Source organism: Notechis scutatus, chromosome Z (assembly GCF_049901735.1).
Source record: "Notechis scutatus isolate UNSWTSFEM ecotype Mainland chromosome Z, rNotScu1.2, whole genome shotgun sequence".
NCBI classification, from domain to species: domain Eukaryota; kingdom Metazoa; phylum Chordata; class Lepidosauria; order Squamata; family Elapidae; genus Notechis; species Notechis scutatus.
Window position 1 is genome coordinate 102,720,935 of NC_142025.1, and position 119,452 is coordinate 102,840,386.

General features: G+C 42.0%; 3 protein-coding genes across 8 annotated transcripts; 1 reads left to right on the forward strand and 2 right to left on the reverse strand.

Moving 5' to 3' along the window:
* Positions 1-3,014: 3,014 nt before the first annotated feature.
* On the forward strand, positions 3,015-19,469 carry RRAS (RAS related). 2 transcript variants are annotated; one of them, XR_015745772.1, is made up of 7 exons: positions 3,015-3,306; positions 4,592-4,679; positions 6,023-6,125; positions 6,925-7,033; positions 14,775-14,893; positions 16,722-17,327; positions 17,380-19,469. XR_015745772.1 is itself a non-coding variant. In XM_026669634.2 (6 exons), exons 1-6 carry the CDS (start codon positions 3,205-3,207, stop codon positions 16,807-16,809), a joined length of 609 nt encoding a protein of 202 aa, XP_026525419.1. In that variant the 5' UTR covers positions 3,015-3,204; the 3' UTR covers positions 16,810-19,469. The 2 variants fall into 2 exon arrangements, 1 of the variants encoding a protein (XP_026525419.1); XM_026669634.2 differs by having other exon boundaries at positions 16,722-19,469.
* Positions 19,470-21,363: 1,894 nt separating this feature from the next.
* PRR12 (proline rich 12) lies at positions 21,364-55,202 on the reverse strand. Of its 2 annotated transcripts, XM_026669633.2 has the most exons (14): positions 54,793-55,202; positions 46,135-46,247; positions 44,973-45,134; positions 39,986-43,473; positions 35,663-36,263; positions 34,215-34,579; positions 33,222-33,338; positions 32,642-32,775; positions 31,658-32,118; positions 30,811-30,936; positions 29,665-29,762; positions 27,974-28,102; positions 26,003-26,098; positions 21,364-25,080 (listed from the first exon to the last, which is right to left on the reverse strand). In XM_026669633.2, exons 1-14 carry the CDS (start codon positions 54,876-54,878, stop codon positions 24,940-24,942), a joined length of 6,117 nt encoding a protein of 2,038 aa, XP_026525418.1. In that variant the 5' UTR covers positions 54,879-55,202; the 3' UTR covers positions 21,364-24,939. The 2 variants fall into 2 exon arrangements, with proteins under 2 accessions (XP_026525418.1, XP_087802373.1); XM_087946247.1 differs by lacking the exon at positions 26,003-26,098 and having other exon boundaries at positions 24,793-25,080.
* A 6,188-nt stretch (positions 55,203-61,390) lies between these two features.
* On the reverse strand, positions 61,391-96,340 carry PRRG2 (proline rich and Gla domain 2). Of its 4 annotated transcripts, XM_087945249.1 has the most exons (9): positions 96,128-96,340; positions 95,808-95,837; positions 91,904-92,006; positions 80,982-81,089; positions 77,037-77,200; positions 69,423-69,468; positions 66,976-67,102; positions 66,244-66,390; positions 61,391-63,043 (listed from the first exon to the last, which is right to left on the reverse strand). In XM_087945249.1, exons 3-9 carry the CDS (start codon positions 91,911-91,913, stop codon positions 63,016-63,018), a joined length of 630 nt encoding a protein of 209 aa, XP_087801375.1. In that variant the 5' UTR covers positions 91,914-92,006; positions 95,808-95,837; positions 96,128-96,340; the 3' UTR covers positions 61,391-63,015. The 4 variants fall into 4 exon arrangements, with proteins under 4 accessions (XP_087801375.1, XP_087801376.1, XP_087801374.1 ...); XM_087945250.1 differs by lacking the exon at positions 91,904-92,006 and having other exon boundaries at positions 95,808-95,838; positions 96,130-96,340; XM_087945248.1 differs by lacking the exon at positions 95,808-95,837.
* Positions 96,341-119,452: the final 23,112 nt, after the last annotated feature.

Consider the following 119,452-nt stretch of genomic DNA (forward strand, 5'->3'; position numbering starts at 1 on the left):
TCTGGTTACACCATGAGGCAAGTTGTACAACCTCCCGTCTCTATGCAGATTCATCGTTGTCTTGAATAAGACCAATCACTGTTGTATCATCTGCAAACTTCAGTATTTTAATGGATGGATCGTTGGAGATGCAATCATTGGTTTATAGCCATGATGGACAACCTATGGCACGCGTGCTGGCACACAAGCCTATGCCTCTTGTGCTGGCACACGAGCCGCAGGCAAACTTATCTTACTGCGCATGTACACGCATCACAGCTGTTTGTTTGTTTTCCGTTGGTTTGAGGCCTTTTTCAGACTCCCAGAGGCTTGGAAAAAGCCTCTGCAAGGCTTCTCAGACTGAATTATAGGCCCGTTTCATCACTTCCTCTAACACCAGAAGTGACAAAACGGGCCTATAATTCAGTCTGAGAAACCTTGCAGAGGCTTTTCCCAAGCTTCTGGGAACTGAAAAAGGCCTCAAACCAGCCAAAAAATCATCTGTGAGGCACAGTGCAGGTAAGGGAGTCGGGGTGGGGGATTGCGAGCACATGCGCAGGGGGCATGGGGAGGGGGTACCCATTGCATTCTGGGTGCTGGCATGTGAGTGTGGGCGCGCTGGCGCACTTGCAATTTTTGTCACAGGAGCCCAAAAAGGTTAGCCACCATGTATATAGGGAGAAGAGAAGGGGAGAAAGCACACAGCCTTGCGGGTGCCCTGGGCTAATTGTACAGGTATCAGATATGATTCTCCCTAGCTTCACCTGTGATAACCATCTGTATCATTCCATTAAGACATCTTGCTAAGATGACCTATAACCCACCAAACATAACCAAACACCATTACCAACATTCCTCTCCTGGGAATTGCATTTAAAAACAACAGGAGGCTACACGCTTTACAAATTAATCCCAAGATCTTCATGCAAAATTCTGCAGTGTACATTCCAAGTAGATGTGCAAGGCTGTTAAGCAAGATAAGATAGAGATGACTGGAAGATACATGACTGGAAGTTTCCATTATTTGCACATTTAATATTACTCTCTTCATTCTTTGTTTACTCATATCTGGATCATGTCTGATCCTGTGCCTATAAATAAGAAAATCTGGTAAATGTGGCCAAAGAATGTAGTCTTAGTTCCTCATTGAAGACTTGTCCCCATTGAAGACATTGAAGTCCCCATTGACATTTCTCTGTGGACCACCAAAATTTTCTTGCAGATCACTAGTTGGCAACCACTGGACTAGATGACCTAAAAGGTGCCTTCCAACTCTGTTAATAGTTTTGTTGGAAAAATTATCCTTCTGGGTTCAGTTCCAAGTGGGGAAAAAGACACTGGAAACATGGAGGCTGTCTGGAAAGATGGTTCAATGGTGGATAGGACCACATGGGTTGGAGCTCCAAAGTGAAAAGTACAATCACATGCTTCAAGGTGAAGGGCTGAGATGCTGAGAGACCCTGATATGCTGAGAGACCCTCTGTTGGGCGCCACCTTAGTGTTTCCTGTTCCTGTGCAAGAAATGTATCCCATTGGCTGTCAAACTCCCAGGGGGCAGGGGTCTTAGCTTTGTCTGTTTGTAGGCTTTGTCTGGACCCCATGGCTTCACCTGAGTTCCAGGCTTGCTTGAGCCTTGCTGGATGATGATGATAAAGGGCTTTAGGCAATTCCTATAGCTCTACCTGAAGATCTTTGTTATGTAAAATATTCTGGCCCAGGCTTTAATAGCACACCTATTAACAAAGGTGGGGGTGAGTTTCTGCTTCAGAGTTTCTACTCTTTTTAGGAGAAATATTCTGCCTTTTTAATATTTCCTAGGATATTTCATTTTTCTAGGAGAGGGATGGGTGCTAGCTTCCTACAGTTTAAATAAGAGTTTTCCTCTCTTGGATTTTAGGTTCTGCATAGGGAGCAAACGGCCTGCTTTGGCAACTTGCTAATTAATTATTGTGCGGGCCTTTGTACCATTGCAGAAACAGGTGCAATAAATCACAGTTAATCTTAAATTCCCCAACTTTGTACAGGTCACGGCGCTCCTTCACAATCCAAGGCACGGGCTGGTGCCTCAACTTCCTCCATAATTCATGAAAGGAATGTAGTGGTGAACTCATACTCCGCTCCACCCTGGCCGAGTCAAGCGCTGGGTCCTATATTTCGCCGATTATTCACCCTTTCACTCTGAATACCTTTCAGAGCGAGTCCGAACCTCCGCTCTTCTTAAACTCCCGGTTGCAAACCGGTTTCGACTTAACATTTTTGGTCCCACGCCTCAGAACTTTCCATTCACTTAAAAAGGACCAAGTTTTATCCACCTCCTATCTTACCCCGAAAATTCTTCCTCGGTCCAAAAGGCTGTTTTTTGGGGGGGGGGGGTTTTGCATGTCAGAACTCTATTTCTGCGGCTATATGTGGCCGCAAATACTTCACCGCGAAGAACTTGGGAGGTTCCGCCGGCGAAAGTGAACGTGTTGTAGTCGAGAAAGTCAGAAGTTGCGTTCAACCCAACTTGGTTAGCTGCTTTCCCCCCCTTTTTCTTTTTGCCTTTGTGTGTTTGTGTGAACGCAGACACCGTGGTTAATTTGTAACACAATCTGTCATGGGAACGCAGCAATTTGTGGTAATCTGACTGAAACAAGGGTTCTATCCGGATGTGTCGTGTAATACCGCCGTAGAGACGCCACGTGGGCGCCTCTGGGTCTGGTTTAAGAAGGGCAGCTCCCTCGTTCAGAGGCTCTTACGCAGGCCTCGTGTTTTGCTGGGAATCGGGATGCCACTTCAAGAGGAAAGTGTTGCACTGTGTAAACTACGTCCATTCTGATTCCATCATCTCAGGCCTCTCCAACGTAGCCTCCTCCATACCTTCCACTGAGCTTCGCGCCCATCACAGAAACACAGCATCTTGGGCAGCGCGCGGGGTGCGCGCTGAGCTCAGCCCTCCCCCCAGCCCGCTCCCGACTGGTTCACCTCAGGGCGGGGAAGGAGCACTGGCCCGGACGATCTTGTTCCGGACATGGGACCTCCCCGTAGCGGCTCCCGCTGGCCAAATAGGGAAGCGGACTGCCAGCAATCGCCGAGCCTCGCTCCTTAGAGGGCCCACCCTGGATCTATCTCTGCCATATTTTGAGGGGTTCGGAGGATGACTGCTGCGACTGAACGGGGAGGCTTTTGAGTGCTTTGGTGCGATTCCCTCACCTATAAGGAAGCGAACAACTTTTGCCAAGCAGGATGAATCCCAGCGAAGGTGCGGCGCCACTGGAGAAATACAAGCTGGTAGTGGTCGGTGGAGGCGGCGTAGGCAAGAGCGCCCTAACTATTCAGTTCATCCAGGTAACTCGGAAAAAGCGCCGAAGGGTAGGGTTGGGTAGGATGGCCTCAGCTCATAGCTAAACAAACTTTGCCGTATGTTTTCCTGCTGAGTGGAAAAATGAAAGTTATCCCAGGACTTTGTCCATTGCTGTAAATGTGTGTATAAGTTCTGCTGAAATGACTGGAATTTTTCCAACTTAAATGTACATAAGTTTATTGTCTTATTTGAGCAACGTTGGCTACCAACTATGCCTATTTAGGAATAAATATCTCAGAAAAACATGACACCAGTATATACTTTTAAAAAATTGACTGCCTCTAGCTTGGTGCCTTTCAGATGCCTGCAGCTACAATTCCATCTTTTGAGGTGTATTGTGAGAGTGATGCAATTTCTCATCCAGGTTGGGAATGTTGCAGTAGATCATCTCCATTTTGCTAATTCTTTTCACCTTCAACAGGCAGCTGCATTTGGCAAAGGAAAGATCACAGTGATGAAATTACAGCGATGTAAAAGGGGGTCTGAATCACCTCTCTGTTGCTTGCATTCAGTGTTGCAGAGAAGCAAAATAGGTTTATTTGGAGGTACATAAGATGGTCCAAGGCAGTATTTTCCTTTCATTATAGTTTTCTGACATTTTAGTCACCCTACTTATGATTTAAGAGTTAATAAAAACTTAGATGAATTTGACTAGCTAGTTGGGATCAGATCTGGTGAAACTTGGGTGAGAGACTACAAGGAAACCCTGGGAGTATAAACTGAATTGAGAAATAGAACATCCTAGGACCGAGAAGGAGGTAAGGGCAAACTTCTTCCATAATGCCTCTAAGAAAAGAAAATCACCTTTTGAACTCAAAGAGGATATAGTATTTGTCTGTCACATGATAAGCAGTGATAGCCGTCTGATATTACCATCATTATGGTGATACTTTTATCCTGCCTCCTATTTTTCCCCACAACAACAACCCTGTGAGGTGGGTCGGGCTGGATGAAAGCAACTATCCCAAAGTCACCTAGCTGGCTTTCATGCTTAAGGGAGGCCTAGAACTCAGGGGCTCCTGAATTCCAGGCCAGCACACTAACCATTACACCAAATTGGCCCTCCATCTAAAACAGAGCTTTTCAAAAGTAGCAACTTTTAGATGGAATTCCTCAGCAGGATGCAGGGAGCTGACAGCAGAGGGTTGAGTAAAAGCTTATGCCAGGGATATTAATTTTTTTTCATGAGCAAAATTTTAAAACGGATTCCCGGTTATTTCTGTCATCCATAAAACCCTTGAAAGTCTGTCTTTCTTTGCTTTGTTGCAGTCTTACTTTGTTTCTGACTATGACCCCACAATTGAGGACTCGTACACAAAAATCTGCAATATTGATGGTATCTCAACCCGCCTGGACAGTAAGTATCAGTGGAATCTTATTCTAGAGAGATCTTTTGCATGCTCTGTGCAAACGAATGTATAAGTAGTTCTCAAGATACGACCATAATAACCCCAAAATTTACATTGCCAAGTGAGAATTTGTTAATTGAATTTTGCCCCATTTTATAACCTTTCTTTCCACAAATGTTAATCTAACCTCCCCATTGATTTTGCTTGCCAGAAGGTCACAAAAGGTGAGATTACATGATCCTGGGACACTGCAACAGTCATAAACATGAACCAGTTTTCAAGTGTCTGAATTTTGATCACATAACCATGTGGATTATGCAACATCGTAAGTGTGGAAAAACGGTCAGAAATCACCCTTTTCAGTGCTGTTGTAACTTACAGCGGTCCGTACATAAATCAGTGTAACCCAAAGCTGGACTGTAATTTCTGCTATTCCCAGCCAGCAATTGATTGGTTATGCGTCTAAGACATTTGAGGGATATCAGTTTGGAGAAGACCTAAGTAAACAAATGGGTATCAGGAACCAGATGTTGTGAAGCTGAGCCTTATTCAAATCAGGCCTGTTTGCAGAATTCTTACTGCTACAAATTTACAACAAATCATTCTTGAACTTGCCATCCAATTAAAAGTAAGATTAATCTATGCGGATATATTATTGGGGGGACTTATTGTTTGTAGAAGACCATAAAATAAATAGGAAAGCAGGGGCATGGAGGGTCTGCACCTGAATCGGTGATGAGGATAGTGTGTGGAAGATAGTGGGTGTAGCCTCCTTGTATTTTCTTTTTTAAAATAAAGCTTTCTCTGTTTAAAACCTACAACAAAAACTGAATGTTGACAATGGGGGGAATATAGCACTTTTTAGCTACTGGAACTTTAGTTGAATCTGTTGCTGAAACTTGACTTGAGTACCTCCCAGCCCAACAAAATATTTTCCCTACAGGTGTCAGCAGCTGTAAGGAAAGTCAGCGAGTTATTCTTTTAATGCACCGTGGTCCACTTTTATGTACCAACATTCCAAAAATATCAGAGGAATGTTGGTACATTTCTGTGAAGTGGAGGCTCATGAAATGCTATCAAAGCAAGTGGTTGTGTCAGAAAGCTTTTTACTGAAGCATGCCATAACATCTGGAATGGGAACAGGCAACCCCGGTGTTCTGTGTACATTTTAATGTATTTACTCTCTTGGCTGCCTTGTCTGAGTCTTGTGGAGTTGTAGTTCAGGGCAACTGGAGGGCACATAGTTCCATACCACCACACTAAACGCTCTCATCTCTTTTTCCACATGTTTCATACTCCGATTGACTGGGATCTAATCTGTTTTCTTTCCTTCTCAATTTTTACTTATCAGTTCTGGACACGGCTGGTCAGGAAGAGTTTGGGGCTATGCGTGAACAATACATGCGAACAGGAGAAGGTTTCCTCCTTGTTTATGCTGTCAATGACCGGGGCAGGTGAGATCACAGCCGAAGCATTTATACGGAGTAAAAACCTTTTCTTCATTAGGGCTGTGTGCCATTGGTTCGGTGAGACTTTGGAGATATTCGAGGTCATGTTTTTCTCTCTCTCTCACACACACACACCCCACCTTTGCTCAGTGTTTTTATCAAAAGTGCAAAAAGATCTTCTGTTGCTTACGGCATGCAGATTGTTCAGTCTAATGGGCCAAAGAAAGGCAGGCTGAGATGTAAACGTTTCAAAAGTGTTTCCTGGCTTTTCCCTCCTGTATTAGGTGCTTTAAAAATTGGCAACGCTGGGGTTATTTGGAGAAAAAATACCTTTGATAGTTTAAATTACAATTAGTCGTGTTTATACTTGCTGAAGCTGCTATTAAAGCAATTACAAAAAAATAATAATAGTGCTAGACCCAATAAGCTTTAAAATGCCTGGCCGGTGCATTATGCTAAGCATGTGGTCTCTTTGCTTTAGGATATTGTGTGAGTTCAATATATTCATGCCTTTTTACATAGTTAAAAAGAACCAAAAGGTTTAGAAAGCCATTGTTGCTAAATCGCTACACGAGAAATATATGAATTTCAAAATGGCCAGGAAGCTCAAACAGACCTTTTATGTTAGAATGTTCCCCAGAAAGTTTCCTGAAATGTAAGAAAAACTTGTAGTGGTCTTAATATTGGTGTAGTGATTTTTTCTTCTTCTTTTAGAAGCAACAGGAGGGAATTCTTCATTAGTATTTATAGGAAAAGCACATTAAGGGAAATCCTTCTTTGTTTTACTCCCATTTATTTGCCATAGTTTCAATGAAATCCACAAATTCCACACTCAGATACTTCGAGTGAAAGACCGTGATGAGTTCCCTATGGTCCTTGTTGGCAATAAGACTGATCTGGACCTTTATCGACAGGTGAGTAGAGGGATTCACTGAGTATTGTAATTTTGATCTCCAATTAGGACTTTATTTTTAAGCAGAGCCTAATGTGTTTCGTCTATCTAGTAAATCCATCAGTTTATAGACAATACAGTATAGGCAATCAAGTTGATCCCACCTGGCCATTAATTTCCAAATACATAAGGCATATTATAATTCTTAGTAATAAGGAAGGGCTCACCATCCTGCACTTTAGGGAAGAGAAACACACCTTAGATCAGGGGTGTCAAGGCCCGTGGGTCGGAGGTGGTTAGATCCCGCCCATGAGGCTGCCCCGGAAATAGCAAAGGACTGGCCCACAGCGGCCCAGCCCAAGCCAACCAGGCACCAATCTGCAACGTGGCCAGTGTTAAATCCAGTGCCACTCTTGCTCGTGCCCAGGAGGTGAATGCGCACCGGGCCTACCATCCCTGCGGATCGTCTTGCCTTGCAGGCTAAGTTCTGAGTGCTTCTCTTTCACCCAGGACGCTAGCGCGCATGCACTCACTGCCTCCTAGGCGCATGCCTAGGGGCCGGGGCCGATACAGCAGTGCAGTCTCTCACTGGCTCCAGGGCAGCTGTACGGGAAGCTGGATCTAAGGCCCAGCCACAGGAACCAATGCCATCCGTGGCTTAGGGGGGCTGCTCGCTCGCGTGTTTACTGTTTAAGGGCAGGAACAAAGCCTTCAACTGAGTGAAGCCCTCACACCCACGTTTAGCCCACCAGAGCTTGCCATGCCAGGGGAAGAATGAGACTTGTTGTCCCATGGAACCCACCACCGCTTGAGCAGAGAGTAGGAGGAGAAAACCAATGAAGATTTGTGCCAGCCAGCCGGCCAGGCAGAGAGGATGTCAGGCGGGGCTAGCTGGCTGGGGATTATAGCTGCTGAGGTGGCTTCCTGCCGCCACCGCCACCAGCAGCTTGGGTGCTCACTCTATCCAACCTGAAGAAAGCTGAAGTGCAGCAGTGGGATTGCCCTCAAAGATAGCTCCCCATTTGCATGCAAATATCCCACTTGCACACAGGCAGGGACCATGGGGTCTCATTCCTCCCGTGGCGCATCAAGCTCTGGCAGGCTGGACGTAGGTGCAAGGGCTTCGTTCAGCTGGAGGCTTTGTTCATGCCCTCAAGCAGTAAGGTCAGTACATGTGAAGCCCTCTTGCCCAGTGCAAAGGTATTCTAGCAGCTGTGCTTGCAACTGGCTTGCAACACCTGAGTTGCATGTCCTTCCTCCTGCTCCTCCTGCTATGTTTGCTTCTGCCTCCTCTTCCTGTTCCTGCTTCCTTTTCCTCCTGCTTTCTCTTCCTCCTGCTAACTCTTCTTCCTCCTCTTCTTCTCCACTTTCCTCCTGTCCCTCTCCTGGCACCCCAACTGGGCTGACGTTCTCTTCGCGCACCTTTCCAAGTTTGCAAGACAAGCATGCAGCAACCCAACTTGAAACTGGAGGGAGGGGGGAGCTTTCCCCAACTTTCATTGGAGGGGAACCCTCCGAAGGTATGTGTGTGTGTGTGTTTTGTGTGTGTGTGTGTGTGTGTGTTTATACATCTTTTTCTTGGATGCACCTTAATCGCTGTGTCTCCAAGGGAATCCCTCTCTCTGCACATTTTCCCAGACTGCTGGGCTCTTGCATTTCAACTAGAGTTGTTCGCTTTTGTTTTCATGGTTGAGAATGCCTCATGTGTTTTGGCAACACCCTGCCTGTTTTTTGGTGGTTTGGTTTGATGTGTGTATATGATGTGTGTGTGCTTAGACCTTTCACTGCTTGCTCCAAACCTTTGCAAGCTGAGGCAACTGCATGCTTCAGGTTTGTTTGCAAAGAAGCATTGTGCTATGCCGAGTTGGTTTGTTCTCTCTTGGTTTTTTAAATTGTTTCCTCAGCACTTCCTCCTGCTGTCTCTTCTTCCTCCTCTTTTCCCTCACTTTCTTCCTCTCCCTCTCCTGGCACCCCAACAAGGCTCAAGCTCCTTTCTTTGTGCAGCTCTCCAAGTTTGCAAGCCAAACCAAGCCTGCTCCAACCCAGCTTGGAATGGGGGAGGAGGGAGGGGAAAAGCTACTTTTCCATGGTGATATGAGCCAAAGTGGCGCAGTGGTTAGGGTGCAGTACTGCAGGCTACTTCTGCTGACTGCTGGCTGCCTAGAAATTTGGCAAGTCGAATCTCATCAGGCTCAAGGTTGACTCATCCTTCCAAGATCGATAAAATGAGGACCCAGTTTGTTGGGGGCAATATGCTGACTCTGTAAACCACTCAGAGAGGGCTGTAAAGCACTATAAAGTGGTATATAAGTCTAAGTGCTACTGCTGTTGCTATTTCCTCTCTTAAGCAAGCACTGAGTCTCCAAGGGAATTCCTCTCATCTGCACCTTTTCCAAGATTGCTGGGCTTCTATTTGTTTTGCTGGAAGGCTTAGAATCGAATCTTCTTCCCCATCTTCCTTCCCACTTTCTTAGAATCAGAAACTCACGGGTCTAATCTGGAAGGGAAACACTGTGCTGAACCATTGAAAAGTGCAGGTGGTGGTCATTCACCCTCTTTCTGCTTTGCCAGGTCTTTGATTTGGGGTTTCTTCTGAAGCAGAAACAAAGAGCCTCTCCCACTGCAGATTTCTCTATGTCTTCTAATTTTCTTCCGGAGCAGAACAAAAAAGCCTCTTCCTTTTATAGACTTTTCCATGTCTTTATTCTGATTTTCCCCTGGAGCAAAAGAAAGTCCTTTCTAGTGAAATCTCCCCTGTGTATTTATTCTGATTTTTCTCTGGACTGGAGCAAAATCATCTGGTGGCAGGCCTTAAGTAACAATCCCACACTTATTTTACTCTGTGCATGGCTCACCCACTATTTAATTTACCACTTCTGTCTGTCCCTCTTTCAAAACTGTACGCTTGTTTCAGTCACAGTCTCTCTCTCTCTCTCTCTCTCTCACACACACACACACACACACACACACACACATGTCCATAGAAAAATTGTCTTCCATGAAACCAGTCCCTGGTGCCAAAAAGGTTGGGGACCTCTGAATTAGACCATGAAGGAGGAGAGTCCTTTTAATAGAAGAGCCTGTATTAATGGAAAAGCAACTAACTTAGCTCTGTTCCTAAACGCTAAAGCTGCTGTACATAAAAAGCAGAGAAGCTCTGATCAGCTATCGTAGTCACCATTTTGACAGTTTTGCTGTGCTGTTGTCTGTGGGCGCCCCCACTAAACGCAAGCAGGGGATAAACTTCCTGGTTTGTTTCCAGTCTTATAAGTGGCCACAAATTACTAGCAAAAGTGGCATTTTGTCAGAAGGCAAGGAGGCATCAAGAAATGTTTCCCCTTTTGCATTTGAGCATCCAAGAAGGGACAGGAAAGGAGAAGGGGAAAGAGGAAAGACAAAGAAAAAGAAGGAAAGAGGGGAAGAGAGCAAGGAAGAAAAAGAAGGAAAGAGGGGAAGGAAGAAGAAAGAAAGGAGAGGGAAGAGGGAAGGAAAATGAAGAAAAGGGCGAAGGAAGGAAGGTTTCCCCCCCCTCTACAACCCCGCTCAGGCCACCACAGGTGTTCCCCGACATGAGTGACATTAAACTGGCCACTCCCACCACAGCCACAGGCACACCCCGCCCGGCCCTCCCGAGGTCCACCACAACCCTGATGCGGCCCTCAATAAAATTGAGTTTGACACTCCTGCCTTAGATAGTTGCAGGCTGTTAGAGTTTGCAGCATAAATTCACTTCCAAGAAACACAGACTGATTCAGAAGAATCATTAACTTCTTTATAAACATATTAACATGAGTAAAGTTTACAATGCCATTTGTAAATTCTTTCAACATAACATAAGTAAAAGCACAAGCAGCAGCTCAGAGCAGAACTCAAGTTTCAGCAAGCAAGTTAGTTTCCCTTTCAATTCTCAGCAAAGCACACAGAGCCAAACCACACCTAGGCTGTCAGCTCCCATTGGCTGGTCTTTTGCCATGCTTATTTTGTTAACCATGTCTCTGCCAGTTAATGAATGTACTCTAACACAGGCTTAATTATGTAGTTGATCATGGACATATAATAAATTTACCTACACATTTCAATTTATCCTCCCGATAAAGAAGTTCCTGAGATGCAAATACCATGGCACCTGGTATCAATTGAAGCCACTGAGCCTGTCATACATTTTCATAATTTTGACTGCCCTAGCCCATTGCATATTGCATCAAATGCACTCATATTCTTATCTGATTCTCCTTGACTAAGCAGTGACTGCTGGCAGGACCTTGATCAGAATCTGGGCTTCCTAATCAATGGAAAGAAGAACATCCTTCTTGCACTGCCAAAGTATATTGGCACCAGACTTATTCTCTTTCCAAAGGAGAGACAGGAGACCAGAGGTGATATTCAGCAGGTTCTAACCAGTTCTGGAGAACCAATAGTTGAAATTTTGAGTAGTTCGGAGAACCGACAAATACCACCTCTGACTGGCCCTGCCCCCATCTATTCTCTGCCTCCCGAGTCCCAGCTGATTGGCTGGGTCTCCTTTTGTTGCCCTGCACAGGAGAACAGAGCTGGAAAGCAGGTTATTGGGATGGGGAGGGAATGGGACTTTGCAGTATCCTTCCCCTAGAGTGGGGAGGGAATGGAGATTTTACAGTATCCTTCCCCTGCCACGCCCACAGAACCGGTAGGAAAAAAAATTGAATCCCACCACTGCAGGAGACCATCCAGGCATTAGTTCTATCAGTTGTTCACAGCAGGCACCCAAGTCTTACGATTCTCATTAATCTCCAAGCCAGAGGATTGTTTGGATTGAGTGGATAATATTAATACCCTGTGCATGATTTTGCCCCTGACTCTACCAATAGATGTGTCTCTTCCCTGCCAGGAATCCAATAGTCCAATCTCCAAAATCCTGACACTCCTAGAAAAAGTGAGGAATTCCAGATTAGTGTAAAGTTTGGGCTAACCTGTTCAATGTTTTTTTTCTTTTCTTTTACATATATATCATTATTAGATGTTGGGTTGATTTGATTATTAGACTGATAGATTTCCACATCTAAGATATTTATTTATTTAATATAGCATTTAAAATATAGACGGGAAAGTTTATAACTATTTGTAGAGCTGTTTTGTAAGGGGAGGAGAACGTGATAGGTTTCTTTTATTTTTCAGCATCTATTCAGGGTAGATTTGTTATGTTTAATGTTAGATCTATTTGACATTTGGGATTTTTTTTCTTTTTTTTGTACACAAGTTTTTTTTTCTTTTCGTTCTTAGTATTGGATGTTCGATTTTCTATTTTCTGTTTTATTTTTGTTGACAAAAGAAAATAAATATGTTAAAAAAAGAAAGAAAAAGTTGAGGAGTTCCCTCAAGTGACAGTTCCTCACAGCTTTATTTAAAGTTATGGAGAGAGACATTATGGATCTCTCATTTGGTCAAACTCATCAGATACACCAGGCTGAAGAAGTGATGGTCATACTCTTGAGTAGCCTAGTGGGAAGAAATTCAAGGCTGTCACATGTTTCTTGTTATGACAAACAATATGACTAGCTCAGATTCCAGTCTCTTCTAAAAGGCAACATATCTTCCTAATATTATTTGTTAAATTTATTTGCTGCCTGTCTTGCCGTGGGGAAGTTACTCAAGGTAGCTTGCAACATAAAGCAATAAAACAGAAATGAAAAGAAGTTTAAACATAACAGTTGTAAAGTAATGGAACAATAGAATAAAGAAGAAAACAACAAGATAGTGATGTGAGAATAGAAGCTGGGCATGTGGGGAAGCAGGCAGCAAGGGAGGAAGTGGGACTTGCTATCAATCTAGTAGCCACCTCCCCCATTGGGGACCCAGGCCAATTAGCAGGGCCAGGTCTTCAGGCTCTTATGGAATGATACGGAGGTGGAGGCAGCTCTCTCTCCTTGTGGGGTAGATGTTCCAAAGGGAGAGCACAACAGAAGAGAAGGTCCTTCTTCTCAATCCCAATAGTTGGAGTTCACAATAGGCCCTGTCTGTTTGTATGAGTGGGATGGACTTCCAGCAGGACTTAATATGGGACATTCTAGGGCCCACAAAGATGTATCTTGCTGCCACGCTTGAAAAAGCTTAAAACTTCCAAATGGATTCCAAGGGTAGCTCCATTGTAGAGCATTTTGCAGTAGTTCATTTGAGAGATGAATAGAGTTTGAGTAAGAAGGGAGTCGTGATCTAGGAAGGGTCACAGCTGATGCAGAAACTGGAGCCGGGCACAGGTACCCTGAGGATAACCCCTGAGTTGCAAATGGGGTAGTGTAATTTAGCAGGACCATCAAAGCCTATATCAGGAGAAAGGGAGGAACTAGATTAAGATAGCTGATGAAGAAGGAAACAAAGTCCTACATAGAACCAAGGAACGGAAAATGTATCATTGCTGTGATTCAGAAGTTGGCAAAATATTGGCTCAGCCTTGAAGATCTGGACTTTAGTGAATATTGTTTCAAACACACACTCTTTGGTCTTCAAGAGAGCAGTAGTGGACCTTCTCACAATTCATCTCATGATTCTGAACCCAAGGAGCAGAAGTATGAAATGTTGTCAGTGCCTCTTGTCCCAAAAACATATCACTCTATATAGTGTCCACTAACCTCCCAGATTCTGAAGCCTGCAAAAAATTGACGAATGGAGCTTATACTGACAGCTCCAAAATTGCCTAAGAGAACCTACGTAGTCAGCTTGTTGACATCCTAATCATGGAGCCTCCTGCCATTATCAAATCTTCCATCTCTCAAGTCATATATTTATCGACTTTGGATAGACAGAATTTCCTCAGTTAAGGCCCAAAATTTCAAGAGAATGAGAAAAATCATCTTGATCTAGGGAAAGAAGCATTTGCAAAAATAGGGCGTTAAAAAGGCATGATAGATCCCTCTATCCCTCCCAATACCCCTTTCTTCTTTTGTTTTTCATCTTTACATTTTGTGTTTGCTCAACAAATAAAGAACTAGAACAGGGGTGTCAAACTCAAGGCCTGCAGGCCAGATCTGGCCTGCAATGTGATCAGCCTCCGGCGCTGTCCTGGTCTACCCAATGCGAAGAGGAAAGATCAGGCCAGCATGGCTTCGGCCTGGTCTACTCAATGTGAAGAGGAAACATGTCAGCAGTTTGGGGAATGGCGTCAAGTTGGCCACGCCTACCACATTGACCGCACCCACCCAGTTGGCCACACCTGCCCGTTCCTCCCGAGGTCAACAACAGCTCTGATGGGGCCTTCAATGAAATTGAATTTGACACCCCTGGACTAGAACTATGCAATTGGTGATGGTTACACCTATTCTGACTGTGAATACTATATACCAGTAATCCCCAACCTTTTTGACGCTGCGGCCCGGTACCGGCATCAACTGGCGCCGCCATCTTTTTTGACGAAAAAGTGCTTCCGGTGACCTCACCGAAGCACTTTTTCATCAAAGATGCAGCGGCGCCAAAGCGCTCGTGAGCTTTTTCGGGTAGAAATGGCTTTCTACCCGGAAAGCTCACGAAGCGCTTGACTCGCCATCTTTTTTGATGAAAAGTGCTTCCGGTGAGCTTTCTACCCGGAAAAGCTCACCGGAAGCACTTTTTTTACCAAAAAAGATGGTGGCGCCAGCAACCAGCGGCCGGTAAGACCGGTCCCGGACCGGCGGTTGGGGACCCCTGCTATATACTATATTCATATTATAGTTAAATAATAATTATTTTTTCTTTCTTAAGCTGCTGTATTTAATGTATTTCTGTATTAAGCTCTTATATACCCTTATTGGCAGGTAACTGAAGAGGAGGCCCTTTACTTTGCTCGGGAGAACCAAATCCCCTACATGGAAGCCTCGGCAAAGGTCCGATTCAATGTGGATGAGTCTTTTTATGAGTTGGTCCGTGCCATCAGGTAAGAGGAAGGCAGTTGTGGTTGAAGCCAATGCTGTGAAAGAACTGAAAGTCCCCCAAACTGGGGAAAAAAATCTCTTTTATAGGACAGCATCCCTCAGAAAGGCTTTTTCTAATTAAATATTTGCTGCTTTCTTTCTTTCTTTCTTTTTCTTTCTTTCTTTCTTTCTTTCTTTCTTTCTTTCTTTCTTTCTTTCTTTCTTTCTTTCTTTCTTTCTCTTTCTTTCTTTCTTTCTTTCTTTCTTTCTTTCTTTCTTTCTTTCTTTCTTTCTTTCTTTCTTTCTTTCTTTCTTTCTTTTTTTTTTCTTTCTTTCTTTCTTTCTTTCTTTCTAAATAGTTTAAAATTTGTCTTTCTGCTCACACTATTTTCAAAGTAGTTGACAGTAATTTAAAAAAAAATGAGCACAACTAAAATCAAGTCAAAATTACAAATGATACTGCTAAGATAAAATCAGTTTATTAGTTAGAAACTGGTGAAATAGATGGGTTTTCAATCTTCTCCTCAAAGCTGGGGGAGCTGAGATGAAGCATACACTCTTTGGGAAATATTCTTTCCCTCTCTTTCTAATATTCTATTCTCTGACTCTTCCTGCAGAGGTTGATTGGAACAGAAACCTGTTTGTTTGCTTGATGTTTGCTTATAAGGGCCTTTAAAATGTCAGATTGAAGACCACATGAAATTACTCTTGCTGTTAATTGACCTGATGCATGTACATTTTCCAATATTAGCTATTCTATATATTTTTATAGATTCAGATAGTGATCCATCAACTTACTTTTGTGATGCAGCTTTCTGCCTGATACTTCAGACTGTGGCTACATTTCAGCTGCCAAAATCCCAATTTGGGCCTGGGAAGCGCATATGGCTACTCAGTAAACATTCCAAAGAAGGAGGAATATGGAGTTTAAAGATCAAAACACTAACAATTGAGTTTTCTGCTATGAAATCTGTTAGCATGTGCTTTCTACAGCTAGTTCTTGATTTATGACTGGTCACTTAGTAGTTGTTCAGTGTCACAGCAGACCAAAATGAAAAGGTACTTATACTCAGCTTTGAAGCCCCCTTCACCTGGAATCATGTGATTGCATTTTAAGAGCTTGGCAATTGGCATGTATTTGTGGCCATTTGCAGTGTCCCATGGTCATGTGACTGTAAGTTCCTTTTTTTTTTTTTTTTTTGCCAACAACCATCATTTACTTTCAGTTCCCAGCAAAAAACACTCACAGTGGACTATAATTCACTCAACAACCATGGCTATTCACTTAATTTATTTAACAACCATGGTAATTTGCTTAACGATTATTGTAAAAAAGGTCATAAAATTGAGTTGGTCATGTGATGACTGTTTGATGACCAGCATAACTAATGACCATAATTAAGGGCTGAATTACAGTCATAAATTAAGGACTACCTGTATTTAGAATTGTATCATTCAGCAAGAATCATTGAGGAGTATTGGCTACCATTTCTGGAATCACAAGCTAAAGATTTGAATTTTTTGTTTGGTCTGCAATAAAGGGCCATCCAGAGTAGTGAGTGGATGAGAGTGATTTTGGTTGTACTCCAGCCAGCACTTTCCTGGAACCTCACAGTATAGTCCAAAGGAACAGTCATCATCTGTTGGATGCCCAAAGCATTAGTATACTGTTTCCGACTATACAACCTCCTGGGTAGTATACAGCAATTGCCCCCCTCCAGGGATATAAATATTTTTTTTCAAGTGGTGCTTATCTTATGTAAGAACTTTCCCACAAAGTAATATGATACAGCGTGCACTATTTAACGCTTTTCTTCCTTTGCTCACTCCAATTTTCTTTTTTTATGGCAGGAGGTTTCATGAGTTAGAATCTCCCCCTGCCCCAGCCTTTCACCCCAAAAAGAAGGACCGCAAAAGCTGCCCTTGTTCCATTCTGTAAACTGCCATCCTACATCAAGCCACACAGCCTGGAAGAGGAGAGGCTCAGATTCCTTCCAACCAAGAAGATAGAGCAGGATTTTCCTCGTTCCATCTCTCCTACTACAATTAGGGCTGGCACTGTGCATTTTTTACTTACACAAATGTATTACCATTTTTCTCTTGTTGCATAGGAGTCTGTAAACTGAGAACGAAGCAGGGAATAGACACGTTCTTCTCTTCCAACATATCCTGAATCTATGGGTTATGCATTCAGTTTTGTATGCTATTTTGCCCTCCTTTGTTCTTTCATGGAAATCGCTTTAAAGGTGCCCCTTTTTGCCAAGGGGCAGAAAATCTATTCAGTTAGATAAAAGGGGTACAGGGTTGTAAATTTCAGTGGCAGTCCACTGATAAAATGAATTGAAGAATCGGAATCAACTGCAAAGGATCATTTATTTCACTGCAGCTAAGGACAAGCTTTTGCACATACATTGATATCTACATATTGAAAGACATGGTACAAATGCATTTTAAAAGGTACTATAATTTTTCTATTCCTTTTTTTAAAACCATAGCTTACAGACTTAAGCCACACTTTGGCCAAACTGCAAGGGAAGCAGCTGCAGACACAATTGTCTTGCAAGTTGCCAGTATTGACTTTTTTTTGTTCCTGAAGCTGGACTAAAAAAGCAGCACACTTTATAGCAGCGTTTTTCAAACTTAACAACTTTAAGATGTGTAGACTTCAATTTTCAGAATGTGTGGATCTCTATTCCCAGAAGAAGTCCCCAGCTAGCAGCTGAAGTCTTCGAGTTGCCAAGTTTGAAAAACAATGCTTTATAGGAAGGAGTTTTGCAAAGTCTGAGGGAAAGGGGGAAGCTAGCCAACTCTTTGATTTTTTTAACAGAAGATTGTGATAGCTCTCACAATATGGTTGCCATATTGTGAGAGTCACATAGTCACAAAGCAGTTACTGTGATAGGTATGGCCAATTACAAAATACAGCATTGTTTAGTAACCACAATTTGTTGCAGAAAAATGGTCGCCGAGCAAAATGATAACTAAGTGAACCACGGGACATAGAGAAATGCTGCAAAGATCACTCATTCTATCTCATTCAGAAAAAAAAGTTCTCTTGTACAGCACTGCCGGCATTACTCTCCAGCGTGCATCATTGTCAGTGCATAAATTTGATCATGTGTGTGCACGTGGGTCAGAAAATGATGTTTTTTTTACTACTGATTATTACTGTCAAATTTGTGAGCAGTCATTAACTGCAGCCTAAACAAGAACTGACTATTGCCATCAGGCCAATAAATGGTGATGCTTCCTGCAGAACCATTTACTATAGCAGGTTCTCAACATTCTACTACCCTAGCTTAAGTTTTAAGATGGTGAAGGTTCAAAACCTTAAATGCATGCTAGAATCAAGTTTCTGTTTTGTAAATTGCTCAGTTCAAAAATTACTCTGTTAAAGACAGGGCCAGCTTTTGTTAAATTCATCCTTTCTTCCCCACTTCTGTAATGTGTTTATAAGGGAAAGTGATGTCAAGAACTTTTTTTTTTAAATAGCAACTCCTTGTGTTAGTAATTTTTCTTCTTAGTAGGGGTTCCCAACATCTTTAGAGATAACTATCATATTGAAGTTATACCATCATTATTGAAGCATCAATACTGCAGCTGCATGTTTAATTGGATGATTTTTGCCAAAGGATCCCTTGCTCTCTTGCACGCCGTTCCAACACTTCCATCTATCACTTCAATTGTCTAATTCTTCCTTCATCCATCACCTTCCACAGACCTCAGATATGTTAAGATTACAATTCTCAGATGGTATTAGGGTGGGATAGTGGTTAACATGTTCAATCTGGATCTCTTTGGTCATGGTTATAGAAACTTGCTGGGTCACTTGCTACCTCCCAGTCATCCTTATTCTACCAGTAAGGAGATATGGGAAAAATGAAGGGGAAAATGTTAGGCCTTGGACAATATTCGAGATACAGAAAACATTCTCACCAAGCAAGGCCACGTGCATAACTTGATAAGGTATCATGAGAGACAGGCTTCACTTATGTATCTACTGATGCTCCCAGAATATAAATATTTTGCAGTTTATAAAATGAGTGGATGTATTGAATGTCAAGACTATAAGTATCTTGTTTTCTATTCTTCTACCATGCCGCAGAGCATGGCATTCCAGCTATAAACACCAAAGAGTCTCTTGAGCAAAGATTATATAGTAAAGCCTGGGGTTTCCCCCTTAATTACTTAATTAAACTGATATGCCCTCATAGACTAGAGCCTCTTTATTAATTTACAAGGCTACAGTTACAAAAATGTGCTATAGTGCCAAAACGAACTCACAAGGCACTATGGATATTTTAAATTTCTAAAGGAAGCAGTGACATTTAACTCAGTGTAATGTAAAATATCCCATAGTATCCTTGTAAATGTGCTGTTTCTATTAAGGCAATGATTCTGAAATGGCACTGGACCAAGAAAGTTTGGGAACTTCTGGTACAAAGTGTTATTCTAAGGCCAAAAGGAGCATGCATACATATGTGTGCACTTAGGCATGACACAACAGTGAAACTAAAAACTTATTAAATGATAAAATGGCCATAGCTTGTGAATGTATGATTTAACCATAATTTTAATAAACGGGAAACATTCTCATTATCAGTGTGTAATTTTACTGTGGTGGTACATAACAAGCACATACAAAAGCGCAACACACTAGGCTAAGGAAGCTGATATACTAAGCCACAATAGAGTTTTATTTGCTTGATCACAGCTTATTGTGTGAAAAAAGTACATCCTATATGAACTTGGTCAATCTTGTAGTGTTAACTCTACAAAGCACTAACTTGTCCAACAAGTAGGAATCTTTCTGAAGAAGAGGTGTGGGATTGGGGACCTTGAGAAATTTCTGGGCCTGTTCCCTTTGTGAGGGAGGCTTATGGCCTGTTCCCTTTGTGTTCCCAGGTGAGGCTTATGGCCAATAAAAGGTTGCCATTTCTCATCTCCATCAGCTTTTATATGATACTTTGACAAACTCTTCGGTAGAACAAATTTCCCCATCTTAAAAAAATGGGGCAGGGTACTTTTTAAAAAATGCATACTTCTGTTATCTTATACTACATGTATGTGTATGTTTAATTATATGGAGAATGCTATATATTTTATAATTGAATTGCCTGAGAGACATTTAACATGTCTGCATGAAATGAAACACAGTATGCACTTTTATATACAGAAAGCTTGGGTGGGGGAAAATTTTGGAAATGTAAAATTTATAGTATATTAAAAAGTATTTGTAATGACCCAGTATGAATTAACATGGAGAATTAAATGTGTTCTTTACTAATCAGTCCGGAAGTTCAGTATTAGTGTTTAGTGATTTATGATAGCCCCGGAGATATAATCATAAAACTGTAATTTCTCCCAGATTAAAAAAAAATGCTTTCTGCAATCTGGAACAAGTTTCTAATTTCCGCACAATCTTTACAAATCTTGATTTTCTTGAGCAATGATCAATTGGCATCTTAGTAGTGGAGTTGTGTAGAAGTTACATAAGGTCATTTTGTTTTAATTTGTGTATACAATGTGAGTTTTACATATTGAGAAAAAAACAGTAAATTGTAGCAGTCATTAAGGTATCATTTAACTGGACCTAATTTTTCAATGATTTTTTGCTGCAGTCATTAATACCCCAATTTTTAAGTGAATCCCTCCCCCCCCCCCGGTGATTTTTATGTGAAATTGGAAATGCCAGAAACCAACCAAAAATATCATAAATTGTGGTCATGTGACTGCAGGATACTACAAAAGGCTGTAAAGGCGAACTGGTTGCCAAATGGATAAAATATGTGCAAGTGACCATACCGAGGGGCAGAGTTGTGGCCATCACAATTTTGAGAAAAGGGCAGAAGTAGTTTTTTTTTTGGGAAGATCTGTTGTAACTTCAATGGTCATTATACAACCAGTTATAAATCGAGGACTAGATTTATACAAAGTATCCATGAAGCTACCACTGGCAATAGAATTTTCTAACATATTCTGACCAATGAGAGGTGCCTTTGAAATTGACCCTCAGAAAATACACAGAATAGCACCAATAGAAAATACATAGAAGATGACCAAAGAAAGTTTATGATGTTTTGTTAACACTATTGGAAAGATTGTCTCTGAGCTACATAGGGGTTTTCTAGTTTGTGTAACTAAAATGGCACTGCTATTCTGCATGGCAGGTGCAGCTCTTGAAATGATGGTATGGATAATCTTCCACCTGATAGGAAAGTCCAGTAAATAAAAAGTAGAATCAGGAATATGTTTCTAATACCCTTTAAGGATTGCACACGAGGAAAACATTAAGCAAGGGATTATGTAAACTTCAGATTATGGATGAAACCATCCAGATGTTGAGACTAAGAGCCAGTGTTTCATGCTTCAATGGGAAAAAAAACAGATTTAGGCAGGTTTCCCCCCATCATTATTTTAGGATGCTACTGCCCTCCTTTTTCCCATGGCCACCCAAGTCTCAACCAAATGAACAAAACTCTGCTTCAGGCAATTGATTTTTGCAAAGAAAAGTGTTTTTTTGTCATTTTGTTGTGTACACAGTATACAATGTGAGTTTTACATATTGAGAGAAAAAAACGTCTCAGACACTAATAATAAACAATAAAAATATATAGGAACATCCAATAATACAGAACACAAATCCCATATCTCAGAACAATACCCTTGAGGCGCGAACAAGATACACAGAAATACACGTCGTAAAAAAGGGGGCCTTTCAAGATCCAAATATAAGGGTAGGTGGCGGAGGAGGAAAGTCTCTTTTGTCACAGGAAATTGAGCTGTACATGTCTGTGTGTGTGTGTGTGTGTGTGTTGCACTTGTCCTTGATCAACTCACGAGCTGGACCGGTCCAATTCTGAGAGCTCTAGTTTGGCTACTCTGTCCCTCCAACTGGGTGTGATGGTTTAGCAAGGTTCTGCATGGAATTGATGGTGCAGGCGTATTGTCCCAAGAAGTGCCAAGGCTCTACGTCCGTCTAAAATTAACCCTGTAATATGAAAGATTCCCCCAACTTTATTCTCTCATTCCCCCAAACCCATGTTTAGCTAATCCCATTTCCACACTCGGCTACCTGTCACAATCCATCACTTCTAAGGCCAACAGCTACCAATAACTCAGTTTATCAGGGAAAGATGATTTTTTTAAAAAATCAAAATACTCAAACCAGGCCACTCTCCCCTTTAAAACCTTTGCTTAGGGCCCATTTACCAGATTCCATCTCTCCCCTCAGCCATGCATACTTACTGTACATACACACTTGCCAACTTTGCCTTTTCATCCACAATAAATAAGGAGGGGAGAAGGAGACAAAATGAGACCCAAGAGTAACTGAGTACATACATTGGGGACACTGACCTAAGCAACCAAACAAGTCTTAATACATTTCTGTGTTTGCTGATTCAGGGAGAGATTTGTTTGAAGTAGGTCTTTATGATGAGAAGACCAATTCTGAGGTGGAATTTATTTATCCACTATCCTTGAAGTACCTTTTCACATCTTCCCCCTTGATACCCAAAATTGGAAAAGAAAAAATAGTGGAGCAATTTCCGTAACGCCTGTTGATTTGGGTTGGCAGAAAAAAAAACCCACAAGTTTTGGAAAGATCAAAGTTCTTCTAAGAACAGAAGGACAATTCAAATGGAGGAATGTTTAATGATGAAGGAGGAACACAGCTTTAGAGATGGGCTAGGAATAAAGGATGATTTGATGGGGGAAGGGAAGTCAAATTCATTCATTCATTCAATTTATACAGCCGCCCACCTCAAACAAGTGACTAGGTATGAAAGAGGGAGAAACAGCAATGGAGGAAGAATGAGGTAGACTTTAGCAAGAAGACGGGAATCTGACATAGGAAGATCTACATTCAAGTAAGGGATTGCTTTGGGAGGTTAGAGGAAGAACTGGGGTGAGGAATGCTAATGGTTGGCCAAAGTGTGTGTTTGATGTACTGGTAGTCCTTGATTTATGATTCATTTACTGACCGTTCAAAGTTACAACGGCACTGAAAAAAATGACTTGTTACTGTTTTTCACACTTATGACTGTTGTAGGATCTCCATGGTCACGTGATCAAAATTCAGGTGCTTGGCAACTGGCATGCATTTTTGACAATTGCACTGTCCCAGGGAGGCATGTGATCACCATGTGTAACCTTTCCAGCTGGCTTCCAACAAGCAAATCAAAGGGGGAAGTCAGATTTACTTAACGACCACATGATTCACTTAACTCTGCAATGATTCACTTAACAATTGTGGCAAAAAAGGTCACAACATAGGGCACAACTCACTTAATGACTGCCTTGCTTAGCAACAGAAATTCTGGGTTCAGCTGTGGTCGTTAAGTCAAGAGGGATCTGTAATGGGAAAGATTACTTGTCATGGGAGGGGGGAACAGACACACATAAGATAATGGATAGCTGGTTGAGGGATGGAGAGCCCACTTGGGAATTGAAGAAAGGGCAATTAAGACAAGATCTTCATCCTCTGACTCATTAGAGTTTATTTTATCATTTCAGTTTAGGGTTGGAGAGGGAGTTTTGTTTTGGAGGCAGATTGGGGTGGGGGACATAAAATTTCCTTTCCCCCCCTCAGTAACAACAATGATAAAAAAATTAACAACCTCCTAATGAAAGTTTCAGTCGAAACCAAGAACATCACAGCTACAGGTGAAAAGAGAGAGAGAGGGAGGGAGGGGAGAGAGAGAGAGAGAGAGAGAGAGAGAGAGGAGAGAGAGAGAGACTCCTGCGCATCATTAAGTTCAAGTTAGTCAAATACAATATGATACATAGACTTTTTTTTATCCTATACAGTATATACAGGTGCAGGGAGGAGGGAGGAGAATCCTGCCTTCTCGGACACTGTAATATGGGGAGAATGGGGGAAAAAATTATCCCTCCCTCAAAGAAGTGCAGATCTACCACTGGGGAAGGGACTTATCTAAAGTCCTTTGTACAATTCCTCCCATGATTCAAGGGGGGCTTATTGTGAAATCTGGGGGGGGGGGAATTTCATAAGTTTTGCTACAGTCTAGGCAGGTTGCTGTGGATGTCACAAGGTTCTCCCCTGCCCATATACTGCTCTCTATTCAGAAAGTGGAGGGAAAGTTCCGCATACCCAAATGAGCTAGAATTCCCAATTCAATGGCAAAAAAGTGAATCTTCCAGCAGCAATTGCCCCATGAAAACACAAAGGGAGGCAGGGAGGGAAAGGGAGGTTTCTCCAGAAAGAGAGAAAATTGGTGCTACCAATTATAATTGGGAACAAGGAGCTTGGCAATAAATATTCCTATTAGAAGCAAAAATAGAAGTGATCGCTATTAGTGTACGGATGGATGGCTTCCCTTCACTCCAGACAACCGTTATTTGGCAGAGATGGAATTAGAGTTGTTGGAGAATAGGGGTCATACTTCCTGATTAGACTATGGATAAAAGAAGCTAGACACTGTATAAAGGGTGGCCAATGCACCACCTCCCCACGCTCAATTCTCAACTCTCCCTAAGGAGAAGTAAAGTTCTTGATGGAAGAGATGGAGGGTAGAACTCCAGGAGAACCTGGTCCTTCTCTTTTCACCAATCTTACTACTGTCAACTCACTCCGCGGTGAGAAACCAAGAAGCCTTTCGACTCTAAATCACACCACACTACCATTCCTATGACTTTCCTTAAGAGTTCCCCTATTCTCAATCCCCTCCTGAGCAGGGAGCAAGGCTGTTCAATTAGATATTTATACATTTATATATATAAATAATATTTCTCTGTACAGCCAGGGCAAAAGGGAAAAGGGTGTTCCAACCATCCAATTATTTGATGAGAACCCTCTTCAACGTGTCCTGTCTGCCATAGCAAACCTCCACCTTCCACCACCATAGCAGAGGCCTGTCCTGTGTCCTGATTAAGGAAAAGAGAAACCCCCAAGGAGAAGGGGGAGTGGTGGTGGTGGTGAGAGCTGAGTCTGAACTCGTTGCCTGTAATGATACCCCTCGACTTTCCTCTCCCCACTTCCTGCTCTGGCTCTGCAGAGGGACAGGCGTTAGGCGGCCCCTCCTGGGGCGTAGCTCTGATGACGGTGTCACGCACATTTGCTTTGCGCCTGAGTCAGCAACTCACTGAAGGAGTCAAAGAGTTTCTCCAACCATGGCTGGTTGCGCATGCACTGCTGCACCACCTCCTCCTGGCCCAAATCTTCGTCTTGACCCTCAATTGCCGTTGTCTAGAAAAGAGAAATGAAAAGGTTAAAAAAATGAGTCATGAAGTACGAAAATAGCTAAAAGAAATAAATAAATAACCACAATATGGATTTTCTTAAAAAAAGAAATAATTTTGATGGAGATGTAGAGGAAGACATCTTCATTTAAGAACATCCATACTGTGATTATTTTTAAATTTTTTTGGTATTTTTTTTAGTCTTTTTTTTTTTTTGTATTTTATTTTATTGTTGTGAGCCACTGAGAGTCAGTTAAAATTAGGTGACTCTGACCACCATTAGCCTTAACAAAATCAACATCAATCAATTGCAAAGGGCAGCTTTACTTGGAACAGTTTAGTTTGTGTCATGATACCTTTAACACATTAAACAACATGTGCCCCACACCTACCCTAAGCCCTTGAGAAGGTTGCAACAATTAGGTTAAAATGTCAAATTTCGTTAATAATAAAATGAAGATACTAAAGTGCTCTGGGACATCAGAAATCAACACAGATAAGCACCAGCCACTAATATTTAACACCCATTGATAAGAAAGACAAAATAGTCTAGATAGTGGATATTGTAGTACCTATTCTGGAGACAGCAGAATAGAAGAGAGAGAGAAACTGGAGAAAATAATAAAACACGAAAACCTTCAAACAAAAGTAGAACAACTGGGGCAAAAGAGAGCAAAAATACTCCCAATAGTAATAGGCATCCTGGATGCAATCACAAAACAACTAGAGTACCACCTGAACACCACTGGCATTGATAAAAATCACCGAATCATACTTTTGGCCATGCACTCTTCCTCAGCAAAACCTATGTCCCAGAGTTGTGGAAAAAAAATGAGAGGAACTATGCGTGCTTGCCTTGAGCTCCTGAATGAAAAGACAGGATATAAATCTAACAAACAACTTGCAAACCCAAATAGGGCTTTTCTTACCTCATCTTTGCAACGCAGAAAGGTATGGTATTTGTAGTGGTGAAGGGAATGGTACAGAGTATAGAAAAATGACTTCTCCACTTCCACACTGAATTCCTGTCAACAGTAAGGACAAAGTGTGAAGGGAAACTACCTCGTTGCATTTCTCAGCAACTTTACATTAGCCATAAACTTCTAAGGTTGTATATTCAATATTTTGTCTCAATGATTAATTTTTAAAAAATCTAGGAAGTTTTTACCAGCCCTCTTCTCTTCTCTTTTCAGCTTTTGTTAAACTAAGAAAGTTAAAATCCTTTGATGCCTGTTGAATGGATCCATTCTCATCTCAATACCTGGAACTTTGATAGGGCAAATAAATGGGCCTGGTCTTTCTATGAAGGAGAATGAGTTAGAGGAATGAAGCTGCAAAATCAGATCTTTAATGGACAATGCTATTTCAGAATGCCAGATCCAGAGGAAGAGATGAAAAATGCCATTGTAAAGTCAATTTTACAATGTTTCAACTTTTCCCTATCTCTCCCCCATCCCTGCCCTTTGGACTGCCCTGCATTCTGCCATCCTGGCACCCCACACTACCCTCAGCTGACCTCAGCCTTCTTCCTTCCACTGCTAACAAGGCATGCCCAAGGTGTCATAGTTTTGTGGCAGCCTGTCGAAGGACCATCGGCAGCATTATCTGGGTGCATCTCAGCAACAGTGGAGAAGAAGACAGTGAAGGTCAGCTGGTACCAGTGAGGAGCAGCAAAGGTAGCAGTGGCAATGGGTTGCAGGTCAGTCAAGAGGACAGTGATAGAAGGGAGATAGCCAGGTGCAGGAAGTTGGGAGTGGAAATTAATGAACACAGGGTAAGAGACATCTCGAAGGTATAGACAAAACATGGTGAAATAAACTGGCTCCACGTTTATCAAGGAATTTGACAAGGTTGCATACTCTCTCTTATTTGTTTAATCTTTATGCTGAGTATATATTAAGAGAATTCGCAGTAGATGAGCATGGTTTTAAAACTGGAGAAAGAAGTGTCAATAACTTGCATTATGCTAAGGACACTACCCTGTAAGCCCAAGTGCAAAGGACTTGCAAGTCCCAGTGTAAATAGTGAAAGAGCACAGTAGAAGAAATGGGATTAAAATTAAATATAAAGAAGATGAAACTAATGATAACGAGTACATCCATCAGCCTCAGAACTGACAATGACTTGATAAAAAGCGCCCACAAAACAGACCTAAAACAAGATGGATCAATGACATCAGCAAGTATTGCGGGCTCAACTGGCAAAGGGAAGCTCAAAACCATACTGGTTGGAAATATGCAGAAAAGGCCTTCATCTTGCAGTGGACAGAATGATGATGATGATGATTTGCCCCAGGAGCTAGGTGTTGGGTGAAGTTAATTTTTAACTGTTCTCTTAGGGGCTTTTGATAAGATTGACTGACTGATGGAGTTGGGCCTCAGACAAGATTGTTTTCAATGGTTCCAGCCTTCCTTCTTAGGATAAGCTCAGGAAACATTGCTTGGAATAATAATAAAGCACTTATACCACAGTCATGTGACAATGTTTCATTTTTCCCCACAGACTGCTAGAAAGAGATAATCTCCTTTTGGAATGAAGCACTTTCAGAATATTTTTCTTGTTTCTTGGTACTCAAGCACCAGAAAAATAGTTGATTGCCTAAATTCAAAAGAAGGCAGGTGAAGCTAAACAAGTTGGTGTCAAATATAGATATGCCTGGATATCTTTCCTGTTTGGACCACCACAAAAACCTGACAGTAATCACATTCAAATCACTCCTCAGTCATGAAATTCTCTTTAATGCCCAATGGATCTATTGTTCACCTTGTAATTTGTGGGTGTATAGAAGATGAACACATTTTTCTTACCTTGAGCTCTCTGATGGAAAAGAGACAAAAGTAATCAATGAAAATGAGTAAGTTTACCAGAGCCTGCCCACCATCTTAATCTGCAACACTTACCTGTGGTTTGGATACATTCTTCTTGAGTTTGTTGAGAGTCTTGCGGTTGTAAGGTTCACCACCTGGGCGCAACTTAACTGTGGTATCACATGTCTCAGCATGGAGTTGGGGGAACATGTGGAGTGCCTCCTGAATGGAGAAGAAATGTATGAGAAGAAGAAGCGTCTTCATAATCTCCATCTGTCGGGTCATTTATTTCCATTTTCAACTGTTACAAAACCCCAGGATTTTAGGAATTAGACAAATCATATATTTAAAAATGTATAGAAATGGGGACATCCTCAAATAATAGAGTTGGGTAGTTCATTGGAAAGACTTCAGAGACAACAAATTAGAGGTAAAGGGAGAATTATTGCTCTCTGTATAACATAGGACTTTCCTTGAAACGGATAGGAGCATCATTATTAAACAGAATGCTCATTTATTAGAAAAATTGAACTTAAGCCTACTCAAGCAGCCAACCATAGTACAAGATCCTGAAAATCATGTAATGCTTTCAATCCAATATGCACTGAATGTCCATAGCCTGGGCAATGTGACACCGAAGAAACCTCTTTCCCCCCAGTATTTGAAGATCTTGTTTCACAAACCGTTTTAAGCAGAATGGGGAGAAATGGCTTTTTTTAGCCAGCTCAGGTGTGATCATTCCAATAAGGCATACAGGTAGCCCTCGTTTAGCAACCACAATTGGGACTTGCAACCTGACTGTTAAGTAACATGGTTGCTAAGTGATACCTATGATCATGAGATTATTTCAGCTTTCCTTTGCTTCAGACTTGCAAAGGTCATAAATGTGATGATTGGCTGTAAAGTTTCCTAACCGACGTTAATTGCAGCAGTTGCTAATTGATAATTTAGCAGTTGCATGTATAAATTGCCTTCCCAATAGGATACATGCAAAGTTAAATATGACTTTCACTACATATTACTAATACACAAAAAAGATGGAATAATCAATCTCTCCTGTTTATGGTAAAATTTTGTAAAAAATCTCTATGGCTAAGAGTACACTATAAATAAAAAATATTAAAGAACTGGCCAGCAAAGTAATTCTAAATACCATCAATAGATCTTCATAATAAAATCCCCCCTTCCCCCCAATATGCCTGAAATTCATGACGTACGGTAAATTTCATTGAGATTTTTGTAGGATAGGATAACTGAAATCTTGTCCAATGAATTAAGCGGAATTTCACTCCAATTTCTTTAAAAATGCCAATGTAAATTTCTGGCATGCCTACCAACTCTAAAAAGACCATAGAAATATTTTATGAGTTGACTGCTGGAATCCTGACACATATATAATTGAATAATATCAACCCCACCTGAAAAAAGCTGTTGATTTATGAATTGATGATCGCACTGCAAAGCCATTTAGATGGCTAGTGCAGCTGAAATGTCCAAGGCTCATTTCAAACGTAGTTTTTATAATTATATATAGAGCAGGATTCAGCAGTCCCTCAGGCCTGCTAGTCGAGGGCTTGGATTCTTAACCTTCCTGAATATGTTATAAACGTTTTGGTCTTCAAGGCCTCTCCTTGCTCCCCATTGTTGTTGTGATGGCGAATGAGAAGGAAATATGTGAGCCAAATCTTGGCAACAAAGCAAAATATATACTTAAAATAAATACTCTTTTTTCAAAAATCAGTCTTTGGAGAACAGCAGAGTCTACTACTGCCCTCTTTCTGTACCTGTAGCGATGGATTCAGGGACACTCTCTTCAGCACCTTTTTCTTATGATCGTTCAAAATCCCATCAATTTTCCTCATGGGCGGGAGATAAAGTTCATCTGGGATAAGATTGTCAAAACAGATGGCAAAGGTCACCAAAAAAAGAAAGAAAGAAAAAAAACCCATCCAGGATGGGCAGGGACAGGAAACTTGCAATACAGGACATAGGCAGCCAGTGTACTGCACTAAGGAAACCCAGTTGCAATGGACTGAGTTCTAGATAAGCAAGTGAAAGGAAGACAACAAGGTTTCAAATGCCACGAAGAGGTTGGAATTTTTCAGGCAGGACCAGATTTTCCAAAATGCTACATGTTATGAATAAGCATTTGTTTAAAGACTACTCTAGCCCTAAGAAAACAATTCAGGCACTTTTTGGCAGGAGGGGAGTTTATTAGGCTTCAGCAGGCAAAACTGAAGCACTGTTAAGACTCACTCCTGCTTCGCCTGGAGAAGCATAAAATTTGCATATGCAAAGCAAGGAACGAACACTAGAGAGCTTTTTGAACAATGGTTAAACCCAAAGCTCTTGACATCTGTCAAAGACATCTGCCAATTACAAGGAGAGTTTTCTTTATTATTTACTTTTTATTTAGTTTTACACATTATTTCATTTCTCATTTTAAATGCTGTGGGATTACAAAATTTGAGAATCCCCTCCTCCAACCAGCTCTTCATATCTTTGTGTAATACAAATGACTGCCAGAAAGGAGTATAATGAAACGTTCAGTGGTGTTCCATAGTCACAACCGATTAACGCTGGGAAGTTATATGGCATTTTGCAAATCACGCCTCTTAAAAAGAATGTGGAGATGTTTATAGTTTCTTTTAAAAAAACAACAACAGTATATTTCTAGTTCTTATAATGGCAAGATAGAACAAGGCTGTATACACTCGGCCAATTCTGGCCCCAGGAATTTCATAAGCCAAGAATAGCTAGGGAACAAAAAGCTTTTATATTTCCAGAAGGCTAGCCACAATCAAGAAAAAAATTCCAGCAAAGTGAAGGGGCTACATAGTTCCTAAAGAATGGCCTGTGGAAACAAAAGCCGGTGGCATTTAAAGGTGGCCCATGAGCCCGTCTAAGCACCTCTACACAAGAATGCTCACCGTTTGTGTCTTCAAGAGCTTGGATCATGTCTGGGTCAAGGGCAGTGCTGACCAGCATTTCCACGTAACTGCGGTACATCTCCTTCATGGCTCTTGTATTGAGAATGCGGCCTGTGGGCAGACGCTCTAAATGGGAAACAGAGCATTATTTTCTTATGGTAGACATCTGTAGCCCTGCTTTTCAAATAGATTCAGAATAGGTTAATAAGCAAAGAAATGGAGAATAATGTAAGATTATATTAGTTTTTTTTCAAGCTTGACAACTTTAAAATATGTTGACTTCAATTCCCCGAATTCCCTAGCCAGCATGCTGGTTGGAGAATTATGGGAGTGGATGTCTGCATATATTTAATATGCCAAAGCTGAGAAGAACTGGATTATACATACAGTACAACCGAAACTAGGATGGGGAGAGAGGGAAAAGTCGTTATTTCCTCAACCCCTCTAGAAGTGCCTATAATCCCTCACTTTGGTAGACAGGGCTAACTCTAATCCTAACCCTTCTTTCTACTCCCTATATCAGCCTTCCATAATTTATCTCAGTCTAACTTTTATGTTTAATGACAAGATCCCTTTCACAGGCTCCCAGAGAACCAGTGGCCTTTCAAAAATGGCTGTATCACAATTCCCAGGACTGGAACTGCTGGATCTAATTTGGATCATATAGAGGGCTTCAGATTCTCCATCCTTGTCAATTTACACTTTCTCTTTTGATCTTTGCTTTGCCACATTTCTTGCCTTCCCAGGTTCTTGGCAGTTCATTTCTTAACTGCCTGGTCATGACGCTTGTCAAACTGGGGGTGTTTCTCCCTCCACCACTACCACCACCCCCCGCCCTGCTACTCACCCTCCTCACTCTGCTGGTCAGGGCTGGAATCTGAGTCTGAAGAAGATGCTGCTTCCTTGAGCCATTTTTTCCTCTTCTTGGGGGGTGGTTCAGCTTTCACCTTGGCCGGCTTCATAGACTTGGGTTTAGAAGCTCCCCCAGCTGGGGCAGCTTTTGTCAGCATGGGCACAGGAGGTTCTACTTTTTCTGCTCTGGGAGGCTTCTCTGCCTTGGCCAATTTCTCTGCTTTGGTGGGCTTCTCAGACTTCTCCACCTTGGGGGCCTTTTCTGGCTTAGGCCCTTTTTCCATTTTGGGAGGCTTCTCCGTTTTGTCCACCTTTTCGGCAGCCTTGGGGAGCTTCTCAGCCTTAATAAGCTTTTCGGGTTTCTCAACTCTCTCCGGGACTTCCAGCTTCTCGGGTTTTTCAACTTTGGGTGTCACTGGAACCTTGGGGGTAGAAGCCTTGGGCTGGCTTTGTCTCCTGCACCAGAAAAACAGAGCACTAAGAGCTGTCTTGAGAGGTCAGGTTCATGGCAGCAGGAGAGTTTGAGTGAAATATGAAGAAATAGTGTAAGTCAGTGAAACAGTGGGGCTCTGGAAATCTTTATATCAACAAAACAAAAGTTCAGGCTGTCTAATCTAATTCACTGTTCAAGATGGATCAGAGGCGATGATGGGTGTTACAAGGGAAAGGATCCCCGGAAAAGTATGAACTGGTGAGGGAAGGAAAGGCACGCAGTCCCACCCCCTTTAACTTTTTACTCTAAGATTAAGCAGGACAGAAAAAGAAAAAGAGAAAAGAGGCCGAGCCCTTTTACCCCCTAAGCTGGAAGAGGGAAAAGGGAGCCAATCATCCCCATGTGCGAGGTGACATAACTGAGAATTAAAAAATGAGAAAAGTTTCTTGTATGGAAGTCACCTAGATAATTACACACACACACACACACACACCTTCAACTGGAACTGGACTTCCCTTACATATTTCCCCCTTCCTAATTCTTTACCTGACAGCTTGCAGAGGCCGGTGCCAGGGTTTCTTGGAACAGACACGGACATAATCTTTCTTGTTGATATTCTCCAAGAATTTAACATAGAGTCGTTGGTAACGGTTCTTGGCATCGCCAAAATAGCCCAGATACTGAGGGATGAAGCAGGAAAATAAAGAATTGAATAGAGAAAAGAAAAGGGGAGGGGAGACCATCCCACTTGTAACTTTTCTTCTGGAAGTAATGAGGGAACAAGTGGAACTGGAATTGAAGTCCTTTGCCCAACACAATAATAGATCAAGCTAATTGCTCAACTTGACTATCCCAAGAAGAAAACTGGGTGGGTGGGGGGAACAGTTATTCTTTTATTAACAGGCCAACAGAAGTACTTCTGCATTGGCTTGACCCTGCGCTACCATCATGGCAGAAGCATACCGAGAAAGGGAGGGGGAGCAAAAGAAAGAATGAGAACAGGGCTTAAAGCTTGACTTTAATTTATTGATTTTGTATATGATCATGTTGGTGAGATCCCTTCATTTCTGAAGCTCTGGCTTCCCTGAGATATGACGCTACTTAAGTAGATGGAGTGGAAACTCACATTGCTGGTTGCACAGAACTGACGCTGCCCATCCTTGATTTCAGGTGTAAACTTCTGAAGCAAAGCTTTCTGTACTCGCCAGATTGGAGGTGGTTCCCGTCCAGTCTGAAGTGCAAGCTACAAAAGGACAAAGGAGTAGTTACAATGATGTCAAGTATTAAACAACTAATAAGCTCAACTACTGTCTTCTGGCCAATATTCTCTAACAGAAGAGAATTTCATGAAAGGACAACAAAGAGCTCCCAGAGTTAGTGCATTTCTTCACAATTTATTCTTCTGTATGAGGCTATTAGTGATGGGCTAACTTGATTCATTACGTCTGCCTGCCTGCCTGCCTACCTACCTACCTACCTACCTACCTACCTATCTATCATACAATAGTTGTCATCAACCATCCAATACCATTTTAAAAGCAAAGTAACTTTGGGGAGTTACAAGTAATTTTGGAGAAATAAATGAACTTTTAAAGTTGCATGTAGAACTAAGACAGTCATATATAGGATCCAGTGAACTTAATTATACTTCGCCTGTGGTTAGTTTTTGATCCTGATCTCAATGGGAACTAAGTGCAATTACATTCAGTTTAATCTCCAATGACTATCATTTATAACTGCCTCATATTAATTACACAATTTTCTCTCCTTCAAATATTTTCTGAAGTTTTCTTTTATGTTCAGAATTTCAAACTTCAACTGTTGAGAAATTCTTTTCTTAATCATTTTTGAGCTGCAACACTAAAGTTAGTGTCTGAGTTGAAAAATCCAGTTTGCAAAACAAAAAACCCAAAACTCTCAACTAGCATGTTCCAAGTATTCTGAATTACAATTCCCACAATCCTTTGCACAACTGCAGCTAGCAACAGAGAAGTCAAAAACACGCAGAAGGCATCAAGTCATCTAGTTCTGCTTAAGAGTACAATACTTTTCCATTTTAATATTTGAAGTGTTTCTTTGATGTACATGCCCATGTCAATGCTCAAGAACCATCTCATACCCTGAGAGCCTGAACATCCTCAACACGTATGACAAACTCGTCCCGCTCTCGGAAGATCCCCTCCCCACCACTCTCCACCTCCTCTTCATCTGTCTCTCCACAAATGGCTGCAGTCTCCTGCTTCTTAGCCAGATGAAGAGGCCGTGTGTCCTCAGGGTCTTCAGGTTCAGGAGATGCTTGTGGTGGTTGTGCTACTGCTGCTGCTGCTGCTGCTGGTAGTGGTGGTGGTGGTAGCTCTTCAAGCATTGGGGGAGGCTCCTTGAGTGAGGGGGCTGGGGAGATGGGTGGGGGTAGTTGCTCCTGCTCGACATCTGCCTCCACTGAAGGAGTAGGGCTAGGGGCTTTCACCTCCACTGGTGGCACATCTGCAAGAGGAAACAAAGTAGAGAACAGAAGTAGGTCATCCTGCAAGGAAATTTATTCTTTGGCTCTGGAACCCCTTTGCATTTGAGGATACATTCTTTTGACGATTGTTTACCAACACATGTTGTAGAGGGCTTAGAATGAAGGAACCAACCTCTTAATAATATCACATATTTATATTACTATGCCTTCGACTTTTCAGGCATCCATGCCTGCATTTAATTCATTTAATTTTTAATTTGCTCAGGTATTTAGTTAGATTTTAACTCTGCTGCCAGGTGCAATTAAATGTAGGGATTTCTCACATGTAACAATAAGCTAGGAATCCTCACCTAATGTAAATAAACTGCAAATTAGTGCACTCAGTTTATTTGCTCCAGTTCTGTTCCTCACTTTAAGCTAGTGGATAAGCAAATTATACAGATACCAGTTTTATATGCCTTGGGTGAATTTAAATAAGCCATAATTTATAAACCAACTAAAAACTCGAATGCAAAATAGGTTTATGAACTCCAGCTTATTTGGGAGCATTTCACCATCACCCCAGGTGGACCTTCAAGCAAATTAATGCTGGTTGTATTTACTTGTTTATATACATTTACTTGTAATGAGAAGACTAAGCTGGAGTAAACAAGCTGAATGCACTGCAACAGCATGCCATCCAATTCAGATTTGTTAGAAATCCCAATTTGTCATTATATCCATCTACTGTACATATGTGTATACATATTTGGAATGAGTAATTTTTTCTTTCTTTTTTAATGCTGTATTTATCTTTGTAATTTTTTTTTTCTTTTTTGGAGTTTGTATTTTAATGTTCTGAATAAAATAACAAATTATTAAAAAATAATGTTCTGAGTTGCCTAGGCTGCATGAGAATAGGCACCCATATTAATCCTAGGAGTACATAAAATAAATTTCTGCACAAGATGCCGTGGCGATTGTACAATGTCCACCAAACACTAGAAATGTTGACAACATTATTAAAAGGAAACATCACATCATAAACACTGTCATGTAATGATAAGAGTCAGAAGTCACAAAAAGGGATACCATGAATCAGAATGGGTGGCCCAGGGACTCACCACTGGGTTCTCCATCTTTACGGTCAGTGGGATCATAGAGCGCTGAGATGGCCGAGGAGATGCTTTTCTGCAGGTCTTGGTTCTTGCTAACAGAATCTTCCTCATCTGATGAGAAGGAGGGCAATGTCTCCAGGTTACGTTTCAGTTCCTCGTCAAGCCGTTTGCAGGGGCTGGTACAACTCATGACGAGCCCGGCTGCATCTCCTTCAGGTCCATCCAAACCACCAGACAGCATTGGTGGCGCCATGCTAAAGGGAGGCGGGGGCTGGGAGGACGTCGCTGATGGTGGGTGGGATGTCTTGGATGGACTGCCTGCAGAAGAGACCACAGGTACCGCTGCACCGGAGACCCCAACTGTCGCTGCCGAGGAGATGGCAGCGGAAGGCAACGTCTGACGCTTGCCTGACTTCAGGAAGTCCAGGAAGGAGGCCATGAACCCTGACTTCATCTCAGGTTGCTTCTCTTCCACCTCCTTAATCTTCTGTTTGATCTTCTCCCTCGTTTGGTTGCTATCCAAGTTGCTCTCTTGGATGGGCTGGTGAGATGGGGTGGGAGCTTCCAACTGACAACCCTCCAAACCTTTGGGGACTGGCAGTTTGATCTGGGGGAAGAAAAGGGTCAGGAATTGAGGGAAGGGAGGAGATGGAGAGCAACGTCCTGCCTAAGTGGTCCCATATGATGCCCTAGAGATCTTGTCGTAAGGGCCCTTTTTTCTTTAATCCTTTTTTTTTTTTTGCTATCACCAGATTTCCTGTGGACCTTCAATCAAATCCATGTATATGCAAATGAAGTGCACTATATACATACCTATTTCTTCTTTGGCTTCCAAAATTGTAAGTTTTTTAAAAAGAATTTGGGAATGTATTTTTCCCAAGCAACTGGGTGGTAGATGGAAAGAGCTTAAGAGTTGGATAGCATTGATTGTGTATTAAAAGAGTAAAGCAAAACAATAGAGCCCTTTGGGCATTATCAATAACTTATATTTAATCATGCTTGGTTCAATTTCGCTTTTGTCCTTTCTCTAGACGTGCCGGCTAAGGAATTCTGGGAAATGAAGGTTGCCAAGTTTGAAAAATTTCTGAGACTAGGCTACATTTAGCATGGCTTCATTCTGTGGAAGTAGTCCTTGACTTACAACAGTTCATTTAGGGACTGTTCAAAGTTACAGAATGACACTGAAAAAAATTGACTTATTACCATTCTTCACACGACCATTGCAGCAAACCCATGGTCATGTGACCAAAATTTGGTTGCTTGGCAACTGACTCGTGTTTATGGTGGTCGCAGTGTCCCCGGGTCATGTGATCCTCTTTTTAAACCTGATAAACGAAGTTAGTGGGGAAGCCAGAGTCACTTAATAACTGTGTTACTAATTTAACAACTGCAGCGATTCACTTAGCAACGGTGGCAAAAAAGATTGTAAAATGGGGCAAAATGCATTAACTGCCTCACTTAGCAACATATATTTGGGGGTTAAACTGTGGTTGTAAGTACATATCTATTTATATATGTAGTTCAAGAGCAAGCCACTGTCTCCTTACTATTGCCGAACTGTTACAGACGGAGACCTGAGGCGGGGCATTTTCTTCTATAGCATTCAGAGACTCTCCTTTCTTTATCAATAGCCTCTTTTCAGTCAGTGGCCCCAAACCATGTTTATTCACGTCTCCTACTAGTTGTTTATTAGGTACTAAAGTTGGTTTTCCTTTTGATTATTTCCAATCTTGCACACTGCTTTAGGGGTGGTTCATAGAAAAGCAGAGGATAAATGTTTTCATAAATAAAACATGAACCCATTACCATTATAATTTTACAGAGAAGCAGAGGCCTCTGAGATATAATCTTTGTTTGCATTAAAGCACAACTAGGGAACCCAGACATTCAGGAATCAAAATAAATTACTGATTTGTTTGCTGGCTGGCTGACTTTGGGCCAATGACTCTCTCTCTCTCAGCCCAAACCACCTCACAGGGTTGTTGTTGTGGGGAAAATAGGAGGAGGAAGGAGTATTAAAAATGTTTGCTTCATTAAAACTTCCTTTTTATCGACCATGTAATCCCTTAATTCGGGGTAGAGGCAGGGCAACTGGATGGAGCAGAGCATTTACTGGCCGGATGCCCTTCCCGATGCTATGCAGGGTTTACAGCACATGTTTTTTCTTTGCGCCCCAGGAGAGAAACATCTGCTGCTACCTAGGATTGAATTCTGAACCTTCCGAGTGGGAGGTGAGCATCTTCAACACTAGGCCACCACGCCACTCTATGTTTGTCACATTAAGCTACTTATAAACTAATAAAGGAGAAATAAAAAATTCTAATAAATAAATGTTTTCAACTTTGCATACTGTTGACAAATCTCTCAAGAAATGACAGCAATACAATACCAGGAAGAAAAGGCACAAACCAGGAAATTGTGGCATGATTCAAACAACCCAGCTGCGTATGAGCCCATAAAATCGTAGACTATCTACTGGAATCCTGGTGCCCTCACACAATCTGGCATCAACTTGCCTCTCCAACTCAATGAATCATAGCAAGTCCCTAGCAGGTGTTCTAAGATTGCCATTACAGCTGTGCCGGATGCCTTCACTATCATGTTATTCCATAGCACTGATCTGTTTCAGCACTGATCTATCATTGTGGTGTCTTAGTGCTCACTGAAACACTGTTGCTGCCAACATAAACAAAGCCGTTGGATGGGGTGGACATGTGTGTATGTGTGTGTGGTGGTGGTGGGGGAGAAACCTCTTTCACCACAGAATAAGAAGTTGGCAAAAGTTAGGCTTAAGTCTCCATTAAATTTTTTTATGGCAACCTTGTTCAGGGTGCCAAAATCCTTAACTCATACTTACCTATCTTTGCAACAATAAAGAGCAGGATAGAAATAAATGAACTCAAGTACTAAACAAAATAAACTACTAATTTACAAACAAACAGATATTTAGCAGTGCAAATTTGTGCAGGTAGCTCAACTTATACCAGTTTGTTTAGTGACTGTGAAGTTAGAACAGCCCTGAAAAAAGTGACTTATGAGCACAGTTGTAGCATCTCCATAGTCATATGATCAAAATTCAGATGCTTGGCAACTGACTCATATTTATGACGGTTGCAGTGTCCCTGTGTCATGTGAACACTCTTTGTGACCATTTGCCAAACAAAGTCAATGAGGAGATTCACAATAACTGTGTTACTAAAACAACTATATTGTTTCGCTTAACTAATTCGCTTAAATTGCCATTTAACTTGTGGCAAGAAAAGTCATAAAATGGGACAAAGTTCACTTAACAATTGCCTTGCTTAGCAACAGAAAATTTGGGTTCAGTTGTGGTCATACGTTGAGGACTACCTGCATCAGTAAAATGATTATATCCCAGGTACACCCTCCACTGAACCTAACCTCTTGTCGTGATTCTTGCCTCCCTTACCCAAAACCCAGCTTTCATGCCAATAGTATCAGAAATACAAGTGCTCCTTGATTTACGACATTAACGGAGCCCATGATTTCCATTCTAAGTCATGAAAATTGTAACTTGGGGCACTCACATGACTGGACTCGATTTTACAACTTTATGGTAAATCCATGTATTCTTATTGCCAAAAAAGCTGTAAACTGACAAAATATCGTAAATTGTGGTCATGTGACTGTGGAACACTGTCACTGGCTGTAAAAGAGAGACAACTGCCAAGCACCCAAAATTCGGTTATGTAACTGGTGTGTGTGCATGTTTGCAGCCACTTGAACTCCAGAACCAGGTTGTTAAGTAGCTGGGGGAGGAAGCCCATTGTAACTTCCAGTGATCACTAAGCATCTGATCATTGAGAACTACCTGTACAAATGTTAATATGATACCAATATGAAAACAACTGTACTAATTCAGTTCCTAAGGAAACACAAGTCCTGAGCTATTATTTACCACCACCGTGGTCATGTACAAACAAACCCTCTGATGCATCACCACAGATAACCTCGGAAACCTAAAATATTTACTCTCTTTTTTAAAATAGCCAGATGCTGTAATTCTGCAACAGAGCACAACCTTTGCTAACGAAAGCTTAGATTTAAAGTCCCATTATCTCCAAGGACAAAGGCTCAGATACAAGTAATATGATAAACTCGCACTTGAGTTGGTCAGGGACAGTGCAACAGATGGATAAACACGAGCTTCCTACATTCCCTTACCGTTGAATTCTCCACTGAAATCTCTTTGTTAAGCCAATGTTCTATTACTGTTCATTCTACCCTGAACTCTTTCCAAAATTTCCTTCTTACCCCAGGCATTGCTAGCCGACAAGCACATCTTGCCTCCTCAGATTCCCATCTTACCTTGAGTGGTTTGAAGGATTCCAAGCCTGTACCTGGCTCAACCCCCTCCTCCCCGACTTTCTTGCCCCTCCCTCTTCCCCGGCCTCGGGGCTTCTTGGTGCCATCATGAGCCACACCGTGGGGAGATTCAGTCAGGGGCCTGATGCGGGGCCTCCCACGGGGACGGGGTGGGCCCTCCCGCTTAGGTTTGGTAGGCTTGCGGCCTCGCCGCTTGGGCCCCTCCATAAGGCTGCTGTTTGGTGGGCAAAAGTCTATGTCGCCCATGGGGCTAAGGCTGGTCCGGTTTGTCCGGCAGCTGGAAATGAGGTCAGGCAGCAGATCAGGAAGGCGGCGGCTATTGAGGCGGATGTCAGCAGGGACATCCTCCTTGTCCTCGTCATCTTCAAATTCATACTCTTGGGCATAGTTTTTTTTGGGAGGCTGGAAAGGTGGTTCCCGTTTTTTCAGCAAATGGAAGGAGGAAGTCTTCAGCAATTTCTTGGGCTTGGAAGAGCAGAAGATCGGTGAGGTCAGGCCTGACTTGGATTCTGAAACAGGAGCTGTCCCATGTTGGCCAGACTGAATCAGTCCCAGTTGTTCTGTGTTGACTGTAGAAGGCAACTCGTGTTTGACTGACACTGTATCTAACCCCAAGTGCTGGCCATCCCCACTTTCCGACTGGCAGTAACTCTGGTAGCTTTGTCCACCAGGCATCATATCGTAGCCTCCCCCTTTCATTCCTTCACCCCTTTCCATGCCCTGCGTGCCATCATCTGGCTTAGGGAACTCATCCGCTGCACAGGGAGGGGGGCCAAACATGTCTTCCATGCCAGGGAAGAAGCTACGATCTTCATCTTGTAACAAAGAGTCTGGGAAGCAGATGGAAGTGAGGGGGACAAACCGTTGCTTGGCTCCTTGAGGACTGGGGCTCTCAAACTGGTCCTTGCCTTCAAGTTGGCCTTGAGGAACTTGCTGAGTGGAGTCGGGGTCCAAAGTGGAGTCAGGAAGGAGATGCTGTTGACTCTGCACTGTCCCACCCTGTCCCAGGTGGGATTCCAAGCTCAGCTCGGGCTCTAAGAAATCCTGGATCTCTTGGGACTGGGAAAGGTTGCCTTGGGGCATCACCTCCATGCCCTCAGACTGCATCCTTTCCGACTGCAGCTGGCCTTGGAGCCGGGGGGACTGCTGCGACTCAAGAAGCTGGGCTTCCATGCTTTGAGAACGAACATGGGCCTGATGGAGGTGGGCTTCCAATGCCTGCATCTGAAGCTGCGGTGAGGGCGCTTCAGCCTGATGCATGCGCTGAGGCTCCATCAGATGGACATCCAACGGGGTGCGAACCTTCCGAGAGTGCATCTGGCTTTGGGTGTGAGTGAGCACCGACTGGAGCAGTTGGGACTGCTGCTGCTGCTGCTGCTGTTGTTGGGAAAGGGAAAGAGAGGGCAAATCGGGAGGGGAGTCCATCATTAGGGTTGCACCCTGCTGGCCAGCCATTAATCCGTGGGACTCCATGGGATGAGGCTGGGAGGCGTGCTCAGGAGTCTTCTGCAAGTAAGAATGGGCCTGAGAGATTTCCTTACTGCTTGTATCCATGTGGCTACTCTGGAGGTGCTGCTCTACTGACTTCTTTATGTCTTGCCCATAAGAGTCTATAGAGCCAGCTTGATGGCTGTAGTGGACCACTGAGGTGGCCAAAGACTCTGGAGTGGAACGCGTGTGGGAGTACTCTTTGGACCTCTCTCCTTTCTTTTTGTCCTTTAAGCTTTGCAAGGACATCTCCAGGCCTTGGTTGTCCAGATTAGAGTTGGTCCGAATCACACTCTGCAGGTGGTAACGCTCTTCAGTCTTGCTCAACTCATAGCCCATCCCTTTCCCTGCCCTCTCCTCACACTCTACCATGCCTTCTGTTGGCACCCTTGGTGGGCTCTGCGACTGCAGCAAGTGTTGGATTAAAAACTCTTCATCTTCAGTTCTCTCAGATGATAGAAGGTCCGAGTCTGCCTTGGCTTTATTGTAAGATGATGCTCTTTCTAACCCACCTTGGGAACCCTGGTAACTTTGTGTGTGAGCTGTCTGCATGAACGAAGGAGACAGTACGGAAGTGAGATATTTCTGGGTCTGGCCAGGCGATGCCACACTCTGGGGCCGGTTAGTGGTAGGTGACTGGAGAGGCCGGATGATTTGGGAAGGACTTGAATCAGGAAGGTTCTGGCCATGGGAGTAGCCGATAGACTGGCTGTGCCCTGGCATAGCTGGAGAATGGCCAGTGCTGTAACTCAACGATGGGCTAGCTGTGGGCATCCCTTGAGAATGAGCTGGTACATAGCTTGGTGTCTGGCTGACTGAAACATGGGGCTCAGCCTGAACACTGTACCCAACAGATGATAAGCCTTGTAGCTGCTCAGGAGAGTAAGTTTGATTCTGACATGTCTGCAGCCCTTGTCCTCCTTGCCCAGCTTGGCCCTGCTGAGCTTGTCCACTGCTGGAATAACTCTGAGCTTTACTCACACTTGTGAGGTCCTGGGCTTGGTTGCTGCTGAAGCCTTGTGAGGCCTGGCTAACCGAAGAGAGATTTTGTGGCTGGCTGACAGAGTAACTCTGCGTTTGGCTCATAGAAAGGAGACTCTGGGGCTGACCAGGAGAATAGGCCTGTGACTGGCTTGCAATGACCGAGCTGGGCTTGGGTGTGGATGAACTGTAGTTGCTTTGGCACTTGGGCGTGGCTGTAGAACGGGGTGGTTGGCGGGAGGCCGAGTAACTCTTCGATTTTGAAGAAGAGGTGGTACCAGAATAGCCTGGAGACTGAATAATGGGACGGTAGCTTTGAGAGGGCTCTTGCCGCGTGGCCTGGGGGGCCTTCTGCTGCTGAGAGCCTTCACTGCTGGCGGGGGACTGCTCGCCAAGGGGACTGCAGGAAAGGCTGGAGCGGTGGGGCATCTGCTGGTAGCTGCCCCCGCAGCTTAGATAATGCTGGAGAGAATGGGCAGCGGGCAGCTGCGGCTGGGCACTGGAAGGTCTCTGATAATGTTTGATCACGCTATCTTGCCGTGGGATGGCCCGCTCAATGGAGGAGGCAGGGGAACTGGAGAAGACTGAAGTGTTGTAGAGCTGGGACGTCTGGTCAGATGGTCCCAGCGAGGATGACAAAAGATTGAACTGGGAGGGGAGGTGGCGGGAAGCTGATTCTTGAGCGCTACGATACGCTGAGCTCTGAGAGGGCAAGCCCGTACCCAATACCGCACTGCCCAGTCTGTCAAAACTGAGGGATGAAGGAACACTGGGCTGAGAAGATTTGATGTGAAGTAGAGGATCATGAGGGGACAATAGGCCATTGGATGTTGGGCTGAAAGTAGCATCCTGGAGTGTCAGCGATGATGTGACTGGAAAGCTGCGCCCGCTGAAAGAGGCTGGATGCTGGTAAGCAGAGAGCGCTGATGAGGAAGGGAAGGTGCCAGAACCTGGGAGGGCCCCTGAGATGAAAAGTTCAGCGGGCGCTGGAGTGTGCATGGCTGTAAAGAAAAAAAATAAATATATTTGTTTAAGTGCTTTGATATGATGTACCAAATTAAAAGCTTATCCACAAAGGCGATCTCAAACTCACAGTACTTACTGGACAGTACTACTCAGGCTAGACAATAATGATGAAGCATAACACACTTAATCTAACTACAAGTTTAATTAATTAAACTGCTGTTTTGTTCCACATGTTACAATCAAAGAAATAATCACGTTATAGCTTAATGTAGTAATCGGATTTATGCAACATAGGAAGATGATGGCTGAATTCCCACATGTGCTGAATCACAAGCTACCTAACCTTGCCTAGCATTCTATGAAATTCACCCACTGCATGCCAAAGAGTTGATAAAGCATATTTCCTAATGCTATGTCATTATAAACATGTTCCCTCATCCCCAAGGCTAATGTTTAGCTAGGACAATTATGAGCAGGCCGATCTTTGTGACAAAGCACAACTTTTCAAGCAGAAGATTCTAAATTTAATTCTGAGCAATGTCTATTAATCTAGGGAGGGGAGGATGCTGGCCTAAAACCTTGGAAGCCTGTAGCCAGCTCAACAGGGCTGGTTTAGTAACAGGCAATCAGGGACCTTCTAGTTTAAAGTAAATGGAGCACAAGTTCTATAAAACTTCTCACTGATAGACTGCCTGGGAATAAGAAAACCCAATCATAAAGAGGGAAACAGATTGCCCTTCCAAGCTAGGTGGATTGACAATCTGCCTTAATGCCTGGCTTTGCCCAACACATTTAAATAAGTGAATTAAAGCAGATGAATTTGCACTCCATGCTAACTAAGGTGAGCTTTAATCTTAGATTTTTAGCAAGATGTGTGAACCCAATCTTTGATTATTTATGCCTTATTATTTAGTTATTAAATATGTATGCCACCCATCTCACTATCCAAATATTCAGCCCATTATGCAAACTAAGCAAATGGTTTAATTCAATAATGCTGAGCAACAGTAATCAGTATTTCACTTAGTTCATTTATTTATTCATTATGAACCTTGCTTCAATTACATTATGGTATATTGTAAGTGATTTATAAAGTGATACATAAATCAACTTCACAGAAGTATCAAGGAAGTGCTATTCCTCAGAAGGACAAGTTACTCCCATCCAAACCTATTATAATAAGGTTTTCTATAAAAATTTGCGCAACTCTGCCTCCAAAGAAAAGACATCCAACAGTTCCTTCGGTGATGCTGACAGAATAAAATAGAATAGAATAACAGAGCTGGAAGGGACCTTGGAGGTCTTCTAGTCCAACCCCCTGCTTAGGCAGGAAACCCCACACCACTTCAGACAAATGGTTATCCAACATCTTTTTAAAAACTTCCAGTGTTGGAGCATTCACAACTTCTGGAGGCAAGTTGTTCCACTGATTAATTGTTCTGTCAGGAAATTTCTCCTTAGTTCTAAGTTGCTTCTCTCCTTGATTAGTTTCCATTCATTGCTTCTTCTCCTGAACTCCAGAGAGAGACATTACCTGTTTGCCAGGATGGAGTTCGGAACTGAGAGAGCAGGGAGGAAGCAGAAGGGCCTGGTTGTGGTGCCCGCGATTCTAGAGCTGAAATGAGGTTCATGACAGAGGCATCGGGGGTGGCACTGCTGGCATGATGGAGCCCAGTCTCGAATAAGCCAGAAAGACCTAAGAAGGAAATGAAAAAAAGAAGAAATAAAGGATGTGAAGTGCTGAGAATCAGTGAAAAGGAGATGATAGATACAGCAAAAGAAAACAGGAAGAGGTTCATCACAGGGGACAGGCAAGGGAGCCTACAAGCTGACAAGCATTATGCCTGTCAGAGGAACTACAGAAAGACAAGACAAACATTAGACATCAAAAGGTACAACTTTAGAATACTTGTTTTAGTGCAGAAGGGAGGGTTGCAATCAGTCAAAAGCCAGGCACACAGAGACAGAAGGGGGAAAAATGAGAAACTATTGATATAATAAAAATTTGGTAAAGAAGAGAGAAGAGTCAGGCAAGCTGAATCGAAGAACGTATGAGGAACTGGGGGAACCCAGGGCTGTGTGACAGAAAAACCAATCCTGGATCTTAAGAGAAGCTGAGGAACTTAGGGCCAAAGGCTCTCTAACTGAGCAGTATGTACCTTTTCACATCTTAAACATAGGGTACAGTTTTGGTTAATCCATGCCAGCTGACAGAGCAGTTTGAGTCAGAGCATTTCATTCAAAGATATACCAGTTGGAAAAAGAACTAAACAGCAGAAAATAGAAATGTCAAAAAAAGTGCCCCTAGATAGAGAACAGAAAAATTAAAGCATGAAAGAAAGAAACTTTTCTAAAGCATGAAAGAAAGAAACTTAAGAAACTTTCCTTAATTTTCCCTATGCCACTGTTCTGGTTGACAGTCCAATCTATGTTCAGGTTAAGAAAAGATATGTTAAGCATATTTAAAATATTAACTTGGTATCTTGGTAATACAGAGATCACCCTTGGAATAAAAGAATAGAAAAGGCAAAATAAATAAAATGAAGCTGAAACAAAAGCAAAATAGCATCAGTGTATCCAGATCAGCACAGAGGGAACATATGAAAAAAGTGAGCAGGAGAGAGAACGAAGAAAAGGCATAGTTAAAAACACTTATTGTTAAGACTTCAAGGAAAATGGTAAGACAGCTACCGTACCTGCTGGGTGATGGTTTGTGGCATAGCCCTGCAGAGGATGGGGAGTGGCATACGCTTGGCGGTGTAAAATATCTGTGTCTGGATGCGAGCTTCGGGATCCGCCGTACACCAAGCTGAATGAGAGAGAAACAAGGCTTCAGGCATGGCAAGAGAGCTGGGATCTTGTAATGTGTGCCACATTCAATATCTCAATGGAACACACTAAAAGAGTTCCTTCAAAGATCAGCAAAAGCAAGCTTGTTTTCCCGCAGATCTGCGAACTGAACCAAGGGGAACAAGGAGAGGCAATCATTCGGGAGGTATTGATTTTGGGCACAAAGGAGCTTCTAGTACCTGTCTATTTCTAACGTTCAGATTCTCCGTTCCTCTATGTCCTCTTTACACCTTAAGCAATTGTAAGCATCACTTCATAAGTGTAACATGGGGTTTATCAATACCTTTACATTTTCAAGATGAACAAAAACCATTATTTTGGCTAAGATAGATTGTGGATGGGTTTTTATTGGGAAATCAGAAATGCATAAATGTATGGTGCAACTTTCTTTCCCTGTTTTTGATGCTCAGAACAAAAACTTGTCCTGGATAGGCTTCTTTGCCGCATATGAGAAATTAACATATGTAGGAAAGAAGACCGGAATATTAATAAACAATGATGTGTGATGGGAAATGTGGTTCCCAATGCCTCAGTATCTGAGCTCTATCATTCCTCCTTCTATTCTCCTTGTGCAGGGAGATCCAACTGCCTAGCCATCGTCAAGCTTATTCTGCTTCCGAGCTCTAGGCACCCTCTAAATTTTCCTGTCTTTAGCTGCAATGCAATCAGCTCATGTCTGCTTTGACTTTTGTACATAACCTTCCATTCTACCAGTCAAATTCCCCTGAATAAATTTCCATATTCCCTCCCCATTTGTGTTATTAAAACAAAAGACCCAAATTTAATTCCTAAATAATTATGCAGTCCACTGATAGAAAATGTTACATCCAGGAAGTCTTGTATCCTCCTCCTTAGATTAAAATACAGATACCCGCTTTTCAGTTTCTAAGGGTTTCTAAAAAATTCCATGGCCTAGCACACCACTTATGGAAACACATACATACCTGTCCCAAAATTCATGGTACAATCTGATAAATCTACTCAAATATTCTATAATATTTTGGAGAAGTAGAAGTAATATTCTACTCAAAAATTCTATTCTATTCTAAAAATATGTGCTCCACTGAGTTCAGTACTCTGTCTGCATATGCAAATATATTAGCTTTCTCCAACCTGATGCCCTCGATTTCTGGGCTGAGAAGACAATTTCCATAATGTCCAACTATAATTTCTTTCTCAAGTTAGGGAAGGCTAAAACAGAGGACTGCAATTGCAGCCAAGCCATTTGGGTAGTCATTTTTTTACACAATCAGGTGGTTTTATATGGGTCCCTCTTTTTAAATATATCTCTTTAAAACAGATAATTTCCCCCAGCTCTTAAAAAATATCTATATAGAAAGTTTCAATCCTATAAATCATGCTATGCTCTTTTCTTCTAGACTCCCTTTGGGAGCTACCTGTGTATATAATTACATGCAATGTCACCGCTCCCATCCTTCAAGCACCAAACCAACCAGACACCGTTACTTATTCTCTGTGTGTTGAGGCATGTGCCACAATTATGCACGTGCCATGCAAGAAATGCAGGAAGAGCCCTGGGACAGGAGAAGCAGCATGGGGAGGTGTAGCTCTCTGTAAAGAGGAACAGAGGCAGGCATGACTTGCAAATGACTTGCTAAAAGTAAGCGGGCCTGTCTCAGGAATGCAACTACCTGCAGGAAATTAAAAACGCAAAAATAAAAACCAAAAGCTTGCACATAGCAGATAAAGTTATAACAGCAGAATGAGTGCGGATGGAGGCCAGCTGAATAAGTCACTCTCTGAACAGGTTGCTGCTGCCTGTAATGTCACTGTGGTGAGACAGTGGACTGCACACAGAAACTGGAAAGGGACATTCTGCAAAGGGTTACAGTAAACAGGAAATAGAGATATTTTCATTCATACGGTGAGACATCAGTTCCTCTCTTGCTACAATGCACTGGATCAATATTGGAATGTAAGGCAGAAGGAGAAAGAATGAAGCAAGAGATGGTTGGAGTACAAGAAATGGGCACATCAGTGTTGGCATCCACTGGAAAACTTTCTATTTCCCATTATTTCTCAAGAGGAAAAATCTAAGTTAACTAAGAGACAAAGCAAGCACCTGAATATTTGGTAGTAAAACAGCAAACAATGAAGACATTTGTTTCAATACCTGACATTCTATTACCAAATAGCGTATTCTGTATCCAGAGGTGTACTGAAGGAAAAACAGGGTTTTATTTCAATTTCTTTGTATTTCAATTTTAATATGTTAAGTGGTTTCTGCAATTGTTATATTTACCTTCAAAGATATCTCTAATGAAATACATCACAATTGTTCCTGATCATAGAATGGGGAAAAAAAACCTCCATTTTTAAAAATAGCTTCATAACACTGCAACCCAGACTTCTGAATCAAATTTCTTCCTGTTGTGCCCTGGCTACAATTCCTGCCATCTTTTGCATCTTTTATACTTAATGTCCCCACTGGTTGGAGATGATGGGAGCTGTAATTCAACACATCTGTAGTAAACCAAATTGGGAAAAAATTTTCCCTAAGCCTTGGAACCTATATACGGAGAATAGATTCACACGAAACAGTAAACTGTAGTGTTTTTTAACTAGAACATGGTTCACACATAATCTTAAACAATACATCATGAATTGCAAACTACAAAACATATTATCACAACACAAGTAACCATACTAAGTTAAATCCAAACAAATTACATTCTAGTTTAATTGTGAGATCAGAATCTTCTCCTACCCCAGACGAACACAAGCGCATTCTGAATTAACATCAACTTTTAACTCTCAGTGTAGGAGATGAAAATGACAGGCACAGTTTACTACCAAGATGGAGAGGCCTATAAATTTTAACACATCATGATAAACATATCTAAGTGCATGTCCCCCAAAAAGCATTGCAATATTCCAAACTAAGGAACTATTAATGCAGTTGAGTGCTTCTTCTATGCTGACTCAAGAGCATATTAACACAAAAAAGTGAACAGAATAGTAACTATTTAATCAGAATTACATATTCTAATCCTGCAAATTTCTTTTTAAAAAATTAAAAAACCACTTGAGGATAACCTTCTCTATCCCTTTCCTAGGGTAATTAAAAGTACCTAAAATTAACTTGGCTTATTCCACTCTTTAAAAAATCTTTCTGTTATGCTTGCTTTCAACATATGAATGGTGACTACTGAGGGTTTAAAAGATGTGGACATTTAAAGAGTAGTTTTTGAAGGTATGCAATCAGTTTCCTGCAGAATTGTGCATCCACAAAAATTAGCCGCAATATGCAAGTAATATAAAAGAAACAAGTTTGACATGTTTTGCAATTTTTCCCCAAGTTCTGGAAAAAAATAAAACAGAGGAAAGTAGGAATGGAGGAAGGAAAGTACCATGGAAACATTCCAGGAGTTAGGCAAAATATTTTATGAGCCTTATTCAAATAATTTTTGATGTCATGAGGACTAGGAACAAATGCACAATCACTTCTGAAAGAAATATGCTTTCCGTATTCTGTTGGCTACGAATAGTCATACTATTTCCCTTGATGCAACAGTCTGCATAAATGAATGCATCAAGTTCTAACAATTGCTAATAAAATAAAGACTATGCAAACCTACATAGGATTCGATAAGCAGATCATAGATGCAAGAAGCAGATGGAATAAGGATTGTAAGCTACAGAGCGATGGGTGAGTGCAGGAAAAAAATGCATGCAGCATCGCAAAGTACAATTGCTGTAGAAAGTATTATCTGGCACACAAGGCAGCCAACCAACGTGATTTCCAGCCTTTCAACATGCAAAGTTATAAGCTAGTAGAGTTTAGGCTTTAGTCTTGTCGCTTGGGCTGCCATGATAATTCATAGTGGATGCAGAATACAGCAACGTAGGATTCTTACCGATATGAAGACGTGCATCAGTTCCTAATAAAATTCTAGCAGTTACTGACAATGACTTGAGAATCAAAGTCTGGGAAGCAGTTGAATAACTTGTCTAGCTTGCTACCATTTCTCTTTATTTTTTAAAACAATTAATAGTATATAAAACATGCAAAATACATGCGAATCTGTATTACTACTTATTTTTGAGTCAATATTTGAATAATCTGTTTGTTTGTTTTTAATTTTACAAAATCCCAGCAACAGACCAATAAGTACAATCTTAGATAGAATACGTGACTCATTAGAACATAGTAGCAGAAAGATCTAACTATGTGATAGCATAGTATACTATGATTTTTAAGGTAAGAAATATTTACTTTTGAGGATCCAACATCTATATACATGCTGGTAAAGCATGCATGCTGACATCAATAACTGTATATCCTAAGAATTTTCAGGAAATTTGGGAAGGAAAGCACGACCCCCTTAAAGGTCAAGCAAAAGATGGAAAAAAATGTAAGACATGAATGAGAATGAGAACCAAGCTAAACTGAGGAAGCCAAATTAATTTTTTTTTAAATCAATAGACTTTAATGATAGCCTTCTCAGCTTCTTCTCACGCCAGTTTTTAAATTAAACTTGCTAAAAGCTGCTCCATAGTTAATTCTGATGCTTAAGATGTACCTTTAATGCTCACACCAAAAAGCGGTGTTCATAAAGTGAAGGAGAGGGAAACATTCTTCTTTCCTCTAAGGTTCTGGATATTTAAATTAGTAAATTTTAGTGCATGGGAGTGAACACAAGTGTTGTAGACTAATGACATTTATTTCCAAGGCTACCTAAAAAACATGTGTTGACCTAACCATAGAAGCAACTTACCTTTAACTCAGAAGTAAAGAGAAAAATATCAATCCTCAAACTCCCTGAAAACGGTGCCCTTTGACCTAACTGCCAACTTTAGACTGATGAGGCCTTGTGGTATAGAAGCAGAAAAAGAGCAAAGACTTGTCAAAATATATATTCTACACATGCTCTGATGCATCTTTTTACATAAAACTTGCCATACAGTCAATACAGAGGGTACTACATCCAACATACACCTCTATTTTCAAAAGTAAGAAAGGTATCTGGATCAAATTCAAGAAAATCACCCACTCCACCCCTTTTGAAAGGCGCCAGCAAAGAGAAGATACGCACAGAACTACAAGCTAGATAGTGAAAGTGTGTGCAGATAGTCCTTGACTTACAATAGTTCATTTAATGACCGTTCAAAGTTATAACGGCACTGTAAAAAAGTGATTTATGACCATTTTTCACACTTATGACCGTTGCAGCATCCTCATGTTCACATGATCAAAATTCGCATGCTTGGCAACTGCTTCATATTTATGACAGTTTCTGTGTCCCAAAATCATGTGATCACGTTTTGCGACCTTCTAACAAGCAAAGTTAGGGAAGCCAGATTCACTTAACAACCGGGTTACTAACTTAACAACTGCAATGATTCACTTAACAACTGTGGCAAGAAAGGTCGTAAAATAGAACTCACTTAAAACTATCTCACATAGCGATATAAATTTTGGGCTCAACTGTGGTTGTACGTTGAGAACTACCTGTATTTTAATGCACGCTAGTCTCCAAAGCCTCACACTTTTTCTATGTCTTCTCTGAATTGCAAATACAATTGTTCAAAACACTCCAGATGTAGCTGTACTGACTGATGGATCACTGCTAGAGCAACCTTGTCCCAGAAGTACAAAAAAAAAAAAAAAAAAAAAGGAGGAATATAATTTAAAGAGACCAGTTGAGAAACTAAATGCTTAGAAGTAGGAAGGACTTTTTCTTCAGAAAAGAATTGTAGTAACCAGAGTTAAAGACCAAAATTTGTTTTGAATATACATATTATGATTATGCATATGGCATATGCATATGGTGTTTAGATGGTTTTGCTCCAATTCTCATTTCAGATAGGTGCATTTTAAATTCATGCCCAATACACAGTTAGTGTGGTTGAACTCTGTTCGTAAGCCCAAGGTGTTTGTACTAGCCATCTGCAATCTAAGGTCTCACTTGTTTTGACTCCAGCTTCGGTTCCCAGAAAAACAGAGAGGCCTGATCTGTAGCTCTGTAAACTAAGCCACTAGACCTCACATTGGTTCCATCAGTGCTAGGTCCCAGTTTTCCTTTCATAAAATGCCAAGTTTTTCCTCAAAAAGATTGTCATTATTCCAGACTTTTTCATCATGTCACCTTCCAGATACACAGAGGAATCACAACATCTAGAATTCACAATTACACATCTGAGGCTGAGTGGCTAGCAGTTCTGAATGTTCTGATATCAATACATCTGAAGGGGTCCATGTGATAAATGTTGCACTATGCATTCTACTGGTGCCACAAACTCATTTAAATGTGCATGTACAAAGCCATCTATGCCCAGTACTAGTCTACCAATACTACTAGACCTCTAACCCATCTCACAAATTATTAGCATCATATTGCTACATACATGGATGCTAAAAAAGCAATGAGGCATGGCAGAGGCCTGGTATTCCAGTCAATATATCCCTGTGGTTCACCCACATTTAAATAAAAATTTGTTACTCCTTTCTTATAAAAAATAATACAACACATCACAACATCAACACAATGCATGCAGCCTGAGGGGAAAGAATCAGTTTGTTTTACATTGTGCTTAGGATAGCTGTCCCTGACCTGGCACCCTCCAGATGTATTGGATGGCAACTATTATAATCTCCATTTGTGGTCCAAAACACCTGAAGGGAAGGCTGAACACCATAGCAGGGAAGGCTGACCTAGAATAGAGAACAAGATATATTCATAATAATCTCTTTCAAACATAAAACACAGATTCATATACGATAGTATCACTTAATTCTCTCACCTTTCAGGTGAAGATGCAAATTAGAAATATTTAAAATACTATAGATATTACAAAAACAGCTGAGTATTGGACACTGAGAAACATTCTCATGGAATTTTAAAATGTGATACTGAAGATTTAAGACTTAGCTTATTCAGAAAGCGAACCAGAGTTAATAAGATTCTAAATTCTTGGGTCATCTAGGATGGAAACAAGGATGAACATATGAAAGTAGAGATTCAGATGAGTATATGGGTCCCTACTCAAGTAAATAGGTACTAAGTTAAGAAGTTGCTCTTTGGAAAATCTACAACAACAACAACAACAATTGTGTCTAGCGAACAAAAAAGTATGAAAAAGTCATGTCTGGTCAAAAGAACTTGACCTCTATATGAATAGGGAGATCAGATTTCTATCTTGTGGAAACCTTAACATGTATATAATTTCTTATACATGGAAAGAAGATTCCAGCCACTAAAGTTTAAAATTTTACATCGAAGTCTAAATCTCTCCCTTATTAAACCTATAGGATTTTGGGGACCAACTCTTAACCTTCTATGGCTCTCCTCTGCAAAAGATAAACCATACAAACCACTGTGAACAAGTGTCCCCATTTACAGGAAACATAAAGAGAGAGTTACAGGCCTGCAGCCACTCATTTGTATCTTACCTGATACACACACACACAAGGAATGGGAATACCCAGAGTTCCCAAAGTCAACAATTTCCTTTTCACATTTATCAAGAAAGACTTTCCTGTCACCCTCACCATCTACAAGAGCTGACTTATACTCAGCAGTTTGAAGACTCCTTACCAGAAAAAAAAGGAGCTATCCTTTCCTACTCCCATATATTGGGGGAAAGAGATCATGTTGGAACAAACAGGAGGATACATATGGATAAAGCAGATGCTCCCATGGTTCCAAAATCAGAGAGAGACAGAGAGATTCTCCAAATGTCCACTTTCCTTAGGTACGTGGAAAGAATATTAGTTTTCCAAAATAATGTTGATTCCCCCCCCTCCCAGATTAAGGTTCCTGCCCCAAACCATGAGACCAAAGCTTATTGCTTTGTCTCATATAGAGATAGGCAATGCAATGCAATGTCCTTCATGCCCTAAACAGGACAGGAGAGGTGTCCTCCACGGGCCATCTCGCTAATGAATGCCCCACTAGGGGTAGAAAAAGAGAAACCACAAAGGCATCACACTGCGACTCTCACTCACCCTTCACCTGCAGGGAATCAAAGCACTTTCTCCTGCAGAGCTTACCAGGTTGCTGTGCCGGAGAACTGAGCATCAACCACCTTTTCTTCCTCCTCTGCCCTTTGTACGCGCATTTCTGTCCCATGTCGCTACTGCCCTCGCTTCTACCGGTGCCCAAGGGGCTGCACACCTCAGTCGGGTCCCCCATCCCACCATAGCGCGTAGAGGATCCCGCACGGGCCGCCTCCTCTCCCACCCTTCTCCTCTGCAAAAGGCGACCCTTCCAGTACAGCGACGGCTCCAAGATTGCACCCCGGTGCCATGCAAAGGAGCCGGGTCCCGCCGGCAATGCTTTCCCCGAGAGGTTGCCCGGTTCTGCCCCCACTCCCCCCCACACACATCCCACTTCCAGGCCCAGGGAAGGAGGCCTGTGCAGAAGCTGGAAGGAGAGATGGTGCCGTGCTTGATCCCCGCCAAGACCGGTCTCTCCGGCATTGCCCGGGAAAGGGGGGAAGAGATCCCTTTCCCTCCCCTCCACCACCCCCGGCGGCCTGACCTGGCCTTGGCCGAGCGCTCGTAGCTCCATCCCGGGCCGGCGCCCAGCGGATCCCCGAAGCCAGCGCTGGGGTAGTTCCTATCCATGGGGAGTGGGCGCCGGGGAGCGGGCGCTTGAGGCCGGCCGCGGTCCGTCGGTCGGTTCCTCGACTAGTCGGGGAGCTCCTGCTCCTCCCCCCGCGGCGTCGGTCGAGGGGGGGCGATCGGGGAGGAGATCGGGGAGGGCTGTCCCTCCTCCTCCTCCTCCTCCCCCCCTCGGCCGCTGCACTCCCCCACTCGGCCTCGGCTCAAGCCACGGGCTGGCGCTAGCGCTCGGGCGGCTGGAGGAGGAGGAGGCAGCGGCGGCGGTGGCGAGCCTCTGGGAGGCGGCTCATGGTGCAGCCATGTTCGCTGGGCGTCTGTCTGCGCTCCGCTCCGCTTCCTCCCACAATCCCGTGCTGGGGAGAGGAGGAGGAGGAGGAGGAGAGGGGGGAGCGAGTAAGCGATGGAGGATGGAGGGATGGTGGGCAAACGGAGGGACGACAGAAGGGAGGAAGGGAGGAAATACAGGAGAGGGAAAGATGCAGGAAATGGAGTAAGGAGAAGGGAAGAAGGCAACCAAGGGAAGAGGAAGCGAAGGATAAATGGATGGATGGAAGGACGGAAGGAGTGGGCAAGAAGAGGGGGAAAAGACAAAGGCGCGCGCGGAGAGGTAGGGCGGCAGGAATGAGACCAAGTCAACCCGGCAGGACGGAGGAGGAAGGGTGGCTTAGAGGGAAAGGGAGAGAGAAAGAGATGGGGAGAAGAACAAGGTGGACGAAACGGGAACAGAAGCAATGGAGAAGGCAATGGAGGAAAGGCTACAGAAGCTGGTGGGAACTTTTGTTGAGCAGTGATGCGTGAGATTGTTCCTTCATTCATTCACGTATAAATGGGCGAACTAATACAGAGGTGGACAGATACAGTATTACTGAGCATCGTTGGCAGAATGTCTCTATTGTGGAAACTATTTTGCGGTCCATACTGTGGAATAAACATAGTTTTTTAAAGGGTATTACCGACCCTATCAATATCGGAGAACCCATAGTAACTAAGGAAAGAATCTATATTTTACCATTTAGAATAATACCCTTGCTGCAGAAGAGATGGTTGCATCCCTGAGTGGAAACATTTGTTTTGGCATAACTTTACTTTTTTACTTGTCCTCTGCCCAGGTGTTCAAAGGTATGGGAAAATGGTACACTGGCATTTGTTGGGTGCTTAATTCATTAGGCATGCATTTGTTCAGGAGGTAGCAGGTGATTTCACAGTCTGTAATATTTAGAAGGAAACATCCCTGTGGACAGCTTGAATTTCATATACATATTAAAATGCATTCTTTATGTTTAGAAGATATTTCGTTAATAATGTGTACATGCTCACCCTGAAATATATTCAAGGCCTGCGAAGTAGACTAAGTCATACATTGATAAGCCATAAATTATGAGTGATAAGCCACAATTGCTAGAGTTGCACAATTCAACAAGCCACAAACAAAGCACATTTAGGCTTAGCCCAGCCATAGTACAAGTACAATATCCATGTCCTATGGATTTTAATGCAATCCTGGCTTCTGGATTACAACCATCTAAATTTTATTTCCAAATTAACAAAATCAGATTATGAGACTTACTATAGATTGAGCAAATTCCATGAATCCACTTCCTTTTGAAAAGGAGTCGATGTTAAGGTCCAGAGATTTAAAAACTATGGGCTACAGCTTCAGTTTAAGTGATTTAAAAGATTTTAACCTGAAATAAAATAACTAAAGTTTACCAGAGTTATCTTTTAGCAGAGACTTTAAATAGTTTGGTCCTTTATTTTTTTTACTGGGCCAAAGAACAACTGATTATTTAGGCCTCAGGTAAAAGTGCTCAAGGAAAAAAGGCTCTTGACTGGATACAGTGTTTTGACAATTGTCTACCAAAAGGATGTCCTGGATCACTTATACTGTAACCACAAAGAGTGATTTCATCCATGCTTATTAGCTTTTACACTCATTAGACAGAATTATACAATTAATGTAGAAACATCCACAGCTCGCACCTCATGGTCTATAGTATTTAAATTACTCTTTTGTGCTAGCTCAGATTGTGTGTGTTTAGAGCCCCCTTCAGGCAGGAATTAGCATTGTACAATATCAATTATTTTGATTGGCAAGCAATATGAAGATTCTGGATTGGCCACATAAATACAGATAGTCCTCTATTTACAACAATTCATTTAATTACTATTTGAAGTTACAATGGCACAATCACTTGTGACTATGTTTCACACAGCCGTTGCAGTATCCCCATAGTCACGTGATCAAAATTCAGACGCTTGGGTTGCAGTGTCCTGGGGTCATGTGATCACCCTTTGTGACCTTCTGACAAACAAAGTCAATGAGGAAGCCTGATTCAATCTGCTTACTAACTTAACAACTATAATGATTCATTTAACAGCTGTGACAAGGTTGAAAAATGGGACAAAACTCATTTAACAAATATCTCACTTAAGCAATAGAAATTTTGGGCTCAATTACGGTTATACATGAGAACTACCTGTACTCATTTAGGGGTGGGTTCACACCAGAATGTACAGGGTGGTTGTATGCATGGACATTTCAATAGTCAAATTTATTAGCATAGGGATTAGGGCTGTGGTTTAGGAGTTTTTCCTTCTGCCAATGTTTCTGTAGGACTATTTGCTAATATCAAACAGGGAACCTACCTTCTGGATTCAAATTCATGTACTATGCGCTTCTTCCCAGGTCATCAATGTAAAATGTACTTTTTAGACTGCAGTGGTCAGTGGAATGGCAAGGGATGCACTGCGTCTACATTTAGTTTTCCATTTGTAACTTGAAAATCTTGTTATGTGTCCTTGGCTAGAAAAGGAGGATTTCTTTAAATATCTAATTCACCAAGGTCACCATGAATCCTCTTCTAAAAAGGTCTTGGGAATAGTAGCCCCCTATCTACCATTCCATAGCCTGTGTTTTAAGGTAACATTATTAACTGATACCCATTCAGAGTAAAAATGAATTATAGGAAATTCTTTCCCTTAATCATCCAGGAAATTAGCATGTCTGAAGTTGCTTGTTATTGGAGATGGAGGTTTTCATATATATTGGCTTCATGTGTCAAGATAAACCACAAACAAATCATACAATGACTTAGAACAATGTGTGAGTGTTGTTTCTTTCCTCCAGTTTGTTTTAACAAAACAAACAGAAACACAGACGATCAGAATACGGTAAAAATCAGTGTGAGATTGGATATACTAGTATGCTAATAATAATAAATTAGTTATTTGCTAATAAATGGAACAATAGTTTTCCATATTTCTGATATCTAGTGAATATGCTCCATCACACAAGTTTGAGTCTAAGGGCTGTTCTTGTCCCCTCAATTATCACATCAACATGCTTCACTAATTATCCTTATGCCTTTGTTCTCCTTTCAGTCCACAGCTCGACTAGATTTACCTCATATTTAGGCATTCCAGTTTTAGAGTAGTTATTCCTCTTCTTCCAAAAATTTTGTGAGTGCAGTTTATCACATTTCACTTTTGTAGCTGATGATAATGAATTAGAGCTGAGATTTACCAAACTCTTATTGGACATTGAAGCTGTTTCAAATCCCTTTAGGCATTATCCAATGTGGTTGTTTTACTTGGCTTCTGAAGATATATCTGTCCACATAATGCCTGAGAAGCATTTACTAAAGCCCCTGTCAGAATTTCTGCAGGCTCCTCATATACACAGGTTTAATGTTCTTTTGAAGGATCTCTAGATCTGTGATTAAAAAACAGGAATAGTATTTTCAAAAGAGCACTAATTCTATGCATCACCAATCAGTTTAAATCAGAAAAGAGAGCTGGTTTCTGCCAACTGCACCAGGTACATTACATGCTTTCCACTATTTCAACAAGGTGTTTGGCACAGCAATTACAGGTTTTTTTTAATTTGGTGAGGTGAGCATTGCCACCTTGCTAACACCATAGGCTATTTACAGTTGCTGCTGGCAATGGCCATAGTGCCACATCCTTGAAATTCAATGGACAGAGCTTGTTCTCAAATCACTCCTTCCCACTTTACCTTCCACCTTCTTTCATGCTTGTGCCCTGTCAACCATGCTATTTTGGCACATGAGTTTAGCATTCTTTCAGAAAAGCACTAGATCTCTGTTCAGAAGTAGTCCAAATAATACATAGATGCATATTACTTCTGAAAGGTTGACCCATTTGTTGGGTAACTTGACATGGGTCTAAACTAGCATCTTTCTAAGCATCTTTCTGTGTTCTCCATTCACTATGCATTAAGGAGAGCAATAGGTTATTGCTTTTCCTTGCTGACAAATGTTGCTTGAGGGGGGAGGGAAATTTTGCCAGAGTTATCCATCAGTCTCTTGGGGAAAAAAACTGCACTATTCAGGCAGAATGGCAATCAACCATGGCAACAGGGAAATTTATGCTGGCATACTTATCTATCAGTTCTGACTGAGGAACACCACTTTAATACAACTATCTGGCTGTGGCCTGAAAAATGTAACAGAACTCCAGTACCCCTAGTGGTCTTTTCTGTGTTTAACTTGGTTTTGTTTTGCTGCATTATTTACATTTATGATGAAATAAATCTATTTTTATGCTCTTTGTTTGATTGACACTAATCACTGAATTTTGAGTTATGTGCTGAGGAACTTTAACCTTTGGAGAATACAAGGAGCTAACTACTTCTAAGAGATCATTGCAGAAGTCTCCAACAAGAGTCATGTTGGCTGGAAACTCTTCGAAATACCATTCTAGCATATCTAAAAGGCACGAGTTTGGGGAAGACTTGATCTGTGGTGGCACAGTGGTTAGAGTGCAGTACTGCAGGCTACTTCTGCTGACTGCTAGCTGACTGCAATTTGGCAGTTCAAATCTCACCAGCTCAAGGTTGACTCAGCCTTCCATCCTTCCGAGGTGGATAAAATGAGGACCCAGATTGTTGGGAGCAATATGCTGACTCTGTAAACTGCTTAGAGAGGGCTGTAAAGCACTGTGAAGTGGTATATAAGTCTAAGTGCTATTGTTATTGCTATTTGTTACGTTGAAGTAATCCATACAGCTGAAATGATAATTAGTACCATAAGAATGAAAAAAGAAAAAAAGAATTCAATAAAGCAAAAGTTCTTTGCTGGACAAAACTGAAGGACTTATTTTCTCAGAGATCTATATTTCAGCACAAGCTAAGATCAAACATGGATATGTAGAAAATTCCTTTATCTACGGATATTGGGAAAGGGGGACTTTTAATAGCAGCATATATTTATGTGCCAAACCGTAACAATTGTTATGTGCTATTATGGGGTGGTCCAGTGGCTAAGAGGCTGAGCTTGTTGATCAGAAAGATTGGCAGTTCAGCGGTTCGAATCCCTAGCACCACGTAATGCAGTGAAACTCCTGTTACTTGTCCCAGCTTCTGCCAATCTAGCAGTTCGAAAGCATGTAAAAATGCAAGTAGAAAAATAGGGACCACTTTGGTGGGAAGGTAACAGCATTCCATGCACCTTTGGCATTTAGTCATGCCAGCCACATGACCACGGAATCATCATCAGACGGTGCTGGCTTTTCGTCTTAGAAATGCAGATGAGCACTGCTCCCTCGAGTCGGCAATGACTAATACATATGTGCAAGGGGGACCTTTACCTTTTACCTTTATGTGTGATTTGGAGCCACCTAGAGTTCAATGTAAGAACTGCCATATTTATGTGATGAATCATTAGGATTTATATACTTACATGGTTATCCTGCCTTTATTACTTTATAAGTAATTCAAGGTAGTGAGACTACATAACCCTCCTATTTTCCCCACAACAACCCCGGGAGATGGATTGGGCTGAGAGAAAGTGACTGGCCCTATTCATTCCTAAAGTCAGATCAGCTTCCAGGTTTCTAGGCCAGCACTTTCAACACTACACCAAACTGGCTGTTGAAGTTAATTTTTTAAATTTGAGACATGTGTAATACAATAAACTAGAATGCCGGCAATACCTTAATGTAGGTTTACCTCCATTCCCGAAAATGAAACTAAAAGAATAATGCTTAAAAGCAGTGTTTCTCAATCTCAACAATATTAAGTGGACTTCAACTCCCAGAATTCCCCACCCAGCATATATAAGCCCAGACATCTTAAAGTTGCTGAGATTGTGAAACACTGCTTAAAAAGATGAGGAGGCGGGGACTATGCTCCATTAGTAAACAAACCAAAGCACAAATGTGACAGAATAATAAGTGGTGGGAGTTTCCCGTACTCGCACTTCACAAATCCACATATTGGGATGAAAGTGCCACAATAACAGCTGCTAATAACATAGTCTAAATTCACAAAATAGTTTTTTGGGAAAGAAAAACCTAAAGCCAGATACTTTGGCTGTCCCCTTTACATAAATGATTAGCAAAGTTGGCAATTGCTAGAGCAATATGCCAGTTGAGTCTTGGCAATCTAGTATCATGTTGAATCCTGTGGCTATCTTCTTCTGGTGGATATATGAAATCTGTTCAAATTAAATCCTGAACCAAAACGTCTTCTGATGAGGACACTCAGACATATGAAAAACACTTTAAATTTTTTATTTTCCATAGAAATCATGTTAAAAGATTCACAGACTACTTATTTAATCAGCCACATTAATTGTTCACAAACTGCTTCCCCTTCCTTACAGCTATGATGGAGTGTTCTCTCTATTGTGCTCACAGCCAAGCAAACAATATTTCATGACAAGTAAGCGGAAAGGCAGGACAGATATGAGTTTAACATCTGTGGTTGCGGTGTTTTGTCCAACCACACCATTATTCTCATTTCATTCTCAACTTGTGCTACAGACAGCTGTGCAATATAGCTCTTAGAAGTATTTATAAACATGTTTTGTTCTCACTCTTTCATGCTTACATCACTGCAGAAGTGCCACCTATGTTCTGTGGTTGATTGGACTTTCTTACTTGTGGTCCATCTCTGGCTAAATTTCCTACTTGTCTTGAACTACCTGTGCTACTGTCCAATTTGTACTTCTGATCTGCCTTCCCTAATACAATTCTCAGGACCAGTTTGGAAGCATGGGTGGGTGTATCTTTGGGTTAAGAGGGGAACAGAACTTAAAGGTGTGGAACCAGCTTTGTATGGAAATAAAAGCAAATTTAATTCAGACCAAATTTCTAAATGGATCATGCAGCTGTGGTAGGAGAAGTCTTTCACTGCTGATGCTTCTAGAGAGCAGATATGAATCGAGCAATAACAATGGGCCAGATGGTCAAGTAACCTGATCTGATCTAAGTCGGTTTCTTGTATGTTCTGTTCTTAGAACATTCTCTAGATAGGGGTCTTCAAACTTGACGGCTTTAAGACTTGTAGACTTCAACTCCCAGAATTCCTTCTCCAGGCATATTAACTCAGGAATTCTGGGAATTGAAGTCCACAAGTCTTAAATTTGCCAAGTTTGAAGACCCTTGTTCTAGATCATGAATTTTGCTAAGTCAGTGGCTATAACAAATATTATTCTTTAGAACAAGCAAGGGCAAAATGGTGTCAATGAATAGTTCAAGCTAGCCATTCCTGTTTTCTTTTTTCTTTTTGCATGCCAATTACAGGAGACAACTTGTAATATCCCTATTCTTTATGCACTTGAATAAATGTCTGAGCTTGCATAATCCAGAACAGTTTTCCCAAACTGAATCTCTGTCTTGAGCTATTTAAGATTTCTTATCCCAGCTTGGAGTTCCTGTTATATTAATTAGTCTGCCACGATCAATCATGTTTATCTTCAAATAAAAATAATTTTCATTTATCCTCAATATAATCCTTGCATAATCACATGTTGATAGAAAAGACGGTCATTAAAAAAATCATTCATAAGATGAAGAGGGGAAAAATGGGGGGGGGGGGAAGGAAATCTGTGCAAATTAGCAATTCACATTCACATTAACCTTGTAATATCAGACCTGATATGTACATTTGCAATTTTAGATTTTAATTTCTCAACCAAAACATACTGCAATATCCTCTTCTGACAGTCATATACAGTCTCTATATACTGCAGATTCATATCCAGTATGCATTAATTGTCTGCTTCAAAGTCAGATGTGCTCCCTGCCTTGGCTATGATGCAGGGGTGTGTGCATAGTGTCTTTTGTACAGCTGAAGGCCAATAGGTATTTCAAGAAAATTTATCCTGCTGTTGAAAACTCAGGTAAGCTGTGTCAAATTGTTATTCCTGAAGAAAAAGAAAGACATGGTAATTGAGGAAAGAGTCATACATGGAAATGGGTGAATGAAGAAAAACTAGCTGGATTAAGATATTCCTGAGAAAGTGAAGAGGTGAAATATTAACATTATGTTTGGGAATGTTGGCTTAGGAATCCTGGGAGTTGAAGTCCACAAGTCATAAAGGGGCCATCGTTCCCCACCTCTGGTATAAAGAAATAAAGATTTTCAGCTACTCAGCATATGAAATAAATCTGGATAGTTTTTAGCCCACACTTGAATTTATCCAATGAAATAGCTCACAAGTTCCAATGGCACACTGCACTACTGCTGCTGAATAGCATTTACCACTGCAGAGGTTTTGCAAATGTTAAGTCAAATTCTGCTTGCCTACTATGTCTCTGCAGTGGACATTGTTTCTGAAATAGCAGAGGACAAATCTGCTTCATCTTCTTCATAACAGTCTATCAAGTATTGCTCTCATATTTAATTTTAACATTTTGTAAATTCAACATAGTTCTTCCAACAATTCTTTACACAGAAGGACTTCCAGGATTTTTACTATCTGAATCACCATCCTCTGGGTATGATCTAATTCCTTAATGACCTTCTAAAAATGTGGTACCCAAATTTAACTCAATATTAGATAAAGTTCAGCCAGTGCTAAACAGCATGAAAGTGTTCATTTCTCAAACTGAATATTATCTTTTGATTAATATAACCTAGAATTAAATTTTTAACAACTGTAACATACAGCTAGCTCATCTTAATCTTATGACTTACTGATACACCTAAATCCTTTATATATGGCCAAGCCAATGTTTCATTCTATCCTTGCCCTTTTACTTCTGTTTATCTACAATTGTACTTTACATTTGTTTCAACTGGTTGGATATATGTCTCTCACTTGTAGGTTCTCCAATGATTAGAATTAAATCCAGGGTATGAGTTCTTTTGTTCCGTCCTTTATTTTCTGAGAGCCAGAGAGACCAGGAAGACAGGATTTTACTGAAATGTTCCAGATTTAATAGACTTCCAGATGTTGAGGAAGTTCAAAATTCCCTATTAATACAATAGCTGTCTCTGGAAAGTTTTGCAACTGTTTCAGTAAAATATAATGTGTGCTTTCTGTTGGCTTTGCAGCCTGTTCTATATTGCTAGCTTGATAGAATTTTCTTTCCCTTTGTTCGTATAGGCTTTCATCATAACTTCCAATCTCAGATTCATGGTTTTATCTGGAGGCTTCAGAAGCCTTACATATACATACAGCTTCTCTCCCCCCTCCTTTTTCCCTCATCTGTTCCTTTTGAGCAAGATATACCCTTTGACTGCAATAAAGTCATCAATCAATGCCAAGCAGGTTGAACCACCTTCAAGACTAGCCTTCATAACTACAGGGATCACTGGCTCCCTTTCAGTAGTACTCTACTGAAGTACTACTGAATGCAGCATATTCTGAATAGAGTGCCAGTCTCTTGCTTTATCATATATGTCAGATTTCAACAGTAGCCATAATCCTGGAGAGAAAGATCCAAATTTAAGAATGGAGTATTCTTAACGATTCCCTCCTTCTTCATAACTAATATTGATGTACTTACCACAACATGCATGCTGCATGGGAATTCTGAAGATTATAGAGCAGCACATTTGAAAGACAATGTGATCGGAAAAGATTGGCCTACTCTAATTAAATCTGCTGAATCTCTAATTAACTCTAATTAACTCTCCTGAACTTTTGGGGCCATTAAAGATTGAAAATCTGGAGGTTTACTAGGTCTTCCTGTTATCTTCATTTTGCTTTACATCTACTCCTTATCTGGCTCTACTGCCTCCAGTATTGCTGACCCTGAGCTGATCTGGTACTAGTGGCAACAGCAAATACTAATTTAAGTTATGTGCAATATTTCATGGCAACATTGCAATGAAGACATTGTGAGTAATTTAAATGGTTATTTCTGCCATCAGAGTATTTAAGCATACGGAACTAGAAATCTAGCAGTGACTTAAATATGCTAGGTAGCCACACCAATGCTATCCCTCTTGAAGAAAAGATATGCTTGAAAATTTGCTTCTTAATCAACATTTTAGTTGATCCTTAAAAAATAACACATAATTATTATTTTGGATACCCCATCTTTTCGGAGCATAGCATCCTACAATTTTTATGACCCCATCAATTTTACAGTGCTAATTAAAGAAAAGGATGCTGCTGTTATTTTCATGTATGCATGTATATGTGTGCATAGCCACACTCATACAAATATGAAGTTTTTTTCAACTTTCAATTTTGCAGCCAGAGCCAATGAAAGATGAAAGTTACATTGTGTGCTGCTGTTCCGTACTGTGATAACAGCCTGGCATTCTTGTCACTGTTAATCATGTCACATTTGTTTTCTATCTGAAAAGAGCTTTAGGTAGTGTGTTTTCCCAATGATCCAATGCGGTACATTCTGAAAAGTTTTTTTGTTGCTGAAAAATAGCAAATTCTTCTGTCCTTTAGGTTTGTAGAGCTCTGGACAGAATCCATGATCCATAAATAGTGTGGAAACTACATGTTAATGGATCAAATAAGAATTGCTAATGAGCAGAAGTCTAGAAGAGACGGAAGGTATTATACACACATTGCTTGGACTTGGGAGTGGGGAGAATTGGTAATTTTAAAACTATTTTCTCTTTCTGATCAAAGTAGAGTGAATGAATCTAATTTCTCCTAAGGAGAATGATATTTTTTTCTTCCAGTTCCCTAGAGACAGAGAAGGGAAAGGAAACCTGTGCCTTCACCCCTATTCACATGCGTTTTTGATGTTGCTAAATTAAACTCCCATCAGCTCCAGCCAGCAGAGGTAGGGATGAAGATTCCTGGAAGTTCAACATCTGTAGTTTCCCATCCCCGCATTGGAGGCTAACATAAGCTCTGTTGGTGATTCTGAACTTCCTGTCAACTCCAGTACTGCCTTTCCTCTTGAGAACAAAGGCCTTTGGTCTGTTGTAGGTTCATGCAGATTTTCCATGGGAATAAGGCTTTCTGCATAATCCATAGCACTTTCCTTGAAAAAGTTTTCCAAGGTTCAGTTCAGATAGGATCTTGATCTTTATTGCACACTCTCTTTAAGCAGCCTGAGTCTCAAACCTTCCTTTCCCTCTATATCCAGTTCCACAATCCCTAGATAATGTTAAAACTTTGAAGTAGGATCCCAGTGATAATTCTACCTGTTGTAAGGTGGGGGTGGTGCATCATGTACCCCTGAAGATTCCATTGCTTGCTCATAAGAAGGAAGCCCAGGTGCAGATTCTGGCTTAGGCTCATCATCAAAGATGGCAAGGGGAATCTCTGGATTCAAATGTTCCTGTGTTCTTCTGAAAGGAAATAGAGACTGAGGTTGAAAAAAACACCTCTAAAACAATTCACAGCCTTTTTGTCTGTAAGCCTCACTTAATCAAAACAAAAAATTAGCAAACTTTTCATCAGCTGTTTAGAAAGCATACAGGCTGTTTGGACATTAAGGGAAATTTAGTCCAATAACTCACATGAAAGGAAAAAAAATTGAGAAAACTATCAATTTCAACAAATTATTTCACATGAAATTCATGAAAGATTTATGCAGGATGGGGATACTGGAAACTGTAATTTAATAATGTATTTTTTAACAACTGTGTAAAGACATCAACTTCAAAAAGACATACACTTTGGAAAATATACACACAGCTAAAAATTATCAGATTTATAGTTTGATTCATCTAGAGATCAGCTGTCTTTGCAGCAGGCTGATATAAATCCCCATAATACTGTTGTTCTTTTTACTGATGCAACTGTTAATCTTGAATCAAATGCTTTTGACCTCATGTTTACTTGGTGTCAAAGTGTTAGAATTATGTTCCCTTTTCACTCCCTTTATTACATAGGTGAGCACAAAATACCTCCCTGTGGATCTTGACACATACCTGGATCGATTTCTCTCTTTAGCACGATATTTGATGCAATACATGGCCACAATTACAATCATGACAATAGACACCAAAGCTGCAATCAGGCCAGCCACCAGGCCTGCCACGTCTATTCCAGCATTTCCTATTAAAACAGGTAGACAGGAAGGGTTACTGGGACTCTTGTTGCTTAAAACAGGAGATCCTAATTCTAACAGCCATGCCATATTAGGTCTTGCCTCTTGGAACTGGGAAACCTTGGGGTAAAGACCTGGATCACAGCATATTGGAATAAACCTGGAATAGGAGCTTTAGCTCCAATTCAAATTTGTCAGGACTATCGGGATATCACGATGGCTCAAATAATACGTCCTCCATACTTTTTGATATCCCAAAGCCCCCTTTAATCATGTTGCTAAATTATAGGTGCACCAATGTTGAGAATCAGCAATTTTGGTTTTCTTGGTCTGGGATGGAACTGGAATATATGTCCTAAAATATCTTTAAACTGATTTTAAAAAGGAAAGGAAGTACCCTGGAGAAGTATAGAATCTTGGCTCATCTATTGTGAATGTCTCATCCGCTTTCCTCACTACCTTTCAATGCAGTTTTCTCTCATAGAAAAAAAAAAGTGTAGTCCCCAGTCATCAAAACATTACCCATCCAAAGTTAATTATAAGCAATAATGATAATCATTGAGAAAAAGTTTATTATCTGTCACATTAGTGCCCCACTTGCAATAATTACAGTCTGAATTGGTTGATCTGGTATAAATATATGACATGCAATGAGGTGGAGAACATACATCAACATACAGTTTTAGGGTGACTTGCTTGATTAAGCAGGAGAAAGTTGTATAAGCACATCTTTGTAGCAAGGAAAAGGTATGATAGGGCAAGCTGCTTCCTCATTACCATAGAATATAAGGAATCTTTAGAGCAGCATTGCTGTTTCATGTCTTAAGGCTGCAGATCTCATTCAGAGGCATTTTGAGAATGGAGGGTAGAGGAACTGAACCATGGCATTTTCATTCTACTGAGGCTTCTTCCCAACTTGTAATTTATAGTTTCACCCAGCCATTGTTGTAACAATAAAAAGCCTCTCTTTTTTGTTGATATTTCTGAGCATAGCAATGGTTGGGTGATGTTAGAAGACACTACAATAAAGCCATATGAAGCTATATAATCTTATAGCCTTTCCCCATTATCATCTAATCTAGTACAAGTACCTATGGCAACATTTTTGTGCTGCCATGTTCCCATGATGCTGGTTTCATCTTGTCCTTAGACCATGAAAGCTAATGACTTAAACATCAGAGTTAAAGCAAAGTGCTTCTGCTTAAGCTGCCACTATCCAATAGCAGCTTTTAATGGTATCTGAGAATAATCATCATCTTTTAACAATCCCATAATCCCTTGTGGGGTGGAGTCTGGGCAAGTGAATGGAGCTAGCAGAATGTTCTAATGGCTGGATGCCCTTCCTGACATTCAGCAGATATATTTTAAGTGTGCCCAGAGAGAGAAATATCTGCCTCTATCTAGAATCGAACTCCAGCCTCCTGATTGTGAGGCAAGCGCTCCACCTCTAGGCCACCATACCACTTAATGGTATCTGAGAATGACCTTGGGAAATGGGAGGAAAAGCTGCTGCAGGCACCTGCGCATAAAAGATTTCTCAGTCCACAGAAGAAGAGGCATGGGAAAAAGTAGTTCTCTGGAGAGAAATATTTTGTTGTACAAGATTTTGTTAGTGTAGCCTTACAATAAAGATAGAGTTAGTATTAATAGTTACATTTCTTGTCTGGACTACCTCTAAGGGGTAACAGAGCTTTAGAACAGGCGTCTCCAACTTTGGCATCTTTAAGACTTGTGGACTTCAACTCCCAGAATTCCTCAGCCAGCCATGCTGGAAGTGTTAGAATTGCCAAGGTTGGAGACCTCTGCTTTTGAATATGGCAAAAACGTTTAGACCTTGTAACTCATTTCTTCGAAAGAAAGACAGCAATGGCTGCAATGACTTGAAGCAAAGGCAGCAGAGGCAGGATAAGGATTAATAATGGGACAGCAAAATTCTTATTACAGTTTTCTCCTCAATAAAGGATGGGTGGACAGCACTACCTCAGAAAACTGGAAAGGTCTTTTGTCACCTAAGTTAATGCTGAAGGGGAAGAATGCCCAGCCTTGTTACTATTATATCCACCAGGGTCCCCAAACTTGGCAACTTTAAGACTTGTGGACTTCAACTGGCTGGAGAATTCTGGGAGTTGAAGTCCACAAGTCTTAAAGTTGCCAAGTTTGGAGGCCTCTGATATACACAATAGTGGTTGGAAGATTTTAGAAGTCCCTACAAGTTATTAGTTATCTATAAAGGTAACACTTGATTCAAGATAGATAATGTAGCATTGGAAAACACAAATACATGAAACTTCCCATTGCTTTTTGTACCCTTTTTGTACCCTTACTTACTTGCTCCTCCTCTTCCATTGTGTGGATAGGTCTCCCAAAATTTTTTCTGGAAGGAATACCAAAATAGGGGAATAACGTTAATATGATAATAAAAGTCATTATTTATTTATTTAATCTGTCTCATGCTGCCTGACTGTAAGTGACTTGCTTGATAGTATCAAAAGATTTTTGAGTATCCAACAAAACAAAAGTCACTTTTATTGTCTTCTGTTGTAAAGGTAATCAGTATTGCCTACAAATGTCTATGGGCTCTTTGCTTAAAGTTTCTCGTCCTATGTGTGAGATAGCAGAAGCTAACCCAGCCTAGATTTTGCTCTCCTCACTGCCAATCCCAATTGCCTAGGCTCTGACACGAAGCAGGAACTGCTGTGTTGTTGTTTCTTTTTAAGCATTTTGAGGGACCTGTGAGTTCAGCATTCTGTCAAACCAACCCTTCATCTGCCACCTCACCCAGCTGGGGAATGTTGGCACTGCAAGAGGAAACAGATAATGCAGGAAAGGATGACCGTTATGTAGCCTCACATCTCTCAGACAAAGCCTGAGTTGAAGACTTGGATCGACCTGAACATTTGGCAGTCCAAATAACAGTGAATAAGTTGAAGGATGGGATTTGCATAGGATCTTTCTCTTTCTATGCTGGATACATTCCCTACTGCCACTGCTGGTCAACTGCTGTTTCATTGATCCAGGCCCTCCAGGGACAAAAGAAAGCCTGATTCCCACTGTTCAAAATGCAACATCCAGGGTCCAGAGGGAGAGGGCATACCCATAGGAGGCTAAAGCAGCCAATAGGTACTGAGCAGATCCCATTGCCTAGGAGTCACCCAATAACACCATTAATAAAATGATGAATGAAACATGCTCTATTGTACCCATGATATAATTTTATGCAATGGCTTCCTGGTTGTTAAAGGGAAAAAATAGCTTTAGCACCAAAACAGCAAACTAAGTCTTGAAGGGCTTATTTGCCTGTGGTGATACTATATTTGGGCACCTGGACCTAACTACCTTTCACGAATGAAGGCAAATGTAGATTTCCTAGAATAATATTGGAGAATCCAATCTGGGATAGTTTTGGGAACCAGAGGTTTTAGTCTTTTGAGCTTTTGGACTTATACTGGAGCCCATTCTCAGGTAACTTCTCTCTACTGGAATGCGCAACTATCTTTTATATATAGTACACTGCCCCCAAAATGACAATAAGTCAGAGACATGTAGAAACTTAAAATGGTATTGGGGAGGATCAGCAGCATGGTTGGTCAGATGTTCAAGAAGACTAAGTGCTGACCACATCTCTGTTTTAGTACACTAGTAAATTGCTATACTGTGATCCCATGGGGCCAGATTTCTCAGGAATCCTGATTTGAATATAATATTTGCAATCCATAAGAAGTACACTAGAGGGCACCATCCCATAAGAAAAGAACCTGTAGCAGTCAATAAATGCAGTAATCAGTTTATAATAAAGTCATGAACGTTTGAAAATCAAATATTTTACTGTTTGGTTAAAAAAACTGATCATTTTTTTAAAAAAAGCAAACAATCTTCTCTATTTCAGTAAATAAATACAAATCTACAAAGAAGCATTCTTTCTCCATCCAAGTACTGAAAACTATCTACAGTAGAATATTGAGTAAATTATATTTATTTTAATTTTTTGATTTGTCTATCACTTACAAAATAATAGGTATAATTATAAACATGAATAAGAATACAGAAAATAGTTACAAATAAATGAGGACAATAGGACAGGGACAATAGGCACGATTTTGCACTTATGTATGCCCCTTACAGACCTCTTAGGAATGGGTGAGGTCAATAGGGGATAGTTTGAGGTTAAAGGAGTGGGGGTTAGAGGATGTAACAACATGATAGCTATGTAAATTGTACAAATTACTATAAACATACAGACTGGAAGATTTGCTTGATAATATAATCTTATCCAACTCCATGTCTTGTAAATGTGTGAGAGTTAAACTTTTATCATCCATATGATTATACACAGGAATTATGAAATATGTTACCTGACACACATGAAAGACTGCGTAAGATATTGTATTGCTGTATCCTAATGAGTTGTTCAGCCTATAAATACAAATCAAGCACCAGCCTGCTTAGCTTTTCTGCCTATACATGAACACATGAAGGTACTACAGAAATATATTTCATTATGTCTCCAAAAACGCACTTTTCAATAGAATTTCCATGCTCTTTATAAATAATACTCAACATATGGAAGAGCTGTACGAGTTCCTAGCATTGTTAAAACAAAATCAGAATCCTTTGGTAGCTGTGACCTGCCTCCTGTTATCCCCACAACAACAAACCTGTGAGTTGGGTTGAGCTTAGAGAGAATGAATGGGCCAAGGTCACCCAACTGGTTTTCATGCCTAAGGCAGGCCTAGAGCTCACAGGCTTCTGGTTTGTAGGCCAGTAACCTAATTACTACATCCAAGTGGCTAGAGGCATCAAAAGTATTTATTTAATTATTTAATTAATTTGCTTCCCATCTTATTCTGCAAAGCAACTTTGGGGGGCTTGCAATAAAAATTGTCATAAAAATTGAATGAATTAATGAATAAAAAATGAAGCTGTAACACTCAATTGGATGAGGTGGTTTGTTTCCTTTTTTTATTATTTTAAATCTATTCTAAAACCTGTTTTATGTCTCACATTTGTTTTCATATGTGTTCTGCCATGCTTTATTTCAGAGTCAAGACCCACAGAAAAATGGGGGTGGAGAAGCATGTTGCATGTGGCTTATTAGATTTCTTATGTAGCTGTGCCTTAAAAGATTCATTGTTCCTAGAACTACAGCTAATTTCCTTGGATGTATAAATCATTATCTCCAATAGACAAGGCTCATTAGTACACAAAAATGGCAGCAATATGACAATTCAGTTGAGATCTGACAAGTCAGTTAAAATTTAGATGAAAAAATATAATGACCATAATAGTCAAAGAGAATACATAATCATCTTAACATTCTTAAATTAACATATATATTGGGGCAGGAACCATAACTTCTGTTACCACAAAAGACTAATGTGGCTACTGGTCCAGCACTGTTTAAGAGTCCCATAATTAAACCAATACTTCATTCGCAATAAATCATGGGAAATGTCATGTTGTTAACCAATTACCCACTATAATTTAAACTTCATAAAAAAAATTGCGGTTGATTTCCCCTTCTGCACCATTTTTTTTGTAAGCGCCAAATTTCCAAAATTAGGTTCAGGTCACGACCAAATTGGGTTGCGACTAAAGTTATTGAACAAATTATGGCCGTGATCAGAGGTTCTACTGTATATATAAGTCCCCTGCTGGCTGGGGAGGACTGACTGAGAATATCCTTTATTAGTGGAGTGTCCACACAAACACCAGTTTGTAAAAATATAGAAAATTTTGAAGGGAAGTTAGAGGCTGGTGTGGAATGTCATACATAGGCATGAATGGAAAACTTCCAATATTGCAGCTTATTTACTCAGAAAAGAGGTTGGTGGAAATGTACAGTACATTTTCCGCTAGGAAGAGTAATCTAATGACTAAATCCACACTTTATGTTAAACTGCAATGTGGCTTGTTTAGAAAAGAGTTACTGGGATGGATGAAACCATCTGCTGTGTTTTGTGAAACTTTATCTGCTATATTATAAATGAAGTACCAACCTGTTAAAATAAGATAAATAAAATATGCAGACAGCATGCTAGAAATCTCAAAAAATTCCATTCAAACTGTTCTCCTTGTCTGCTGACACACATATGACTTGAATCATGCAAAACAATCTGGGACTTAACCATAATTTGTTTCTCTGCTAACCATTTCAAACTGCTATATTGGGAGTTTTCCATTCATGCTGGTTTCACTTCCCACCTTTTCAGGCCAGAGATTCCCTGGCAGGATTTAGGAACGGTCAATCAAAATCTCAATTGGGACCTTACTTGTGGCTTACACAATGAATCTATCTCTTCTAAATTCTCCACAAAAAAATGTCAAGGAGAACTGACTCAGTCAACTAAGTCAGGGGTCCCCAACCCCCAGTCTGTGGCCCTTCCCTGGGCCACAGCCCATTCAGAACCAGGACGTGAAAGTGTTGGAGAGTGCAAGGGCATGTGACACATGCACAGGAAGCTACTTTTGTGAAAGTGGCATGCACACACACACATACACACCTGCAAAACCATCCTACCGCCGCCATTTCCTCTGGTCCATTGAGATGGAAAGGTTGGGGAACAGTGAACTAAGTTACTTAGCAGCTTTGGAACTTTAATGGGACAGCCACCAGCATAGTGATAAATTGTGGTTAACCATCTCTCTATGCACCTGCTGGTCTATTCTCTGTTATCATACAATCAGAAGGAAGAATTGAAAACCTCTTTGTTAAAGGAACAGAAATTTACAATGTAATCTGAACCTGACAGAGCATAGTAATCCTTAAATATGGACTATCTGAAATGGCCAACTGTAAAAAGCTACAAGTTCTGAAAATGGCCTGTTCCAACAAAGCGCAGTAATGGTTAACTTGTATTTAAGGTTCAAATGACAAAGTGCTAAGTGCTATTAGTCTGAAATGCAAGTAGAAATTCCCAATTTTTCTTTGCATTCAAGCCCGAGGAAAGAAAAGAGAGTTGAACCTCAGTTTTATAATCCTAAACCATGATCTAGTATTTTGCGTAAATATGACCGTTGACATGATTGTTACATCTGATGCAATGGTATATTCAATAAGAATGAAGGCAAATATACGTGTTCCCAGGATAATGTTGCAGGATCCAATCGGGGTTGGTCACTAGAACCAGAGGTTTTGTCTTCTGAGCTTTCGGACTTATACTGGAGCCCCTCTTCAGGGACTTCTCTCTAGCAGAGTATGTGCTTCAGGCTGTTCTGTGTGTGGTATTTATAGAGTGCCTGTTGTATGTTTAGATGTTAATTGGGGGTGTTGATGCTGTCCATGAAGTCCTTGGCTGCTGTTTGCTTCTGCTGCTTCCTTGCCTCCTAAATATTTGATAAGCTAGTGGTAAATCAGCACTCCTGTTCAACAGGATATTCAAGAGGATATTAAACAGAATTTGGATATTGAATATTGGCATATATATACCCATATATTTGCTATGTACATATTATGTGTATGTGTGTGTGTACACCTATAAATATTACTTCCTACTCAGCCAACGTATGGAATAAAAAAAAGCTTTAACTTTGATATCTGAAATCTGATATTTGAAAGTTGATGATGATGTTACCTAGTTTAGTAATGAAACATCTGCCAGAAAATCACCAAACTGAAGAATACAGAAACCCCCACAAAGCTTTAAATGTTTGGGCCTTTAAGAAACCAAAAGAATTACTGTTCAGTTCAGACATCTCACATGACCATGATTATATTCATTATGGTTTACTATTCAAACCATAGCTTAGAATGGTTTCTCTACTATAGCTTTCCATCTTCTCACGCTATTCAGCTTTATAAACTCATAATTCAATACTGTAGTGCAACACCCTTAGGGTGACAGAACAGCTATAACCACTGTATCTTTGTCCATTTAGATATCATATAAAATTATAGTTAGGATAACAGTTGCTTTGTAAGCCTGGTTCACTTGAAGATTTCCAATTATGATTAACAATCATTAACCAAATTTGCATTCAAACTTCACATCCATATTTCCTTAATTATTATTTTGGTTAAATTGTATCTGGGAAAAACATCTACATTTTAGAAAAAATATATTTTGTAAAATAAGCAAATAAATGCTTCTTGGTACTAAGATATTCAGTACAGATGACTCCATTGCCTAAATTCAGCGATTTCAATCTGATATCTGCCAAATGTGCTGTCCAGATTGAATAGAAGTTTTGAAAATTGTACTCTAGTAGACCTTGAGAAGAGTAGGCTAGGGCTGACTAGTTTTGGCTACTCAAAATCAAGAGGATAGTTACTAATGTGACACAGAATCAAAAGTGCAACAACAGCAAATAGTTTGAAGATTGCAATACAGTACTTTAAAGAAAAATTTCCCAAACGTGGCCATTTCTAGATTGTAGACTTTAAACCCCAGAATTCTCCAGTCAGCACAGTCATTACTGAGAATTCTGGACATTGAAGTACACATATATAAAGAGTATCCTTTGGGGAAAACTCCACTTTATAGATAACTATACTTATAGGCTAAGATGCAAACTGATTCTACCAGTTTGCACCTATTTGCTAGAACCGGTTGTTAACATTCTAAGCAGTTCAGAGAACTGGTTGTTAGAAGAAATTACTGGAGTAATCCTGTAAGGAAGGCAGGAAGGAAACATTCTGGTGTTGCTTACAGAAACTGCCTCTCCGTTAACCCTTATTACATTCTTGGCAGGACTAGACTTCTTGTCTCAGGAATGTCTCTGGAGTTTTCCCCCCCTCCTTTGCTGGTACTTTGTTTGTGTGGAGTGACCATTCAAAGTTACAATGGCACTTAAAAAAAGTGACTTATGACCATTTTTCAATTTTACAAATGTTGCAGCATCCCCACAGTCATGAGAGGTTAGGCGAGGAGATGCATGCCTCAATGTGAGCGATGTTGAGTTGGCCATGCCCAGCCAGTCAAATGACCACCAAGCCACACCCACCAACTAAGCCATGCCCACAGAACCGGTTATTAAAAAAATTGAATCCCACCCCTGCCAAGATGGCTTTTACTTTATAAAGGGTTGTCCTCCATTTCAAAACTTGCATTATTTAATGGAGTCTCTAATTTAAAAATAAAAAAGAGAAGAAAAACAAAGAACATAAAGATGTCTAATAACAGGTCCTGGACAGCAAAGTAGGTCTTTGGTTACTCTCTTCCTTTTAATACAAGGTATGTTACATTTCCTTTATGTTTGTCATATTTATACATCCCTTGGAACAATGCTCCATCCAAGATCAGGTCAATACCAACCTTACTAGAGCTCAGGAAGATCATACAGAGAGTTCCCTCACTGAAGGGAACATTTATTATTAATAATGTTTGCTTTGGTGTGTCAGTAGACTAGATGTCAATAGTTTGGGGAATCTAATTAGTTTCTTTTTATTTTAATGCTTTCTGTTTTACTGTAAGCTACTCAGAGTCTTTTGTAAACTGAGTAGTAAGTACACTACATCAACAAATAAATAAATAAATAAATATCTGTTTTGGGGGTTGGCATCAGAGGTGATATTCAGCAGGTTCTGACCAATTCTGGAGAACCGGTTGCAGAAATGTTAAGTAGTTTGGAGAATAGGCAAATACCACCTCTGACTGGCCCCGCCCCCATCTATTCTCTGCCTCCCAAGTCCCAGCTGATTGATTGCTGATCTTTTGTTGCCGTGCACAGGAGAACGGAGCTGGAAAGCAGGTTAGTGGGGTGGGGAGGGAATGGGATTTTGCAGTAACTTTCCCCCAGGAGTGGGGAAGGAATGGAGATTTTGTAGTATCCTTCCCTTGCCACTCCCACCAAGCCACATCCACCAAGCCACACTATGCCACCAAGCCACACGACGCCCACAGAACCGGTAGTAAAAAATTTTTGAATCCCACCACTGGGGGGCATGTCCTCTTTTTATGACATTTAAATGGGCACCCTAAGCCCACCTAGTTCCCCATACTCAGCTGTTTGTGAGTCGTCTTCAAAGACTTCCCGAGCTTCTTCATAGTTGCAAACTTCTTCTCTGCATTCACGCTCCAAGTTGCCTTGCACAATCAGCTCAAGATCCCAGTGGTTATAAAGAATCTTACGGCTCAAGAATTTGTTTGCAGAAGTGGCATCCAGGAACACTGGGAACAGGAACCAGCAGACATTATCCTGAAGTTCAGAGCAGGCATGAAGTTCTATCAACAATATCTCTTAGTACTCAGAGAAAGTGTATACGATCTAGAGAATGCTTCTGAACCTGGACGACTTTCAGCTGTATAGACTTCAAAAGTCAGCATTCCCTGCTGGCAATTGCTGAGAATTCTAGAAGTTCAAGTCCAAGCATCTGGAAGCTGCCCAGGTTGTAAACATTGCTCTACAGAAGTGTTGAAGATGTGTGTACTTCATCTCTCAGAATTCCTCAATTCTCCCAGAAATCTGGGAGTTGAAATCCATAAATCATCTAACTGCCAAAGTTAAGAAACATTATTCTAATTGGTGTGCTGCAGAGCTAGATGCCTGTTAAATAAAGGAAGCAACCTCCCCCCACCCCAAGAACTATATCTAAAATATCTGAGAAGGAAATGCTATCTAGCAGTCTTGGCTGATGACGGGAAGATTTTATTTCCATCCAATTCCCTTTTTACTCCATGCTATCCAATTCTCTTTTACTCCCTACGAGAGGACACATGAGTGGAAATAAAGAAATGCAGAATTTCAGAAGGACCAGCTATGTCATTAAGATACTATAAGAATGGGTAAACTTTGATTTGCTAGAAGTTACATTTCTTCAAGGAAACACTTCTTTTTTTAGCAACCAAGTGCCACACGGAGAAGTGACATTCATGTTACTTTTTATTCCCAACAGGGTTTACATAATATTTTTGAAGTATTAAGTTTAAATGAAGCTTACACATCAGTTTTGCAGTTTTTCTGAAAAAAAAAAAAAAGACAGAAAACCACAACAAAGTTTTTCAATAGATTGCCAACGAAGTTTGGCTGCACAATTTCATGGGGGGAGCGGGGGTCACCCAAAAAGTAGACTGGAAATCACATGAGCCCTGCAGACACTCCACCCCTGTTTTTGAGACAGCATTTGTTGCTGCATCAGCATCAGCACCAGCTCATTTACCCTTTCTCCTACTCTCTAGCCATTTTACTCTGCTGGAAAACAGTTCCACCATCCTGTCTCACAATCCTGAAATCCTGAATAACGCTCTCCTTCCAATAGGTGCTGAAGTGGGGTTACATTGTTTGGAAGAAAACAGTCTTCTATACAAGGAAGAAGAGAGGATGCCAGTTTGACTTTGGTACAAGCAGCAGTTATAAATTAAATTTGGGGTAACCCCATTCATATGTAAACAGACTGGAGACTTGGGAGAGTTTGGGAGAGAACCCTGTGCTGACTATTTGCCTATAAGATTCTATTCCTCTCTCTATTATCAGATCTTTCCAGATGATCCCATCATAAACATCATGAATAAGTCTTTGTAATGTACTTCCAGTTACAATCCCAAGCCTTCCCATAGGAAAGAGCTTATTTGCTCTTTGTGGGAAGGCATTGCGTTTTCCCCTCACTCTGCATTCCTTGCTTGCATTTGGAATGTGGTTCTGCAAGACTCAGAGATGCACTAATTGCTGGTTATTTATGAAGTGGATCATGGATCATTAGCATTGTGGGGAGAAGTGCCATTCATGTGGCAGTTGTTGAGTGCATCCTCTTGCTGGTTTTAGCTACATTGCATGTTTAAAAGCAGAAGAGACCAGATGATATAGAAAATGGAGCAAAGATTAGTAAACTTTTTTTTCTGTGAGGGACACATCTCCTCAGGATAACCTATGAGAATAGATAGGCTGGCTCTGTAGGGGGTCTTTGTTTAGCAAATGCAACTGGAACCAGCAACACAACAGTTAAGTGAAGCAGTGCTGAATGAAATTGCAACTGTGCTTACTATCTTTCATTTGTTTTACAGATTTGCAAAGATTCTAAATGTGAAGATTGTTTGTAAAGTTACTTTTTCTACCACCATTGTAATTGTAAGCAATCACTAAACAAGGTGATCACTAAATGAGGACAAATACAGGTGATCCTTGTTCAACAATCATTCATTCAGTGGCAATTTGAGCTTGCAACAGTGCTGAGTGGTTGTTACCATCAGTCTTCAAAGTTACAGTCATCACAGCATCTCAGTGGTCATGTGATCACAATTTCTGACATTCTCTGCTGATTTCCTGGAAGCTGGTAGGAAGTCAGAAGTTACAGTGATATGAGGTCCTTGCTTAAGAACTTCTATCATATTTACTTAACTTCAAAAACTAGAATTGCTGGAACTACCGTTGCTACATGGCACAATCACATGATGTCATGCTTTATGTCTACTTAATGATGGAAATTCTGGTCCTAATTACCTCATTAAGGAAGGATTTTGTGTAATTATGTATTATTACATAAAATAAAACAGTGAGTGTGAGAGGTAGGATAAGCCAGATAGCAGATTGAAAACTGCTGCCTTCCTGATCCATGGTCCACCCACTTCATTTTGCCAAAATGCACTGCTTCACAAGATGCTTAAACATACGTTCAAGGAAGGTTGTCAGACTGATGCTCAGGGATGAGACTGTGAAGTTTTCCAATCGTGGCTCTGACATGCAATCAGAATAGCATTTCTATGTAGCAATTAGGAGGAAATGGCCAAAGCGTGGGTCTTGCCCCAGATAGAAGATGCATGGGAAAGTATGGGAGGGGATGGCAAATTGCCTTCCCAGTTCAGACAACCTTGGGCTGCTATGCTAGGCAGCCCGAAGCCATCCAGATTTTAAAATGGATGAAGAAATCCATTTTCTTTCTACCCCTCCTCCTCCCCTCCCTAGTTTTCTAATTTCCTCCCCTTTTTGCCAACCTGTTTTAGAGAAGGGCAACCAACTCTTGCTAAAATCCTGAATAAATCTCTTAGACAGAGATTAGAAATTAAGACCAAACCCATAACTTCTTATGGTAGATGTCAAGGGCTGCACGTAATACTAGCTTGTGGGCTGTACACCTTTCTCTTTTGAATACTGGATTGGGATCCAGGAATATTGGGCAACCTTGGGCAACTAAAGAAATCATCATTGGGCCACTGAATGATTATATCTTAAATGACTCTACAGGATTGCTACTTTGCTTCAACATTCAAGAACAGCAGTTTTCCTTCCTTCCTTCCTTCCTTCCTTCCTTCCTTCCTTCCTTCCTTCCTTCCTTCCTTCCTTCCTTCCTTCCTTCCTTCCTTCCTTCCTTCCTTCCTTCCTTCCTTCCTTTTCTATTATAATCTTTAATACAGTTATTTTTTTTAAAAAAAGAGCAGCCATATCTAAATGTCTTTTAATGAAATTAGTTTAGTCAAAGCTCTTTTAGAGGACATTCATTCTACCACTCATGATTTCTATTGTTCAGGAGCATTTATATCTAAGAAACTGGATTTTGGGTTATTACTTGGGAATGCTTGGAAGATAAAGTAAAAAGCTGACTGTGCTTTTTTGTTTATTTGTTGCAGTCCTGCAGAATCTAAAGTATATTAAAGGAGACTGGAGGAAATTAACTGGAATTTCTGTAGTCAGAAATCTGTAGTCAGATGTGAATTTCAGGGGAAAAGCTTCTTTGAGATGTCCACCCTATAAAGCACCTCTGTCTTTTCCTAGTCCTGTATGGCCACCTTCTACAGCTATCACACAATCCTGGGAAAAGAGACATTTGGATCTCTAAGTAGGAATTTCTTGAATGTTTCGCTAAACCAGGCATGGGCGTGGCCAGCACGTGAGGCATCTGGCCCATGGGCCAGGAGTTTCACAGCCCTGCCCTATATGCAGAGCATGCAAGCATTCTTCTTCATAAATCTGCCACTATGTTTGGATAACAAATCCCCCATTCCCAATTTCTTTTTTTACCTTCTTCAATCTGTTGCTGGTCAGGTTCGCTATGAAGGGAGGCAGCAAAACTAGGGACTAGAATTTTGAACAGGAAAAGAAGACATAAAAAGCTCCACATGGTAGATCCTGTAGAGAGAACAGAAGATAGTTGCCAAAGGACTAGATTAAAAGGCTGCTAAAATAAAATATAAATATAGCACTCCCCACCAATATGTACACACTGATAAAAAGCCTCCCAGCCCTCAGTTTCACTGGGTGGAGGGATAAATGTAACCTTTGCCCAATCAATAAAGTGGTCAGTGCAAGGGTCAGTTCAGATCTGAGTTAAAAGCAAACCATCCACAGAACATTGAGGAGCTGGCAAAGTTTTGGGGCTGGAGTACCCAGGAAATTTTGGAAATAGATGGACTCTTCACTTAGATGATCTGTTAGTTTTTTTCAACCTCAGCAACTTTTAAGATATCTGAACTTCAACTCCCAGAATTCTGCTGTCCAGAGAATTCTGGGAGTTGGAAGCCTCACAACTTCAGTTGCTGAAGTTGATAAATTCTCTAGGGTGTTAAAATAAAGGCAATCACTAGGTGGAAACAAAGAGTTTTCTGTCTATTGATTTGCTGCTTTCTTGTGGTCAGCACAGATTTTTTGTTTGTTTGTTTGCAACACAGTTCATTATTCCTGCAAAGCCCCTATTTATTGAAAGGCAAATGGGAGGTTATCCTCTGGTCTACTTTCAACCACCCTACACTAAGTTGTAAGACTTAGTCTTACAGACTAAATAGACGTACAACTATTTAGCAGCCATTCAAACTTACAAAGGCATTGAAAAAAGTGACATACAACTGATTCCTCATGCTTACCACCATTGCAGCATCCCTATGATCATGTGATCAAAATTTGGGCACATGGCAACCAGCATGTATTTATGGTTACAACATCATGGAGTTCATCTGATTGCCCTTTGCAACCTTCCCAGCTGGCTTCTTAGAAGCAAAGTCAATGGGGGAAACCAGCTCCGCTGAACAACCACATAATAGAGTCACAAAATAGCTGCAGAGATTTGCTTCAGAATCATAGCAAAAAGCTCATTAAATCAGGTGCAATTTACTTAATAGCTGCCTTGCTTAGCAATTGAAATTCTAGTCCCAATTGTCATATGTGGACTACCTGTAATTAGTTCCTCCCCATCCCTCATTTTTCCAGGAAAGCAAAGAATTGTGGTTATTGGTTCTTTATTTTTCAGAGCCTGAGAGCTCTGTGTGGGACCTGAAGGAAGGAATGCTTGTAAAAAAACAGACTGTGTCAATTAACAATGCTGCAGACATAGTGGGCTTTATGTTGAACAATTCTAGATTTCATCTTTTAAAAATTAAATCCATATTTTTAATAAATAAGGTTATGCAGGACATGGGACTCCATGGTAAATAGAATAGAATTCTTTATTGACCAAATGTAATTGGATACAAAAGGAATTAGTCTTCGGTGCATAAGCTCTCAGTGTACATAAAAGATATAAGTGATGAATCATGATCATAGTCATCATAAATACATTCATCATGAATCATAAGATACAACACTTAGTAATAGTCATAGTGTCGTGTCCGTCGTGGAAGAAGACTCGGAGCCAGTGACTTAGTTTCAGCTCTTTATTTGCTCCGAGATCGGCTCGGCTCGCAAAGGGAAAAACGGCGGCTTTTATTCTTTGGCCGCGGCGGCCGCAGCCAATGACACCGCTTTGAATCTCCCGCGATTAGTTTCCACCAATCGCGGGAGATTCTTGGCGGGCCAATCACTGCGGCTTGCTCGGCCAATCAGCTCGCCGCGCGTCTTGTCCAATCACCGCACGGTGTTTACGAGTATGTACATGACTATACAGAACACCCCTCCCCTCTTGGTATGGTCCTACGTAACGTAGTCCCGTAAGTAGGCGGGGCTTCGTACTTGCCTACTTGACCTGCGCAGGTTAGTTGGTGCTTGGCTCCCGGCCGGTTCGGTCGGGTTCTGTGTTGCTCTCTGCCTCGTCAATGGAACCGCCTGGAAGGTTGAGCCGGGCCTTTCGTCGCAGCTCCCTCCCGGTCTACCCGGGCTGTTTGAGCTGTGGTTGTTGCCGCTCCCGCCTGGTCTTTCTGGGCTGGTTGAGCTGGCCTGGCTGCTTCTTCCTGGTGAGGCTTCGAGCTGGCTGTTTGTTGGTGAGTATTCCCAGTTTCTTTCTGGTGTGGGTTGGTTATTGGGGTCTTCCCTCCCCTCTTGGTTTGTGTCGGGGGGGGTCCCCTTCTTTTTCTGGGTATGTGTTCGTGTCTGTTTGTGTGTCGGTTGTGTTTCCCGTGGTAGTTCTTGACCTTAATTGGTCGATGTGTCGTTTCCATGCTCGTCCGTCGGTTGTCTGTAAACGGTACGAGCGGGGACCTGTCACTTGGGTTACGGTCACTGGTATCCACAGTGGGTCCCCAGTAAGATTCCTTGCGTATACTGCGTCGCCTGGTTTAAATGTTCGGTCTTTGCTTGAGGAGTTTGGGGGGTTTTCTGGGTTGTATGTGGGGTGCAGTCTGTCTAATGGGGACCTTAATTTCCTCCCCATTAATAGTTCTGCCGGGTTTTTGTTAGTTGTTGTGTTCGGGGTTATGTGTTGTATTAAGAGCATTTTATTTATTTTGTCTTGGATTTCCCCGTTTTCTATTTTCTGGATTGTTTTTTTTGTAAATTGAACCATCCGTTCCGCCCTCCTGTTCGCCGCCGGATGTGCCGGCGCTGTTAATGCGTGTCGTATTCCCCGCTCTGCTAGGAATTTTCCGAATTCTAGCGAGGTAAATTGGGGCCCGTTGTCGGATACGATGACGTCTGGGAGGCCGTGGGTTGCGAACAGCCTGCTGAGTTCTTTGGTAACGGCCTCCGTGGTGGTAGTTTTCATGTTGCTTACCTCCAACCAGTTGGAGTAAGCATCTACCGTAATGAGGAAGGTGTGTCCTTTTGTGGGTCCAGCAAAGTCTATGTGAATCCTGGACCATGGTCCCCTGGGGGTTTCCCATTCCAGGATTGGGGCGGCAGGGGGGCTAGGCCTGGTTTCCTGGCATCGGTTGCATGCTGCCACCCAAGCCTCGATCTGTTTGTCTATCCCTGGCCACCATGCGTAGCTTCTGGCCAAAGCTTTAGTCCGCACGATGCCTGGGTGTCCCTCATGCAGCAATTCCAATACTTTTCCCTGTAATTTTTCCGGAATGACAACCCTATCCCCCCAAAGTAAACAACCTTTTTGTAATGACAGTTCTGTTTGCCGGTTCCGAAATGTCCTGAATGTTTCGTCAACGTCTTTTTCGGGCCACCCCTTCTCTACCCAATGTAACACTCGCGCCAGACGTTTGTCTTTATTAGTTTCGCAGGCAATGTCTGATGCGGTTACGGGTAGATCGGGCAGAGTCTCTATGCTAAGGGTGGTCGTCGTGGGTGCTGGGTCGGTGTCCAGGTCAGGTAGCGGCGTGCGGCTCAGGGCGTCTGCGTGGGTGATTGTCTTACTGGGTCAGTGTGTGAGCCGGTAACTGTAGGCGGCAAGGAATTCGGACCACCTTGTCATTCTTGGAGATAGAATGTTCGGGGTGGCCCTGTTTCCTGCCAGGATTCCCAGCAGTGGCTTGTGGTCGGTGACGATGGTGAACGTCCGGCCGTAGATGTATTCATGGAACCTTTTGACAGCGGCAACGATAGCCAGGGCCTCCTTGTCCAGTTGGCTGTAGTTTCTTTCCGGTTTGGTGAGGGTCCTTGAGAAAAAGGCGATGGGTGCTTCTTTTCTGTCGGCGAGAGTGTGGCTGAGGATGGCGCCGACGCCGAAGGGTGATGCGTCGCATATGACAGCTAGTGGTAGGGTCTCGTTGTATTGGATGAGGACAGCATCCGAGGTGAGTAGGTCCTTGGTTTTATTGAAGGCGGCTTCCTCGCGTTTCCCCCAAGTCCAAGGGGCCGCCTTGTCCAAGAGCCTATGCAAAGGCTCCGCCGCGGTCGCCTTCTGTGGCAGGAAAACATTATAGAAATTAAGTAGCCCTAGAAATGCCTGTAGTTCCGTTTTATTCTTCGGTCTGGGGGCTTCCTTGATTGCTCTGATTTTTTTTTTCGGTTGGGTGAATTCCATGCCGATCTAAAAGGTACCTTAGAAATTCAACCCTCTCGGTATGTAATTGGCATTTTTCTTTTTAACCTTCAGCCCCGCATTTTTGAATTTCGTTAGGACCTCCCTCAGGCGGCCCTCCAGTTCTTTTTGATTGGCTGCCGACACCAGTACGTCGTCGAAGTAGGGCACCACCCCTTGATTCCTTGCAGGAGTCTCTCCATGAGGCTCTGGAATATTCCTGGTGCCACACTGACTCCAAACTGGAGTCTCTTACATCGGAAAGCCCCCGGTGGGTTACTATGGTTTTGCGCCTCGGCGGTTTCTACGTCGACCGGCAGTTGTTGGTATGCTTGCGCCAGGTCAAGTTTTGCAAAAACCTTGCCTCCCCCAGTGAGTGTAGGAGATGCTGAACCACTGGGACGGGATAGGCGCTCTGTTGTAATGCGCAGTTGAGGGTGGCCTCATAGTCCCCGCAGATTCTTACTGACCCATCGGGCTTGACTGGGGTGACTATGGGGGTCTCCCACCTGGCGTGGTCAATTGGTTCGAGAACCCCCTGACTGACGAGCTTGTTTATTTGCTCGTCAATCTTGGGCCGGAGTGCGAAAGGTACCCGCCGAGGTTTTAGGCGTCTTGGGGGAACGCTGGGGTCTAGGCTGAAAGAAATAGGGGGCCATTGGTACTTGCCTAGGGTGCCGTCGAACACTTCCTGGAAGTCCCTTGTGAGTTGTTCCTCCCAATAGGCTTCCCCGATGTGATCGATGCCTGTCACTTCGATCCTGAGTGGCGCGAACCATTGCAGTCCTAAAAGGCTGGGTCGGTCTCGGTCCACGATTGTCAAAGGAAGCCTTGCCTTTCGTCCCTTGAATTTTATTTCGAAATGGCCGGTTCCGACTACCGGGATGCGATTTCCCTGGTAGTCCTTGAGGATTAGTTTCTGGCTTTCCAGTCCCCTTCTTTGGATTTTGGGCACCAGGCGCTTGATTTCCCGCCATGCAACCATGGAGAGGTAGGATCTGGAGTCCACCTCCATCTTGCATGGCTCGCCCTCGATGCTCACTTCCACATATAGCTTCCGGGCGTCTTCGCTGGACGAATGGCCAATGACGACCGTCTGGTGGGTTTCCTCTCTCTGCCGGTTCTCGCCATTTCGGTGGCCCCATCCATCTCTGCTCCAACGATTTTTGGGTTTGCGGTCTCTGGGCCTGTGAGGGGTGCCGTCTCGCCTCCGGTTGCTGTTCTCCCCCCTCCGGGGGCTGTAGTTTTTCTTAAGTCGGCAGACTCGGGCGATGTGGCCTCTTTTATCGCAGTGCCGACATACCGCATCGAAAAATCGGCACTCCGATCGAGGGTGGTCGCCTCCGCACCCGGCGCATTGGGGTCCCGACTTACGACTCCGCCGATCGCGCCGGTCTCGTTCCGTCTGGAGTCGATGGATGTCCTCTTCCTTCCGTGGTGCCGGAATCAGAGTCGAGGTCGCCATGGTGTGTGGTAGTAGTCTCCTGGGGGCTTGCTTCGGCGCGTGTCTCGGTTGTCGTGCCTGCTTCAGTGGTTGCAGTGGGTCTCCGCATTCAAGCCACTGATTTCCGTGTCGCTTCGGCTGCGGTGGCGTCTGCGAGGACGTCGGCGAGGGCGATGTCGCCTTTTGCCATCAGTTGGCTTTGCAGGACCGGATCTCTGAGCCCTAGGACGACGCGGTCTCGGAGTGCCTCGTCCATGTCCGTAAAGCAACACATGCCCCTGAGGTTCCGCAGGTCAGCCATGAAGTCGCTGATGCTCTCGCCCGCTCTCTGGTCTCGCCGGTAGAAGTCGTGCCGCCTGATGAGGGTGGGCACGGCGGGGGCATAGTGGTTTCGGAGTAACGGCTCGAGATCGGCCCAGTCCATTGTTTTCACGTCTTCGGGTTTCGTGAGGGCTTTCGCCATCTTAAACACCGCAGGCCCGCAGTGTGTGAGGAAGACGGCTCTTTTCTTCTGCCGATTCACGTCCTTTAGGTTGCTACTTTCAAGGAACATCAGGAATCAGTCGGTGTACGATTCCCAATCCTCAGTAGCGGGGTTGAAAGGCGCTGGTGGGGTGATGCCAGCCATCTCGTCGGTCTTGTTTCCTCCGGACACGTGCTTTCGGGAATTAGGCTTGGTATCCCACCTTCGTCGCCAGTGTCGTGTCCGTCGTGGAAGAAGACTCGGAGCCAGTGACTTAGTTTCAGCTCTTTAATTGCTCCGAGATCGGCTCGGCTCGCAAAGGGAAAAACGGCGGCTTTTATTCTTTGGCTGCGGCCAATGACACCGCTTTGAATCTCCCGCAATTAGTTTCCATCAATCGCGGAAGATTCTTGGCGGGCCAATCACTGCGGCTTGCTCGGCCAATCAGCTCGCCGCGCGTCTTGTCCAATCACCGTGCGGCGTTTACGAGTATGTAAATGACTATACAGAACACATAGGATACTAAATAAGCAATCAAAATCAAACTAGGAAACTAAATAAAACAATATAAATTGGTACAAGCAACAAGGTTATAGTCATAACTGGAAAAGGAGATAGGTAATAGAAAGGATGAGAAGAATAATAGTAATACAGTCTTGGTAAATAGTTTGACAGTGTTGTGGGAAAAGAAATACTAATTGGCTGATTATATACCATCAAGACATTTTAAACTCCTGGTGACCACATGAAGTTCATGCAGCATGTCCTTGTTCCTATTATGCATGAATCTGACTAAAACTATCTTTTCCTGCTTGCTAGTGATTGGAAATGAGGAAAGCAGGATTTCTCCTCCCCCTTCCAGCTGGAAGAACAGTTGCTGCTTAACAAGGGAGCAATTATTGTGTTTTTTTAATTTGCTAAGATTCCATAAAGAGAACAGGATAAAAAGGAAGCCTCCAGGTGATTAAAAAGCATTGCAAGGGTCCACAACCAGATACGTAGTAATTGCACATTGTTTGTGTGCTTGTCTTTTATAAAAAAATAATATTCCCATAGAGCTGTAATGTATCGCAAATTTCTTCTAAAAGAAATTTGATTACCTGATAATGTTACAAGGAAAAAGAAAAAGGGAAAAGAAAGAGAAAAAAGAATAAGTGTAAACATATAAAAATATTCTGACAAATATGATGAAGAATGAGAAAAGAACTATATAAGGAAGTGACTTCCTACCTTTATCACAATAAGTAATTATTCACCGTAAGATTATGAACAATTATTTCACATTGCATGTCTTACTTATAGGCAAATCCATGAAGCCAATTTACCTATGGATTTAGATTGCTAGAAGTAACCCTATTTTAAACTTGATCAGATAAACCAACTTTACTTTCCTACCTTTTACTTTTAACTGTCTTCCTTTTTGGTTCATTCAAATATTGTGGCAGGATTTAATTTCGTTTTTCTTTGTCACATTGCACATAATTTTTCAAGGTTTTACCAAGCTTCTTTTGTAAATTCAATAGGAAAAAAATAATCCAGGTCACTCTCTTGGTTTATCATTTGTATTTTCCATTTAAATGTTAAAAGGAAAAAGTAATCAGCCAATTTGTTTTGTAGATCTAATGAAGAATCCTTTTCTAAGACAGAGGTCACCAACCGGTGGTCTGCGGAAATTTTTGGTTGTCTGCAGCACACCTGGTGGAGGAGCTGCTCCAGGAATGTCCAATGGGCCAGTGTTGTGACTAGAGCTGTGGAATATGGGCTTGGCCAGGCAGCTCATGGTGGGGCTGGAAATCTCCGCCATAGAGGGAGGTACATGAAACTTACAACTTTGCAGGTGGTGAATGTGCAAGAAGTAGTGCAGCCCTCACCACCCGAAATGAGGTAATGGTGCTGTTGAGGCGAGGAGAGGGTGGCAGCGCAGGCGGGCCGGAGCAACAGGTGTTGGAAACCCGCTGTGGCTTCCTGTTGGCTGAACCCACCAGTGGCTGGCCCTGCGCCTTGGCATCCCCTCCCATCACTCCTCGCCTGACCTGAGAAGGAAAGGGCAGGGGATGGAGACTTGCTCCATATTCCAGAGTGAGAGTGAAGCTTCATCTCTTGCTGCGTCTAGCGGGTGCTTCTTCTGCCCCTTGTTGGTGCTGTGTGCAACTTGGTCACTTGGGAAGACACACAACTTCTTCTCAGCCCTAAGACACTGGCCCAACCCAGCCATTTCTCCCCACCGCTGCTGTTGGCGCCTTCATGGCCTGCCTGCTGCTCTTCTAGCACAGTTAAATTTAGCGCACTTCACAATGGGGGAGACTGCATCATCTCCTCCTCCTGGAGCCCATTATGACACAGAGCATCGGCTGCAGCCAGGTCAGGCAAGTGTCTTGGGGTGGAGAGCAAGTCGTGCATCTCCCCGAGTGACCGAGGTATGTCTAGCACCAACAAAGGCTGAAGAAACACCCACCAGACCCAGAGAGTGCTGGAGAATCAGAATGAGAGTGAGAGCGAGGTGAGAGAGAGAGAGTAGCAAAACACTCCAAAGCTGGATCAAATCAACTCATCTGAGGACAAATGGCAAGGAAGGAAGGTGTGTCCTTTCCACGCAGCAGCGGCAGGCCATTCCTGGGCAGTGTTGCAAAGGCAAGACCACCGAGAGGATTATTGCACTAAAGGAGCACTTTGTCAATCAGGCTGCAGGGTTTTGGGGACAAAGTTGCAGCTTCTTTCATTTGTATAGACTAGAGTGAATCATTCTTCTTCCAGTCGGAAAAAAAAATCTACTTGTAGGCCATGGACTCTAACACCGCTTCTCCGTACTTTGGACCCCCCCCCTTTTAATGAGCCTCTCGGTTGATAAGGAGTTACGTTGGCGCAGGGAGTAACACGAAATCCACAGGGTCGGGAGAGGGTCGGGAGATGTTTTACGAGGGTCATGTTAACTTAATGTGTAGGTGAGGGGGGCCATATTAGTCTTGTTTCAGCTCTTAATATTCCTCTCAACGGCCCTGGTGACCCCTGTTCTAAGACATTCCCTTGGTCTTCCGGTATCTTCTTTTGATACAACCACTATTTTGTCAAATAAAAGTTGTTCTATGTTTATAATTTCTTTTGGGCATAAACTATCCATAGAAGCAGACATCAATACAGACATTGTTGATATTGTGGATACTAATTTCTCATTTCATTCTTGAAATGTCTTCTTCAGTATTTTTAGTATTATGACATTTCACATTTTATAGCCTTCCTTTTTTTTCTCTGTTATCTAAATATTTAGTTCCCTGGAGTACCCAGTTTTTAAATCATGAAATTATTTAATTCTGCTATATTTTTCCAAAACCAAAACAGATCTATTTTCCAAAAGAAGCTGTTTGTTCTTTATACATAATTCCATAGTCTTATTATAAAAGTTTCGATATTCCAAATTCAGCTAAACTCTTAGTCCATTTATAATTTTCTATAATCATAATATATTTTGCTTTTTGCTATTTCAGATTCTTTAAATTGTTAATGTCATGATTAATTTTTTCTTTCATTCAGGATGACTAACTTGGCATTTTGAAACTTGTTCCAAAGGTGTGTAACAGCTTAGAAGTACTGCAATTAACTAGCAATTTCTGAAAGTGATTAGAAAGTGAGGATTGTGAACTTAGTGTCTTTTAAAAGACTCCACCGTGGTTGTGAGCAAGAGGGTGAATCCTGTCATCTTTTGACACTCTAACCCACAGAAAACCATTATTATATATTTATATGAAGAGAAACTGTCTGGAGTACATGTGAGCAATCTCTCAACCTCTGCTTTTCAGTTTCCTAGAAAGTTTAAATATACAGAGATAAATGCATAGCAAAATATCTATGGAGATTCTCAGTCATCCAGGTCATGACTGAAGAAGCTTATTAGATGAGAAACAAAACATCTTCAAAGAAAAACCAGAAAGTCCAGTTGCCTCTTGAAAAAACACAACCATGACCTGGATGACTGAGAATCTCCATTGATACAGAGATGAATGGTTTCAAAGGGCCTACTCAGCAGGGGTGGGATTCAAAATTTTAACCACCGGTTCTGTGGGCATGGCTTAGGTGGTGGGCATGGCTTGGTGGTCATGTGACTGGGTGGACGTGGCTGGGTGGTCATGTTATTGAGTGGGCGTGGCCAACTCAACATCACTCACATCGAGGCACGCATCCCCTCGCCTGGCCTCTCATGACTGTGGGGATGCTGCAACAGTTGTAAGTGTGAAAAATGGTCATAAGTCACTTTTTTCAGTGCCATTGTAACTTTGAATGGTCACTCCACAGAAGCAAAGTACCAACAAAGGAGGGGAAAAAAACTCCAGAGACGTTCCTGAGACAGGAAGTCTAGTCCTGCCAAGAAGGTAATAAGGGTTAATGGAGAAACAGTTTCCGTAAGCAACACCAGAATGTTTCCTTTCTGCCTTCCTTACAGGATTAGGCCAGTAATTTCTTCTAACAACCGGTTCTCCGAACTGCTTAGAATGTTAACAACTGGTTCTAGCGAATAGGTGCAAACTGGTAGAATCCCACCCCTGCTTCTCAGGCAACTGAATCAAGGATCCAGCTAAGGATTCCACTAGGGCAGGGGGTTTAAAAAGAGTCAAGATGAGAGTGGTAAACATGTAGTTGAAGTTCTACTACTTTTTTTTAGCAGTTTGTCCCTTTTGCCATCCTTTCCTCCACTCCCTCCCCTTGGTATTCTCCAGAACCAGTTTCCAGAACTGGAAATGGCAAGATAAAGGAGACTTAAAATGAGAGGACTGAAGTTGAAAGATGGAGAACAGTGAAGATGTCAAAGCTTCTCAGTGCTCCCATACTTGGAAACATTTTGACCAACTTAAAAAAAACCTAATGTAAATGTGTTCATGTTATTGTTAAAAACAAAATTATAATACAGATTTGAGAAAAAAATGCACCTGTTGACATTTCCTTCTGTATCCAATCAACATAGGAACAGTAAAACCATGTTGTAATGAGAGCCACACAAAGAACTTGATGGTTACTGAAGCCAACTTCTTCCTAGAATAATTTTAGTATTATTTATTAACAAGTGTACTTAGAAGACCACATGAGACCTAAAATGCTTGAAGCCTGACTTCTGCATTCATAATTATTTTAATTAGGAGATCACTTAAAATGTATTAATTAATACAGCATGGAGCAAAATATTTTTTACAATGGACATATTGAAAGATATTTTTGGACAATTGATCCAAATTAATTTTGAGAATGTCTGCCTCTGTAGATCAGACTACATTTAAAAGATGTGGAACAGGTTTTACTCTGGATAAGTCTGAGATTGAGCTAAAACTAGTTTTAAAAATCACAGACTCCAAAAATGTTATGGAAAAAGATGCTACATTGGGCATACTAATAAAACCAGCTGATGTCTTAATAATTAAAAGGAATTTACAAATAACAAATCAAACCTGGATAGCTTTCCTACAATGGATTTACAAAGGAGACTTATTAAAAGTTTGAGAAATGTTGGGAGAAGGGTCAAAGAAAAAATGAAATCAAGTTCTAGAACATTATTTAAGAGATTAAAGATCAAGATTATTAAAAGTAAAAAAGAAGTAAAATAAAATTAGTTTTTGATCATGGCTAAAATAGACATGTTGTTATCTCAAGTAATTATTATAATCTCCTGCTAAGTTTTTAAGAAAAAAGTGAGCCTTTTGCACAAAGAGGCTTGGGTATTATATTCCCTAGACTCAATTCATCCTAAATTCTTCATGTTCAATTCTTGGAGATTCCTTGGATAATAAGTTCCTGAAGTTTTCTTGGGAAGAGTTTCCAAAGCAGTTGCCACTGACTCCTTTCTAGGGCTGAAAAAAAAGGGACTGACCCAAGATCACTCAGCTGGCTTTGTGCTTAAAATAGAATTAGAATTCAGAGCTTCCTAGTTTCTAGACTGATGCTTTAATCACTACAACATGGTTCTCTCATGAATTCTTAAATAAGGTTAATTAGCAGAACAAATTGCCCTGTTTTGGAGTTCATAAAAATAAGCCCTGTTAATTGAAATTGAACCAGGATGTTCTTTACCCTCTTGGAATTTACCTCATTTATTTATAAAGGAAGTTAATAATTTGCCATTTTGTCCATGCATGGTTACATACATGACTGTTCCAGTCAAATTGAAGCCTCTCCCATACTGTTTTCTGATTATTGAGCTCTGCATGATCTGAGTCAACAGAATTCTTTGCAATACCATGATGATAACGCAGTAATTTTCAAACTTCATATTTCCTTATGAAAGCCCTTGGAACTATAGAGCTGCTGCAATGTAATTCTGACCAAATGTGTATAGGATTGTACTCTAAAAAATAATTATAGTGGGATTAAACCTGAAGAACACCTGCTATTTCTGCTGCTTAGATGATTCCTAACAATTTATCCTCCCATATAAAAAACTAAATATGTGGATACACAGCCTTCCAGACATTGTTGCATTACAATCGCCAGAATTCCTCATGATACGCTACACTGTCCTAAAGAATTTTTTTTGCTAAAAGAGCTTACTCTTATATCAAAACATTGCTAGAGACCTTTCAAACCGTCTGTGCTTCAGATATTATCATATTGTTTTAGATCTGAAATGTGCTGATGACCCAATTATTTTTCAGTGCACACACAAAACTCCTCCAAAAACTTGCCACCAAATGGTAAATTACATATGACAAATGTGAAACCATTAAATGTTACTTATTTAGGAATTTTATACAAGATAATCCTTGACTCATGACAATTGGGAACAGAATTTGCTTTACTAAGCAAGTCAGTTGTTAAGTGAGTTGCACCTGATTTTGCAAACTTTTTTGCCCCCATGGTTAAATGAATCACTGCATTTAAGTGAACAACGTGATCATTAAACAAAACCAATTTCCCCAATTGCCTTTGCTTGTGGGAAGCCAGCTGGGAATGTTGCAAATGGTGATCCCATGATCCCATGGTGCTGTGGCTGCTGTAAATATAGGCCAGTTTATTTATTTATGTTCTGCCTTTATTGTTTTTATGAATCACTCAAGGTTTACTAACATACCTACCACAATATTCCTTTCTCCTCCCATTTTTCCCACAATAGCAACAACCCCATGAGGTGAGTTGGGCTGAGAGAGAGTGACTGGGCCAGTTGGCTTTCAATAGTCTGATAGTCAAAATTAGCAAAATCACTAATAACTATGGTATCTGGTGGATTGTGTGCAAAGAACAACAATAGTGAATTAAATTTATTTTTTGCCTGGGCCTTCTACTTTTCTGAAATCTGGAAAAGTTGCAAACTGTTGCTATAAATCTTACAAAACTCCTATCACTTTTGCTTTCACTGTGATAACCAGTGCTATTACTAGGTCCAGCAATACTTCCCTGGTACCTATCAAATCCATGGGCTTTTTCATTTTATTTAACATTCTTCAATATATTAAATAGGAAATTAGAATCCTGCAAAGTATTTGTTTTAAGCATCATTTTTCTTCAATATGTACATGTGTCTTACATAGACTATAGAAATAGAATTGGAAAATTTGAAATGTTAGCTTTGGTTAGAATCTGCCAAAAAGGAAAGGCAAAAATAGGCTTATGGAGTGAGAGAGCATTCTCAGTAGTGGGGATGATGTAGAGAAGTGTTTTTCAACATTGACAACAACTTTAAAATCTGTGAACTTCAACTCCCAGAATTCCTCAGGCAATATGGCTGGCTGGGGAATTCTGGAAATTGAAGTCCACAAAATGTATCTAAAAATTGCCAAGTTTGAGAAACTGGCGATGTTCAGTAACCTCACCAAACTACACTATCACCGCTATGACCACCATGGCAGCAATCGGGTGGGAGTGATTATATCATGTTCTCCAAATTCCCATTCAATGTGCTCGCCCAGAGCCCAGAAAGATTTAGGAATCTTCCCCTAATATATGAAAACTATCACCTTCCTATAACTTTGTTACCTTGTAATTAATACTTTAAAAACCTAAGGTATCTTGATAGAATTTGGAAGGAAAGTGTATGTATATGAAGAAAGATCAGTAGGTAGACTTAAGATAGAGACCACTGGTTCAACCGATACTGTGAAATGCATCTGTTTGGCTATTTGATAAATGAAGTACACATTCTAATAAAGCTGAGTATTTAGTGCAATAAAAATAGCTCCAACACAACAGTGTAATGAAACTGATACTAATTTCCTACTTCTTGATCAGAGGGGAGGCATTGTGTTTCTGGGAAAAGACATGACTACAGTTTTCCACCAGAGGTTATTTGGATTTTCATACGTATTCTAAATCAGGGGTCTCCAACCTTGGCAACTTTAAGCCTGGAAGACTTCAGCTCCCAGAATTTCCAGAATTCTGGGAGTTGAAGTCCTCCAGGCTTAAAGTTGGCAAGATTGGAGACCCCTGTTCTAAATAATATGTTCCCCTTCAAATTCAGTTTTCTACCCAGGTCCAACTGCTTTACATTTCCATGAACTTAAAAGAGTTAATGGCTTTGAAAACTGTTCTTAATGAATTAGTTACAGTCCAGTGAGTTATTCATTCTTTTGATTAGGTGAAATATCACATACACACTTAAATGGCAGGACTTAACTATGGAAACTGGAAGAGGATGAAAATAAGAATAGATGTGATTTCTGTTACTAGAACATTTTAAAATATTAAGTTGGCTGGATCTTGATACAAATGTTATTTTGTTGCATAAAACTTCACCAAGTATTTAGCTATCTGATTGAAACTAAACCAGCTCAGTTAAAAAGGAAAGTATAAAAGAATAAAAATTCTCTTCCTGCTATAAATTCTAGAGCAGAAACTGTTTGATCCAATTACCTCTTTTCCTGGTCTAAATGACACTATCCCCTAAAGGGGGGGGGGGGACTTATTTTAGACAAGTGTCTCAGAAGTGGCAATCACAAAATAAGATTCTCAACTCATGATTACAAATCGCTCCATTACACCCAGGATATGCCCAAATTACTCTCTTAATAATTATCCCCCAGTTTAAAAACCCCTTTTACTAGAGAAAGATCCAAACAGGCAAAAAAGGAAGGTATACATAGTTTTGGAAAACAAACTGTTAAAAAGAAAGGCCAGAGTGGTTCCCCGCTCCCCTGCAGTTGTCCACGTGTTGAACTAGCTGCTCAACTCACCTGTATGGAACGGGTTGAAAACAGTATCTGGGCAGGAGTACTTGCCTCTTCTTAGATTTCACTTGCTTGTCCACATTAGAAAGTCAGGTCTGAAATGTTCAAAGGCAAGCTTCGCTTCAGTGGGTGATAGGGGGATAAATAAAAACTTAAATGCATTCTCATCTATGGGAGCAAGGCAAAGAGGAAACGTTGAAATAAGAGCAAATGTCTTCTGAGTGGAATCAGGCGCTACCAAAAGTTCAGGTCTGAAGGTGGGTGTGACTAAAGGCATCACATGGAGGAGGGGAGCTAGGTAATGGAGGAAGGAGAACTCCCAATGCAGCCAACAGCATTCCTGGGTGTGCCTCCTCTATGCAAATGTCCAGCAGTCAATTTCATTGAAAATGTTGCTTCACTCAGTCCACAGAGAACTCATGGGTGCTCTGATGCATTTCTTCTTTCTCGTATTACACAAGACTCCAAGGGTTTTGAAACAAGACTTCAGAGATCTAAGGGGACTGTCTCAGTGATCCTAATCCATAGATTTTCTGGTGGCCTTTGTTTAAATAGGAACCACACATAAGTGATATACATAAATTACTCAGCCTAAGAGGAAGGGCAAGAACCCTCTCGCTCTGGGGTTGAGAATGTATAGCGTCCAATGTCCATGTGGGAAAGCTTAATAGGGGAGATATTAGAAGATAATGTTAATGATTAACAGATGCTAATTCATCTGTTGGAGTTTGTGGGTGAATTTTCTGATTTTTTCAAAGGATTTATGATCTAGTATAACCGTAGTTGTTTGATGGACTGTTTCCTTAATAGCTCTATTCAGTCAGTCACTGGGATGCGAAAATAAATTTGAGAAATTCTAATTATTGGTATACAGTTCATTTTAAGCCATTATATGTGATTTTTTTCAGTTTTGGCTCAGTGTTCTGAGAACTCGGGGGCTGCAGTTTATAAATAATGTTTAAGCTTACAATTAATGCTCATTCTGCCTGGAGCTGCCAAGTTGGGAAAGTTGTATGTATCTGGTCAATTGTTACTATGTCAACTACATTTAAATGAATACACAGTCTCAGGCTCTCATTCCTTATTTTGTTAATCTGATCTTCTGAATCAAGTCTGTGGGCATGTAGAACATTTTTTTTCTTTAAACAGTTGTAGCTTTGAACAGAAGATCAAGTGCGCTGATAATAAGAAAAGATAGCAAGTTCCAGCCCAATCCTGCTCCCCCAGTTCATGAATCATCTGAATAGGGATTGCCCTTGTAAATCCACTTTATATGGAGAATAAGACTTATGATTTTTATTAAAACAAGAGACATGGACAGGGTTTGGCTGCTAACCATTCAAGTTTAAACCACCAATTAAAGTTTCTTTGTTAGTAATAGTTTTTTTATCCGCATTGGTGCAAGTTTTATTTTTTATGTGTCCTCTATCCCAAAAGGCAAGATGAAACATTAGCCCTTCTTTTGAGTGTATTATGTTCTATTATGCTGTATCACTTTGAAAATAATTAAGTTAGTTAGCAGAGGGAACATATTTATAGAGTATGCATTTTGTCATAGATACCAGAAAAACTGGGGAAAATATTAACTGAAAGATTATTTGATGCCACAGTTAGTTAGAACAATATATTTATAGCAATATATATAACAATTTATATGTCAAATTAATATTATATATTAAAGTTAGAAATATTCAAGCAATATGAAAGAGAAATTATGGCCAAATGACTGGGAAAAGCTGCTTTCTTGCCATAACTATATATATTTTCTTGCCAGTTCACCAATCCTTCCCAGCCAGTTACGTGTCAAGAATCACGCTCTTACTAAAAATATGTATCAGATGTATTTCCTCATGTCTGTGTCACTAAAACCACACATTATTCTTTAGTTCCCTGCTAAACAAGGGTGAAACATTTCTTGTCCTTTGAAACTTCTGTTTTGTTTTGGGTGATGTCCTTCCTACTCCCAATTTACTTCAGTGTCATAATATCACATGACTATAGAGATTTAAAAGTTGACCTATTTAAACTCTTTGCCCTCTTCTATTCTCCACAACTGCTTACAATCTTAATAACATATTTGAGGAGGCTATGGAAGCACTTTCAAAATGCTAGACTCCAATGACCTCATGAAAGTAAGGCAATTCAAAAGCAGGACCACTCTTCATATTTCTGACCCTTGCTGAATTTATAATCTCAACAAATCCATTGTTTTATTTACATTCTGAATTTGTGGATGAATAAACTTCTCTCTTGCTTTCAACCTGCTTCCTCTTGAGTTTGAGACCTGAAGACAATCCCATCTCTGTTAGATCGGGTAGATCGGTTCCAATCAGAGATGCGAGACCAGTGTACTTCAAGCTCTTTATTTCATTGTATAGACCTGTACAAGATCTTGGAGCCGCGGCAGCCCTTCATAAAGGGATTGCTTGTGGCTCGCCGGCCAATGACAGTACTTTGAATCTCCCGCGATCGGCTCGGCCAATCGCGGTCGATTCTAAATAAGCCAATCACGGTTGTTGAGTAGGTCAATCAGAATGCAGTTCGTGCGGACCAATCAGAATTTACCTTTTGGAGTATGTTAATACAGAACACCCCTCCCCTCTTGGTTCAGTCCTACGGGACATGGTTACGTAGTCGCGCAGATAGGCGGGGCTCCGTACCTGCCTATTTGGCCTGCGTGGCTCAGTTGTTGTTTGGTCTTCAACCGGTTCGGATGGACTCTTCGTCGCCCTCGTCCTTCTCGATGGAACCGCCTGGAAGAGTGAGTTGGGTCTACTGTGGTAGCTCCCACTCGGTCTACCCGGGTCGGTTGAGCTGCTGGTTCCGCTGTTCCCGCCTGGTCTTTCCAGGCTGGTTGAACTGGCTTGGCTGCTCCTTCCAGGTGAAGCTCCCAGTTGTTCATCTGCTGAGGGGTCGTCGTCTGTTGGTGAGTATTGTTGGTTTATTTTGGTTTGGGGGTTTCGGTTTGTGTTTTAGAGTTTTCTTCCCCTCTTTGTTTATTGCTTGAGGTCCCCCCCCCTCTGGTTTCTTTATTAGTGATTGTATGTGGTGTTTGTGTGCTGTCCGTGTTGTCGGTGGTTGTTCTTGACCTAAGTTGGTCGATGTGCCGCTTCCAGCTTTGTCCGTCGTCCGTTTGTAGCCGGTACGACCGGGGGCCCGTTACCTGGGTTATTTTTGCCGGTACCCCCTGTGAAATTCTTGGCATATACCGTGTCTCCTGGTGTAAATGTTCGGTGTTTGTTTGAAGAGTCTGGGGGTTTCTCGGGGTTGTATGTGGGGTGCAATTTGTCTAGCTGGGACCGTAATTTTCTTCCCATTAGTAGTTCTGCTGGGCTTTTGTTGGTTGTTGTGTTGGGTGTTATGTGTTGTATTAATAGCATTTTATTTATTTTGTCTTGTATGTCACCGGTTTCAATGTTTTCTATGGCGTTTTTTGTATAACGGACCATGCGTTCCGCCCACCCGTTCGCCGCCGGATGGGCAGGCACTGTCAACGCATGCCGTATGCCCCGTTCCGCCAGGAATTTTTCGAATGCTAGTGCGGTAAATTGTGGCCTGTTGTCTGACACTAGCATGTCTGGTAGGCCGTGGGTGGTGAATAGTCTGCTTAATTCCTTGATAACGGCCTCTGTGGTGGTGGATTTCATGGCGCTCACCTCCAGCCAGTTGGAGTAAGCGTCGACCATTATCAGGAATGTGTGTCCCTTGGTAGGTCCGGCAAAGTCTATATGGATCCTAGACCATGGTCCCCTGGGGGTCTCCCATTCCAGGATTGGGGCGGAGGGCGGGCTTGGTCTGGATTCCTGGCATTTTCTGCATGAGGCCACCCAAGTTTCAATCTGTTTGTCCATCCCTGGCCACCCGGCGTAACTCCTGGCCAGGGCTTTCATTTTGACGATGCCTGGGTGCCCCTCATGCAACATAGTCAATACCTTTTTTTGTAAAGTTTCAGGGATCACAACCCTGTCCCCCCAAAGTATGCAACCCTTCTGTGTGAACAGTTCGGTCTGCCGGTTTCGAAAGGTTTTAAACTGCTCGCCGCCGTCGGTTTCCGGCCACCCTTTTCCCACCCAATTCAAGACCCGCGCCAGACGTTTTTCTTTATTAGTTTCTCAGGCAATGTCTGATGCGGTCAGGGGGGGATTGGGTAGTGTCTCTATGTGCAGTGTTGATGTTGTGGGTGCTGGGTCGTCCTCCAGGTCGGGCAGGGGGGAGCGGCTCAACGCGCCTGCATGCGTGATGTTCTTCCCGGGTCGGTGTGTCAGTTGGTAGCTGTAGGCGGCAAGGAACTCGGACCACCTTGTCATCCTTGGTGACAGTACGTTCGGGGTGGCCTTGTTCCCTGCCAGTATCCCTAGCAGCGGCTTGTGGTCGGTAATAATTGAAAAGGTCCTACCGTATAGGTATTCGTGGAAACGCTTCACGCCGGTGATTACTGCTAGGGCCTCCTTGTCCAGCTGGCTGTAGTTTCTCTCCGGCTTGGACAGCGTTCTTGAGAAGAGGGCAATGGGTGCTTCTCTCCCGTCTGGCAGCGTGTGGCTGAGGATGGCTCTGACACCAAAGGGTGAAGCGTCGCAGGTCACGGTCAATGGTAGGGTCCCGCTGTATTGCATGAGGACTGCGTCAGATGTTAGTAGGTCTTTTATTTGTTTGAAAGCGTTTTCTTCCCGCTTCCCCCAGGCCCAGGTGGCTGTTTTGTCCAGTAGCCTATGAAGGGGTTCCGCTGTGGTCGCCTTCTGGGGCAGGAAAACATTGTAAAAAATAATAAGTCCAAGAAAAGCCTGCAGTTCCATTTTATTTCACGGTCTAGGGGCTTCTTTGATGGCTTTAACCTTTTTTTCTGTGGGGTGGATTCCGTTTTTGTCTAGAAGGTACCCCAGGAACTCAACTTTCTCTGTGCAAAGTTGACATTTTTCTTTTTTCACTTTTAGCCCGGTGTCTTTGAATTTCTGTAAGACCTCCCTTAGGTGGCTCTCTAATTGGGTTTTATTTGTAGCTGACACTAGCACATCATCAAAGTAGTGCACCACCCCTTTTATCCCTTGTAATAGTCTTTCCATCAGGCTCTGGAATACCCCTGGTGCCACGCTGACTCCAAATTGGAGTCTTTTGCATAGGAATGCCCCCCGGTAAGTTACGATGGTTTGTGCCTCTGCTGTCTCGGCATCAACTGGCAGCTGCTGGTATGCCTGCTCCAGATTGAGTTTCGCGAAGACTTTGCCTCCCCCCAGTGAGTGCAGAAGGTGCTGTACCACTGGGACGGGGTAAGCACTCTGCTGCAGCGCATGGTTGAGGGTGGCCTTGTAGTCACCACAGATCCTCACTGACCCATCCGGCTTGATCGGGGTGACTATAGGTGTTTCCCACTGGGCATGGTCTATCGGCTCTAAGACCCCTTGCACGATGAGCTTGTCCAATTGCTCATCGATTTTGGGCTTGAGCGCGAATGGCACTCGCCGTGGCTTAAGGTGGATTGGGGCAATGTTTGGGTTTAGGTTGAAAGATATTGGGGATCCCCGGTACTTGCCTAGGTCGCCGTTGAAGACCTCCTGGAAGTCCCTCACGAGCGTTTCTTCCCAGTCCGCCTCGGCGACATGGTTGATGCCCATCACCTTGATCCCCAATGTCACAAACCATTGCAGTCCCAGCAGGCTTGGGTGGTCTTTGTTCACGATGGTGAGTGGAAGCACCTCTGTAGGCCCCTTGAATGTTATTTTAAAATGTCCAATCCTGACCACGGGAATGCGGTTTCCCTGATAGTCCTTCAGGGTCAGCTTCTGGTTTTCTAGTTCGCGCCTGTGGATGGTAGGCACCAGGCGCTTGATTGTTCGCCAGGAGACCATGGAGAGGTAGGATCCGGAATCTACCTCCATCTCGCATGGCTGGTCTTTGATGCCTACCTCCACGTGCATTTTTTGGGCGTCGAGGGTAGTTGAGTGCCCGATGATGACCGTCTGATGGGTCTCTTCTTTGCGCCAGGCCTCGCTGAACCACTTGTTCCACCCGTCCTGGCTCCACTGGCTCTTGGCGTGTCAGTCTCTGGTCCTGGGGGGGTGCCATCTTGTCGCCGGGGGCTGTGGTCTCATCGCCGGGGGCTGTGGTTCCTCTTATTCTGGCACACCTTGGTGATGTGGCCCCGTTTGTCACAGTGCCGACAGATGGCATTGAGGAATCGGCACTCTGAGCGGGGATGGTCACCTCCACACCCGGCGCACTGGAACCCCGACTTACGGCCTTGCCATTCGCGCTGGTCTCGTTCCGCCTGTAGTCGGTGGATCTCCTCCTCTTCGTCCTCAGTATCGGAGAAGGAGTCGAGGTCCCCGTGGTGTGTGGTGGTGGTCTTGTGGCTGGCCTCTGGACATCCTTCCGGGGTTGGTGCCGTTTCCACGGTTGTGGGTCGGTCTGCTGCGTTCATCTGCCACATCCGGGCCACGGACTGCTTGGTGGCTTCGGCTGCCGTTGCTTCAGTGGTGGCCTCGGTGACTGAGATGTCCGCCCTTGCCATCAGCCGGCTCTGGAGGATGGGGTCCCTGAGCCTGAGGACCACGTGGTCTTGCAGGGCCTCGTCCATGTCGGTGAACCTGCACATGCCCCCGAGGTCCCTGAGTGTGGCTACGAAATCGCTGATGCTCTCACCCTCTTTCTGATCCCTCCGATAAAACTCGTGCCGTCTGATGAGGTTGGGCACGGCGGGGGCGTAGTGGCTTCGCAGCAGCCGGTCGAGGTCGGGCCAGTCCATCTCTTTCATGTCTGCGGGCTTGGCTAGAGCTTTGGCCATCTTGAACACTGCGGGCCCGCAGTGCGTCAGGAACACGGCCCTCTTCTTCTGTCCGTTGGCATCCTTTAAATTGCTGCTCTTGAGGAACATTAGGAATCGGTCAATGTATGATTCCCAGTCCTCGGCTGCCTGGTTGAAGGGTGCAGGTGGCGAGTTGCTGCCGGCCATCTCGTCAGTCGTTCCATGTCGATCCGCCACGTGCTCAGTTGGTCTCTTGTCTCATGATCCCATCCTCGTCGCCAGTGTTAGATCGGGTAGATCGGTTCCAATCAGAGACGTGAGACCAGCGTACTTCAAGCTCTTTATTTCATTGTATAGACCTGTACAAGATCTTGGAGCCACGGCAGCCCTTCATATAGGGATTGCTCGCGGCTCGCCGGCCAATGACAGTACTTTGAATCTCCCGCGATCGGCTTGGCCAATCGCGGTCGATTCTAAGTAAGCCAATCACGGTTGTTGAGTAGGCCAATCGGAATGCAGTTCGTGCGGACCAATCAGAATTTACCTTTTGGAGTATGTTAATACAGAACAATCTCCAAATCTCAGGCTAAAATAGCATTTTGCCTCTGATGGGTTCCCGTGAAAGAGAAAAAAAAAACATAATTCTGGTCAATCTTACCCCCGCTCCCGCTGACTATTATTTATGAATTGTATTTACTTAAACATTTATATGGCTTCCCATCTCAAACAACATGACTCTAGGCAGAGTACAAATTAATTAATAAAAAATTAAAAAGAAAAATGACTCACACCTCCAAAGCAAAAAAAAAAAAAGACAAAGTACAATCAGAACTAAAATACACTATCTTATATTAATTAGGAATTGTATCCTGACTCAAGTGCCTGAGGAAAGCTCCTTTCTTAAGTGCCTTTCTAAAGGCCTACTATATACTTAGGAAATTGGTAAGAATCTGCAAACTTTTAAAGCATTTATAATTCATAATCTGCTATGTTCTCCTGGCCTATGGCAACAAATAGTTATATTAGGAAGTACCATGAACAACACTTGATCACATAAGTGCTAAGGTACTATTTTGCTTGCAGTCACTTTTAAAACTGTATATAAGCATTTATGCATGTATGTATGTGTATGTGTATATGTGTGTGTGTGTGTGGTATTCAGCTTTGTTCAGGTATTTTCCCACGTCATTATAGTTGTGCTTTTATATTATAGTGTACAGAAGCCTGATGATGGCAGATGAGATTCTGCCGAAACGTTGCTACAACTTTAAAAGCACAACTATAATGATGTGATACACATACACACACACACACACACACACACACATTCCCTGCCTTTATTAATTTTATAAACAATTTAAGGCAGTGAACAAAACTTCTCCCATTATTCCCCACCCCAGGTGGGATGAGTGGAGAGAGAGTGAATGTCAGCTGGTGCTCCATTCAAAATCCAAGAAAGAAATACTTAGACTCCATTAATTAGAGAAGAGGTATCTTTTACTGGAAATCAAGTGGTAGCAACAAAAGAATTCTGAATCTGAGAAAATGGGCACGTAAATCACATATACAAAGTGATGGCAACGTTCCCACCCCCAATAGTTCAATTGGCTCATCCAATTAAAAGTTGTGTATATCATCATGTGGGCATCTCCAGGTGGTGATGAGTCCTCTGTCCGTTGACCTTGACATATTTTGATAAAGAGTTGCAGCTGTGCATACCATAGGATAGAAGCCTAAGCAAGAATCTCCCCCCCCCCCAACTTATACAGTTCTGTTTTGTAACACCTCCAGCTCACTTCCCATAACCATATCCCCCCTCTTCCCCCCGTTACTTATGACACCCGAAAGATGCAAAGCAAAGGGAGAAAATCTTGAAGGCTGACAGTGACTGACCCAGGGTCATCCAGCTGGCTTTCATAAATACCATTAAGATGTTTCTGCAAAGGGCCAGAGAAATGCAACGTGGATAAAATGCAAGAAAGATCATTCACGATATGTTTTATTTTGTTGTAATAGCACATCTTGGAGGGATTTTTCTTTTCTTTTCCAGGTCTCAGTAGTTTTGGCATCAACTGAATGGGATTTTTTTTAAAACAACTCCATTGTTCTCTACTATTCACAGTGTTTCAAGACTGGCAGCAGTGAAGACTCTCAGAGTTGGCTTCAAACTGTTTTTAAAGGAGAGGGATAAAAATAGCTGTGGCATGGAAATCTTTAGAATTGGCTAATTTGTGGCTTTTGTATTGGACAAATCCAACAATGTATTTCAACTTGTTTTGCAAACCTAGGCAATTGAGCTAATTCAGTAAACCACTATGTCAACACAGTACTGGTGTTTCCTGTCTTGTTTGGTCCTTTATCACAAGATCAGTACTGTAATGGCATACAGTTCAGTTTCCTGAAAGACAGGTTGCCCCATACTTGTAATCTTAATATGCAACCGCAGGGAAGTATTGGGTTATTTATTACACAAAATACTAACGGGCAAAAGACCCAATCAATTGCCCTGTATAGGCAAAACATGCTCTGGAAAATACTATGATCTGCCAGTCCTCTCCAGTTTAGGGGTGTCACAAGGAATAAGAACTACAATTCTCAGAATTCCAAGCCAGCATGGTGAGAAGCAATTCCCAGCCTACATCTATACCACAGTAGTTTCAACTAAGCTTCTCATGCATAGGAAATTTACAATGGATACTGGGTTGATTGGTTCATTATGGAAAGCAATCCATGAATATAGAGAGTTTACTTTATTTATTTGTTGATGGGAAATAAATACAAATATTTTTACAAATAATTCATGGCAATGAATGTATCCAACACATCTTCTCTTCAATCCTGTGAGGTGAATTGGGCTGCGAGAGTTAGTGGCCCAACTGGTTTTCATGTCTAAGGTGGAACTTGAACTAATGATCTCTTGCTTTCTATCCTGATGCCTTAACCACTAGACCAGACTGGTTCTCAAGTTGTAAACAACTCCATCAGATGCTATTGAATTGATCAGGATGTTATTTTTTTTTCCTCTGGGGTCCTTTTCTGATTTGCCCCTAACCACAGCTGAACATCTGTTTTCTGCTCTGTCTTCATAATACCATCTCAATCATGTTCCCAGCCCCTGAATGAGGGAGGTTGAAATCTGTATTTCTCTTCTTATTTCAACCATCCAGGGAAAGCAAAATCTATTAGGCTTTTTTCCCCATCACTTTGATAGAAAAGGGGGAACTATGGACTATTTAAAGGACACAGGAAATGGTTCAAAATTAAAGCTAAAATTTAATTTAAAAATTAATTTTCACACAAGTGAAGGATAATGTCACCTAAGCAATCAGGAAAGAATTTACATGATTATTTTCAGTGTGTCATTCCCTACTTTTTCCAAGGCCACGACTTGTTTTTTCAGTCAAGGACTGCCTTGAGTGGACAGGAAATAGATTTCTAAGATAGCATCAAAGCCACTTTAGCAATGCCAGAATTTTTCTTGTATATGTGTGTGTATCTCAGATTGACAGTTTTTAACCATTTGAAAAATGAAATAAAAATCTATAGTGACTAGAACCCCCATGGGTTAGAAGAAGTATTTTGTGAAAATAAAGGGAAATGGAAACAGCTGGCTAGAAGAATCTATGTCAAAGATCAAAAGGAGAGTAAACTTAAAGCAGCATTCTTCTCTTTGGATGAAATAGGAAGACCAACTTAAGACTCATATTTATGATGGTTGTGGTGTCCCAGGGTCAGGTAATCATCTTTCGCAACCTTCTGACAAGCAAAGTCGATGGGAAATCCAGCTTCACTTAACAACCATTTATTTAACTAATATTCAGGTAATTAAATATGAATATTCAGGCAAAATCATATCATGCTCAAATTCTTCTTTTTAAAGATTCATAGCACCTGCATTCTGCACATTCTCTATTTGCAAATATAAGAACCAATTCTGGCCAGCTGAGGACTAAGATTCTGTTGAAAGAAATATCCTTCTGGGTTCAATTCCAAGTGGGGAAAAAGACACTGGAAACATGGAGGCTGCTTGGAAAGTTAATGGTGGACAGGACCACATGGCCTGGAGCAGCGGTCGCCAACCGGTGGGCTGAGGAAAATTTTTGGTGGGCCGCAGAGGAAATGGCCCCCAAAAGCAATTAATCTGCACCGCGCAGTTCTTGCGCCTCCTGGCTCTCCGAGGGACCCCGGAGTCAGGCCCCTGAGATGCACGCGCCAACCAGCTCCTACACCCGGCGGCGGAGGCAACAGCAGTCCCCTCCCCCAGCACCCAATGGTCAGCTCTTCCCCATTAGTTCTCTAGCTTTGAATTGCTCCCGGCTCTCTCTTTCCTCCCCCCACCGCCCACGTGCAGGCAGGAAAGGAAAGGAAGATGGAGCCATGCACAGCTCTCCCCTTTTCCAGTCCTTGCTGCCTCTCCCAGCATCGAAGCCTCGGAAACGCAGGCAAAGCCACCGCAGCGGTAGTGTCTTGAGAAGGAAGGGGTGCTGGAGGAGGAGGAGGCAGTAGTGGAGAAGCAAGTAACTCAGGGCGCTACAGCTGTGGCGGCTTTGCCTGCGTTTCCGAGGCTTCGATGTTGGGAGAGGCAGCGAGGGCTGGAAAGGGGGAACACTTTGCACAGCTCCGTCTCCCTTTCCTTTCCTGCCTGCATGTGAGCAGGGGGGAGGAAAGAGAGAGAGCCGGGAGAAATTCAAAGCTAGAAAACTAATGGGGAGAGCTGACAGCGGGCGCTGAGGGAGGGGATTGCAAGTGGGAGCCTTTGGTGGTTTTGAAGATCTCCTGGAATGCGGTAGATTGGTGTTTTGTAGGTCTCAATGAAAAAGTGAGCTTTGTTTCATCTCACCTGGTAATGCGAGAGATGCTTTCTCCCCCCACAAATAACACTGGCTGTAGCTGGGTTTGGCAGCGAAGTGCTAAAGCAGTGAAGTGCCCCCAGGGACACCATTCCTTGCCTGTCTCCAGGTGATGCTGGAAGAGCCCCCCCCCCCCAGATTTTCCTCAGCTGCAGATCTGAGCCTCTCAATCTTCCACCTGGGATCTGAAAGGAGCTCCCACTTTCTCCCGCTCCCCTCCCCCAATTAATCACCAAGAGCGGCAGTCCTTCTGCAGGCAGCTGCCTGCTGAGAAACTCCTGGAGTGGCAGACAAGGGGCGCTGCCCCCCAAGGAGAGCAAAGCCCCCTTTCTGCCTCTGCTTCTACCAACGGCAGTTGCATGAGGCCCCTCAGCTCAGACACACACACACACACACACACACACACACACACACACACACAGTCCACTCTTCTGTCTCTTTGGAAGGTGCCAGGTGGGGGGAAGCTTCCAGCCCGCAAAATTTTTTTTTGTTATCATTAAGCATTTATGTTTTTGTTATAATTAAATAAGTGTGTGTATCATGTATGTATGTGTACATATGTATGTATGTATATATATGTGTGTGTGTGTGTGTGTGTGTGTATGGTATTCAGCTTTGTTCGGGTATTTTCCCACGTCATTGTAGTTGTGCTTTTAAAGTTGTAGCAACGTTTCGGCAGAATCTCATCTGCCATCATCAGGCTTCTGTATTGTGTTCGTCTGTGAGTCAGACTTTCACAGCCGTTTCTGTTCTAAATTTGGGGCTAGCCTACTGCTGTGCCAGAATGGTTTTTTTCTTCATCCTGATTGGTTGGGAGTCTTGGTCTGTGTTTATTGGTCTTGGAGTTTGCTGTGTTCTGCTTGATTGGTGTTTCTAATATCTTCTGTCTTTTTTTGTATCTTTTTTTGGCTTGGTTGGCTTGGTTGAACACAATGTTGCCACAGACGAACACAATACAGAAGCCTGATGATGGCAGATGAGATTCTGCCGAAACGTTGCTACAACTTTAAAAGAACAACTACAATGACGTGGGAAAATACCCGAACAAAGCTGAATACCATACATATATACGTGTGTGTGTGTGTGTGTGTGTGTGTGTGTGTATATGTGTGTGTGTGTGTGTGTGTATATATGTATATGTATATATATATATATATATATATATATATATAGAGAGAGAGAGAGAGAGAGAGAGAGACTGCAACGACGACACCATTAAAGCCAACATCTTTAACACATTCTTCGGCTCAGTATTTGTAAACAGCAATGGATCATGCCCAGTATTTCCTAGCCGTACCACAGATAACAATAATGATCTAATACATATCGATTTCACAGAAGACAATGTTGAAAAATCACTACGCAATCTAAAACCATCTCTATCTATTGGACCGGATGGAATATGTGCCTACTTCTTAAGAAAGTTATCCACTGCAATAGCCAAACCTCTAAGCATAATCTTTGAAAAATCTTTCAGGACCAGCTCCTTGCCTAACCTATGGTCACAAGCCACAGTCATCCCCATCTTCAAAACGGGAGACCCAAGCCTAGTTGAAAAGTACAGGCCAATCTCCTTATGCTACGTCACCTGTAAAGTCATGGAATCAATTATTAACCAATCCATCATCCTCCACTTAGAGACAAATAACCTACTCTCCAATAAACAATTTGGTTTCAGAAAAAAACTATCCTGTAATCTACAACTCTTACACTGCAAAAACATATGGACAACACAACTCGACCAGGGCAAAGCAATAGACGCAATCTACATAGACTTCTGTAAAGCCTTTGATTCAGTGGTACACGATAAACTACTCCTAAAAATAAAATCCTATGGTATCTCTGGACAACTGAATAACTGGATAGATGCATTCCTGTCAAACAGACAACAAATGGTCAAAATCGGAGCGTCCTATCAAATCCAGTACCTGTCAATAGTGGTGTCCCCCAAGGCAGTGTTCTGGGACCAACTCTCTTCATACTCTACATAAACGACCTCTGTGATCATATTAAGAGCAATTGCGTTCTCTTCGCTGATGACGTAAAGCTGTTCAATACCACAGACAATACTGCTACCCTACAAAAAGATCTTGACTATGTATCAGAATGGTCAAACAAATGGCAACTTCAAATCTCAACAAATAAATGCTCTGTCTTACATATTGGCAAAAAAAATCAGAAAATAAAATACAAGCTGAATAATCAAGAACTTGTTGATGACCCAAGCTCTGTAAAGGACCTTGGAATACTCACCTCTAATGATCTAAGTGCTAGAGCCCACTGCAACTACATAGCCAAAAAGGCATTAAGAGTTGTTAACCTAATCCTACGTAGCTTTTTCTCTGGTAATATCACACTACTAACCAGAGCATACAAAACATTTGCTAGACCAATACTTGAATACAGTTCATCAGTCTGGAACCCACATTACGTATCTGATATTAGCACAATTGAGAAAGTCCAGAAATATTTCACAAGAAGAGTTCTCCATTCCTCTACTCGTTGTAGAATACCTTATGCCACCAGACTTGAAATTCTAGAACTAGAAAACCTTGAATTACGCCGTCTTCGGTCTGACTTAAGCATGGTATATAAAATCATACATTGCAATGTCCTACCTGTCAGTGAATACTTCAGCTTCAACCATAACAACACAAGAGCACACAATAGATACAAACTCAAAGTAAACCGCACCAAACTTGATTGCAGGAAATACGACTTCAGCAATAGAGTGGTCAATGTCTGGAATACTCTACCTGACTCTGTAGTTTCTCCCCAAACCCCAAAAACTTTAACCTTAGACTGTCTACTATTGACCTCACCCCTTTCCTAAGAGGTCTGTAGGGGGCGTGCATAAGCGCACCAACGTGCCTACCGTCCCTGTCCTATTGTTTCTCCTATTCTTTTATTTTTCATATATGTACCCATTCCATGTATTCACAACTATGTATACTCTTATACTTATTATCTTGTAAACAATTGGCAAATCAAATAAATAAATAAATAAAATAAAAATATATTATATTATATTAAATATATTAGCTTTTTAAAAAAAATGTATCAGTGGTCCTCGGGATTTAAAAGTATGAGTTTGGTGGTCCCTGAGACCCAAAAGGTTGGTGACCCCTGGCCTGGAGCTCCAGAGAAGGGTGATCACATGCTTCAAGGTGAGAAGAGATCAAGAAAAAAGGGCTGAGGTGCTGAGAGTGCCTGGGTTTTATACCCTCTGTTGGGATTTGAATTGGAGCTTGTACTCTAATTGGTTGTCAGACTCCCAGGGGCAACTCTGTAGGCTGTCCTGAGTTCCAGGCTTGGTCTAGCCTTGCTGGGTGATTTATGCCCTTAAAAGGGCTTTTGACAATTCTATAGCTTTGCCTGGAGATCTTTGTTATGTAAAGGCCCAGGCCTTAATGGCCCACCCATTAACGAAGGTGGGGGTGAGATTCTGCTTCTGGGGTGAGTTTCTGCTTCTGAGTTTCTACTCTTTTTAGGGGAAATATTCTGCCTTTTTAATATTTCCTAGGCTATTTCCATTTTCTAGGAGAGGGGTGGGTGATAACTTCCTACAATTCATTATGACAACATGTAAGGTTACTAGATTTTTTTTCAGGATATTATTTTCTAAGACTATTTAGTGCCTGTTGGAGTCTGTATCCCCTTATTAACCAAGTGGTTTGAGTTTGATATACTTATAATGCAGCAAAGAAGCTCTGAAGATATGGACTATTAACATGTTTTAGTAACCCAAGAAGATGAAGATAAAACTTATGGACTGCAAAAAGTTTCCTTTTTATTCCTGATAGATAGAATTTATTAAGGGCAGAATTCCACACTGCATAAATTACAGGTTATAAACATGACAGGCAAATAATAGAGAAGGCAGCCATTGTATGAAAAATAGCCATTGTACCAGAAATAGTAGATTGAATGTTTATTTGTAGGCATTTCTCCTAAAGAGTAGACTCTATCAAGTGGCAGTTATTTGATGGCAGAGTGGTGTTGACTGTAACACACTAACACACACATATACTGTAATGCAACCCTTGTTTATAGCGCAATATCATCTGGCAGAGATCCAGCCACAGCTTTTCTATATTAGCAATGCATATAGCTTTGCTGTCATAGTTGTTTGCTTAGAAACGTTAACACTTTTCAGTTTTGATTCCTCAATAGTTCAACAGGTTTTCTAGCCTAAGGGAAGAGAGAGCTACAAGAATGGATTCTGCTTATTTGTGTTTCAGCACTTCATGAGCTTTAGAGTATCAAGGGAATTCAAAGATAGGTGGATTCTCACCCCCCCCCACCAATTTATTTATTTAGAGCCACATGCCTGCCAGGGTTAAGATGATGCACTTAGAATCAATTCATTTATTCATGTTTATCACTTGACCAAGACCACAATAACAAGTGGTAACTTGCAGGTGATGTGTAAACTTTTACTGAACAGATGACTCATTCAGACATTCAGCTTATCTCTTGGCTCTTCTTATGTTCTTCTACTCTATCACAAGAGGCATATGCAGGGGTGGGATTCTACCAGTTTGCACCTATTCGCTAGAACTGGTTGTTAACATTCTAAGCAGTTCGGAGAACCGGTTGTTAGAAGAAATTACTGACCTAATCCTGTAAGGAAGGCAGAAAGGAAACATTCTGGTGTTGCTTACAGAAACTGCCTCTCTATTAACCCTTATTACATTCTTGGCAGGACTAGACTTCCTGTCTCAGGAACTTCTCTGGAGTTTTTTCCCCCTCCTTTGCTGGTACTTTGCTTGTGTGGAGTGACCATTCAGAGTTACAATGGCACTGAAAAAAGTGACTTATGACCATTTTTCACACTTACAACTGTTGCAGCATCCCCACAGTTATGAGAGGCCAGGCGAGGAGATGCATGCCTTGATGTGAGTGATATTGAGTTGGCCACACCCAGTCAATAACATGACCACCAAGCCACGTCCACCCAGTCACATGACCACCAAGCCACGCTGACCAACTAAGCCACGCCCACAGAACCAGTGGTTAAAAAATTTGAATCCCACCCCTGGTCATATGCCTCCGAATATCAGCTTCAAAATTGTTATACATATGATCTTCAGTTGTAGCACTAAAAGCCAAGCCTTGCAGGGATACATAAGTTTCATCTTTAATAGAATAAACAAGTGGCAAGCTTGATTGTTGGTACTATTCTCACTGTAGCACTCAAGCATCGATTTATTATACATTATTAAGTGAAGTTAGGCTTGAGCTGAACTGGCTGAATCTGCACAGCAAGATCTGCTGCCCATCATTATGTTAGTGCAGCAAGTAAGACTAATATAATTCCTGAGTGCTGTACTGGAGGAGGTAGTAGGTAGTGAGGAATACCTGGAATCAGTGACTCTTCCTTTGTTGTGTGTTTAATGATGGGCTGATTGTTGTGGCTGTGCGAAGAATGCGTATAGTAGCAGACACAATCGCCAAAAGCTTACAAAGCAATGTCTGCAGAGTGGCAATACAACTCAGAAAGGCAACAGAATCTCAGGATCAGCTATGTTCTGCATATCTGCATTCTTCTAGCTCCCGAGGAGATGTGTGCCTGGCTATGGGCAATGGCAATGCACCGTTGTAATTATATTGTAGGGAAATGCAGCATAGTATGATAGTGTACATATAGGCAGGAAGCAGACACATTAGCAGAGGGTGGGATTCAACAATACAGCATGCACTGCAGCAGCATCCTTCTAAAAGAAATACGCTTTTTGGCATAACAGTTAAATGGGATGCAAGTCAATTCAATGCAGATGAGGTCAATATATGAGGAATTCTACGGGGAGGAAAACATGACATTCTACGTCTGAGGAGAGCAAAAGAGAATTGTGAGCAACTCCCACAATGAAGAAAGGTTTACATGTGCCTCTGGGATAGCCAGAAGTTGGTATTTGCTCAAAATGTTTGTGTTTACCTCTCCTCTATTATATCCACTTGGCCCACCAGGACAAGAAGGCGGGTTATATTTTAAGCTCCATCTATCATGAATGTACATTTGGTGATGGCCATTTCTCTATGGAACATCATTCCAACCAACCACCCTCGGTACAATCGTACCCCCACACTGTTGCTTTTCTAAAAGCACTGAAAATGTGGTTTTGTCAGTGGGCCTGGAGACCATGAATGGAGATGGAGCCAATCAAGAAGTTGATTTTGTTGCTGCCATGGGGGATGGTATAGATTTTAAATTGTGGATTTTTAATATTTTAAGCCATCCAGAGTTACCTGTGTATGAGTTGAGGAGCAAACAAATGTGGCATTTCCTTAAGGAGAACTTCATCACCCTGCTGAATTCAGTTACTGAGTCCAGGGGTGGGATTCAAATTTCTTAACGGGTTCTGTGGGCGTGGCCTAATTTGTGGGCATGGCTTAGTGGTCATGTGACTGGCTGGGCATGGCTTGGTAGTCATGTGACCGTGTGGGCATGACCAACTCAATGTCACTCACATCAAGGGGTGCCTCGTCTGGCCTCCCCCCCCCCCATTCCTTATCACACCCAGCCTCAACTTATCTATATTCTGTAAAAATGTTGTTCACCTTTTTTTGACTTTATTATCTACGTCTATAGATGTACTTTCATGAAAGGAGGAAATGGCTCACACGCTTTGCCCAAGACAAGCGTGTGATAGGCAACAGGCTTTTAAGGGGCTGCCAGAAAGAGAGTGGGAAGGGCAATGTATTTTCCAAAGCACCAGAAGGCAAACAAGAAGCAATGGATGGAAACTGACCAAAGAAACAAGCAAACTAAGATTAAGGAGAAACTTCCTGACAGTGAGAACAATTAACCAGTGGAACTGCTTGCCACCAGAAGTTCTGGGTACTCCAACACTGGAAGTTTTTAACAAAAGACTGGACAGCCATTTCTCTGAAATGGTACAGAGTTCCCCCAAGACCCCTTCTAAGTGTTATTCTGTTACTCTGACACCTTTCCCAGGACCTCTACTCAGAATTTGGTATCCTCAGTTTTCCTGCCTGAGCAGGAGATTGGACTAGAAGACCTCCAAAGTCCCTTTCAACTCTCTTAAACACACATGTATTTATGCTCTGAACTATAGACACTGAATGCATGTATTGTAAACCCTGAAAAATACCTGGGCAAAAGAAAGGCACTCTAGGTGTAGGGACAGTGTAAAATATTAATATATGATAAATAATGGAACAATTAAAACTAATAGCAGAGTTCTCTCTCTCCCCTTCCTATTTCTTTTTCTTTCTTTCTCTCTTTCTCTTTCTGTCTTTCTCTCCCTTCCTCTTTCTTTCTTTCTTTCTTTCTCTTTCTTTCTTTCTTTCTTTCTTTCTTTCTTTCTTTCTTTCTTTCTTTCTTTCTTTCTTTCTTTCTTTCTTTCTTTCTTTTTCTTTCTTTCTTTCTTTCTTTCTTTTCTTTCTTTTCTTTCTTTTCTTTCTTTCTTTTGTCTCTCTCTCTCCCTTTCTTTCTTGCTCTTTCTTTTTCTCTTTCTTTTTCTCTCGCTTTCTTCTTTCTTTCTTTCTTTCTTTCTTTCTTTCTTTCTTTCTTTCTTTCTTTCTTTCTTTCTTTCTTTCTTTCTTCTTTCTTTCTTTCTTTCTCTTTCTGTCTTTCTCCTCTTTCTTTCTTACTTTCTCTCCCTCTTTCTTTCTCTTCCTTCCTTTCTTTTCTTACCCACGCCCCACCACTCTCTCTCTCTCATACACACACACACCTGGTCTGGGACAAACTGAATGATCCGTTGAGCTCAAGTCAGCAGTGGGCGACAGGAAAAGGAAAAAAGTACCTCCATCCGTGGTAGCGGCGGCACCCCCCGGCCCTTGCAAAACACCTCCATGGGTGGCAGAGGTGGTGAACCTGGCTCTGGCGGCCTCCTGTAGGTGGCAGCCTCTCATAAGGTGCGGCGACGGCACTTTGATCACCCCCAGGCCCTTGCAAAACACCTCTGTGGGTTGCAGAGGTGGTGGACCTTGCTCTGGCTGCGTCCTATAAGGGGCAGCCTCATGTAAGTGGCAGCAACGGCTCTTTGAGCATCCCCAGCCCCAAACACCTCTGCGGGTGGCAGAGCCAGCGGACTTCGCTCTGGCTGCCTCCCATAAGCAGGGCTGTCGCCGCAGTGCCTCCACCCACTTCCTTTCATTTTGCCCCTGGAAAAAGGGCAGAGGTGGCGGAGGCGCTGAGGCGATGGCCCTGCTTATGGGAGGCAGCTGGGTCCACCACTCTACCAATTGGAGCACTGCAGCTCGCTGCCCCACAGCAACCACATGATAAGGAGAGCTGAGAGAGTGCTGCGTGGCGGCTTAGCCAGCCAGCCAAGCCCAGGGATGGGGAGGCAGGTAGGTAGGCTGGGCAAGACCCAGGGAGCCCCAGAGATGGCAGGGTGAGGCTCTGGGAGACCCGGGGACAGTGGGAGAAGGGCTAGCGCAATTCACAGGTTTACCTGTGAGCAGGTAGATCAGGGCTGCTCAGCTGGAAGGAACAGTGGAGAGGCTCGTACCAGCTCTGGGCTGTTTCTCTCACCTGCTATTGCTGGGAGGGCCTCTCCCATTAGAGTGAAAAACTTGCAAGCCCACCCCTCCCTTCGGGAAACGGATCCTGGGCAGCAGAGAGAAACAGGATTCAACCAGGCTGCTTCTCTGCTTCCCAGGAGCATTTCCCGAAGGGAGGGGGGCTTGCAAGATTTTCACTCTGCTGCAGTGAAAGGCAGGCAGCAATGGCTGGCCTGGCTAGTGGGCAAAAGCAGGCTGCAGGCATGTTGCACATGTGCAATAGGGACTGACTGGGCAGGGAGCGGAGAAGCGGGTGGAGATGGGTGGGGCCAGCTAGAGGCCTATTTTACCAGTTCTCCGAACTACCGGGAACCGTAACAACCAGTTCTAATGAACCAGTGCGAACCGGTAGAATAACACCCCTGGCTGAGTCCCATATTTGTACCCTGTAACAAAACACAGCAAGATGGGGTGAGGATTCTGGCATGGCAAAGATATGGTCTCACTATGGCAGCACAGGCATAGGAAATAGAGAAAACTCTAGAGCAGTGATGGCTAACCTTTTCATTGTTGCATGGCGAAAGTACGCATGCGCACGCACGTGTGCTTACACCCATAATGCAATGTGCATGAGACACCTCACCCCCTGCGCATGTGCATGTGACCCCCCTGCATGTGCACATGCCTGTGCATACCTGTGCATCCCACCATGCTGTGCGCATCTTCCACACGCACTTGACCTCCCTTGCATCCGTGGCAGATACCCGACAATCAGCTGGCTGGGGGGTGCACGCATGCACAGTGGATCAGTTCCAGGTGACGGCTCGCGTGCCAGCAGAAATGGCTCTGTGTGCCACTTCTGGCACGTGTGCCATAGGTTTGCCATCACGGCTCTAGAGAATAGAGAAAACAGGAAAGGCTCTGAAAGTTGGCAACACTTCAGATATAGAACGGATCCAAACACTGTAATCATAGTTTATGAGGTTGTAGCATAACTGAGATTATCAATGGCAGATCTTTGAGACTCTAAAACCAATGTACCCCTCTTTATGAAGGCAGGAAAATAGAGAGTCATTTTTCCCCCTATCTACTGCTTGTTAACTCAGTCTCCATCCAATAACCTCTAAATTTGATGAAATTATGGAAGATACTAAACTAAGGGTCTTCAAACTTGGCAACTTTAAGACTAGTAGACTTCAACTCCCAGAATTCCTAAGCTAACATGACTGGAGGAAGAATTCTGGGAGTTGTAGTCCACAAGTCTTAAAGTTGTCAAGTTTGAAGACAATCAGCAGTCATTCAACATGCCACATCAAACATGGAAGAGGCATCCATTTTCTCCTTATGAAGTTCTCAGCCAGAACGATGCTCAAATACAGTTTTGTTAGGGGCCACCAGTTAGTTTTTTCTTCTTCTCCAATAACTCCACTTATTGGGAGATTGGATGCATGAACAAGGAATGTTCAGCAATCCTGTGAAAGTGCTGGATATAGCAAGAAAAATAAATTCCAGAGAGCCAGTTTATTCTAGTGATTAAGGCACCAAGCTAAAAGGCAGGAGACTGGGAGTTCAAATCCCAATTTAGCTATGCAAGCCACCTGGGTGACTTTGAGCCAGTTACTCTCTTTCAGCCCAACTCATTCACAGGGATGTTATTGTAGGGAAAATGGGAGGAGGAAGGTATGTTGGATATATTCGCTGCCTTGTTTGTAAAACTAATAACAGCAGGATAGAAATAAATTAATAAAATTCTGAAGTGGAAAATACAGCGTAAGTTCATTCAAGATCTACAAATAGAAACCATGTCCACAAATGAAAAGGAAAGCAATTGATGCTTGCTGTCTCTGAACAGATTGGAAGGGAAGAAACAGGGAAATGTACCAGGTGGGAGGCACAATAATTGCCATGTACTCAAATCATCTGGCCAATATCATTGCCAAAACAGAAGAAAGTGATGTAATTCAAACAGCAGTTTGTCATATCAGCTTCATTTCCAGATGGTTGTGGCATGTGAGATAAGCAAGTATTTCATCTTCATATAGGTACATTTCATGGGAAGTAACATTAACTTTTTTCAAAATTTCTTCCATCTTGTACAAGTAGGTTAAAATTTTCATTTTGGTGGGAAGACTAACTCCTAGTTTTGGCAAAGGCACACAGTGCCCCCTAAAGGATAAATGAACCCATGCTGTGAGGTGCGAATAGATGAAAATTAGCTTGAAAAATAGATGAAAATCTCCGCCTTCATGCATTTTATAAGGGAATTTCATACTAAAATATTTCCCATGCTATTTAGATTGGTAGATCAAAACCATCATTTTCACAGAACTGGGCTGAGGGAGTTAGTTCTGGTAGAAGAGCCTAACAATTGACTAGTTGGAATGAATAGGCAGCATTATAGAACGTTTAGAACTTTAGAACGTTTTCTCCTAAAGTACACTCAGAACTTGCCTGAGATTTTAAAATTCTCTCCCTCTATGGTTTGATAAGAGGTGGTGATTTCAGTAAGGGGTGGACTGTAAACTCCAATAAAGGGAGTGGTACAGGTAGTTCTCAACTTACATTCATTTAGTGACGTTCAAAATTACAATAGTACTGAAAAAAGTAACCTGTGATAGTTTTTTACTTGACTAGTGCAGCATCCCCATGGTCGTGTGATCAAAAATAGGAAGTTTAACAACTGACATGTATTTATTACTGTTGCAGTGTCCCAGGGTCATATGATTATTTTTTTGACCATCTGACAAGCAAAGTCAATGGCAAAGCCAGATTCATTTAACTGTATTACTAACTGCAGTGATTTACTTAACAACTGTGACAAGGTCATAAAATGGGACAAAACTGACTTACGAACTGTCTTGCGTAGCAATGGAAATCTTGGGTTCTGTTGTGGTTGTAAGTTGAGGAGTACATATATAGGTAATACAACACAATTGATATAGGTAAAAGCAACACAATTGCATTTCCCACTTTTATTTTAAAGCACTTACAAAAGTCTGACAACACAAGAATAGCCTTCCCCACCTGATTTCCTCCACGTGCAAATTGCAAAACTCATAACTTTCAATTAGATTAGGGAAAGTTAGTTGGAAATAGCAAGTTTAGGTAAATCACTCTTTTAAGAAATGGAGCATATTGCATTCTGGTTAATTTAGGAAATAATTATTATCGGTCCCAGCCATGAGATGACCCTCAAAATATTTGTATTATAGAAGTTGCCTACTCTCTCCAAGTATCTTTTGGAGTAGAAGTATGAAATATACTACT

Bases quoted from the DNA above. Each gene is read 5' to 3' on its own strand.
- PRR12 (XM_026669633.2), bottom strand. From the start codon at position 54,878: ATGGATAGGAACTACCCCAGCGCTGGCTTCGGGGATCCGCTGGGCGCC. The intron at 32,776-33,221 runs GTGAGTTTCCAC...TTCATCCCTCAG, and splicing joins AGTTCTGTGCAACCAGCAAT to TATCTGGGCTATTTTGGCGA. The intron at 29,763-30,810 runs GTGAGCATTCTT...ATCTTATCCCAG, and splicing joins AGCTCTTGAAGACACAAACG to ATGAACTTTATCTCCCGCCC.
- RRAS (XM_026669634.2), top strand. From the start codon at position 3,205: ATGAATCCCAGCGAAGGTGCGGCGCCACTGGAGAAATACAAGCTGGTA. The intron at 6,126-6,924 runs GTGAGATCACAG...TATTTGCCATAG, and splicing joins GCTGTCAATGACCGGGGCAG to TTTCAATGAAATCCACAAAT. The intron at 14,894-16,721 runs GTAAGAGGAAGG...TTTTTATGGCAG, and splicing joins GAGTTGGTCCGTGCCATCAG to GAGGTTTCATGAGTTAGAAT.
- PRRG2 (XM_087945248.1), bottom strand. The intron at 77,201-80,981 runs GTAAAAAAAGAA...TCCTGTTCCCAG, and splicing joins CCAGCAACAGATTGAAGAAG to TGTTCCTGGATGCCACTTCT. The intron at 69,469-77,036 runs GCTGAGTATGGG...TATTCCTTCCAG, and splicing joins TTGAAGACGACTCACAAACA to AAAAAATTTTGGGAGACCTA.